The sequence below is a fragment of the Chionomys nivalis genome, chromosome 12 (assembly GCF_950005125.1).
Source record: "Chionomys nivalis chromosome 12, mChiNiv1.1, whole genome shotgun sequence".
NCBI classification, from domain to species: domain Eukaryota; kingdom Metazoa; phylum Chordata; class Mammalia; order Rodentia; family Cricetidae; genus Chionomys; species Chionomys nivalis.
The window spans coordinates 41,994,309-42,138,487 of NC_080097.1; positions in this window are offsets into that span (position 1 = coordinate 41,994,309).

The following is a 144,179-nucleotide window of genomic DNA, read 5'->3' on the forward strand; positions in this document are numbered from 1 at the left end:
TCCCATGTCTCCATTGAGGTGATTATTTATACTATTCCACATTAGAGTCAAAATCTTTCTCTCCGCCCCTCCCCCTTTTTTTAAACTTTGCCGGCTGTGGCTTTTGCAACAAAATAATTACTTTTGTGCCAAGTACTTAGGTAACAAGATAAACAAGAGGCAACATAAATGGAATGTAAATATGGAACAAGTATCTGCCAGGGAAAGGCGACAGAGGGATGGGAAGATCTTGCGTGGGTTCGCTACTTCTAGTAGTCTCCCCCTTGTGGGAGCACCCACACTTCTAGACTCCCCCACCCCAGGGGATACCGACACAAGCTTCTCTCCATGAGTTTGTGATTCCCTGGGAGAGGAACAGATGCCACATCCAGGGCACCGCTGTCATCCGTCAGGAATAAGGAGTGGCAGAAATTGGAGGTGCCCAGGAAACATTCGCTCAATCCATGCTGGGCACATTTGCACACGCTAAGCCCCTTGCTAGGGAAAGAATGCAGTGCCATCGATAGACCCTGGGAGTCAATTCCGCATCATGGCTCTGGCGCTATTCTCGAAGCGAACCTGAATAAGTCACTTCCGCTTTGGATTCCTGTGCACTCGTTTCTAACGATGGGATGGAGTGGGAAGAATGGCTGACTGGATACCTCCACTCCACATGATTTCCAGTAGAGCTATTACTGAACAGATAGTAGAATCCCTGAGTCTGAAGCTAGAGTGTGGGGTAGGGTAGTCTCATTTCTAAGCCTCCACCTTTACCCAGCCAGGATGTTGTCATAAGACGATATCATCAACGACACCCTCCACCACTGCCGGAGGGTACATCTTTGGGACTGAATATTGATTTGGAGAAAGTCTTTTCAGATGCCATTGCATTGCTGATGTTGAGAAGAAATTGTCTGGTGTTGTTTGAACGAGATGCTCCCCATTGGCTCCCAAGTTTGAACAATTGGTGCCCAGTTAGTGGCACTGTTTGGGCAGGTTTAAGACATACAGCCTTGCTGGGGGAAGAAGGTCACTGGTGGTGGGTTTTGAAGGTTTGAATCCTTGTACCACTTGCAGTTTGCTCCCTCTGCTTGGTCCCTGCTATTGAGGACATGAGCTCTCAGTTTTCTGTTCTAGCCACCACCCCGACCTGTTCCATGCCTCATTTTGAAATTATAAACCAAGTAAACTCTTCTTGTTGTATGTTGTCTTGGTTGTGGTATTTTATCCCAACAGAAAGGCAACTAATACAGCATGTTTTACAAGCACCTGAATGACATAACGCCATTCCAGCCCAATATAATACACCTCTGTGTTTGGGCATTAAGATCAGTTGACTCAGATTAAGAGAGAAGATGCTGTCTCAACAAATAAGAACAACAGCAGAAAGACCAGTTAACCCATTGTGGCCACCAAACTCATCAATTGCAATGTCACACCACAGTTGCCCATGAGCTTTTCTTCATAGCATTGCTCTTTCCTGAGGTCCCTCCTTCCTGGGCAAACGAGCTGCCTCACAATTCTGTTTACTGTTATTCCCAAATAAGGCCTATCGCGCGGAGAACTGTCTCTGCTCTTTCTGTTCATTTTTGACCAGTAGAGCCAGCAGTAAAGAAACCTGGCTTAGCCTGGCCCTCCCTGTTGGGCCTGGAATAGAACCCTGCACTTTCCCAAACTTCTTATTTCCTATTGGAAAAGCAAAGACACTACCACTTGGTCAGTGGTTTCAAACCAACCCATTACAATGATTTTAAAAAGTAATATTGTCCAGACAACAGAACCTATCTCTACTTAAGAGTTTAAACCAGCAATACAAATGAAGAAGAAGGGAAAAATACTTTATTGGAAGGTTTTTTAATATACTAGTGATCATATGTTTATACTGGCCTGGCAAGCCTGCAGGACAGGCAAGGTGAAGTCTTCAGGTGTTTTTACTAATGATTCAAGTTGTATGACCATCAGTGACTTGCTGTTGTACAACAGCGAGCAACTTCTGACATGCTCTGGGGAGCATAATCTTTCCTTGATTCATAAGGAAGTTGTATTTCTGGAAAATGCCATCCATATTAGCATCATATTTTAAAGGCAATTATGTGATCTTTGGCCATAAAATGGAGTTAAATTCTGGGACTGGGTAATGTGATAGCTAGCTGATTTACAGGAAATTGAGAAATCATGGAGAGGGAAGGACGATCCACCTTAGGAAGCTCCTCTCCTGAGGGCAGGGATCCCGCGTTCCTGCCTCATTCTGTCAATGCCAGCACCCTGCCCTCAGGTGTATATGATAGAGATGACCTCAGGGAAACACTAACCTCTTGTGGACGACAGATTAAGATAGTCCCTGAAGGCTCCACTTGTCCTTATACTGACTGCCCCCCAACATCTGTTCTTACAGAAGCTAATGAGCCTGCTGTATCAACCAACAAACTTTTCCGGGCTCACAGTCTGCCCATCCCTGAAGCTGGAGAAGAGCAGAAATGCTGGCTGCCTAAGTGAGGCATGGAATCTCTGAGTATCTGGACCAAGCTCCCTTTTTTCCTGCCCTGATCTCCTCCTCTCTTCATTTTCTTCCCTCTTTCTTTGTGGTTTTTCTCCCACACCTCCCTTCCCAGCTGCTTGTTCTTCCAAATGCCTCTTAAACTCTAGTCCAGGGACCAGGTGGCTCTGAGGCTTTTGTTCACAGAGATTCAAATTTAGAAAGATGCGTGTTTGAGAAGAACACGAAGAACACTGTTCCCAGGTACAACCCCGCAGAAATGAGAGCTAGTTTCCAGCTCATTTTTTAGAAGAAAGCTCTATTTTTGAGTCTTAGGTTTCAGAACCATTCCAAATAGTATTTATTTACTCCAAGATAGTGCAACGATTATTCCTTTAGAAAAGTTTTCAACAACTTTACCTTTAGAAAATTCCAGTTGAAGAATTAGTTGAGTAGAAAGAGCATCTACTGAAGAACCAGGAAGCCCTGGGTTCAAAGCCCACTGCTACCAAATGTAAAACAAATTCCAATACATGTCATAGCTTAGATGCAAGAGTTACTACCAAAAATGGCACTAACCCCCAGGTAGCGAACATCTGGAATGAATTTGGAGTCATCAGAAGTTATGTATATTTGTGTCAAATGCACCATGACAGCATCCTGGTCTTAAACACACAGGGCTGCTCCTGTCAGCTCCCAGATGCTTCAGCATACTTAGTGGCATTTAATAAGCAGTGGAGATCCATTAGAGTAGTGTTTATGTATTATAATGTTAAAGAGCATCCAAAACAAGACACACCTAATCTAAGTTTAACTCTGTAGGAAAGAATGTGGCATGGACATATTTGACCAGGATTTAAAAAGGAAGCCAGCCATAGTGGGATGGTGCAACCTGAGAAACTGGCCCATGGGCAGTCTGGAAACTGTCCAAAGAAAGGAGACTGAGACACTGTATGCTTTTAGTCTGGCCCACACGGGTTTGAGTCCAGTCCAGCCCTTTGCTTCAGCCTGAGAACACAGGTAAGCAATGCCCTCAGTTTAAAAAAATGAGGATCACGGCACTAACACTTAGAAACATTGTCTTCCTGGGTCCAGACTGGAATCTGTGATGGAAGTGTGTCTCAGCCAGCACACCAAACCCAGACAACCCGAGGGATGCAATATAGTGGCCAAAGCCCTTACCTCTGCCCACCTCTAAATGCTAGGCCCAAAGAAGTATACTGAACCTCCCTTGTACATGCCAGAATGTGACTACACACAGCTCCTTGCCACACCCTGGAGACATGAGCTTTCCTAGTCCTCTGTGTCTTTGCATTTGCTCTGCCTCATTTCCTGCTCCTTCTTGTTTTCTGTCACCACGCAGATCTATATCAAGTATCAGCATCAGTGTCATGTGTATCCCAGCAGCCACCTCCAGTACTGGGCTATTCTATCGACCGGGATCCTTAACTATCTCTAATTCTGTCTTATCTCATCTGTTATGATGCTGACTCTGCCTGCTCTACCTTCCACATCGCTGCATCTTTCTCCTTTCCCGTCTTGTCTCTATGCTGTATCCCGGTTGTCTCTAGGACTTTTCACTATCTTCCTACCATACCCAGGATGCTCCAATGTTGTCTAAATGTCTTCCGCATATCAGCGCCAGGTGAGACAGCCTTAAATCTCGCAACTCATTGAAACACCCTTTCCTACAAAGAGTCACATTCTGAAACTTCAACATGGTAATTTTGAGGGACACAATTCAAAGTATGACACATGGAATATTTTCTATTTCTGTTTCTTTCAGCTGTATCTATTTTTCTTTGCTTGTCTGGTTCTCTGGTTTATTTCTGCTGGCTCTTGCTTGCCGTCATGTGAAGTGAGTGATTTTTCTGTTAGGAGAATATGTTTTGGGAACTTACATGTAGAGATTCTTGATGGCCCATATTTAATGTGTGCCCCTCTGGAGGGAACCTGCCTTTGTGCCTGGCGGCCTCCCTGGGCACTTCTAACTCATGACCACTTGAAAACCAAGTCTTGAGTTTGGGGTTTTTATAGGTTTTATCATGAGGATAGCCAGAAGGAGTCACAGCACACAAAGGTGGTATGAATTTCTGCCCATATCTCAGAGGAAGGCAGGTTTATGGCCTCTGAATTTTATCTCTGAAAAAAAAATCACTCTGGCTGTCTACTCAGGCACAAGGGCAAGAATGCCCTCTTTTCCACTTGGCAGATTCCTTTCCAGCAGGTTCTTCTCTGTCCTCTACAAGTTTCCCAGGCTTGCAGCACCAATTTATGACCAGCAAGAACAGGAACATATTCTCTTACAGTTCTGGGTCCCAGACATCTGACATCTGCTTGGCAAGGCTGTGTTTCCTTGAGGAGATTCACCCCCATCTTTTCTATCCTCTGATGATCCCATGTCCTTCACGTATGATATAGCAGCATCATTCGAGGCTCTGCATCCATCTCCAAGTGGCCCCCATGGCCTCCTTCCCCATGCCTTTCTCTGTGTCCTCTTTTCTTTGTAGAGGAACACCAGTCTTTGGACTTTCACCCCCCTCGACCAAATCCAGGATAATGATTCTTGATATTGTTGCCTGATGGTATCTGCAAAAAGTGTTTTCGAGTAAGGTCACGTTTTTAGTTTCTCTGTGGGATGTGAATGTTGAGGGATGCTCATCAATCCATTATATCTTCCCCCACACATCTGCTATGCCATGTGATTGTGTATCAGGCTCATCCTATGATCTTCATCCTAGCTATGTGACTGTCTTTCAACAATGTGATGTTGCACATTATAGCACAGGCAGAACCTTGTAGGATTCAAGAGCATTTGCACTTGTTCTTGTCCTCTCCTATGGCTATAAGATGGGTAACCTGCTGAGACTTAGTGCACAGGCAAGTGATCTTCAAAGATGTCCATAGGTCCAGCAAAGATCAGCAGAAATGCCAGGCTTCCGGGCCAGAGGTGAGAGAAATCAACCAGGACTGGGTACTGTTGGGTCGTGGTTGTCTCAGTACTGTGGCCATAGATAAAGTACTATGCATTAGTAAGTAATGGAATGTCTTCGCTGAATGTCACTTTGAGGGTCATAATGTGTCTTCCGTCTGACTTCTCACTTGTCAGCTCCCCAGGAATGGTCTCCTGTCCTCCTGACATTTCAGTGATTTTTAAACCAGATGCCATAGGAGTCTGGATATACTCTCTGAAGAGAAGCTAGCTACATGGACAATGTATTTGAAAGAGGAAGAAGAGGAGGAGGAGGAATAGGAGGGGAGGAAGAGGAGATAGGTAGGAGAAAGATCTGAGGTCAAGAGAACAGAGAGGTAAGGAGGTGAAGGTGAATCTGGAGGGAGTGAAGAGAGGGTCAAAATGCATCATGTGAAACTATCAAAGAATTAATAAAATATTATCGTTTTAAAATATACATCTAATAAGTTGATTTCCAGAAACAAAATCTCAAGTTACGGATTTGTGTTAGTATAGTCAAGTTTCAGCAACCACAAAATCGCTATAATAATATATATTATTATATAAATTATATATGTTTTAAATTTACGAGAGAAATGTAACTGTCCCTGAAGTGGTCCCTCCTAGTATGCCTTATATAGAGTCATATTAAATTTCAGAAACCTGAGGTCTTAGAATCAGAGGGATGGCAACAGAAATCCGGAATCTAATGTGCTTATCCTACCTTATATTGGTTATTTAAGAATATGGGATTATTTTTGGAGTTTTCCCATATCCACATTAGAATGAGAAACTGCTGTGGAGAATCCTCTGCCCTCACCGGAACTGCTAACACCCCTCTTAACTCTGGACATCTGTTCTCTTTGACAAATAACTGTCTCGTTTTCCTCTGCCCTCAGTAGACCTCCTAATGCCCCTGCTCGACTTTAGCAGTCTGTTCGGGATTTATAACTGGCGAGTTGTCTTCAAACCAGTGTGCTCTTCAGATATGTCTGGGATTTCAGTAGTCAAAACACTTGTTAAACTGGTATCATGAAGAAACTCCCTCTCTCTTTCAGGCTAATACTGTCTGTCTGTCAGCCCTTTGCACTAGTGGGCAGATTCTGTCCTGTAGAAAAGCTCTCCAACACCCTTCACAAGGCATTTCGCCAAGAACTTGAGGCTTGCTTTGCCCGAGGATGTTCATGCAATGGTATAAGTTGTGGGTTGGCTGAGGGAATACGTCAATAGGTCAGGCATGGAATGGGAAGCCTGGCTTCTGCTACTCTGCTCAGTGGAGACTGTGCTTTCTTCCGAAGAGTCCAATGGACAAGACGATGATGGCACTCCAATATCAACATTGGATGGTCAATATTCTTATTGCTCATGACATTCTGGGCTCTTTGTAATGTTGTCCCCTCAGAGCACTTTGCATTTTTTGTTATCCAGCATAAGCACAGCATCCTGATCTGAATACAATCTACCAAGACCAAAAATATGTTGGCCACTAAACATGGCATTGACTTTTTTCTTTTTCTTTTCTTTTATATTTTAAAGATTTTCATCAATTCTTTAAGAACTTCGTACAATGTAATTTGGGCATATTCAACCCTCTCCACTGCTCCCCTTATTACCTTCTCAACCCTCCTATCCCTTCCCAGTTAACTTTGAGACTTTGAGATTCTCTCTCTCTTTCTCTTTCCCTCCCTCCCTCCCTCCTTTCTTTCTTCCTTCTTTTTTTCTTTCTTTCTTTCTTCCTTCCTTCCTTCCTTCCTTCCTTCCTTCCTTCCTTTCTTTCTTTTTTCTTTCTTTCTTCATTAAATCTAGTTACCCAACTAGTCTTAGGGTTAGAGCTTGCTCTGGTATGTGGTCAGCTGACCAGGAGTCACATCATTAAAGAAAACCGACTCTCCTCCTCTCACCAGCTATCAAACCCTTGGAGCACTTCAGCTAGTGGTGAGGTTGCACATGTACCTTCCCCACATTGACTTTTTTACAATCTTAATACCCCTTTGGTTAACGTTGAGCTAACAATTCACAAACACTTAAGGGTTTTTTCCCCCTTTTGAAATTATTGGTCACTTCTTGTCTTCCACATCTCATGTAAGATGTAGATGATCCTTTAATTGCTGGTAAATTTGGCATGCAGACATCAGTCATCAGTGTCACTGCTGAGACTGATGAGTGGCGTGACTCTATCTATCACTGGCTGCTCCTTACCCTGCCTTTAGGTTACTCAGCAGATTGATAGCCAGCTTTAACGACTTTTGAAGAAAACAAGGCAACAGAGAAGGAGAAGAAAAAGCAACTTACTAAGGTTTAAATGAGCTCACTACATTCCAGACATTGCACTCTTACCTGCAACAGCACATACAGACATGCAATGCTGTTATTTTTATTGGGATAACCTTTATTTATTTATTTTTTTTTTGCAATTTCACATATGTAAGTAATGTATCTTGATACTATCCACTCCCACCTCTTTTTTTCACTCCCTGTAGGCAGTCACAAGAAACATACACCCTTATGTCTTCTTTTTTCTTTCTTTCTTTCTTTCTTTCTTTATTTATTTATTTATTTATTTATTTATTTATTTTTATTCCCCACCAAGTCTAATCGGTGCCTCCTTTCATCTTCTGGATCTTACATTACTTCTATCCCTTTTTCTAAGATGCTCTCTAAGACACAGAGGTAGGTGAACATGATACAGATGGCTTATTTAGGGCTAAGCTCTCAGTAGTCATTTATTTTTAGCCATTTGGCCACTAATGAGTCTCTAACTGCTGGTCACTACAGAAAGAAGCTTATGTGACCAAGGGTGAGAACAGCAACAGCATAATACACACACACACATGCACGCACGCACACACACACACATATCAATCAAAAAGCATATATATATATATATATATATATATATATATATATATATATAGAGAGAGAGAGAGAGAGAGAAAGTTTGAAAACATGTTCATTTAGCAAAAACAAAGGTAGTAGTTCCCCCGGAGCTTATGAGCTCCTGAACCATGGGCCTTTGACCAGCTTTGGAGTTCCAGGCATGAATTCCTTCTGTGGATCAAGCCTCAGATCTAGTTGACTACCCCATGACCTTCATATCATTCTCTTACCAGTGGATACACCTTACCCAGCAGGTCAGTGTTGTAGTATTCAGTGTTCACCTGTAGGTAATATCATTGGTCACCTTTTCCCCCTAACAGCCTGCTTGACACCTTCTGGAATGAAGAAAGTTAGCCAAAAGGGAGGAATTTTCAGATCAGTTCCAATTTGGTGGGTCTGTGTTCAGCTTCTAAAGTAATTTTTATCTTACATTAGGGTTGTATCATCCAGTTAGAGTGGGCAACAAGAAGAACCACAATGGTAGTATTGTTTGGGGGTCTCTGCAATATCTTTGTCCAACAACCCACAGGGATGAATCACACACAAGTTTATCATGGAGCTCAGACATAACTCTTCATGGTTGTATAATGAATGAGCATTAGTTTTTTTTAAATACCAAGGATTTTTAAATAAAACGCCAAACATGAAGTTTCTGAACTCATTCTGTAAAAAAGTCAGAATCAAAAGGCAAGATTCTTGGATAACCTAGAGTCCTTGCTCAAGAGGTGGTTAATTTCCTAGCACGGAGTGGGAAGGACTCATGTGCTCTGATCACTAACTGAGGATCTGTGGACAGTTTATGACTGCTAAGGAGGGACACTTAGTTTTCTTTAAGGATATATCCCCTGGTAGGTGATGACTCTCCAGAGGATGTACCCACACTCAAAAATATATGGGCAGCACAAATTATACTCAGTGGGTTATTTAAAAAAAAGCTATGAAATTGCAGTGAATAGGGAGGGGATGAAGATCTGGGCCAAGTTAAAGGAGGAATGGAGAGTAGATATGATTAAAATACATTACATGAAATTCTCAAATATTTAATAGAATACTTTGGAAAAGAAATAGTTAATATCCCTAAGAATTGGGAAGGTATATAAGTTTCCTTGTGGGGAACACAGTAACAAGAACAGCTAATGAATTTGAGAAAGGACAGTCTCCAAACTTCACAATGCATGTCCTGTGGTTTGCCAAGAAGCTCTCTTAGGCTTATTTTAAGTACAAATTTACATATATATACTGTATTTTGGTTATATTCACTGTCCAGTACTTTTCCTATCCCACTCTCTTTCCCTGTGGGCTCTCAGCAATATCAGTATATCCTTTCTTCCCCTTGGAGGACCTAGTGAGATAATAGTATGTACAAACTGGTGTTTTGTTTATTACCCTGTTCCAATACAAGCAATTCAGGGCAAAATGAAGTATTTAAGTTGGAATCTTGAAGATTACAGTACATAATTCTATCACTTTGGAAATGAGGATATTGTAGTCCAGGAAGTGCAAAGTTCTCTGAAGAATATTGTCTTTCATCCTACTGTAAAGAAAACTTCCCATCACACCACATGATGGTCTTTTAATTTCAAATGACAAAGCGAAGTTTTCCAATAAGGTTATCAATGAAGATTCTCTTTACTTCTCTTCCTGTCTCCTGAGAATGGAGACTTTGGCCATAGAGTGTTCTGAAGAGTCTCATTTTGATGGAAGTTGTAAGCCAGGCTTGGTCTCAGTCCTGTCCTTCTCTGTACAGTTTCTCTTGTCTAGCCTGTGTGCAGTACTCCATGCGAGACAGCAATCAATAACTCCCTTATTAATTAAATGACACTTTATAAAAGCTCTCCTCCAGGGGCTCTGAGAAAGCCAGCTTTGGCTAGCTGTAAAGTTTTAGGTAATCATTTAAGAAAAAAAACTGTTATTCATCATCTTTATGGCAGATCACGGCCGCCACATTCTCCCCAGGAGTTCAATCCATCAAGATCTTCAATGCAAGGACGGCTAACAAGGTCCCTGTCACTTTGGGTGAAATATACAGGTACCACCAGAAGCTCCTGAGTTCAGCCAGGAGCACAGTTGTAGCCAGCTCCTGGGCCTGCATTCTCCTTGGGAAGTCTGTTAGAGTTCTCTTGCTTGCTTGCTTTCATGGCAGTATGGTAGTGGATAAAGAGGACTTATTCAGTCCCTCCTCTTAGAGAGACAGTGTCCTGTGGGCAAGATGCCATAGACAACGCGGGAGATCTTCAGGAGAGGCAGTTCAGCTGTGGTCATAGGCACTGGGGGAATTTCCAACTCTAACATCAACATTCTGCATTATTAACACCACTCAGTCAGAATTAAGTGTATGGTGTTCTGCAAAATGTTTTAAATTATGCTACCTCATTTGATCCTCACTTGTTCTTCACATTGTATGAGTTAAATGACTAGAGAGGCATTATCACTCTCAATTTGCAGACATGGAAGCTGTGCCCCAGAATGTTGGCGTAGGTTAAGGATTTGGGCTCACACCTAGCTTCAGGCAGCATGCTTCCTTTGTAAACTATTACCTATCTATGACTTCCACTGCAAGCTTCCTAGTTTCTTTTCAGTGCACTGAGCAAATGAATTTTGAACTAAGCTGTTTTGTAGTCCTTTCTGCTTGCCTGTGTCAGGAAGACATTCCCTTAAGTAAAATACCCTGGAACAAGACAAAGTTCCAGTAACTGAATGGCCAGAAGATTCCCCGTTCTATCCTAGGTGCATGTGCAATCCTCCAAGCAAGGCAGCGGACCTGCTTGTTTGTGAGGTCCACATTCCTGACCACAGACAGCTCAAGCCTGGTCTCTGGTCTCTGAAGTGCAAGGAAGCAATCAGATCATCATCTCAGCCACAAGAAGGGAGCCGGAACCTTGGGAGATGGTCCAGTCAGTAAAGTGCTTGCCACACAGACATAAGGGTCTGAGTTCCAACTTTCAGAACACTTGAGAAAAGCCAGATATGATGGTCCACATTTATAATCCCAGCACAGGGGAGATGGAGACAGCAAATTGTGGGAGCTCATAGTCAACAAGTCTAACCAAATCAGTGAGTTCTAGGTTCAGGGAAAGATCATGTATCAAAATAAATGATGCTGCTGATGATGATTAACGTGAACAATGACTAAGAAAGACATCCACTATTGACCTCTGATTTCCACATATACTATTCACAGAGTGCATATATACCAATTCATAGATGCATACACAGGAGCGGTAAACACACCACATACACACATAAAATAAAAATAAAAAATAAATAAAAGGGGGCTGAAGCAGATGTGAACTGATCCAGGCCATTTCTAGAAAAGTGCTTCCTCTCTCTCTCTCTCTCTCTCTCTCTCTCTCTCTCTCTCTCTCTCTCTCTCCTTCAACCTACTTCCCCCACTTCCTTCTGTCTCTTCCCCTCCCTTCCTGTCTCCTCTGTGTTTCTGAATGTGTGTGCCTGCAGTAGTCAGTGGAACACATGCAGATTCAATTGGCATTCATTGTGTTCACTAAATTCAACGCTTTTGCATGGATTGCATTGTTTAATTCTAATTCCTTGAAGTGGGTATTATTGTCTCCATTATTCAGACAAAGGACTGAGACTAGGAGAGGCAACGTGACTTTATATTCAGTGTTACATGTGTTTTTCATCCACCCCAGCGTAAGTGCCACAGAGTCCCATGTCATTTTGAGTATGTCTTCTTTTGTGATGATACTTTCTCCATTGGACATATCCCAGAGCTGTGCAGCCTAATTCTCTCCCTACCAAGAAAGCTAGCATGGGCTCACAGAATGTGAAACACAGAAGCAGTATGGAAATCATTCCCTGTTCAAGAATGGGAAGGAAGGCTGCTGTCTTGCTCAAGTGAGGGCTCTGGCTCCCTAACTCCCAGGGCTGGGACACAGACCCAGAGACACAAAAATGGAAGGTTAGAACCGATTCATTCTGTCTGTTTGGTGACATGTGGAGCAACTAGAGCTGATTTTCCTGCTCCCTCAGTGCGGAAAGCCAATGTTAGAATCCTCTGCCGTGGAAATGGTCTCTGTTGACTAGAAGGAAGAAATGTGAAATCATGAGGATCCTCTGCTGTAGAGATGGCCCTTGTTGACTAGAAGAAGTAAACATTAAATCGTTGAGAACAAGTGTTTGTTCAGACTGATGCTGAGCAGTTCCTCTACACCTTTCCTTGGGACGTGAAAAGGGAAGAGAATAATATTTAAAAAGAAAGAGAAGCAAGAGGCTCAAGTAGTAATAGCCCAAGGTGACAAAATAATGAAAGGGGAAAGAAGGAGTTATGAAGTAATACAATTTGTCCATCTGTCTAAGTCCATTCTTCTTGGGTTTATTAATACCCCAGAAATTCACCTCCTGTTCCTGGAGATATCCAATGAGTGATACCACTAAGAAATTTACAGAATATCTCAATGCCCATGCCCTTGTAATCTCAATAACTGCCAAATATCTTCTTTCCCAGTTGAGTTTTGAGAGACTCCAAGAGAAAATGTGATATATTGATAATAGACAGATAGATGGATGGTTGGATAGATTAGATAGATAGATAGATAGATAGATAGATGATAGATGATAAATATGTAGAAAGATAGATAGATGAAAGCAGACTGATGATAGGAATAACTCACATAAAAATGCTTCAGCTTAATTTAAATGAAGATAGCACCACTGAGGAGAACTGTCTATAAAACCATACTATCTAGAAACTTCCATGAGCTCATACTCTTTCCTTGGCACCATTGCCCTTCTCAAGTGAAAGTGACTAACCTTTCAGGATGCTTACTATGTGAAAGCATTAGTATAATATCCAGAAATCTTTTGTAGGTGACATACTTCCTAATTCCAGGTAACTTAGACATGAAAGGAGAATTCATTGGTTCTTCCACCAAAGCTTGAAAAGGTAGAAGAATTGTGGCGTCCAATGTGTGAACCAAGACCAACACACAACAGGGCTGATCTGGACCTCAGAGCCTATTGTATCACTAGAGTTCCAAGCTGGAGCTTATTTTCTCAGACACTTTCATGTTATCTGCAGTTCTGAAGGTCCTGGTGTATGACGGAATCAGATCAACTTTGGGAGGAAAATATTCAGAGATTCCCAGCTCTCTGATGTAGGACACATTAACCTAGACCAATCTTAAAGCCAAAAAGAGAATCAAGATGGGCCAAGCAGTGGGTTCTCTGACCCAGACTGCAGCCAAGGGTATACTGGGATAGGCAGCTCAAGACTAAAATAAGAGTACTGGGGGAACTCACAGAATCATAGATAAGGTAAGTAGGGCTACTCCTGCACAGAAGAGGAGAGCTTTGAACCCAAGAAGTTAAAATAACAGATACACACCAAACTAATTTAGAGTCATAATTCCTTGTAATCCTTAGGCAAACACTGCTACAGAGTATCTTGTCTAAAATGAATGAGATCAATACTGTTTCAGATTTTGGATCTTTCCAGGTTTCAGAATATTCATCTGTATCTACTATATCTTGGTAATGGAATCTAAGTACAAAATTCATGTCTCTCCTATGCCTTACATAGGCCATTGGTAATAATTATATACAATATTTTTAATGTGTTTATATTTGGACTGTGACCCATAACATGAGGCTAAGGTGAGAAGCTTTCAATTGTGGCATGATGTTGACATTCCAAAACTTTCACATTTTGGAGACTCCCAAAGCCTGAATTTTCTGATTAAGAGTGTTCAACCTGCATATACTAAGCTTGATGAGGCAGGGTTCTGTATATGATTTTTAACACTATTTTCCCAGGAACCACGGTACACAGTACTCAAACAAGTGTTGACTGAAATGGAAGTAATGTTATTAAGGCTATCTTATGATCCTTGACCATTTGAAGCAACCAGAAAGATGTGGCCTGAGAGCTGTCTGACTTTCTTCCTTCTCGTCCTTTCTACCCCACAGTGATGTGGGATTCCCTTCTGTAGGCTGTGATTACCATTGGTTAATAAATAAGTTAGTTTGGGCCTATTGTGGTGCAAAATAGGGCAAGGTGGGAATTCTAAGCAGATAGAAGAGAGAGTAGGCGGGGTCAGGGAGACACCATGTAGCTGTGGAAGGAGACAGATGTCGGAATCTTACCAGTAAACCACAAGCCTCATGGCAAAATATAAAATAATAGAAATAGGTTAATTTAATAATGTAAGAGCTAGCTAGAAGCATGTGTAAGTTATTGGCCAAACAGTATTGCAATTAATATAGTTTCTGTGTGATTATTTCAGGTCTGAGAAGCTGGAAAACAAACAAGCAGCCTCCAACTACACCCCAGATTGCCTCCTGTGCTGCTGTGTGATGAGCTATTTTTTCATCAGAGCAAGACTCCAAACAGGGGACCACAGAGGAGCCTCCTTCCTTCTCACTGAGCTGACAAGAGAAAGAAGTCCAATACCTGGGACCAGCTCAAGGAGAAAGGCTGGCCTGGCAGAATGAGGATTGGGAAAGGAACTGGATTGGTTTGGTTTAGTTTGTTTTTATGGTGCTGAGGATTGAACTTGGGACCTCATGCATGCTAGCTATGCAACCTACCACTGAACTGTCTTGTGAGAGCTGGGAAGAAGAATAAGAGACAATCCTTGGGAGACTTGTTCTGTTCCTAGGTTGATCTCTTGTCAGGTGCCAAGTATAGGCAATATATACGTAGTCCTTATTCATCCAAGAAGTAGTTCATGTAGTTGTGAGTGTATAAGTGAGGTTTAGGTTTGGTCAGTTGGTGACATTGGAAGACAGCCTGAGGGGGAATATGCTATGAGTTGAGAAAAGGAGAGATTCTGGAGCCCACCTCTGCGAATAAGACTACGTGGAACAGACAGGTCGATGAGATACCAGGTGGCCACAGTCACCAGGCAAGCAACCAATGCCCTACAGTGTGCTGTGCTACCTAGGTATGAACTGTAAAGGTTAGGTGTATTAAACCCACTTTCCACTCATGGTCTTTCCCACTTGTGATCTGTTTCTCAGAATGTAAGTCCACTGTAAACTGTAGGAACAACAGCACTATAAACAACCTACAACTAAACTCTCTAGGCTAAGCATCAGGGTGTCTGTGCTACACACCAAGGCCTGGCTGCTGTGTCTGGAAGTATTGAGCCATTTCTACAGCGAAGATTATTCTCATGACAGCCCAGACTAACATATAACTGTACTGTCTGTAAGGCCAGCTTTGAAAAATAAATAAATAATTACAACAAGTAGGCAGAAATCATTAGCGCTTACTTCCCCTGTCCAGCATGAAGAAACAGTGTCCCGTGTCACCCCTGACTTACGACACTGGATACTGCAGCTATGAGGGGAGGAATGTTGATAATTGGCTGTGTGTGAAGGTCATGCTCTCCGAGAAGAACTGCCCCACTAGCTATGGGGCAGGTGGCTCAGCCCCAACAGTGTACCATCTGGCCCGGCATCCCTAAGTGCCTAGCCTCTGGTTGACACGGGTCCCCTGTGCAGGGCTGTTCTTGCTGAGCTAAGAGAGAAGCCATCAGGGAAAACAGAGCCATTAACTCCTCTGAAGAGCACTCCCTTGATCAAATACACTAACTGTGCTGTTTACTATGTAAACTCGGACAAAGCAGCCTCACGAAGGGGGCTCATAATAAGAGCTGTTAATATTTATGGCTGACATCGCAGGCTCCTCGTTCTACCTTAATGAGCCCATCACAGCCTGCATCGCTATGACATTCCTAAAGGAGCCAAGAGCAAGCTGAAGCATGGGGGGGGGGGCGCGTTGGATGGGTAAGGCTCACCCGTGTTTGGCCCCAAACCTTCCTGAACTAGATCACATGATGGATGTAGACTGTGGAAGTGCCCAGCAGCATCTACTGTATACCTACGTATATCTTTGGATTGGAGGCTGTGGAGCAGAGGATGGACAGATACTAGGTTCTGGGGGAGTGAGAGGCTATGGAGGAAATGACTGCTGGAGGAAGAGACTCTCTTACTAGCTGGGTCACCTGGAAAAAAGCACTTTGATCTGGCCCACTTTGCAAAGTAGCACAAAGAGCTCCAAGGGTTATAGCATCCCTGGGTTATCGCTCATGTTAGAATAAAATTTTTGTTGCTGTGGCAGCCCTTTAATTGTCCCTAATTCTGAAAGTAACTCCTCATTCACACTCCTGTAAGCACCTCCAATAAACTCATTGGCTGGCTAACAGGGACTTTAGTGGAATCATTTATTTGGTCTGTTGTTGGTGACCTATTTGGGGTGAGAAGTTTTTTCTTGTCTTCCTGGAAAGTCACTCCACAGTTTTTTCGGTGAGTCAATGATCACATCCCCCAGGAGAATTGGCTCTCCCCATACGGACCAAATCAACACTGATTACAGGTGCCCAAGACATTTCCAAGTCTGAGTAAACCGCACTGGATCATCTATCCTACTGTGCTTCACAGGACAGTGACTATGTGGGCAGCAAGCTTCCTTCCTCTTAACCTGATTTCGTATTTGCACAAAAAGAGATTCAAGCCAGATAGAAATCACAACCTTATCTTACTTACTTAGGATCGCTGGCTGGAAGATGACAAACATAAGCAACGCAAGGAAGGTGGTGGAGGTGCAAGTCAACCGAAGCCCAAGATCAGGCTTCGGAGACTCCAGAAACCTTCAGAGTAAAAGTACTAATTTCTGTGTGCACATAGCTCCATCAGATTCAATGAGTCCTGAAGTACTGAGTGTACTCAGCTCTATTAAAATGCTCTGACATTCCTTCAGCTCCCCTCAGACCTCCCCAAAGTAAGTCACATATAGAGTATTTGGGCAGCCTTGAGAGGTAGAAATTACCGTGGGGCTCCCACTTATGGTGTTTGCTCACTAGTGTAAGACTGAGGGATGAACATTTAGAGGTAGATGGACTTGAGCTGGAACTTCACCCATCTGGGAGTGATCTGGGAGTCTGTTTCCATCTCTACAAAGCTGACACGGAAACGCTGAAGTCCCTACTTTCTTAAGCCTGGACCTAGGCCTGCTCATAAAGAGTACAGCATGTTCTATGATAGGAAAGCATAAATGTGGTGCTTAGACTATATGGCTACTGTGTAGGAACATCTCTATCAGAAGGTTGTTTAGGGAATTGCATGTGATGGTACATCTATTTCTCTAGTGCTCTGTAGGTGCTGACAATTTTCTACTTGATATAGTAAACATAAATATCAACTCTGTACCATGGTTTGTATCCAAAGGTACATTTTCTTTCTGTACCAGGTGATGCCTCTGTCTGCAGGCCCTGCTTCATATTCCCTGAAAATGAGGATGTCAGTGAAATTCTTAGTTCCAAGGCTTTGCCAAGCACAAACAGACCAGTAGAATTCAGTAGAAGATGGAGGCTCAGAGAAACCTTCAGGGACTACAGATAGAGTCTTCAGAGAAACATATAGACAGGCAGGAATGCCGGTCCAGCAGGACTCAGAGAGAAGTCCAGGATTGCTGCCTAACTTACTACAGTTCCCAGTCCCCAGGTGCTGGCTGTGGCTCAGTGGAGAAGCGGCTGGGGTGCAGTGGGTGCAGGCTAATGTTGTTGAGGGTTCCCAGGTGCTGGGTTTGCTACTCAGTAGGGAGGGGGAGAAGAAGTAAAGCAAGGGCAGTAAACAAATGGATAGCTGGGAAGGCTCCAAGAGGAGGCCTGACCTCCCCCTGCAAAGCAGAACCTGCCAATACCTCCCCTTTCTTATTCTTTAATTAAAATAGAGCCAGTGAGCTTTGCTTGGGGAGGGGAATAGTTGCTGCCAGGCAGAAATGCTTACAGAAGCTAGAAGGTCTTTCCTGGGTTCTCTGAATGAGAGTTGTATCTCAAGGGAGTAGGGATGAAGTGGAGTTTGGAATAAAGAGAGGTTGATGGATGGAGAGAATGAAAAAAAAATCTATTAGCAGTGCTTTAAGCTCCTGAGAGAGTGGCTCCTGAAGAAGCCAAGTAAACAGCTTCCTGATACTCAAGATTTGTTAATTAAGCATTTGGAACAGGCTCTGGGGGGCGGGGAAGGATGAAGACAATAGAATGGAGTTCTCAGAGCCTTCCAGGCTTCATAGAGGACAAGATATTGTAGGGCCAGTGGCCTGAGTGAGGTGTTACTCACCCACAAGAGAGACAAGGCATTGTCACTACAGGAGGCCTTGTTAATTGGAAGGCCACTTATAAAGGAGACAGGAACGGTAAAGGAAATTTTATGAGTGAAAGCAAAGACCTTTTAACATATTGTGTTAGGACAACAGAAGCTACACAGCAAAGGGATTCCCGTCTGGCATGAACTGGACACACAGCATAAGCAGCCAGTCCATTGCTGTTGCCTTAAGCTCTGTGACCTTGGATTTTCTTCTCTTTGAATTCACATCAGCACAGTCTCACCTACATGAAACACACTGTGTGTCAGACTTGGCTGAACCATTACCCATTGATAGATGCTGTGCTCCTTAGTTTTGTCAATTTGACACAAACTGAAATCACCTGGGAAGATGGAATTAAGACGATTCCTTCATCAGATTGGCTTAGAGGTGTTTTCTTGGTCAAGGATTGACCTGGGAGTGTAGGCTTTCCCACCTCCCATCAGGGCAGGTTAGTTATATAAGAAAACAAGCTGAGCAAGCCAGGAGGAACAAGTCAGTATGCAGCATTCCCTTCATGGCCTCTGCTTCAGATCCTGTCTCCAGGTTCCTGCCTTGATTTCCTGCCCCGAGTTCCATCAGTCATGGGCTGTGACCTGGGTTTTATAAGATGAAATAAACCCTCTGCTTCTCTAAGTTGAGTTTATCACAGCAACAAAGAAACAGCTCGGACAGATGCCTACTTCACTTCTTGTATTTCCCAGCTTAAAAAAGAACTCCAATAAATACTCCTTTGCATACACTTTTGCACCTTTGTCTTGATTACAGCAAAATAAATAATGGAAAGATACATAGCAGGTTAAAAAGGGTTGTGTGACTTTATAGAAGATTTGTGGCTGAGGATTGTTAGTATGGAAGAAGTTGAAGAGAGCAAAAAAAAGAACAAAATAAGACAAATGAATAAACAATTCATATGAAAAGTTACGGATAATATAATCATATTTATGCAATTCTGTAAGAGTCTAAATCTATCTCTAGTTCCACACAATCACATTTTTACCTACCCACATGCAAAATTTTAAAAACTTAAAATTACTTAGTAAATTTTAAAAAGGAAGCCACTAGACCATTTAAGACTCTAATGAAAATGCAAATGCTATTTAGGCTGATCAAATACTGGGGGATTATCAAGCAGTTATTTATACTTCTGCTCAGGACAGTCAGGAATTAGCAACTGCCTACTGAGGGAAGAAATAAGGGCGGTGCAATACCCGGATAGCCTGATGCTGGTGTGGTAGAAGAAGAAGAGGTAAGGGAAATCGGGATGCTCTTTAAGGCTAGGCCAAGAGAGACTTGAAATCAGTGCGGACTCCTTATTGAAAGGTGTCAGGTTGCATACACACTGCGATGGAACTGCTAGCCATAAAAAAGAAAGAAAAGAGAAAGAAAGAAAGAAAGAAAGAAAGAAAGAAAGAAAGAAAGAAAGAAAGAAAGAAAGAAAGAAAGAAAGAAAGGCATGCAGGCTTGTGTCATTATCTGGTTGAACATTATTTTATAAAAGGGAGTTACTTTTTCTTCAGAATACCTCCAGTAACTAGTCCAGTGCCTAGCCTGTCATTTTAAGAGCTCAAGAGACCTTTGGTGATTAAGAAGGAAAGTGAGACTAGTGACATCATCTTTATTCTTCCAGGCTATAGGCCAGAAAGCCTGCTCCATGCCCTGGATGGATACTGGCTGGGACCTGAAGCAGGTGCAGAAGCTTCCACACTCCCTTCCTATAAGCAGTAGTACCTGTTGGCCATTCTGCCCACCAGCGACCCCTCACTCAGCATGGTGTTTCCACTAGAACTCTGATTTTCTGTCAGCACTTCCTGTGACTGGGTTGTCTTCTATGTCTCGGTGGAGACAGCTTTTTAATTAGGGTTTCCACCTAACCCCAAAAGTATAGATCATACATGTGTTGATGAGGTCATAATTTTACTTTCTATGATTACCACTACTCTCTTCCCATTTGTGTTTCCCCCAGAAAAAAAAGCCCAGTCTTTGAAGTGCTCAGAGCTGTCTTCTCTTGCACACCTGACCGCACCCAGAATGTCATATCTACTTGACTGGAGAAAACTAACTTCTTATAAAATGTAAAGAACTGGCCAAGCATTCAAAAGATAGTTAAATAGAGGATCTTATAGGCTTACCTGGACCAAGGTGTTAGGGTCTGATAACCTCTTAATGTGTTATCTTTAAAAGCAGATGGGCATTATTACAGAGTACAGAGTAAATGCGTTGTTATGCACCATCTGATAAAACGCTGGACTCTGGCTAAATTTTCTGAACATAAATATATTTGATGTAAGTGTATCCTAGAAACCAAGTGGTTAAATATCAGGTTACTTGGGATGTGGCAAGAATGCGTTGGATTCTGTTTATTAAAAACTGAGCCTGGATTCTTTATCAGATGAGATGCTTCTAACCAGAAATAGTGGATTACAAAATAATATGTAGCTGAGATACAGAGGGGACTTCATCATATTATATACCAAGAACCCCAGTATCCAGTTAATTGAACAGCTTGAAACATTTCTCATTTCTTTATGGTCTTATGGTCCATGTGATTGCAAGTTGGTTGTAGCTATTCTTTATAATGTACAAATATGGCAGCCATATTATTATTAAATAAAAGTCGCTATTATTAAATAAATTACAGGAATGATTTTACTTCTCCCTCCCCATGCATCTTTTTCCCATCGGTAGAAAAATGTACAGAAACTCTTTGTATTAATTCACACCTAAGCACAATCATAGGAAATATAACCCAGAATCCAAAGACAAAATGCAGCAGAGATTTATTTCTTGCTCATGTCACAGTCTGATTCAAGTTGAAGGCTGTTGAGGATGCTCTCTTCCATGAATGCTTTCAGGAATCTAGTCTTCCATTTATTACTTTCATCATTCTTCATGATCTATGAATAATCTCCTTCTGGATGGGAAGCAAAAATGTTAAACAGTCATGGGAATTGGCATAGTTCTCATCTATTCAAATTCTACTTGAGAAAACCAGTTACATGATCTTACCCACATGGAAAGGGCTGGGGAATGTACACTAATCTTATGCCACAGAAAAAGAGGAGGATGTGGTTATTAGCAAGAATCATCAATCTCTAACATATCCCATCAGATTGGTCAGTGTTGGGTCGCAAACTCACTATTGTCACTTTCAAGAGGGAAAAGACACATCATAATGACCCTAAAGTGACTACCAATAATCCCCTGCTACTACTAATGTCTCCATTTAATCCTTGCCTTTTTACTCTGAAAATTCATAAGGTGAGTGACTTTTGAGCCAGTAGAATTTACAATAATCTGTGAAGTCAAATCCAGATTTATACGTTTTTCTTTTCATAACAAGAATAACAAAATATCATTCTGGGAATTATATTTTGTCACATTATATAAGATTAAATTAGCCTTTTTTCATATCCATAATACCATACCTAATGTATACACATTAAAGAAAGAGGTTTATTAAAATCACATTTGGAGGCTAAACGTCCATGCCCATGGCAAAATCTCTGACCCTAGCAATTTCTCTATGGACGCATCATCCCACAGTGGATCCCATCATCATGGGGACACAGATGAGATGGATGGATCACATGGTGAGCTAGAAAACATAGAACAACTCAGGGATCAGCTTCACTCTTTTCTATCAACTTATTCTAGGCAAGAACGTCTTACTCAGTCCAACAAATCTGTACCAGTCCTCTCCAAGAACACTGCCCTCAACTGTTCCTTCCCACTGCACCCTCTTTCTTCATATTTTCAGACCGCCTTATAACTGCCACAGTGAGGACCAAGTTCCCATTATGTGCCCCTATGGGGGCTGCACAGCAGACTCTGTCTATCTGGACAATCTCTTTGTGGTTGATGGAGGAATCTCCCTTGATGAAGATGCCAGTAGCTTAGAGGAGGAAATTGAAGACGAAAATCTACATTTGTAGGAAAATGGATTGTGCACATAACTTCTTAAAGACAAGGTTGTGGGACCCAGAGCAGAAGACCCAACTAAACTGTGGCCAAACTCCTGCCCTGCAGAAATAGTGACATAAATGTGTTAAGCACGTGAAAAAGCGCTGTGCATCCTTTGACTATTAGCATAGCTTAGATTAATCATGACTTCCCCCAGGAAGAGAATGGAAGTCAATGCATCTGATCCGTGGGAGAATAATCACCCAATTAAGAGAAAGCTTTTTTAGGAAGGCTTATGGAATGCCTGGCGATTGGTACATGGATAGTGATTGATACAGATGTCCTCTGTCAAAAAAGAAAAATGCATGTCATGAGGTAGGGACTGTTTGTAGGCGAAAGCCTAGGTGGTAGTTGTACCAGGGGCAAACATGTAATTAGAACATTTCCTAGCATGTTTGAAGCCCTTTAAGTGGTCTGTGTAAAACAAGTCTGTGACCCCAGCATTTAGGAGGTAGAGACAAAGGGATCAGAAGTGCAAGTATCTTTGGCTACATAATAAATTTGGGCTACATGAGACCCTGTCTCAGAAAAAGTGTGTGTGTGTGTGATTGTGTGTGTGATTGTGTGTGTGTGATCATGTGATTGTGTGTGTGTGTGTAAATATCAGCATTAATTAGGTTTCCAATCTCTTTGAGAATCTAATTAAATTCTGGACATCTCGAATAACAAAATTTCCTTAAATACCTTTATATAAAATTCTGCATACAATTTACAGAAGCCCCTAAGTTAGGGGCGAGATGTCTTGGGCCTGGAAATATGGGCTGCTGGGCCCTGGAGGTATGTGATACATGCAGTGATGTATGGAGATGTTTGGGGGAAGTCTCACACAATCTGTCTTAGACGAGAAACATGTTCAGAGTGTTACCTTGGACTGGAGAGAGAGAAGGGTAACCATGGCGAGGCTGGAGGAAGGAAAACAGACTGGATTAATTCACATCAGGAATAATTTTGATATAAAGCAGAGCCAAGACTCCAGAGTGAGTGAAGCCAGAAAGGCACCAGGAAGAGGAGGTGAGGAAGAAAACAGTAGAATCATTTAGAGGAGCAAGAGATAGTCCTTCTAGGTGATGGAGGGCATCTGCTCCAACGCCTATGCTAGGGCAAAGGGTAGACACAAAAAAACCAGAATGTGGGCTACAGGCTCACTGACTTCTCCAGTAGATCTATTTTTTTTAATTCAATAACAACCTCAAAATTAAGATTAGCACTTTCCAGATTATATAGGTAACTACCGTATAACCAATTGCTGATCTCATTGGTCACATTTGCCTTCCCTTTGTGATGTTGTCAGTAACAATTAGCACTGCGAGCATTGACACGGGCTGATGACGAAAAGAACAGAGGGAAAACTGCAACGCAAATGGCGCAGTCCTGCCGAGTGAAACCGAATGAGCTGGTGTATTAGAAGAAGAGGATAATGGCACAGGGACACAGATGCAGGCCAGATTTAAAGGACCTGTTGGACATATTCCTGTCCTGGGAGAGTAACTCAGTTTTGGCAAAATGATACCAGTTGTACCACTGAATTAATTTGAATACGCTGAGTTGCTTTGATCCATAATTTATTTATATTTAATCTGTAAGCTCATTTTGTTACAGCCATGAAAGCTGCCCGCAACACTGTGTTTTCCTCTACTTCTGGCCATGTAGCAGGAACCCACTCTGTAGGCCTTGCTGGTGAACATGACACATGATTGGTTCTGGTTGTAAGTGTAAAAAGATGTAGCCAGAGCATGCACTTGCAGGACGATTCCCTCAAGGGATAACCTAGACTCTAGCAACCTTTGAGATTAGGCTCAGCATGATCACGTGTCACTTAACAGGAGGATAAATTCTGAGAGATAAGTGACAAGATATGATAAGCAAACATCGTAGAATGTTGTCCCAAACCTAGGGGGATTCCTACATCAAGCACCTGACCTAAATTAATGATGCAATCAAGAGGGAAACTGAAGGTTCAGGTGATAGCTTAGGTAGAAAAGAGCTTGCCTTACAAGCACAAGGACCTGAGTTTGATCCTCAAATGCACAGTTTTAAAAGTCCAGTGTGGTGGTGTACAAGGGAGATAGAAACAGACTGGGGGAGGGTGTCTCTGAAGTCTGTTGACTGCCCAGCCTAGTCTACTCCATAATTCCAAGGAGAGATACTGTCTCAAGGTAAGTAGCACCAGGGCAACAACAGTCAAGGTTGTACTCTGGTCTTCGGTGCACAGACATATATACACGCACACTTGTGCACACATGAAAACAAACATAAAGAGGACAACTGGGCGTGGGGTGTAGCCTACTGATAGAAAAGAAGACGTGCTGTCGGGATATGACATATTGTTTTGTAGCAAGTTTTTTATAATCAGGAATAGATTCTAAAATAGTGATAGTGTAATGAAAAGAATAGTAATTAGAAAAGTCATTACCATAGTCATCTTCTATCAGACGTTATGTGCTGTACCTAATTCTATATGCTATGATTGTATTCAGCTGCCAGTGTATTAGATGCACTGATAGGATTATAGTCAAAAGCAAATGAGAAATGTTTTGTATGGTGTTAATATGGCTTTGATGTCACCAAGTGATAAGAAATTTTCAACTCTGTCATAATCTCATAGAACCACGGTCAGATATGCAGCCCTCTGTGAAAATCCTCTGAGATACATAGCTGTATCCTTAGGGGACTGCTCAGGGCCTCTAAACACTCAGGCATTAACTGGAGGCTAAAAAGTAGGAACTGAGTCCACATTCTCCCTGATACTTACTCTGAGTTATATTTGATCAAAAATTCTCCCTTATGCTTACTGTGAGTTATATTTGGCCAAGAAGTAATTCTTGTGGGAAATTATAGGGCAAGAGGAAATGAAGGGAAAGCAGTAGGTACTTGTCCACTCTGCCAGCTACCCCGGTTCTAGAAGGCTGCTTGTGGTGGTTTGAAGGAAAACGGCCCCCATGGGCTCATAGGGAGTGCCACTATTAGGAGTGTGGCCTTGCTGGAGGAAGTGTGTCACTGAGGGTGGGATTTGAGGTTTCAGACACTCTAGCTAGGTCCACTGTTGTTTTCTCTTCCTGCTGCCTGTCAATCCAGATGTAGAACTCTCAGCTTCCTCTCCAGCACCTTGTCTGCCTACATGCCACCATGCTCCCTTCCATGACAAAAATGGACTAAACCTCTGAACTGTAAGCCAACCCCAATTAAATATTTCTCTTCATAAGAGTTGCCATGGTCATCATGTCTCATCACCGCAATGGAAACACTAAGACACGGCTACTTCCCTACTTAATCCTAGATGCTATTAGCCCTCAGCTTTGGTACTACAACAGGTTTGATTTCCTTAATTCCTGCCTCTCTCTCTCATAAAAGTACAAATATTGAGCGTATAAAATGTCCCTGGGCTCCTTCAGTTTGACCTTATGTTTCCTATCTTGCTGGTACCTGACTGGGGTACTGATGATGGCTTCTGGAGCAGGTCAGCTTCCAGCTGTTCTGTGGTATCACATGCGGTGAAGAGAAGTCAGTCTTTTTAATCACCAAGCATCTGGAATGTTTATTAGGATCCAGTGTGAGAAATAAGGATGCTGCTATCATTTAAGAAGGTATATATGGCAAATTAATACATAGTTTAGCATTTGTGGGCATCTTAATAGTATTAGAAGTTATCCTTGGAAGGCATCCACAGGAAGTTGTTTACTTGAAAGTGATGGACTCTCTCTCTCCTGCTGAGAAACCCTGATCAGGTAAGGAAAGAAGCCAGGCAGACCTGAATGCCTGTGCTGGTGCCCTGGGTTACTTCAGGTGGAGCTTTTAAGCTTCTCTTTCTGCATCCATCAAAGACAGATCATAGAGCTGACTCAGGGGACTCTGAGGTTGAGATAATGTATGTAAAATGTTTAGCAGACTGCTTGACATTTAGTGTGCATTCTGTGAGTAAGAGCTAAGGTCACCTCATTAGTGATAGCTACAATTAAACTGTTAGTAACAACCACCTAAGGGATTAGAGTCTAGGGACGAGCATAAAGAAACAATGGACAGAAACAGAGAAGAGCCAGGCGAGCAGAGCAGAGCAGTGAAGGGTTAGATAGTCTGACAGTCATTTCCAAAGCCATAGAATAGGAAGTCCTTTGGAGAAGGTCCCTGGTGAGGAGCCACAGTACAGGTAGGGATGGAAGCTGAGCCGGAACCCATCCGCAGCTGGTTAGATGGGGGAGTGAAACCATCTGTTAAGAGTATCTGGGAGAGGAAGTCAGAAAAGATCCCCGTCTGTCATTATCTTCTCCATATCTCTCCACAAAGAGGAACACTGTAGTTACCCTTAAAGCTGAGCATCCAGAGACCCTGCAAGAAACATGCCTTTGCTAAAACTTGGTAAGAGAGACCCAGTTCCAAGCATGTCAGGGGCATGCCAGCTAAGATTTGGGATGTTACCTGCCGCACGGGATATGCTACATGACATGGAGCAGTCACCTAAGCAACAGCTACAGATGAGACTTGATTCTCTCACCAAAGTTTCTCCTTTAGCAATGGTGTCCTGAGGAATGGTGGTCCCTCTAGCTAGTCGGGGAGGGAAGATGGTCCCAGGTCATCCCCTCCTCAAAACCTCTGCATCTCTCTAGTGTCTACCTCAGCAATAAGGCCAAATTGTTTCACCATACTAAGAAAAATTTTGGCTCTCCATAGATGTTTTCATTATTAATGGTGCTGGTAGTAATAACAGTGATTTTATAGCACTTTTATCCAGAGTAAGCAGCCAACAGGAAATAATGCATTCAATCAGCAAAAATGTCCTGTACTTGGAAAATTTCCTATCAGAGCCCTATCTCTTTCCTCTATACACACTAAAACACACAACTACACATCCTACACACACATACAAACACACACCTACCTGAAATAGATATACCATATAAAAACCAACCACATACTGCATATACATCACACAGACACATATAGGTCTTACACCATATACATCATACATTATATCTATCTATCTCTCTCTCTATCTCTCTTTCTCTCTCTCTCTCTATATATATATGGGATGTGCATTGTGTGTATATACATACACACAATGCACATCCCCAAATCACAACACATCTACTACAAACTACACATGTATTACACAGATATACATGTATACCAAATAGCATACACACCATATACCATTATATACACTATAGACACACACACACACACGTAAATACACACACCAAACTCTATACACTCAAACCACACTACATAGACACACAAGTTTATGAAACTTGCTCCATCACCCATACATACCACACAGGCTCACACAAACCACACAAAAATATGAAACATGCTGTATAAGCCACACATATCACATATGTTCACATAAACCACATAAACATGTGCACACCATACATCTCTATATAGTGTGTCTTGATTCATGGTAATAGCTCATATTTAATCTTCTTAGAAGTCTATAAGATGGTTTTCATTTTCTTCATATTTACAGAACCTCCAAGAAATAAAAACATTTACTCCAATGATTAGAAAGTGACAATATTCTGATGATACCCACATAACCTGGAATGTGAAACAAGTCAAATATAGACAGGGAGTGACAGAAGCTTAGAAGCCAATTTCCAAACACTTAGTCCAGGGAAGAAAAGTCATTGGTGGATACTTGTGTGGGCTGGGAGACACAGGGAGCCTGGATTTGAGGCAGGCAAATACAAGGCGCAGTGCTACAAATGGGCATTCATTTGGCTTAGGCTATGGGCGTATCCTTCTCCTCACAATACACTTGGCAGCATAGGATCCTCTTCTGTCATATGTCTATAAAGCTCTCTTCCAGTAAGGCACTCAGCAACTCTCATCCCCCATCTTCATCAAGCTACATATATTACCACTCCAAAGAGTAGAACAAATCTTTCTTCCACTGATAGCTGTCATGTGTAGATATTTTCTATTCACATGTATTTTCCAAAATATCTGGTACAGGAATAAGAGAATCAAATCCATCTGAACTGGTTTTGATAACATGCAGTAAGGAAAACTATGTTCTCTGAGTAACCTTCTAGGGGAAAACTCTATTTTCTACCTTATGCTTATGAATAATTGTGAATATATGTTATTAAAACAAGATACACTATAGGCAGGGATGTGTTCTGGGAATAAAAGCTTACCTAATTCATCCATCAATCACAGTAGAGATCCACCCAACTATAACTTTTAGTAACCATAACCATCACACTTGTAGTCCTTATAACAAAATTCTCTGGCAGTGACTTTAGGACCATTGAGTACTTTCTCACTCATGTGGCCCACTGTCAAGAAGGGCATGTTATTTCTGATTTGTACAGGTGCTTTGCATTTTAATAGTTTTCTTACTACTTTATCATCTCTGAACACTTGTCCAGTTCCTTGATGGAGATACCTAGAACCTGAAGACAGCTAACCCAGCCAACAACCACAAACAAAGCAAGTGAGCTTCTAAGTCTAGAATGAAGAGAACCTGAGGTAGTCAGAGACAGGAAAACCAGGACTGGCAGAGGCATATGGTGAGCCAAAGGCAGAACTCATTCTAATGACCTTAGGAATGTGTTCTTGTAAACATGAAGTTAAATGTACAAGCATCATGACATCTCTGGATACTGTGATCCTGAGTCTAGGCATTCCCTCTATCCAAGATGTGTATCCTGAAGTTCATTTATACATAAATGTTTCTGTTTGTGTCTGTAGATGCATTATTTGGCAATGATGTTCCATTTATCAGTAAGTGGTTTTGGTTTTGTTCATCTAAGCAACTTGAGTGTCTTTGCTATGCAGATTGGCTCTCCTGATTCCCAAATGAAATGTCCTGTTCAAAAGCTTCTTTTCCTAAAAAAGAATTCTCTAAAAATCACCCTCCTTGTTCATCTTGGTGAATTGATTAATTGTATAGAGCTTCTTTGGTTTCTAGATCAACTCTAGTTACCACAAAACTTCAGGGAATATTTATAGCATAGCATCACTCTCATCTGCTGGGATTAGATAACTAACTAAATAACTGGGATTAGGGACAAGACCTAGCATGAGGAACTAACTGAAACATTGTACAGAAGACAGTTGCTGAGGTCTCTCACATGCCACATCTAACCTCTCCACCCCTCCAGATATCTCCTACCCTTCTCTAGGGTATAGCAAGACATTTGAGCCTGCCTGATCCTCCCCTCCTCACATTTTCTCCAACACCCCAAACATAGTACCAAACTCTAGATTTAGACCAGGATGTGCACCCTACACACTAGCTCAGTCTCCTGTTTCTGCCTGAATTCATTCCACTTGAGCCATATCCAATCTCAAGACCCAACCTGACTGGAAATCCTCTCTGCTAGCCTAACTTGTTCTGTTCTTATCAAATACGTAATTAACAAAAGAAGTCTATATGCCCAGATAACACTGCAAAAATACAAACAACATAAAATACCAAGGCGATAACCCCCCAAACCCATCAGCCCTGTAAAATGTTTGCCAATGAGAATTGCCTAGATGAACCCTGAGACACCGAATTTAAAAAGGATAATAATAAACTTCATCAGAGAATTCAAAACCTTTACAGAAGTCACAAAGAAAACAGTCAGATGAACTTAGAGATAGACTTTAAAGAGAATAAAGCTCCAATGATATCCTCAAAAAAAAAAAGCCTACAAATATAAGGCTGATTGACATAATGAAGACAATCCAGGATTTCAAACCAGAATTTAGTAAAGATATAGAAACACTGAAGAGGTAAAAACTAAAATGGAGATGGAATTGAAAATTCCAATAATCCAATTAGAAAATTCAAAGGAAAGCCTTACAAATAGAATAAATCAAGCAGGATATAGAATATTAAGACCTGAAAATAAAGTCCCAGATCTAGATGGAACAGGCAAAGAGTATCATTTTTTTTAAACACAGGAAAGGAACATATAGAAGATCTGGGACACCATAAAAATTCCAAAACTTTGAATCATAAGAATAGATGAGAGAAAAGAACCCCAGGACAATGGCATAAATTGGATTATCAACAAGATCCTTGAAGAAAATTTCCTCAAACTAAGGAAAAAGGGCCGATACAAATACAAAAAAAAAAAAAACACACACACACACACAGAACACAAATAGATAAGAACAGAAAAATAATCTTCATGACATATCATAGTTATTCATAGTATTCATTCTGACTATAATGCAATAAAACTTAAAATTGACAGTAAAGCAATCTCTGGTAAATACACCAACTGATGGAGATTAAACAACTCATTACTCAATTATTGATGTGTCAATGAAGAAATCAAAACAGAAACAAAAAATTTTCTGGAACAAAATAAAAACTCACCAAAATATCTAGAATACGTTGAAAGCAGCTCTATGAGGAAGTTCATAAACCAGAATCAAAGTGAATTCAAAACCAGTCAATAATTAGAAATAATAAAAACCAGTGATAAATGAAAACAAGGAAAGTAATGTGAGGAATCAATTAATTTAATTTAATTTTGTATTTTGTCTTTTCCAGAAGATAAACAAGATTGACAGGTACTTGGCCCAACCAAAGAAAAGAAAGAAAGAGAGACTCCAACTTAGTAGAATCAGAAATCAGCATGGAAACATTACAACAGACACCAAAGAAATCCAGAGTGTAATAAAGGAATACCTTTAAAACCTGTACTCCATTAAGTTGGAAAACCTGAAAGAAATGTAGATTTCTAGATTCAGTCATACCACCAAAATTAAACCAACAAGAAGTTAACAACATAAACAGACACATAAGAGGAGACTGAAATAGAAGAAAAAAAACCTTCCAAAAATTAAATTTAAAAAAAAAAAAAATAGGGCCGAGTGGATTCATGGCAGAATTCTACCATCTAAAGTAAATCACTCTTAAATACTCAAAAGAATATAAGACAAGGAACACGCACAAACTCCTTCCATGAAACCAGTATCACTCTAATATTAAAAACAGGTGAAGGTAGCAATAAAAGAAACTATAGGTCAATATACTCAAAGAATATAGATTCAAAAATTCTCAATAAAATATTTGCAAACTGAACATGGATTTAAATAAAAAAGATTAACTACCATGACCAAGTTGGCTTTATCCTTGAAATGTAAAGTGATTCAACATGTGCAAGTCAATACATGTAATAAACTATGTAAAAAGACTAAAATACAAAAATTATATGATCGTTTCGATAGGTATGTGTGCTGGCTAGTTTAATATAAACTTGACAGAAGCTTGAGTCATTTGAAAGGAAGGAACCTCAACTGAAAAAATGCCACCAAAATATTCGGCTGTAGGGAATTTTCTTATTTAGTGATTGATAGAGAAGGGCCCAGCCCATTGTGGGCGGTGCTTTCCTAGGGTTGGTGGTCCTGGATTCTATAAGAATACAGGCTGAGAAAGTCCTGATGAGAAGGCAATAAACAGCACCCCTCATTGGCCTCTACATCAGCTCCTGTTTCCAGGTTCTCTTGTCTGGGTTCCTATCCTGACTTCCTTCAGAATTGGGCTATGTGTATTGTTGCAGGGAGAGGCTGCTTGTTTGTCCTGGCTGCCTGGCTTGCTTAGCCCCAAAATAATCATACCAAAATTGTATTAATTAAAACACTGATTGGCCCATTTGCTCTAGCCTCTTATTGGCTAATTCTCACATCTTGATTTAAGCTATTTCTATTAATCTGTATTTCGCCATGAGACAGTGGCTTACCAGGAAAGATGCAGCATGTCTGACTCTGGCAGCTCCATGGTGGCTCTCCCTGACTCTGTTTTCTTCCTCCCAGCATTCAGTTCTGTTTTCCCTGCCTACCTAAGTTCTGCCCTATCAAAAGGCCAAGGCAGTTTCTTTATTCATTAACCAATGAAATCAACACATAAACAGAAGGACCTCCTACACCAGGGTATGAAAACAAGCATAGACCAAATACTCCTTTTCTTCCCCAACTTGCTTTGGTCATGGTATTTTATCATAGCAATAGAAACTCTAACTAGGACAGTGCAGTAAAAAAGCACTTGACAAAGATCAAACATATCTTCATGAGTCCTAAACAAAGTGGAACTAGAGAGAATATAGTTCATAATAAAAAGGACATAGATATATATACACATATATATCCTTATATACATATCCATATATATTCTTTATATGTGTGTATACATACACACACACACACACACATATATATATATGAAACATCTTCCTAAATAAAAAAAAAAAACAAAGCAATTCCACTGAAATCAGGAATGAGACAGGGCTGTCCACTTTCCCCTTTTCCATGTTGTGCTCAATGCACTGGCTGGAACAAGAAGGCAAGGAGAGGAAAATAGGAAAAGAAGAAATAAAACTATCCCTATATGTGATGACATGATATTATCTGTAAAAAAAATCCCAGAAAACTAGAAAGTATATACAATTTCAGCAGCATGGCATGATAAATAACCAACATGCACAAATCAATAGCTTTTATATACACCAACAATAAGCATACAATGAAGGGGATTGTGGATATATTTTCATTTACAATAGACTAAAGGATACAAAACATCTAGTAATAGACACAACAAAGGGTCTTTACAATGAAAACTTTGAAGTGCTAAAGAAAGAGATAAAGACATTATCAGATTGAAAGACATCCTATGCTTATGGATTGATTAGTGGAATTGGTATTGTGAAAATGACCATTTTACTAAACACTATTTACAGAATGAGATCATCTCAACAAAATCCCCATTTCATTCTTCACAGAAATAGAAAAAAATAAAACTATCCTAAAGTTCATATGGAGCTCCTAAAGATCCTGCAGAGTCTATACAATCCCAAGTACAAAGGATAATGCTGGAGGGATTAAAGTTGCAGATCTTAAGATATACAGTAATCTTACTATTTTAAGTAACAAAATACTTACTACAATAGTAATAAAAACAATATGACAATGGTGCAAAAGTAAACAAATAGAACAAAATCTAAGTCCTAAATGTGAGTACACAAATTCAGTAATTTAATATTCAATCAAGAAGCCAAAGACATAAGCTGAGGAAAATATAGCAACTCCAACAAATGGTCGTGGGAAAACTGGCTATCCACATGCAGAAAAAAATAAAATTAGACTTGTATTTATCACCTTGCATAAAAAATAACTCTAAACAGATCAAAGACCTTTTAAATATGAAGCCCAAAGCTGCTAGATGAAAACATAGGCAGTACACTGCATGATAGTGTCAGAAAGGATTCCATTTGCCCAAGACTTAAGGCCAAGAACTGACAAGTGCTTCCTAAAACTATAAGCTCCTACACAGCTAATGAAATAATCAGTCGAATAAAGAGAAAGCCTGCAGAACTGGAGCGAATATTTGGAGTTATACAGCTGACAAAGGATTAATATCCAGAATACGTTTTGAAAAAGCTCATAAAATGGAAAAGAAAAAAGAAACAATGACCCATTCATTTAAAAAGTGTGTGTGTGAGGATTGTAATTTGAACAGAAAGCTCTCAAGAAAAGGGAGGCTGAGAAATATCTCAAAACTGTTCTTTGTCCCTAGAGATTAGCTAAATGTAAATAGAATCTTTGAGATTTTATCTTAACCCACTGAGGATGGCAGTGATCAACAAAACAACCAAATGCTAGAAAGGATGTGGGGACAAGGGAAACATCTGCCATATGACTCAGTGACACTACTATTCCTTGGTATATACCCAAAGGACTCAATATCCTACTCCACAGGTACTTGTTCAGCCATGGTTACTGTGGCCCTATAGCTAGGAAGGAAAAAACCTATATGTCCATCAGCTGGTGAACAATAATGAAAACACACACACACACACATACACACACACACATATATATATATTAGAATACTATTCAGTTGCAAATGAAAATGAAATCATGAACTTCACAGGTAAATGAAAAGATCCTATTGAATGAGAAAATCCAGATGCAGATAGACAAATATTTCACATTGTCTGAGATTCCTAGCTCAAAATCTTCAAATATGAGTACATATACTAGAATAACTGCGGAAAGCAGGAAGGTATAAAAATAAAAAATAAAAAAAAACCACTGTGGAGAAGTGGGAGGAGAAACAATAGAAAGGGAAAAGCTGGGAAGAGGAAAAGTGAAAAACAGGGACTCTTAAATATGAAGTGGGAGGGAAATAGAGAAGAAGGGAGGAAGATAAAATGATAGTAAGACTGTTTGAAAAATTCATAAAGAATCATACTATTATTATCAGTATAATAATATCTATAAAACATGTAGGTTGGTGTATAAATACACACAAATATCTTACAGGAAATTTCCCTTCTGGTCTGGCAATGCCTCCCTCCCCTAGAACCATAGACAATCTAAAAGAAATCCAGCTCAAGCCATGAGAAGCCATCTTTTGAGTTGTTAGGATTTTTCAAGAAATTCTCTAAACATAAAGATGCCTATGAACCATAACAATGACTGACATGACCTAATAACCCTAAAAGTACAGCAGTTGCACACATGTGATAGCAGTAACCAGCTCTCTAATTGGACTTGTCACTCATTCAACAAGAAGGAAGTCATGCATCATACTGGAAGCCTAGTCAACTAGGGCTAGTAAAGTCACAGATCTTGGAGAAAAACCAACAATGCTACCTTTCATTACACAGTATAAATATAAATATTTGTCCTTATACCAAGAAATAAACTTAGTCCTTACCCCTCATCAAGATAACTTCTTTTTGCAACAAAGGGAGACCATTACAAACCAAAATCAATCAAAATATGGAATTATGGATCCTAGTTCCAAAGTCTACATCTACAACCCAACAGGGATACCTAAGCCTCAAGAATCACTGCAGAAGTGAGAATGGGGGTAGAATGTAAGATCTAGAGGAGCAGAGAGTGTACTATAAGATTCTGTCTCATAGAAATATCAGAAGTCACAGTCATGCAGTCTCACCAATATGACCTGATCAAGGATGACACCAATGGGCATGCTAAACTGGAAAGGGAAAAACTTACAAGATCTCAAGTTAAACATAGAGCTACTAGCAACTAAAATATGCTGAGAGCAGGGGAGATACAGATGTCCCCAGGGAAGCAGAGCTCATCAATTGGCTATCCAATACCAAATGATCAGCCTTGAAAACATGCATATACAAGTAGCATTATATAGACACAGTAGGCTATATTTATATATTTACATTTATAGTAGTGTGATGTGTACTAGGAGGCCAATTGCTTGTTCTCAGTTGCTCAGCCCTAAAATAACTACACAGAACCCATATTATTTGCAATACTGTTTGGCCAATAGCTTAAGAGTATTTCTGGCTAACTCATATCTTAAATTAACCTATTTCCATTAATCTGTGTATCACCATGTGGTTGTGGTTTACTGGGTCTAGTTCCATTCAGTGTGTAGTAGGAGCTGTGGGCTGTGTTCCTGCCACCCCAGCTCCTGGTCGCCTGGCTAGCTTATGCCCTGAAATAACAACACACAAACTGTATTCTTTTAAACACTGCTTGGCCCATTAGCTCTAGCCCTTACTGGCTATTTCTCATATCCTGATCAACCCATCTCTAATAATCTGTGTAGCACCAGTCTTACCGGGAAAGATTCAGCATGTCTGACCTGGCGGTTTGCTTCATCGTGTCTGCCCTGGCGATGAGCTGCACAGCGTCTGTCTCTGAGAGGAGCTGCCCTGCATCTGAGCTCACTTCCTCTTCTGCCCAGCATTCTGTTCTGTTTACTCCACCCACCTATGTTCTAACCTATGAGGGCCAAGCAGTTTCTTTTTTAATTAACCAATGACCTTCCTCCATCAGCAGTGTCTGTCTCTAGCAGGGCTACATGGCTTCTCCTAGACTCTGCCTTCCTTTTCCCAGCATTCAGTTTAGTTTTTCCCATCTACCTCTGTTCTGCCCTACTATAGGCTCAAGCCAGCTTCCTTTATTCACTAATGGTAATCACAGCATACAAAGGGGAATCCCACATCAGTGTACATATCTACACACACACACATATAATATATAAAACATGTTGCAGCGTGCATATATTCATATATATGCAACAATTAAAGAAAAGAGACAGCTAATTTGAAGGAGAGGAACCAATGAGATGTACGTGGAAGCATTTGGTGGGAAGAAAGGGAAGGTATAACTGATGCAATCATAAATTTAATAACCTAAAAATCTTACTTTAAAAAGTCACAGATTTTAAAAAAAGATAACAGTTGCTGATATGCAAAGAAACTGCCTGTCAGAAGAGAAGCAACCAATGAGACATGACTTATCTTGTGGTGGGAGACACTAGCTGTGGAGAAGTTCCCTGAACTGTGGTCTTGGACAGCGAATGAGCCTTGGTTCAGTTCTCACTTCAATCTTCTGTACATTCTCGAGCAAGGTATTTATATCTCTCATTTATGGCAATAAAGATCTTAAAGTTCCTCTCTGTAGTTGCTTTGATCTTGGTGCAATGGGAATTAGGTAGATTTATGTGAGCAGACCTGCCTGGCTCAACACTGATTGCTTAGGGATTTCACAGAATTATAAGAGAAGACGTACATAACATTTACTTTTAGAGTATATATTGTTTGGTTTCGTGTATCCATGGCTGTCTTTTAAACTGAATCATGCTTTATGTATATTTTTATCACTCAAATGTATATTACAATGGTCATTGATGTTGACAGATGGAGCACTGGCTAATTCATTTCCACTTATATGTCATTGCCAGGCTTTATTTATGTTTTCTTCAATTGGTAGATTATTTTATCCCTTAAATTTTGTGATGACAAATATTTCTGTTGTAAACATGCCTGCAGATGCGCAAGCATATTTTCTCCTCAGAATGACTGGTTGGTCAGATAGTCAGATCTTGAGTTTTGCCACAAACTAAATGCTTTTACAGGTTCCTGCATCCATTTACACTCTCAGGAAAGACACTAAATCTCTCATTGCCTTGCTGAGATCAGGAATGGTGGAACCTCAAAACCTCCCTTTTTTTATTTTAACAAACAAATGAGTTAATTGTTTCCTTTTGTGTTTCTTTTTAAAATGTACTTTCAAGAGGTTCAGAGGGCAGCAGCTTTCCATATGCGGTTTCCATACATATCTTATTTTGTTGATTCTCCTCCCTGAGCACCCTTTATGTCCCTGATTTTCCTGTCTCCTACTGCACACTTTCACCCCCATTTCCCTGATGATTACTATGATTAGGAATCTTAATCATAATTCTTACTATACTAATTTTTTCTTACCTTAAATGTCTCATCCACATTCTTTATATATTCTGAATACTAATTATTGCCTCTCTGTATAGCAAATATATTCTCATAGTTTTCGGTTATTTCATATCAGAGAAAACATGATGGACATCTGTGGAATATGTTTTAGAAACATAGCTCAGATAAAGAAACACAATGCAGAATCAGGAGAAATGGCTGCTGAGGTTTAGTTCATGGAGTTTGTAGACCCAGTGTGTCAGCTAGAGGAGATAAGAGTTGTCTTACCAGAGTAGTAGGCATATGAATAACAGTTTAGCTACAGTACATGAAGAAGCCAGAGTTTCTTTGGCACAATGCAAAACTTTATCATTTTGAGAAAATTAGGAAATTTGGACTGGATTTTGCCTGATTTTCCTCCTTCTATACCTCCCTGGAGGCCACAGGACATTCTAGTATTCAGTTTTTATTTCTAGGGCCTTCTCTCACTTTCTTTATGTGTGTATTTAAAATATAGCAAACTCCCTCAGGGCATTCAGGTATGCTATAACAATTGACACTTATTTACTTTATCATATTGACAGAAATAAAATTGTTTATTAATTTTTTTATTGTGGTGTCAGCAGTGCTTAGAACAGTGGGTTTTGTGCTGGGCGGTGGTGGCGCATGCCTTTAATCCCAGCACTTGGGAGGCAGAGGCAGGCGGATCTCTGTGAGTTCGAGACCAGCCTGGTCTACAGAGCTAGTTCCAGGACAGGCTCCAAAACCACAGAGAAACCCTGTCTTGAAAAACCAAAAAAAAAAAAAAAAAAAGAATAGTGGGTTTTGTATGTGATTAGATACACTTGTGATTGCACAAGTGTGTGTGTGTGAGAGAGAGAGAGAGACAGAGAGACACAGAGAGAGACAGAGAAGAAAAACCAATCCAGACCCAAACAAAGGGCAAAGGAATCAAGATCTCCACACAGTGCTGTCCAGGATTTAAGTGTGTATGTGTTTCATTCTCCTAGATGGTAACTTCCTTGTATGTCAAGAACTATCTTATTTATTTCCACATAAACTCAGTTCAACAGTCATATAATAAATGCTTTCTCTGTGTTCGATACGATGGTATCAGTTGATAAGCAAATTTGGCTTCTTGCACTGGAATATTTTTCAGAACTATGAAGCTCACACCATTCTGGCTGCTTCAGTGCGCTGACTTCTAAGACTCCTCCCACCCTTCCTGCTTTGCCTTTTGCTATCCTTCCTTGGCTAGAACACTTTCTTCACCACCTTTTCCCAGCCTTCCCCTATTGCTTTGGAAGGTATAATTAGGTCCTATCATCTTTATGGATCTTAATCTATATTGAGTAGTCGAGAGACTCTGTCCCCTTTCTGCCTTCCAATATAATAGGTTGTTGGTGTTAATCAATGTAAGATTCAAGTCCTTATTTATTTATGTGGTTTAATATTGTCAACTTCTTCCCACTCCAATCTGCAAGTAGATTTCAAGCTCCCTGAAGATGAGGACTGAATCTCATACTTGCCTTGTATCCTCCACGGCTCATTGCACAAGTCCTGGCTACATGAAACTGTTCAATAAATATTGAATAATCCAAGAGAAGCTCAATAAACAACGATTGCTTAATTGATTTGCTCCATCAATAAATCTTGCTTTGAACAGAGTAGAGCCAGGGAAAGTACTTAAAAGGCAATCTAGGTCACTGTGCCTCTGGACAGGGAAAGCTCTCTCAATATAAGGCCTAGTGGGAGATGGCAGAATAGTAAACCTGTTGTCACCCCTGCAGGGTCTCAGAGCCTCTGAGACCAGGGAATCTGGACTCAAATTCAAATTTCTCTACTCCCAACTATTTGAACGTGGGCAAGTGATATGGCCTCTTTAAGCTTCAACTGCTTCTTGTGTAAAATTGGAAAATCTCCTAGAACCCGGCTCTCATGGCCATTGAGGCTTCACAGAAAGCATTTAGTACAGCATTTAGATACCTTCCCCATCACAAATGCTCAACAAAAGTTAATTGGTATTCAACAGTCATTGATCTTAAGGAGTGGGCTGAGAGAAACACTATAAGCAAACATTCATGTGACACAGATAATACCCTCTCCTTTCACGTTTTATAGGCAGTGCGTATTTTAATCTCCTAACATTCTTTGTGAGGTAGACAGAGCATGAAGCCTGAACAGATGAGTGAACTCGAGGGTCAGTTGGAGAATATTGTTACTTCTAATGCAAGGTCGCCTTTAAGGTTTGAATATAAAATGTCCCCCACAGCTTTGTTTTTTAACGATTTGGTCCCCAGCTAGCAGCGGAGTCTTTTGGACATGGGTAGAACTGGGACCGAAGGGGTAGAGCTTGAGTGTGAGAGACCGATGCTGCCTCTTCTTCACCACCCTGCCTTCCTTCATCGGCAGAGATGTAACTACAGGCTACTGCATGCTCTGCTGCCACTGAGCCACTTTAGCCACGAAATGTGACAAAAGGTTTCCTTTCCAACTACGAGCCCAGATAAAGCTGATCTATCAGGTACTCAGTCACAGAGTTGAGCAAAGTAACCAGTGTCTTTCCTGGTCCATGCTCGGTTGATGGGAAGATTCTAGGCATTCGTTTATGGATCCCATCATTCCTCAAACATGCCTGGAAAATCTGCTGCTAACCAGGAGCCATGCGAGACACCTAGATTACAAGGTTTGAAGTCTCAAGGCTCAGCCAAAGTATGTTGCAGCCTTTTTGAAGCCCAAGTGTCAAATGGTTCTCTGAATTAATGCCCCACTGCTCAGGATGGTTAACCATAAGATACTCCTCTGGGAAGCAACAAGTAGGAAGAAACCAAATAGATGAGAGATAAAATAGAAGTCATCACATACCACGCAAAGCTTAGTCTGTGAAGAGACACCAGGAACATGGCATCTTACAAAGGAAAACATTTAATCTGTGCTGGCTTACAATTCAGAGGTTTAGTCCCTTGCCATCATGGTAGGAAGCATGGTGGCAAGCAGACAGACATGGTACTAGAAAAGCAACTGAGAGTTCTATACCTGGATCCAAAGGCTGCAGGAAGAGAGAGACTCTGAGTCTGGCTTGAGCATCTGCGACCTCAAAGTCCAACCTCCAGTGACACAGTTTCTTCATCAGGGCCACACCCACTCCAGCAAAGCCACACCTTTCAATTGTGTCACTCCTGGTGATCCTATGGGGGCTATTTTCATTCAAACCACCACACCCCTATTTGAGTAGAAGATGGAGAAGACAGTGTCTATAGCTGTATCCTGACCCTGCCCCTTACAATGTTATTCCACCCACAAACAACTTGTCAGAATGAAGCCCTAACAGGATGGGGTTAGACCACCTTTCCTGAGGGTCCCGCAGGTAAGCTTGTCTCTAACGCTAATTACCTCATTCTTAGATATGTTGGCAATCTGGGCTGAGGGGGGTCAATGTATGTATAACCTATAAAACATAGTGTATTGGAAAAGAAGGTAGGTTAAAAACCTTTGACACCTTTGAGCACCTAGCCCACGCTGGTGGAGAACAAGCAGTGAGTCTAGAGGACACTTTCAATGAGGTTAGTCTCCACAGGGGGCTCCTGGCTGGACCTCTGCCTCAGGACAGGAGGGGGCAGCTCTGTAACTCTCCTGGAATTCAGTCTGTGTTAACCTTGTCTTCATCTGAATCTGTAAGAGAACAAAGCTGCCCTGCTCTGAACTTTCAGCTTTCTAGGCTTTCAGACTAAGAGACTGTGGTTTATCCTCCTCCTTCTCAAGAAATCCAAGCCTTTCTTCATGACCTATACACTGGAGACAGAGGCTGAGGGACCGTTCCATCTCCAGGATTCATCCATAGGTAGTGACTATGAACAATGTGCCCTCCAAGTAACTAGGATTTTCCTGCAATTTAATATTGTATTTGTGATCCTGCAGGATTTGCCGGAATTCTAAATAGTTTTCTACTTAGAGACAGAGAAGCAAACCAAAGACCCTTGCATGACTGCTCTCACTCAACAAACCAGCTGGGGGATTGAATGACAAGGTTGCAAAATTCATTTTGTCTTTGTGTCTACCATTCTTCTATGTGGAGTGTGTGTATGTGTGTGTGTGTGTGTGTGTGAGAGAGAGAGAGAGAGAGAGAGAGAGAGAGAGAGAGAGAGAGAGAGAGAGAGAGAGATTACTATTAAGAAAACAACAGGTAGACAGAGCTTTGGTGGAATAAGTAGAGTTTCACTGAAATTCTTTCCTGCACAGAAGCTTGACCCTGAGTTTAAGTCTTAATTCTGTCACTTCCTGACTGTCTTTGAGCAAATGACTCCCTGAAGCAAACTCTTTCATCTGCAACATGAGTGTAATAAGAACACTTTTGCAGAGTCCTATTCAGACTCCCCAGAACTGCCTGGGTGTGCAACGGGAGCCCTGTGCCTTGTGAGGGTAGAAGAGAGGAGCCCTGGGAGTAGGCACGTCCTGCTGGGTATCAGCCTCCAGACACTTAGCAAGCTACACGGGAAAATCACCACTCTTTCAACTTCCTCATCCTCACTTCGCAGAGGCGGCAAGTCACAACAGAGCAGGGTGCGTCTTGTGCGAATCAAAGGAAGCTAATAAGAGAAGGCACCAGTGCTGCTAAACTGTGCAGTCGCATTCAGATGCAAAGACCGTTCATTACCTTTCTCCTGAGCTTGCATTGTGCCGTCCTGAATACCTATAATCAAGGTGTTCACAGGCTCTGCCCTTCTTCCACCAGGACCAGTGATGTGGGCTCCCCGAGGAGAGAAAGCGTGAACCCCTCCCAAAAGAAGACTAGAATCAAAGTTCATGAAACAAGATGCTGGGTCATTTCAGGCTGCTAACTCAGTGAGATATGGTGGGCAAGAGAAGGTACCGAATATGGGAAAGGCCTGTTGAGCGGCGTCTGTGATGGGAGTATGTGGTGAGCACACCGGTTGTCCAGATGGACAGGCTCCCAAGGCAGAAGGGTGGAAATGAGATGGACTGTGTAACGTACTCAGTAACGCATGGATAAAGATGATCTGAGTTGGGCAAAGAGGATTGAGGTCAAAAGAGCCCGTGAATGGGTCATGACCACAGTAAACAATTGAGCCCAAACTCACAGAGACCGGACACCACCAAATATGTTGTCCAAATCCACTTCCTGGAAGAATGGTCACTGCTTCCTGCCATTAACTCCATTACTTTCTGAGGTCATAGACTGTTCTCGAGCAAAGAGAGTCAGAGAGCTGAAAACCGTGGCTCAATGAGTTACAGTGGACACAGTTAACATCTGCTAGTCCTGGCTTAGAGAAGTCAAGAGTGCTCCATGTGGGGCAAGGAGCTTCAGGAGAATGGTCAGAGAGCAGAGCACATGTCTTCCTGTTGGACTTGTAATCATTCTAACATCTTTCAGCATAAGTGGCAGTACACAGGTAGGAGTTAAGAATCCTAGCAGATAGAGCAAGCATGGAGATTAGTATCTGTGATCTCAGCACTCAGGAGACAGAGGGAAGAAGAGTGTCACAAGTTCTAAGCAAGGCTGGGCAGTGTAGGGAGGCCCTGAAACAAACAAACAAACAAAAGTAAGGATTAGTAATTCACTGTGACTAAAGGTTGCTTAGTTGGGAGGCCCAGGTGACACACTATGCAGGACTAAGGGAAATCTTTCCATTCCTCTGAAAAACAGAATAAAAGATGAGCACAATCCAGTCTCAATCGCAGTCATGTCTATACCATCCGAGAAACAAAATAATAGCATTTGATACTATGTTTGGGAGAACAGGAGTATAAGGGCAAAAGAAGCCCCCCTAGAAGTCCCACTGTGGCAATATAAATGGTTGCAACAAACAGAACACCACATTTCACGCCTGGGTAAGGCACAGGTTTAAACCTCTCCCACACACCAAATCCAATTAGCAGCAGTCTCTGCCTTCTTTCATATATGGTTCTGAGGCATTCCTGGGTATCACATTCAGGCAAAAGGAGAGCATGAAGCCGGGGAGATTATATGTTAAGAATTTTCCAATCAGGCCTGCTAGGTAATACAGAGATCCACTCGTAAGCCTATGACTAGATGACTAGCCTTTGGCTTCCATTCTATGGTCACACCTCCAAGCTGCAAGGGTTGCTGGGAAATATAGTCCATCTATATTCCAGAGAGACGAAGTTGCATTCTGTGATAAGTAAGCTGTGCTTTGCCCTAGGGGACAGAACATTTGAATATGATGAAATAGATGGGAGATGCAAAGTCAGGTGGAGTGCCTAGATATCATGAAAGGCAGGAACTGATAAACAGGTAGGGTACTGTTACCTTCCTGCCACAGTGAAAGAATATTTGACAAAGCAGTTTAAAGGGGAAAGTTTTTATTTCAGCTAACAGTTTGGGGCAATTTAGTTCATGAGGGATCAGAAGGCACAAGGGCAGAACAGCTTGGTCTGTGACAGTGGGAAGGTGCAGTCGCTGCTTTCATACATCTAGGCAGCTCAAGCAGCAGAAAGAAAAGAATGCCGGTGATCAGCTGGCTTGCTCTTTTTTACTTCATATGCAATTTGGGACCCCAACTCATAGGATAGTACAGCCTACATTCATGGCAGGTCTTATTTCCTCTGTTAATCCTCTCTGGAAATAAACTTAGATACACTAAAAAGGTACATGTCACTGATGACCCACTGAGTTCCTTCACCCAATCAAGCTTAAACTAACCATCAGAGGTAGACTCTCCTCATTCTGGACCAAAGTTCTCTGCTTAGTGTTCTGTGACCCCCTATAGCTCAGTGTTGATAGTCATAGGTGACATGATAGTCAGGGTCTCATTTAGTGATACCTGGATGAGTTCTTCCCTGGCAAATCACAAGGCTACCAATAATAGCTCACAGAGGTACTTGAACCACCGTCTCATAGGTGAGCTTCCCTCTGCTGCTAAGTGATAAAAAGATGGAGCACTTATTAGGAACCAGAGACCTGGAAGAGCTTCTGAGGCAGAGTGTTCTTGGCAAGTCAGTAGACAGCAATATACAAGGGTACTGAAAATAGAAGGGTAGCAAGCCTCTGAGGTGGCAGTACTCTCTCCCAGACTCAGTCTTGACTCAACACAGAGAACTACGAAAATGACTGTCTAATCCGTCACAGACATTGAGCCTCCCCAGCCTACTCTCAACTTGCTGTCCCTTATCAGCAGCTGCTCCTCCCTGGAAGAGAGCAACCCTGTGCCTGAAGTGACTGGTGCAGCAGCCCCAACAGTGTTTGTTTGTAGCATTGTGTCTACTGAGCTTGCTGCAGCCACACCCACTTTTCCGCATCACTGAAAGCCCCACTGATTTCCTCCTGGTAACTACTGGGAATAGACTCTCGCTGTACAGATGAGGTAAAGGAAGCCGTGGGGGCTTAATGACCAATTCAAGCTCATCTGGCTGCCAGTAGGTAGCCCTTTATTTGCACAAGATCCATCCATCTCCAGGGCCAGTGTGGTCTCTATAAATTCACAGCAGGCCATGGGACATGGAAAGCAAGCAGTACCAGGGTTTTTAGATTTGAGGAGGGATATTCGGGGTGCTAGGTCAGTTAGAAAGTGCTTGCCATGAGAGCCTGAAGAAAGTATGACCATTGGAGTTCAATTCCTTGCATCTGTATAAAAAGCTGAGCATGGCACACATGTTTACACTATTAGTGTGGGGAGGCAGAGACATAGAGAGCCTTGGAGTTCCCTGGCCAGTCCGTCTAGCCTAATTGGTGAGTCCTATTTCCCAGTAGGTACTCAGTGGGAGAAAATGAAGTGGAAAGTTCCTGAGTAAAGAAAGACACCCAATGTCTATGTGGATACCTAGGTTACACAGGAAGACAGATAGACCTCTATCTGATTCTCTGGGGAATGGAGAATACCTGATTAGAGATTGACTGTCAAGCTCATGGGAGAAAGGAACCTTTGCCACAAATTAGTTTCCCTACGTACCCACACATACAAAGTCATCTGAGACATCAGATATGATTTCTGCACTCTTGCACTGCGACTCTGGCTGTTTATCTCAATGCCCAGAAATATGACAATATTCATTCATTCATTTTATCCTTTCTCTCCCCATAGATTTTACTGAGCAGCTACTTGAAGCTTCCTCTTCCTGTGGGCTGCAGAGATAGCAAAGGATGCACTAAAGGCCCAGGTGCACACCTTTCCCAGCATCCAATGAAGGAGACATATTGCAATGCAGTAATTAGAAGTAATTAGCAGATTGTTTCCAATTGGGTAGCAAAGCTGGCAGGATTGGTTGCCAAACCTTATTCTGGCTTCAGGGAATCCATCTGAAGAAGCAATATCTGAACTGAAACTTTCCCTGACTCCTGAGCAGTGCCTGGCCTTATGTGAAGCCTAGGAATTGTATTCTGGAAGCCTGCCTTCCTGGGGATGATTTGTGATAGGGGACAGAAATATAGCCTGTTAGTTCCCAGAAATGCGGGTTCATTGACTTCAGTGGGCACTGATGAGTCCTGTCTAATAAAGCTTGATGCCCCCTGCACACAGAGCAGGAATATCTAGTCCTTTTGTAATTTTGGACAGTACTTCCTCTTTACCCATTTGCAAACACCAAAGAGTTGCCCAATAAAGGCTTTATTTAAGCAACCCACTTAGAGGTTTCTCCATGGTAACCTCCTATGTAATAAAGCCCTGTGAGCTTGAGCCCTTCTGAGAACATGGGAGATATTTGCCATTCCTACCCCAGAAAGGCTTAAACAATCACCAAGTACTCAGTCTCCAGAATCAAAACCATCGTTAACAGCACTGACCTTTTCTTTGTAACGTACTTTTCTAGCTCCGCTATCCTAACATGGATTCTCTGATGCTTTAATTGGCTATCTGGAACATATAACACAATTACTTATCAAGTCTACTTTCATAGCACAGGTTCTGGTCAAGTTCAAAGGCCCTAACTCCAAGGTCACCAAATGATTGAAGTCTCACAGCCCCAAGTTCACTAGATTTTCATCATCGCCTTCTTTCCCTTTCTGCCTGGCAGCCTCCTGCATACCTGTCACCTACAAATCTACTCACTCGTCACCTGGGAGGAATCTCCCTTCACTGAGTTATGAGCCTGGGTGTCTATGTGTCAAACTAGAGTAAATGTGGTGGCAACAACAGTGAGTCTCTTGAGGGGTTCATAGGGTCATGCTGGAAGGAGCATGAGCTGAGCTGAGCTGCCAAATTATGGTTCCACAATAGCAAGTCCATGGGGAATTTCTGTAGAATTAGATATATTGCTGGATGTGAATAATTAAGGATTCTGATGTGGTCAGGTAGATTAATGTCCCTCTGAAAGCTCTGGATCAATGTTGGGAAAAAAATAAAAGACATGCATAATTTAAAAAAAACCCATCAGAAACTTTGCTTGACATGATGACATTACTGATCTTTTTATGATCTCAAATATACTCTATAACTGTTATTAATTTAGTATCGTTAATAGCTCATCTTTCAAATGTCAGGCAAAAACCAAAGCTGAAAAATAGAACTGCTTATTGCTGGAAAAGTCCTGGAGGTGGGGAAGGAAGATCCCACAGCCTAAAGACCCTGGATGTGTTCTACTTTCTGGAAACGCCCAGCCAAAGTCTCTGCTGGTGCGTCAGCACTGCCTCTTGGGTTGCTTAACATAAACTAATTGGTCAAATCTGGCCTGTCTCCTAAACGTATATTGTCTTGGAATTGGCCTGACTTCTTGTATGGCCAAATGACTGGGGTACAAGGAAGAAGCACATTTAGATGCTCCAATGGGCCCTAAAATTTCAAAACCTCCTGATAATGTCCAGTACCCACAAGTTCACAAAGGGTTAACTATTCTGCTGGGTTAGTCTTGCCCTCTCAGATGGATACAGTTCCCTTTGAAAGTGTAGACACCTCGAAAAAGCACAGTATATCCGGTATTAGCAATCAGTGCTGATGGAGTGCTTACTAGGCAATTGGCCTTACTCTGAGCTGCTAACAAACATTTCTCTTTCAATTCTTGCTGCAACCATGAGTCTCATTTCCAGTTCTGTGTCTAAATCCAAGACTTCAGAGATCAGAAGCAATCTGACGTAAGATATGTAGATGTTACTTAAAACAGAAGCAATAACTCAACCCAGGTCAGACCCAGCTCCTGCAGCTTATTGGCCATATTCTGTGGGTTTCCTTCAGGTAGGTCCTTATCAGATGTGCTAACCATGTTGAACTGTTTCTTTGCACAGAAACCACGTGGCTCTTCTGGAATAAATGGGGACTGAAGCATTTAGAAAAGCAAGAAACAGCCCAGACTCTTTCTATAACAACATTCCTCATGACCTGTGAAATTCTGGGGAGTTCACCATATCACCTCGTTAGATGTCATGCAGGATGGAGCCCACCCTCACACTGGTACAATCCAAAGCTAAAAAAAAAAAAATAACTGTTTATGGCTGAAAAAGTCCAGGAGGTGGGAGAGGAAGATCCCATGACAGTAAGACCTTGGGTAATTTCTATTTTCTGAATAAATGTTAACAATAAAACCAGAAGCTGGGCAGTGGTAGCACACACACCTTTAATCCCAGCACTCAAGAGGCAGAAACAGAAGGATCTCTGTGAGTTTGAGGCCAGCCTGGTGTACAAGAGTTAGTTACAGGGCAGCCTCCAAAGTTACAGAGAAACCCTCTCTCAAAAAACCAAATAAAGAAAGAAACAACAACAACAAAAACAAAAGAAACAATCAAACCAGAAAGCTTAGGTTTTCTAATGACAGAGTGACCAAAGAATTTTTTTAAGTCCACATATTTCCCTCAGAGAGCCCTTGTCAGTGAGCTTGAAATCAGCAGTCATGGAGCTGAGCAAAGAAGGGTGGCAATTCTTCTTCTTCTTCCTCTCTCCTCCTCCTCCTCCTCCTCCTCCTCCTCCTCCTCCTCCTCCTCCTCCTCCTCCTCCTCCTCCTCCTTCTTCTTCTTCTTCCCTTCTATTTTTTGAGGCATCATAAAGTAGTGTTGTGTGACTTTTCTAGTATCCTTGGAAAATGTAAACACATGTTAGTTTAGCACAAATAAGGCACAGACAACAATTCAAGGAAGCTACACTCCACGGGGATCCTGGCATAACTCTCAAGTGAGCCCACTGATGGCAGGGGCTCCTCTCCCTAGTATTGTTACTTCTTACACAACCTCGGGAGACAGGTCTTACGAATCTTGTACCTCTCTGTAGTTTCCTGAGACTTGCAAATTGTTTATTTCCCGAGACTTGTGTAGCACAGTTTCCCAAAGGACCACTCAGTGCTGTGTCCCCCTTGGGACAAACTCAAAGGTTAACTTAGAAGGAAAAGATTATGCCGCACGGAATCAAGATACAGGTTATCTGTATTCTCCCAGTTCAGATACTCAGAAAAAGTTCTTTGATGGATCAAACAATTTCTCAATACAAATGAGTCAGCTGTACTGCCCATGTGAATATAGGCTGAGCAAACTAAGGCATCTGAGCCTAGTTCATTCAGCTGCCTGGGAAAGTGTCTTGCTGTTTCCTCCCATCACAGCCTGCACACACACACACACACACACACACACACACAGAATTTCTTACTATTAAATTAACCAGCTATTAAATCCTTACTTCAATAATAAATCAGTAATTAATAGCCAAGGCACTTGGTTCTATTTTCCTGTATTGAATTTGCCCGAGATCCAGGATGGACAACCGTGCTCTTTTTTTTTCCCAGCCAGCGAGTAGTTGCCTACATCCTCCCCCAACCCACATCTTGAGTATGAATATGTCCCTACCTCATTTGCATCCAATTATTAGTGCATTGAAGCCACAGTCACGTATATCCTCTTTATATTCACCGGAAAATTAAATTACAAAAGTTTTTCTACGTTGCAATTTATGTTCAGACGATTGTTTTTTTGTATTCTGGCAAATATTACAGTCTCCAAGACTTAATGAATTTATGAGCATTGATTCCCAGAGGAAATGGCATGCATACTATATTAGAAAACAGAGAAGCTCAGCCTAATGTCAAAATGTTTTCCTTTCTCCCACTGAAGCCTTCCATACACTTGGGAAATCCTGCGGACGCCAAACAGCTGATGTCTGCAGGCAGCTGTCGATACTGCGTACAGAAGTGGGATGTTTGAGGGGCGCCCACAGAAAGCTCTGTCTTTCAGTGCGCCGAGTGATAGATGCTACAGGATCTGGGTATTTTTATGCAATTTGTTACTCTAAGGCAAGTCATTGCTCAGTGTCAATCCTCACTCTTAGCCATTCCCCAGTTCCCGAAAGCCAGAGAGCTACTGCTTCTACCAGTAATCAGTAGTCAGAAACTTGCAGGCTATTGTTATCTGCCAGATCTCTAGTTTCAGTTTTGTTTTTAATCCAAAATTTAAACATTTGGAAACTTTATAAAACAAAATCTGCTTTTCTGGTTCCTTTAGAACATATGAAGACATTCTGTCACTGAGAGGGTGTTCAGCATGATAGACATTTAGGGCTGTTAGGTAATAGCAATTAGCCTTTGAAACATTGTCAGTCTCACGATACATATTTGTCGCCTTTTTCTAACATGGAATACATAAGACCATAATAATTTCCCTAGCGATGATAGTGTTTAACAGATTTCCAATATACCCTGGAAATTTTCTGATAAGATTTTTGATCTGATGAAAGGTATTTGAGCCACAGGATGGGAACTGATTAACAAGAGGATCACCCATGTGGTTGAAAGGTCAGATCTTTGAGTCCCACTCTGGGTCCTGACTTTGTCAGAACTGAGTTAAATTACAGGGCCACATTTGTAGTGGCCCTGTAATAAATGTCAATGGTGAACAAGAAACATCCTCACATTTCCAGTTCCCAGAGTGAACTATTGTGTTGGGCACTGGACACGGAAGTAGGTGATACAGAATTCCTTCTACTCTCTTGAACTTGGTGATACCCATTGATTAGTTTCATCATACCCCTTAAAACCCAAACCGTACATCCTTTCCATTAGAATCACCCCAAGTTACATCACATATCCAATCTCTTTGTCTTCCTTCAAGGAGTATCTGTCCTTCTATCCATATTTCTCCCAGGTATTACCAAGGGGGGAAAATGATCTGAGTAGCCGGGCAGTGATGGCGCACGCCTTTAATCCCAGCACTCGGAAGGCAGAGGCAGGCGGGTCTCTGTGAGTTCGAGATCAGCCTGGTCTAGAAGAGCTAGTTCCAGGACAGGAACCAAAAAGCTACAGAAAAACCCTGTCTCAAAAATAAAAAAAAAAAAATAGATGTGTGGCAGAAACCCCACCATCAAGAGAATGGCAGTCTTCTGGGGTTTGAAGAAAACACCAGGCTAAAGGCAGAATGGCAATGGGCCTTTAGTAGGTAGGTTACAGAGCTCTATCTTCTTAGCTCTCACAGTGGGGCTCACTCTAGAGCCTGGCATCCCTTTGAGCTCACGGAAATGGTGTTTGTTCATAAGCATTTTCTATTAAGGCCTCACACCACAAAGATCACTTATGGGCAGAAGTATTTTCCTAGTGGTTCTTGCTGAGCAGGTTTTGGAACCACCAAGAGTACCGTGATGATGACCCTTGTGACCTCACCTTTATCATGGAATTAGTGTATGGTTTGAAGGGTGTGTTTAGGCCTGAAATTATGAGGCCACCATTTCCTCTGGGTGATAGATACTCTGTGCTCTACATCGGAAGAGAGCAGATGTCCTGGCAAGCTAGGTAGTCTGAGTCAAAAAAAAAAAAAAAAAAAAAAAAAAAGCTTCTAGCATGAGTCAGCTTCAAGCTGTGATCTTGTTCTACCACTACTCAAACTTCACAGCACACCCCACTTGCTCACAGAGAAGCCTGGGTGCAGCCCAGAGTCTGCAGGGGGCTATTTTGAGCAAGAAATCTGCCAGTGCATAATTTTTCTCTTGTCTCAACCTCATGCATGGTGGGAAAGTATCCATACTGCAAGTGGGTGGCTCTGCCTCCTCCAGTCTAGCACCATCTTGAGAGAAGCAGGGATTCCAGAGACAAGCCCCGTAAATGTTCAACATGGCTGGGCAGGACGTCTGTGTGGTGGGAGCAAGTATCCAGCCTGAAGTCAGGTAAAGATAAACTGTGCTTGTCCCCACAACCCCTTCCCACCCTCATCAGATGGTGACTAATTGCTTTCACTTGCAATTAGCAAACTCTGCCTCCTAATTCAAGTGAATTCTGGTCAGTCAGGAATAGATCATGGAGGAATGACTATCTCCTAATGTCATATTCTATTTCTGCTCTTGGTATTTCACAAAGAGCGCCAATCGCTTACCTACATCTCCAGTCTAGGAGCCTCCCCTTTTTCCAGGCTCCTTGTTCCTGTTTGCTTGCTCTTCATGCTTTCGAACACCCAATGTCAATGTTACCACCCCAATTTTTCCTTTCTCCCCTCCCTTTCCCTCTCCTCTGACATTTTTTTTTTCTGCCTGATTACACAGGGAGAGGAGTGAGTTAAAGACAATAAACCAGAAAGGAACATTTCTAGGAAGTCCTTGCTCAGTTGTACATTCACATGCCTGAAGGCCAGTTTCTGAATCCGTAGAGTTCAGCTTTTTCACAGAAACCAAAATTCATTAACGTTCAATATTTTAATATCAAATGTTATAGTAGTTGCATATAGCTTATATACATGCTCCTATATACCCTAAATCTTTATAGATGACTTATAGTAAACAACATAAGGTAAAGGCTATGCAAATAATTGGTATGCTATATTGCTTAAGGGATAATGATGTAAAGCAGTCACATTAAACATATTTAAGTCCTTGGTGTATGAATTTGTGGCATGTAACTGTTGTATAACAGAGGGCTTTGTGTGCACACATATTGATTCACCTGATGACTCAGCGGACACATTGCCTTTGCCTTACTTATTATTACTGCTCTGTGACAAAATGGACACGAGGGCCCCAGGCAGGTGGGCAGAAGCCAGCGATGCTGCCAGCAGCCACCCACGCTGTTGACCAGGCACTCCAGGAAACACAAAGACAACACAGCTGGGTGCTGTGTGAAGTAAGTAAGTAAGTAGGTGGTCAAGCAATGGGAGAGAAAGAAGCCAGAAAATAGGTGGTGGTGGAGAAATGAAAGATGAGCAAATTCTGGGTTATGAAGCGAAGCTGAGCAGGAGATGCGAAAGTGGTTGCTTGTTATTGTTCCTTGGAAAAGGTGAATTGTACTGCCCATCAGTAGAGCCAGGGACAATCACAAGGGCTGGTGGACCTGTGCCTTCCTTTAAGGAAGGTGACCATTGTATGAGTCACCGTGACTCCCAGAGCTGCACCTACCCCAGAAGAAGAGCAGTGCCTGTAGAATGGAGACCCACACTGACTGTACACGTCCTGCTGTGTTTATTTCTCATCACTCGCCTCCCTGACAATCTCTCTAGTTGGTTGTGGAACCGCCAACCACGAGTCTAGGCAACTTTGTGCTGAACGACAATCTTCCACGCTGTGTCTAACCTTGACCAGAGATTTATTTTCTGTGGAAGCTTTGGGTTGGACAAACACTTGAAGACACCCAGAGGCCACACCCACCGCTGTGAGAGCAGGCAGGAAAAAGACACCTAGAGAACCACCCAAGAAATGGCCCGCCCACAGCGCAAGCCACTACAATGTGCAAGTGTGGGGCAGAGAGATGGGGGAGAAGGAGAAGCAGAACAGATGCAGCACTATGAAGGGAGGGAATCTGAAGACGCAAAGGTGGAGAGGAACAGCCTCATGTGAGTAGTCTGTGGACCACCTGAGACCATGGTGATGTCCTTGCTCACCTTGCTGCTGAGGACCATGTCTGGGTACTTGGTCATGTAGCAGCAGGGGTCCGTGTCAATATCCATGGCCCATGTCACCACCAAAGGTCATGTGGATGCCCCTGGTCTGGACTGCTACCTGGAACGATGTTGATAGCCAAGGGCTACACAGAGTTTGCCTTGCCCCTCAATGACTGTCGCACCTGGAGAGCTGATCCTGCCCCACACCAGCTGCAGCATTAGAGAGAGGGGACCCTGCACCTCGCCTAGGCAACACAGTAGAGTTGACCCTCATGGCATGGGCACTGGTGAGCTGGCCCAAGGTTGTGAGGGCAAGATAACAGGCCCTGCCTCTCATCTGCGGTGAGATGGGATAGGCAAGGGAAAGATGTCCTGCGCTCTGACTCTTCCATCCATCACCACTTGTGGCAGGTGGGAGAGCTGTCGCTGTGATCATGAGAGCTGGAGAGCTGGTCCTGCCCCTCACTGGTTGCAGCATTTGGGACTGTAGGCCCTGAACCTCACCTGGGAAGCTCAGTAGAGCTGATCCTGTTGACAAGGGTAAAGGTGAGCCTGCTCTGGGGCTGTGAGAGCAGAAGTGGCCAGTCCCTTGGTGCCTGGGATATTGTGTGAGCTAGCTAGAGCAGCACTAAAGAGCTTGCTCTGGTGGTGAGGATGAGGGAAAGCTGGTGGACTGACCAATCCAGCTACCACCTGAACCCAGAACCAGGGCTATGTTTTGGCCCACCCCAATATCTACCCCATCTATGAACTGTTGGAGCAGATGGAGGGACTGGTCCTGCAGTTGTAATGCAGCAGTGGTGTGGGAAGATCTTCTGTATATGTGTTGCTTTTATTGGCTAATGAATAAAAAAGCTGAAAAAGCTGCTTTTGGCCAATGGCTAACAGAATATAGCCAGGCTAGAAGATCTCTCTCTCTCTCTCTCTCTCTCTCTCTATATATATATATATATATATATATATATATATATATATATATATATATATGTTCTGCTGCCAGCTAGAATCTTTCCAGTAGGCCATGAGTCTCATGGTAAAATATAAAATAATAAAAATGGGTTAATTCTATATGTAAGAACTAGCTAACAATATGCTTAAGCTATTGACCAAACAGTATTGCAAACGATATAGTTTCTATGTGATTGTTTTGGGAGTGTGGGCTGCCAGGAAATGAACAAGCAGCCTCCAACAACACAACAGGATCTCCATGAGACAGGACAACAGCAGGATCTCCAAGAGGAGCCCCACTGAAGGCTCGGTATTGATAGTGCAGCAAAAGTCAGAGTCCTTGAACCAGACAAATGACTCTTTGCAAAGCACACTTGCAAGTAAAGATGCATGGACAAAGTTGATGAGAGATGTCCTTCTGTATATGTGCTGCTCTTATTGGTTGATGAATAAAGCTGTTTCGACCAATGGCTTAGCAGAGGCCAGCCAAATAGGATGTCTGCAGAGAAAGAGAGACAGAGAGACAAAGGTGGAATCAGGCAGAAGCCATGTAGCTGCCAATGGAGAAGGATGCCTAAACTTACTAGTGGGCCACAGTTTCAGGGTGATACATAGATTAATAGAAATTGGTTAATTTAGATATAAGAGCTATCTAGGAATATGCCTAAGCTATTGCCCAAACAGTGTTGTAATTAATATAGTTTTTATGTGGTTATTTGGGTCTGGGCAGCCAGGACACAAACTAGCAGTCTCCAGTTACACTAAATGGTATATTATGTGACTCACTAACACTCAACAGCTTCCAAGACATTTTTTCCCATTAAATCTTGTATTATTCTATTTTGGGGGGAGGTTGCAAGGGTAGAGGGTAGATACAGGGTACAGGGAGATGAATTGGATCTGGGTACATGATGCGAAATTCACAAAGAATCAATAAAAAGTTTGAAAAAAAATGGATATGAGATCCCTAGAGTTATGACTGCCCTTCAAAGAAAGCCACATGGAGTACATGGTGGGGCAAAACGCTTAAAGAGGAAGAAGTCTGTGACAAAAATTCTACTAGTAAGGAGGGTTCTAAGGTTGCCTCAGTTCTAGACTTCTATTTAGACTTTCTGTTTTATAAAATAATAGCCTGGGGACCAGGGAGATAGTTTAGCAGTAAAAAGCACCTGCCATTCTTTCAGAGGACCCGATTTTGGTTCCTAGAACCCATGGCAAGCAGTTCACAGCCATCTGTAACGCTAGCTATAGGGGACTGAATGCCTTCTGCTAGTCACTCACACACACACACACACACAAATACACACATACACACACACGTTTGTGCATGAACACATACACACTAAAATATACCTTTAAAAGTAGCTATTGGTGTTGGGTTTCTGTTGCTTGTAGGTGACTACAATGCTAAGGAACATGTAAGTCACAGTCATTTTTTCAATGAATTTCTAAAAACATTGTCACAGATTGAATTGCACAATGAATTCTTTTTCTTACAACTCATATATGGGAGTCTTAATCTCTTATGACTCAAATGGAAATTTTCAGAGGTAGATTCTATAAATACGGTGTTAGATTAAAATGAATTATTAAGGCAAACCTAATCAATTATAACTGTTCTCTTTATGAATAGAGACATTTGGACATCCCCCCATGCACACAAACCCACAGAAAATTCTAGAATAAATCTTTCCTCACAAAGCTTAGAAAATGATATCTCTGTTAACATTTCTCCAATTGCTAGCCTATAGTAATGGGAGAAAATCTATGTTGCTATTTTTAAATATCTACTAATTTTTATATTCAGTTATACATGCCACATGCCTATGTGAGGGTATGTATATATGAATGCAGTTGCCATAAACTGCCCGAAGATGCCAGTCTCCTTAGAGTTGGGGTTAGAAGTGCTTGCTAACTGCATATGGGTTCTGGGAATTAACTCGGGCCCTCTGCAAGACCATTCTGAACTGCTTTGTCTTCTCTCCAGCAGCAATTTGGTTGTTTTAATCCACCCAGTCTGTGGCATGTTCTTATGTGCCATCTCTGACAAACTATCAGAGAAGCATGTTTCCTCCTTGTGGTTGGACACTGAACACAGTACCAGGTTGTAAAGTCTCTCAACCATCCTTGAGAGGTGAGCCTGTGGACAGGCTGCCTGTTTAGCCCCCATGGTTATACAGTGAGCACAGTAGGCTGTTTGTTCCCATCATTAGATGGGGAACACAGTCTAGGCTGTTTCTTTACCGTGGTTGGACAGTGCTCACAGTACTGGACTGTCTTTCCTCCTACGGTCAGACCATGAGCACACTAACAGGCTATTAGTGTCTTTATCATAGCTAAAGACATTTTCACTGCATTGCTTTCTGATGAGTTTTCTACAGTGGAGTTTTCAAATGCAAGGCCAGAATGATTATGGCAGCTGTTCAGTTGAGAGAGGGATTTTAATGAAAATGGCCTTGCATTCTAGGAAACAAGATACTACCTTTGAAGAAAACCAACATTAATTCTGATCCTGATATGGTGTCCCTCTGTGACACAATGAAGCTTGCGTCAACCAATCAGTGTTGCTGGTGACTCGACTTCTTTGGGCAAGAGGCTCAGTAGCTGGGCCACTTGCATTTGTGTCACCCAAAGAACCTGTTGTTGATGCGGTAGAGCTCAAGCATCTGCATTTTATTAGCAGTCTGCAGAACAAAAGGGAGAAAGAGGGGGAGATGTAGAAATTCTCCAACTGTAGCAGTCTTAGTCACATTGCCTAATTCAGTCACCACCCAACATGCCTGGCGGTGAAGATACTGGTGAGATTTATAGCTGAAGCTTGCAGGTAAAGGTTGTAGATGAGGCTACAGATCACTATTCTTGTTAGGATGTGGGTATTTTATTATCCCCATTCAATAGAGGGAAACGCTGAGACTAGATAGCAGAAAGTATTTGTGGGACTGGAGAGATGACTCAGTGGTTGAAAGCACTTGCTGTGACAGCATGACGACCTGAGTTCAAATCTCCAGTGCCCATGTGAAAAGGCAGATATGACTGAACATGGCTGTAGCCATAGCACTAGAGGGCAGAAGCTGAAAGATCTCAGGGGTTCGCTGGCAGTCAGACTAACTGAATCAGCAAGATTCCGAGTTCAGTAAAAAGTCTCTTCTCAGGTTAATAAGACAGAAAGAAATAAGACACCAACATGCGGTGGTCTAACCTCCAACACATGCACACCATACACATAGAATTTACACACGGACACACAGAATATATGTGTTGTCAATATTTTCATGGACTTTGAGGCAACAAGGAACCCCAGAAGCCACCACCACCTGGAATCCTGACAGAGCTACAAGGGGCTGTCCCTTCCCAAAGTCTCTCGACTATGAAATGTCTCTAAACTAATGGGGAACAAAAACAGAAAGAATCATAGAAAATAGTCCTTTGAGAAGGCTTTTGAGTAAAGCAAATCTATGGGATTCAAGAAAAAAAATAAATTTCTCACTTCCATTTGGATATTGAGGATACAGTTTCAAAGAAGACTCCCCAGTTTTTATAGTCTAGAGAAGCAACAATCAGGTGGCACAGATAGGAAGAGATAGGGAGGGAATCTCAGGGTGTATCACATGATCCTTTTCCTCTGGCTACCTCAAACCAAACCACCTGGGATTAATGGAGCCTAGGAATAAGTATCCTTCCATCATAATTAGACACAGCAGTAAAATGGAACCTGGGACATGATGGGGAGGCATTGGGCAGAAAAGCCACTGTGCTGATGCCATGGCATTTGAACAAAGTAGATCCAGCACTGTTGAAGAGGTAAGTCTGTCTATTGTCTATCTATCTTTGCCTTTTGCAGCATCTGAAGCTGCTGCTAATGTGCCCACAATATAAAAGAATAAAATAAAGAGTAGGAAGGATTATTTAGTTCAAGGAGACTTTTGGGAAGAAAATGTGGGAGTAAAAATTAGGGCAAAATAAACTTAAGAGACTATCACATGCAGACCATAATACCTGGTACTGTTACAATTAACAGTTCCAAAATGTGACTCTTGGTTTCATAATAGCCTAAACAAGGACATGGTAAAATAGACAGTTACAAGAAGCAAACTGTATGTAATTGGAGAGTGCCATGTTAAAAGAAGGCTGGCTGTAGGAAGAAAAGCAGAGCTCAGCTTTTTCTGATGATGAAGCCCACAAAGGATTCCTCCCTTAGGTTTTCCGGAAGAAGACAGGGTGTTGTAAAGGAAGCATTCTTGGCAATATCCCCACAATGACATTTGTGGTACTATTAATCTGAGCCTCTCAATGACTGGGTGCCAAAACATACTATATATAGAAAAAGCAAAGTGATCTGGAAAGAAACTGTCTTAGAGATGTTCTAGAAAAGGGAAAAACTTAGAGTTTACTGTTTTTCTTTATACAAGAATCTGGGTGTAATTGAATGTACTTATAACCCCAGTACTAGGGAGATGGAGATTGGTAAATCATTAGGACTTGCTGCTTAACCAGTCTAGTCAGCTTGGCAAGTTCCAGAAAAGTGAGAAAATAATAAGAGAAATAAAAGGTTGATGATAGCCTCAGGACATCTCCAAACTTATCCTTTGTACTCCCCCATTAAAATAATACACACATATGTATTTATAATTTCAGGCTTCTAGGAAAATCCATGCTCTGAATAGCCACTTCCAGGTCATGAGTGAAGAGGCACCACTGCCTGACTTTTCTGGAGAAGTCATAAACAAGCATCTGTGCATCCAGATAAAGAACTAATGACAGATCAAAATAAAAATTCCATCAACGTCCAACATGGCCAGTGAATTATTTTATTGAGGTTATATAGGATTACAGATGAAGGATTGCTTACAGGAACATGGATAGCTCAAAGAAAGATACGTTGCCAAGAAGCCCACCCCAGCATCGGTAATGAGTCATGAAAACTGAATCTGGAAGCTTCTTGCCTGACTTGAAGACAGTTCATCTTGTGAGAGAATCTCTTATCCCCAGCAGTCTTTACTGCCTATATAACCTGCTTATAAAGCTTGGGGAAGGGGCCCTGAGGAATTTCATTAAGTTTCAGGAAATCTCTGAACCTTGTGAGTTATTTACTGCCTGGGCCTTATTTGTTCACATTCTAAGTCTTACCAGGCCTCCCTCCAGGACAATAGGAGGAACATGTGCCAGCGGATGCTGTTTACCTCATGACAGGCAGAACAGAGAGCAAGGAAGGGACTAGGAACAAGGTCTGGCCTTCAAAGGCCCACCATTAGTATCTCTCTCTATGAGGCCTCACCCCTTAGTGTCCAGAATCTTTGAAAATAACATTAGTATCTAAGGACCAAGTATTCAACACATGAGCCTTTGTGGATAATTTCTCATTAAACCGTGATAAAAGAATTGGTATCACAAATAGTATGTGCTCCTCTTGTCAACATGGAATCAAAGTGGAAATTGATGGCAAGAAGATAATTAAAACTCTCCAATACTTGGAAATGAAACAATACTCTCCTAAAGGCCCATCAAGAGAAATAAAAAGTAACTAAACAAGACAAAGAATATATCAGAATTTGTGCTACATGGCTAAATCAATGCTGAAAAAAATTTATAGCATTAAAAACACATATTAAGGAAAAGGGAAAGTCTCAAGTCAATAATATAAGTGCCTACAACAACAATTCAAGGAACAAAGAGCCAAATAAACATAAAGCAAGTCAAAGAAGAAATAACAAAGAATAGAAATCAAAACTTAAAACAAAATGTAAGGTTATCAATGAAATAAAGAGTGGCTCCTCGGAAAAAATGAATAAAATTGATGAATGTCATCTACGTGGACAAAATAAAACTCAAGGTGTCGATATTAGGAATTAAGCATAAGCTATTACCATGGAGCCTCCAGACATCAAAAATTAGTGAGGAAATAGTTTGCAAGGACTTGTAGTGCATTAACTTGCGTATTTAGATAAAACAACTAAGTCCTCAGAAAACACAAATGTCCTTGCCCAATATGAAATTGTAGCCTTGAATATCCCACGACTATTAAGGAAGCATAATTAAAAGTTTGCAAGTTCCTAAAAGCACTGATGATTTTACTGGAAAATTATGCAAAATATTTAAGGAAGAGTAAATACCAATTTCAGACAAACTCCTGCAAACAACAGATATGAGATAAGAGAGGATTTGCTGTTGTCTTGGGATCAAAACCAAACAAAGGAAGACAGTAACTACAAAAGGGAGGTGAGAAAAGTATAAAGAATATTCTTTGTAAATACTGACTCCCAAGTCCTCAGGAAGATGTTAAAATACAGTATTTAGCAGTACATGCAAATGACCTATATGTCATTAACCAAGTTGTGTTTATGCCCATGATGCAAGACTAGTTCAATATGCAAATGCTTACACAATCACTTTACTACACAGCCAAAGAAAACTCATGATTGCAGAAAACAAGGAAGCAAAGGCATCTGAACAAAACAGCAGCCATGCGTGATCAAAGTCTCAGAAAACAACAATGAAAGTGGGGTCCCTCAGGTTCCTGAAGAATATCTACTATTACATTGATGGCAATAGACTGAACAAAACAAAGACTTCTGTGTCCTTGTCACTCACAGTCAACATTGGTTCTGGATGTTCTGCTGGTGTAATAAGCCAAGAAAAGAAAAGTCACACAGACCAGAGAGAAATTAATAAAGCTAGCTGTACATGCAGAGATTGTGATTTTCCACACATAAAATGCTCAAAATAAAGCAGAGAACAACTCTTAGAATTGAAAAATGAACTCAGAAGGACCCCAGAATTTAAAGTAAATACAGCATTCATTTTATTTTCACAAACAAGCAAAAAGAAAAAAAAAAACCCATATGGCACCACAACTAAAACAGCGACTCTAAATATACTTCAAAAATATGAAATAATCAGGTGTGAGTTTGGAAATTATGTATAGTAAACTATAAAATATTATTAGAAGCAATTTAAAGCTCAAAATAAATGGTGACACTTTCATGGATACATTCATGGATAAGAAGAGTCCACAAGTAGGGGCAGCAATTCTCTGCAAAGTGTTTCATATGTATAATGTAATTTTTATTAGCACATTAGTGAAATTTTTGTAATCATAGATATGGTCATTCTAAAATGTATGCTTATGTTAAATTTATATAGAATTTTGAAATAAGGTTACATGAAAAATTATGAGTCTATTTGAAGATATTAAATATTTGTAGTAACTAAAACTTATGCTGAGATAGGGACACATAAGTAATTGTAACAAACAGATAATGCAGAAATAGGCCTATGTCAATAGAGCAACTGGGCTTTGACAAAGATACAAAGCAATTTGATGGAGAAATGATTGACTTCTTAATCCATTTTGCTGCAACAATAGGACTCCCATATGCAAAGAAAGTAATCTTGACTTAAGCCTTATATTTTGTATAAAAATTAACTCATAATTCATCACTGACTTAAGTATATAATGATAGGAGTATAAGAAACTGAACCATGAACAGGCTGGAAGTTCTTGGGTTTAACCAAAGGCATGGTGTGTAAAAGTAGATGTTAATAAATGAAAAGGAGTCAAAGTAGAAAAGCTTGCACCATGTTTGACATGCTAAAACATGGGAGACATACTCTACAGACTAAGCAAATTTGTCACCTGCCTGCCTAACCATAGTCTAATACACAGATTACATACAGAACATTCAAAAAAGAATTAGGCTTGAATTATAGCTCAAGAGTACAGTGCTTGTTTCACATGTGCAAGGCACTGGGTTAAATCCCCCAAACTGCGCAGAAGTGGCAATAATGGTAATCATCATAATCCAATTAGAAAGCAGGCAGAGATATTTGAATAAGGAAGGTGTCCTCGTGGCAGATGATCACATAAGAAGGTGTTTGACATAATTAGCCAGCAGAAATGCACAATAAAGGTGCAATGAGATGTCAGTATGGACCACAATGGCTCAAGCGAAGATGAGAGACATTATCAAATGACAGCAGTGGGGCTGAGAAACCACACACACACACACACACACACACACACACAGTGCTGATGAGCGTGGAAAGTCAAAGGGGCAGCCCCTTGAGAAAACAATTTAGCAGTCTCTGAAACTGAACATCTTATGGCCGTACTCCTGCACGTTCATGGCACAGAAATAAAAACTTTCAGGGATGCAAAGACTTGTAGATGAATGTTCATAACAATGGCCCTGAACTAGAAATAACCCCTATGCAGTCAACAACTGAGGAGCTAAACAAACTGACATGCTCATCATACACAAAACAAAGCTGAATGAGTCACCAAAGGATCTTGCAGCATGAAAATCAGCAAACTCAAAGGGTTACATACTGTTACACCACCCATGGAATACTCTTTACAGCGACTAGAGAAACGGAGCACAGGTCAGTGTTTACCAAGGGGGGACAGCATCAGAAGTATGCTATGTGGTGATTCCTGGTAGAGAGCTGTGCTGACTGTCCCAAGGTCAGTATCCTGGATGACACTGGACTCTACAGTTAAGCATGTTACTATTTCAGGACCTTAGGCAGAGGGTACAAGGAAACCTGTCTCTTGTTTCTCACAGTACCTTATGCATCAATATGAACTTATAATAAGAGGTTTGTTTCTGACAAACCAAACAAAAGATATGGACAATGTGCTTTGTTTGTGTTCAAGGTGATGGTCATGGGAATAACAGGCCTAAAGGACATGAGGCGTGGGTGCAAATCCTCTCTCTGCCGGTAACAGAACACCTTAATTGGACTGCTTACTTTATAGGTCTCAGTGCCCCATCTGTCAAGTGAGATATCAGTGGTAGGTTATCGCCTGTGACTTTTCTCTTTTATGAGAAGAGATTTAGATCACATAAATGACAACTGCTAGATGGCGCCCCAAAGTGATCCAACATACAAAGTACTTTCTGGCATCTTCAGACTTCAACGAACTGGGGAAAAATCTCAGGATGTTTATATTCACTGGTAATCCCAAAGTCTGCATTAAAATCCCGAAGCATTACCCGATGGAATGATGGTAACCAATTATCAAGCCTCTATAAGCCTGTATTTTTCAAATAGGGAGAAAAAGGTGCTGTTTTCCTGTAGAGAGAATTTGGGATTCCACTTGAAAAACCTTACCCTAAAATCTAGACTGATAGTATTAAAGGATGTATGCAATCATCAGCAGGGTTATCATCATCATCATCATCCTCGATTACAAGTGACAGAGTTTCAGACTGGGATTTTTCATTTCAATATCTACATTCTGTATATTCAACATCCTTTGAAAGATGCCCATTGTGCTAAGATGGGAGAAGAAAGAACAAAAGGACACTCAGCATCAGATACATCGCTCCCAGCAGCCTTCTCTGCCCACACTAAACATAGGGTGATGCCAGAAGTCAGCATTCTGCATAGCCTCTTCCATTCTCTTCCCCTAGATCATGGGCTCTCACTCCATATGGATACATACATATACTTATTTAAATGAGAGAGCAGGACAGGGGGATTGAAAGACCTGGTGCAGGTTACAAAGCTGATCAGAAATGACACCCCCATGAAAGGCCCTGCTCTTTCACTTCTCTTCTGTGTTCCCTGCCTACCCCAGCATATGGATTCCTGACCTGTCTTCACCTGGTACAACATGTAACACAAATGTCATTCGTGTGCAGAGCAGTCCAGGAAACAGGGAGATAAGAGCACACAATATCATTGTGTCCAGGGAAGAGTTTGAAGAAACAAAGAACGAGTTAGGTCCTCAAGAAGCAGCGGAGATATGTGGGTGGAAGGAGTCGGAAAACAGTACAAACAAAACATCCTAGACCAGAAGCATCCAAAATGATGGCTGGAGTCTACCCCCACCCCCTTTCATGCTGACCTTAGCCATCTTCTCATTGTCCACTTTCTCTGGTTTAGGGAGACAGATTAACGTTCTTAATGTGGTTCCCTCTCATGGTTAAGAGAAAATTAGAACAGAATTGTTCGTATAAACTGTAGAGGGATGGAGATAAGTGAAATTTCCGGCAGCAGCGAAAGCGCAGGCTAGGAGGTTAAGAAGTCTCCAGCCTGTGGAAGCCAGATGGGAACCTTCAGGCACTGGAAGAGGAAAAGGTTCCCCCTATACATGATCTTCTCTAATTGTGCTGGCAGGGAATAGTTCACCAGGTCAAACACAATGACCCAGGAGGACCACACATGAATCCTGTGGCCTTTGATGTCTCAGTGAGCTGCACACCCATAGCTCTTCAGTTTCAGTCCTCCTGGTTTGCAAAGTCTGAGTGTCACCACTGAAGAGGAGCCCTGGTCTGCCATTGCCACTACAAATCCCCAACATCCACCCACCAAAGCACCTTTCCTGGTCTTCCACGGAGGAACAGAAGCTCTTGCTTCTGCAGCTTGTTCAGAGGCCACGTGGGAAAACTGAACAGTGCTGTCCCGGAGAGACAGCTCCCTCTGGGAGCAGAGACAGCTGGGCATTTGATGATAGGTGTGTGCTGGCGCTGGCCTTCCTAATGCTTCTCTTGGGGCCCACGCTCACCCAAGTCTCAGAGGGGATTACCCTGCAGAGAAAGGCAGAGTGCTTCTATAGCTTAACTGAGCTTGCAGGCGGGTATTCTCTCCCCATATCTTCTAATTAATAGTCAGGATTAACAGCTGCTGCTGCTGGGCCTTAGCCATCTAATCACAGCCGCTCAGGCTCCTGGGTGCTCAGCATTCCCTGGGCTCAACAGCCTCCTCCCCAACCCTCTGAGAAATGCATTCAGAAAATTAAAACAGCAAAAACAAGAAGAAATCCATCCTTCTCCCGAGACCCAGAGACTCCTGGGATTACAACTATGCCTGCCTTTCTCTCTGAGATGAAAGCAGAAGGCCTTAGCTCCTCAGGACTCCCCCAGGGCTCCACGGGGCTCCCCAAGGCTCCCCAGTGTGATGAAGGTCTCTTGAAACTATACTGCTAAGGGCCAGGATGCTCGTCGTGCTAACCCCCTAAGCAATACATATTTTAAAGCAGCAGATCATCTATCTATATGATAATAATAAGAATCATAGAAAGTATTGTTACTGTAATGTGTGCTTATTAGGTTCCAGTAATAATTCTGCTTTACATAGAATATATACCTTGATCTTCCTGTCCTATAGACCATGAACAGAAGGGGAAGCAGAGAGAAGTTAAATCTCTTGACCACAGCCACACAGCTGGTTAGCAACAGTGCTGGCATCTGAGCCCAGACTTTCCCATGCACTTCACATTGCACTATGCCTACTACCGAGGAACAGAAGTTGGGAGCCCAGACACAGCTGTCTTTCAATTTTAGCTCCCCCTCCATTGCCAAGGTAACCCATGAAGCCCATCTATAAATTCCAAGGTGGGAAGACAAGCACTTGCAAAACCTGGTACAAAGCCCCACCCAGTTGCGTTAGCAGTTCCTAGAGCTGTTTCCTGGGGTCCCAGAGTCAGCTACCATGCTCCTGAGAGCCAGAATGGAGGAGACATATAGGATGTTGATTCACTAACAAGAACCATGAATGAATGACCATGAATGGTCAGGTCTCCATTCCATTGCCTGACTTATACAAGCACCACTATATGCAACCAGGACGATTTACTTGGTTTTGAATTCTTCCCCTGGTTCTGTCTACCATACTTCATAGTTTGTTCTCTAAAGGAGCCTGGCTCTGGGCTGTTCATCATAGTTTCTACCTCTTCATTTGACCCCCTTTCCCAATCTCATTTCAGGCATTTGTCTTTTCTACAATATTTAAGGACCATTTATTTATGTTCTACTGCACACTATGTCAGAGGTGATGCTAAAAGGATACATCAGTTCTCCAACCTTTATTAATGCCCTTGTTGAAATCTCCAGGCATTCTTACCTAGCTTCTCTGTGGTTCTCTGTACCTCCAGGGCTCCCTCAGAGTCATTTCTGAGTTGACAGTTTCCTGTTTCTCATCTTGTACTTTGTATTTTTCTGATGGGAATGATAGTTCTGTGGAGCCTCGTTTCCAATCCACACCAAATGCAAACAACATTAAACTTATAGACATGGGTCCTTATGGGTCAACCTGATTTACTAATTGGAGCTAAGGTACTATCAATAGTGAATCCATAAGGTTGCTGAGGGTAGCAGAAAACACGATGGATTTGGTGTTAAGTAGGAAAACACTTGGAGCCAGCAAAGCCTCTCGCTACCTCTCTTAGGTAGCCTACAGGGAAGCTGAATTGATGCCTGACTCTTCAGAGGTGCACTCTTGTGTGATCCTGCTCGCTGGAATATAAGGCTTGCTTTTATAAACCAAACACAGTCAAGATGATGGGATGTCACTTCCAAGAGTAGGTTATACAAAGGCTGTCTCCTATCATCAGCATTCTTGTTCCTTTTCCCCCCATACCTCTCATCTTAAAAGGACTTAAAGGCCAAAGAGCTGATAGCACTGAACAGCAGTCTGCCAAGACCTTGTATGCATGAGTTTACATGACTACCCTATTCAACCACAACATAACTGCAGCCCCAGGAAGACCCTGACCATTGCCTGTGGGAGACGAACACAGCAACTCAGTGAGCGGTGGTGAACCTTGGCTGCTTCCCCACAGGCACTGTGAGATGGTAACTGAATATAACTTGAAGTTGCTAAGATTTGAGGCAATTTGTTACTGAGAACACAATAGTGTTCTAGCTTGAATGTGGGATGTACATCAGAGGCTCTCATGTAGGAGTTTGGTCCCTAGGGAAGAAGTATTCACAAGTGACTGGATCATAAAGGTTCTATACTCATCAAGGAAACAATCCATTGATGTGTTCCTTGAAGCACGATTAATAAAAACCCAGAGACAGAAATTGGGGTTCAACCCGAAGGTCAGAAAAGCAAAATAGCCAGCCACGCCTCAGTCCAAAATGGTCTTCCTGCCTCCAGGAATCTCAGAATGAGACTGTGTCTGAGAATTTTCTCTCCTCCTACTTTATAATTCTTTCTAGTTCTGGGATTAAGGGCACGCACCACTACCGCCTGGTTTCAATAGCAAGCTAGTGTGGCTACTGGGATTTAAAGGTGTGTGTCATGGTGGCTACTGGGATTAAACGTGTGTGTCACCACTGTGTGGTCTGTAAGGCTGGCCAGTGTGACGGTTTTACTTTTCTGATCTTCAGGCAAGCTTTATTTATTTAAATACAAATGAAAGGCCATTACAGTTCCTAGTGGAACAGATTGTTGAGAAATTGAGGAAGGCTGGGGAAGCATGGCCTAGGTGCAGGGAGTAGGTCATTGAAAATATATCCTTGACATATCTACTTTCTCATGGCTCAGAAACAGCAGAGTCAAGTGGCCATGGATTGAAAATTCTCAAAGCATGAGCCTTACAAACCTTTTCTTCTTGAATTCATTTAATCTCAGGTGCTCTGTCACATCGACACAAAGCTGACTGACACAAACAGATAATGAATATACAAACTGAGTGGCCGACACATTGTCTAGTTTTATTAAAGAAAAATCTCAAGTACAAAAAAAAATGAGAATTACCACTGACCTTCATTTCTTCTTTGTTTCCTTTTATTGAAAATAGATTTTGCTTCTCTTAATACATCCTGATTACAGTTTCTCCTTCCTCTACTCCTCTCAGTTCCCATCCCATTTAAATCCACCTCCCTTCCCATCTAAATCCTCACCGCCTTTCTGTAGCTCATTAGAAAACAAACAGACTTCTAAGGGATAGGAACAAAGCAAAATCAGTTAAGATAAAACAAAAAAAATTAATACGTTGGAATCAGAGAAGACAAACAAACAGAAGGAAATGAGCACAAGAGAAGGCAGGAGAATCAGAGAGCCACTCGTTCACACACTCAGGAATCCCATGGAAACACTGAACTGGAAGCCATAATATATGCAGAGGACCTGGTCCAGACCTGCACAGACTCTGTTCATGCTGCTCCACTCTCTCTGAATTCATAGGAGCTTTGATCATGTTGATTTTGAGAGCATCTTTTTCTTGGTGTCTTCCATCCCTATGACTCTTACACTCTTTCTCCTCTTCTGCAGGGTTCCCTAGGCCATGAAGTGACTTTGACCTTCCTGATCCATGTATTATACATTCATAGATGCAACTGAACTTCACTGAAAAATATTTGACTATCTAAAAGAAATAAAATAGCAATACAATAAAAATAAACTATGAGAACAACTTATATATCATTTTTATTATATAAGGTATAAAAATTGATAGCAAGATTGTTTAAAATATACCAGAGCAGTAGTCAGATTTGTGCAAATATTGCCTTATGCCATTTTCTCTAAGAGACTTTGTATCCATAGCTTTGAGCATCTGGGAGTGTAACTGTAATCAGTCCTCTGTGCTTACTGAGGGATGATAATAGTGAAAAACCCCTTGTTCCTATCACCCAGTTTTAACAATTATCTATATGTAGCCAGTCTTATTTTATCTCTCTCCTCAATGGCCAAGTTGTTTAACCTTCATTGGCTTCAATTTTCTCTCCTCTAAAATCATGTGCCTTAAAACATGAGTGATTACCTTGTATGCAAAGTGACAAGTGCGCTGGCACATACATGGCACAAGATCAGTGAGTGCCACTTACTGCCTTGTGGTCCTTTCGCATCTCACAGAACTGAATTTTCACTGCTACTTATTCTAAATTAGGGCATTTATATGACAGGTTAGTGGAAATGCCATTAATAACAAGAGGGCAAGGTTTTGGTCCAAAGGTTTTTCTCAGATCCTTTATATATGCATCATCATGGCCATTTCCATGGAAATGTCATTCTATCATTCTTCTACTCATTACATAAAGGACATTTTCTAAATGTCTATTTTGCTACACTGAATGTTAGGATAACCAAGAAAGAATCCTTCACAGTCAATGAATATAAACTCTTAGAAGATAGCTTCACTCTTTAGCAACCGTTATTTCTCTGATTGGATATAAAGACACTTACACATTCCTATGGGGTCATCAGTCAGGCATACTGGAAGAGACCTTTTGTGTGTGTGTGCCCCTGGATGCTATCAGGGAAGATGTAAGATCCACATTTGAACTTCCAGAGCAAAAATTTGTAGGTAAACAAGCTGACCCGTTTCAACAGCCCTGTGCAGATGGAAGTGGATAAAGTGGGTGGCATTTCAGTATGATGGCAGCAATGAGAAGACAAGAAAGGCAGATGCAAAAAAAATACACTCCAAGGAGAAATTGGGATAGTTGGGATAGTGACGGAGACAGAGTAAGAGGGTAAGAGGGTAGATACAATAGGAGGGAGGGTTCCTAAAATATACAGCTAGAGTCAGAGTCAGAGATAAAAGAATAAAAATCAAAGATGCAAGACAGAAGTAATTGGTGTAGATAAATCTAGATGTGTAAGTGGGGAGAGGAGAAAGGAGAAAAAGTAGAAGGGGAGATTGGTGTAAGGAACCCCCAAACATGTATCCTTTTCTTGGAGGTATTTGAAAAGATGATGGGATGTGCTGACATGTCCAGAACTTAACATCTAAAGGAATCTGTTGTGGGAGATGAGTCATTCTCTGAAAGTGAGAAAAGGGGTACAGATGGGTAGAGATACCAAGAAGTATTCACCACAGATGTAGACATCCATCAATTCATTAAGTCTCATTCCTCTGGGTCAGATAGTTATGAAAAGGGCAATGAGAAGTGTCTGATTCAGTGGTCAGGGAAGAAGGAAGACTTATGGACTGAGCAATGTGTCTCGACAAAATACACATCTTGGAGTTTTATTGTCCAATGAGACAGTACTTAGAGTGGTTCTTTGGGGATATCATAAGGGTGATGACATTAGATGATGAGGATAATACCTTCACAAATGTGACTAGTACCCTTTTCAGAAGCACGAAAGAGCTTGTATCTACTCATTCTCTACTCTCGTTGTGTTTTCTACATGGAAAAGAGCCCATCAAAACCCAGTTCTGCTAGAACCCTGCTCTCAACTTTCAGCTTCCAGAATGACAAAGTCTATTTCTGTGGTTCAAAAGAAACTTGGTCTATAGTACCTCATTATAACTGCTAGAACTATGACAGAAGAACTATGTGTATGTGTGTCTGAGACCACTCGAGAAGAGGAAGCTATGGGAGAGTGACAGGTGGGCACTGTCACAAGGGAAACAGAACAGTGGAGAAATAGACTTCACCATGGAAGGACAAAGAAAGAGGAAGTGGAGAGGAGAGGACTTTACCACTTAAAAAAAAATCACCTGACAACTTGAACTTCTATTTCCAACTTCCAGGACCATGAGAAATACATTCCCATTGTTGAAGCTGCTCAGACTTTGCACTCCTTATAGCTGCCCTAAGTGGGCAAGACAGAAGCCATTGTGGTTTGAATATCTAATTTCTACCTTGGGCTAATGAGTGAGATGTATGGTTCTTAGATGCGTGCTATTTCAGGAGGGCCTGGAAACTTGAAGGTAGGGTAAGATGGGATTAATATTGGGGGTATGTTATTTCTAGTCCTTCCCCTGTCTCATTCTCTATGTATTCATTAACCATGAAGTTCTCTGTCCCTTTCTGCCCTTGTGATTGTATTAGTAACCTTGCTTGTTGCTACAATGAAATAATCTGGCAAAAGCAATCCAATCCCAGTGACAGGCCACAGGAGAAGACTTGTATCCCCTTTGCTAGCAGCTATCAATTGCAAATAGCTTCCTGGTTAGGGCTTACCGCCCCGAAAAAAAAGAAAAGAAAAAAAAAGAAACAGTTTTCTCCAACACTGGGTTTATCAACTACTCTTTAGGGCAGGAATAGTTGATCAACATAAAAGAAACTCGATGTTGTTTGCTTTTTTTTTTTTTTTAGGGGGTACTTTTCTTCTGTTTCTCTTGTTTAATTAGGTTTTTGCTCTTTGCTTTGATTTTTCTTTTTTTTTAGTGTGTGTGTCAGGAGGGAGAGAGAACATAAAGTTGGGAGAGTGTGGAGTAGGGGGAGATCTGTAAGGAGTTGGGGGGGAGGTGTACAGGTAGAACATGACCAAAATATATTGTATGGAATTTTTTAGTAGAAAAACAAAAAAAAAAAATGGAACTCAATACAGAGACTCTGTAACAAATATTCCCAAAGATTTGTTTATATGATGATTCAAAAGCCGCTGTGTGAAAATCAAGATTAACTATTACAATACTTCCTGTACACGTGAGATCAAGAAACCATGGACAGTAATCCCTGAAACCGTGAGTTAAAATAAACCATTCCCTCTTTTCCATTGCTCCTGTGAACTATTTAGTTCCAGTGACACAGAAGTAAGTAATATAAATGGCGTGAGCAGAATGCGGAGTAGCTAACCACAACTCATTTAACTGGAGAAAGTTGAGGTGGAACATTCTTTAAAAGTGAACAACAAAGAAAGAGGTTGTGACCGTTTCTGAGAACAACCTATCCAAGGTTCGGTCTGCCCGCCTCCCAACCCTGTGAGTAAGCCTTTTCTCACAATGTCTTTCCCTCCTCATTCTGGAACAGATGAGCCCAAGACTCTTTATATCTTTCAATCCTCTTTTTATGATGCTCGGGACTTGCCACCATCTGCTCGGCAGGGCTTTAATGCAAATCTGAGTTTGCTTTTACGGTTTCAATTAACCTAATAATAAAGCAGGGCAGGCAGGATCCTGGAAAATCTCTCCTCTTCCCACCGACTTTCAGCAAGTTACCCATCCGCCTTCCCTGAAATGAAGACAGTGATGGTCTCATCTGGCAGCTGGAACCTTCTGCCACATTAACCGTATCCTGCCTCCCCAAGCCAACGTGTGATTGAGCTGTAATTCTGATTGGAGAACCCTTTGGAGAAGACCCAGTCCAGACAGAGTCTTGTGCGACAGAGTCAGCCTTAGGGTCACTCAGGCAAGAAGTGTTTGCCTAAATGCAGCACCACAGGAAAACCACAGTCCAGAGACTAAGGCATGAACTCATGTTGCAGAAACCATAAAGGATGTTGTCAGGATGAAACATCTGGCTTTGACCAAGCCTCTTTCTGACTTCTGAAGAAACAAGGAACAAGCTAAGAGATACAGTGATAACCAACCGACCCTGCTTGCCCAGGATTGAGGTTTCTAGGAATATACAACTTTCCACTTTAATTTTCATTCATTGTTTCATTACATTTGCTTATTACACATGTGTTGCCACAGTTCGTGTATGTATGTGTATGTGCCACAGTGTGTGTGTGTTTGCCTGTGTATGTAGGTCAGAAGAGAGTGTTTGGGAAAAAGCCTTCTCCTTCCACCACATGGATTTAGGGAACAAACTCAGGTAACTGGGCTTGGTAGCAAGCACCTTTACCCTTATGTCATTGTGGTCACTTCACCATGGTCCTCCATAGGTGTGCAGGTGGCCTAGGACCCCAGTTCTAAACTGTATTCTCTTCCTTGCCCATGACTTGCCAGAAAATTCCATACAGCTTTGAGGTGAGGAATTTCAGTGATATAATTATTATCATCAATTTCTCCCTAAACCATAAGTTAAAATATCATTAGAATACTTTGCATTTATGCGGTGTTTGGATGGCAAGTGCCACAGTTAGCACTTAGGAAGCATCCACAAGGCCAGGCGACATATCCAAGGCCCCATAGTGAGAAAGTGACAGGAGTCCCCAGTTTTGACCCCGTCATCAAATCACTCTTGCTCTCTCTCCATTTCCTCAACTCGAAAATGGAAGTTAAGTAACTTACCTTGGTAAAAGTGAGGGATAATGCACTTAAAGTGCCTTATTTTTATAGGTGATTTATTAAATGCTGGCACCAGCTCATTATTGTTTTTAACCTAACTAAATTGCTATGTGCATGTAGAAAAACTGTCTGGCAGTTGGCCTTTGGTGCTTACGCACTCTCTTTTTGGTCGTGTATGTCCCCGTATTTTCAGCGCTTGCTTGATTAGGTAGGTGTCAGTCAGCATTTTTAAAGTAAACAACAGCTTTTCATGTAATTTCCAAATTATCTTCTCTTGAAGCACACATGAGATGTACCCTCTAGTTAAAGCATTTGCTCATTCACTCACTGTGTATGAATGTTTCACTGGGCCCCTTATTCCCAATATGATTTTTTCCATGACTAGACTTCCCTCCACTCACCCAAAATACATTAGTCTTTGTTTTTGAAGGTGGCATCCCCCTTGGGTTCAGAGATTTACCTACCCAGAACTGTCTGGATCTGGGGGGCAGAGATCAGCTTTAGGATGAGTGTATTCCTCTTTTCTGTGCCCGCCCAGAGCACTGAGGGCACACATCACGTGTTTACTTTACAGTCAGAAGAAAGCAGCTGCTGAGATATCTCAGCAACTGACATGCTACCTTTGCTAGTACGAGGACCTGGCTTTGATCCTCAGAACAGATATTTAAAAACTTTTAAAAAATTAGCTGGATGGTGGTGGCACACACCTTTAGTCCCAGCACTGAGGAGGCAGAGGCAGGAGGATCTCTGCGAATTCAAGGCCAGCCTGGTTTACAAGAGTTAGTTCCAGGACAGGTAGGACTGTTACACAGAAAAAACCTACCTCAAAAATTTAAAAAAGAGGTTTAAATTTACAAAAAAAAAAAATGGTGAAGTAGTGCATGCCAGTACTCACAGATCTAGAAAGGCAGAGGCAGGTGGACGCCGGCTAATCTGGTAAAGAGTGTTAAGGGTGACATCCAAGGTTATCCCTCCATACACGTGTACACATGCTTTCTCACACGTGCATTCACATTCATACACACACACACGCCAAAAGATAAAATAAAAAAATGGAAGAGGGACTGAAGACATGACAGAGAGATGGAAGAACTTTGCTGCTCTTCCAGGGCATTGGAGTTCAGTTTCTAGCACCTTCATTGGGTAGCTCAAAACCACCTGTAAGTCCAGTGGCTTTTGAAACCCTCCTTTGTACTCTGTGCACACCTGCACATACATACACATAGCCCCACCCCAGACAGACTCATACACCTATCATTAAGAGTGAAATTTTAAAAACCTGACGAACAAAACCAATATCATCCAACCATATATATATATATATATATATATATATATATATATATATATATATATGGTACATGAAGGCTAAATGCCTAAATCCCCAAAAAGTCAATACTGTACCCAATACGCTGATTGTGTGAGGTATATTGTGTCCAGCAGGGAAACTAGCTTGAATAATGATTTTGTACATTTCTCTACCTCCGAGCTTCTGGAAAATGTAGTAGGAACAGAGGCTGAGGGATGGTTTGGGAGATGGATGGGTGGATGGATGGATGAATGAGCCGAAATAAATGAAGGTGCAAACAGAAATGAGCTATCACTGTGTGTGTGGGGGGGTGAGATTTAGTACCCCGCTAACTCTGAGCAGGCAGAGGTGACCTTGTGTTCTGATGGAGCTAGCTAAAAATGACCCATGTTTTTAAGCAGTCTCTGGACTTCTAGCTGAAATCTCACTCTGAAGTTGACATGTAACTGAAGCAGGCATGTTTCTACGGTCCATTGAACCTAGTTACGTATATAACAGTCATTCTAAAGGAATTAGCAGTAAGGCAATGAAGTGCCAGATCCAGGCTGAACACATCAGGCTCATCTGCCATCCTAGGCTGCCTTTAGGAAGACATTGCCTTCCCTCCAGTTTTGGTTTTTGTTTTGTTTTCTCTTACTACTACGTGCCATTTCACTTGGATTAAAGGCAAGGTCCAGTTTCGATTTGAAAGAGCGAGGAAAATGTAGAGCAATGACAACACATCAACTAAAAACAACGTGGCTAATATGTTCTGCTATATATTCGAAGAACCAAAGCACCCAAAAAACAAAAAGGCCCCTGGTTTCTAAGCAGTAAAAGTGCCAAAAAGCAAAGGGACTATCAGCATGATTTGTAAAAAGATTTATTTTATTTTATGGGTGTGTGGGGAGGTGGCCACTGTGGGTGCCCACAGAAATCAGAAGAGGGAGTCGGAGTCCCTGGAGCTGGAGCTGTAGGAAGATATGAACCTCCCAGTGTGGATGCTGCAAACTCAGGTCCTCTGGAAGAACAGCAAGAATCCCGACCTGCTGAGCTTTCTATCCAGCTCACTCAACATGACTGTCATTGCTGTTTGATTTAGGCCTTTGATGTCTCTCCTCTGCACCTCAGAATCCTTGAGAAATAGCACTCTGACTCATATGGCCTTGACCCAGACTTATGAGGATCTATCTATATCCCTAAATCCCCAAGGACTAAGATCTGTTGCTGGATTAACTTTATTTATGCCCACCCCTTCTCTCCTTATTCACACCCCTACTCTCATTTCCCTTCTGTTATAAACCATATTTAATAACATGAAGATGCCCAGAATGCTATGGTGAATTATGACGACATCTCTGCTGATAACCAGACATTAAAAGGGACACATTATAGCTAATGAATAAATGGGACAATTTGCACTAAAACACAATTGTAAATAAGCGACCTCAGAAGCGAGGAGGGCAGGGACTGTTTGTTCTCATTCCTTGTAAAAGGCAGAGACAAATTGGGTGCAAATCGAGATCCAATAGGTGCTGACAGTAACAGATTAAGATCTATGAAATTTGGGAATAGTTTAATGAGTTGTGTTGAACAGGATGCGAGAGTTCAGTATCCCTTCCTGTGCTTGAGTCTGTACCATGTCTTTCGGTAATGAGGCCTCGGTAAATGAATGCTCAATCATCCTCGTAGGAGCATCTACTGAGTTAGAAGAAGCCAAATGCGTGGTTTTCATCTTTCAATCACTTTCCATGTGCCTGGACTGTGTTTCGTATGGCGGATGTAATCACAACTGTGGCTCTTGCCTTGTGAGAAGGACAGATGTGGTAACATCTGGAATTTGTCAGTGGATCTTTAAATTAGCTGCACTTTAGAACCACCTGGGGAGCTTTTAAAAAATAGAGCTACCTCCTCCAACCAATCAAAGTGGTACCCCAAGGAGTGACCCAGCCATCGGTCTATTTGAAAATTTCTTATTTGAGTCTGCTGTGCAGCCAGGGTTAGGGACCACTGAACTACATGATCTCCAATCCTCCTTCTTTTTCACACTCTGCGACTCTAGAATTTGGTTTATAATTGTTTGAGCTATATTGGCTCTGATTCAGAACCATCTTTACTTGAAGGAGAAATGTCCCCTAAGCCACAATGGAAGGATGCAGAAGAGCAAGCCAGATCCTGAGATGGTGGATTCCATATGTCGGAACCGTGGTCCCACAAGGCAGGTTGAGAGTTGGCACCAAAATTGCAATATTTTTTCTTTAAAATGCCTGGCATTTTAGATCAGTGAGGTCACATAAATCCTTTTGAGTTTGGTTTGTGCACTCAACATAATTTCTTTGTGTCCAAGTTGTTACTGTACAGGTAGGTTCTTCATTTTATTGACTAGCATTTCATGGTCGAAACATAGGCAATTTATTTAATCATTCGCCCACTGAAAAAATTAGAGTTGGTTCCAGTTTGCAACGATTCGGAACAAGGCTGCTGTGCACATTTCTGCAAGAGTGTCCGCAGCAACATAAGTTTTGATCTGGCCTAAAGGCCCAGTAGTATAATTTGTGTGTCTTATGATAAGTGAATATTTAGCTTTGTAAGATGCCACTAATCTGACTAAACTAACTTCCAGAATAGCCATTGTACATTTCTGGTTTGTCATTATCACTGGCAGTATCTAGTATAGTATAATAAAGTGCCTATTTTCAAATGTTAATGCCAGCTGTTCTGGTAGGTGTGTAATGACAGCTCACTGGACTATTAGTTAACACTTTTCTACTGACATTTTAAACATCCTTCACGATTTCAATCATCTTTATCTTCTATTTTTTTTTAACTTTTGTTGCAGGATATAATCGGTCTTGCTGAATGTTTCATGTGTGCTTGAAAACAGTTTGCATCTTCTGCTCTTGGACTGTGCCCTGTGTATGCCAGTTCAATTCTGAGAATTAGTTACACCGTTATTTCTTTGTGGCATCTAGCAGTTCTAGCAAGTTCTGAAAGTGGAGTGGTGATGCCCCCCAAACATGAGCACAAGTTTCCTGTTTCTCTTCTCTATCAGGCTTTTGCTCAAGGAGTGTAAGCCTATAATTTTTTGGTGCACATACATTTAAGATATTTGTGTCTTCTCGGTGGAATGACACTTTTGCCATCATATGATGTCTTTCTGTCTCTGGCAATTTCCTTGTCTTTCTCTGTCTCCTTAACCTATCAATTTTATCATACAGCAATATACTTATGTCACATATGTTCCCATGGAATATTAGTATTACTTTACATGACACTTTGAAGATGAGTTGTTATAGACATAAATGGAAGAGTGGGGAAGAGTGAGGTGGATAAGATGAGGAATCCTTTAGGACTGACTCTGTGTCTTGACTTTGGTGTTCATTCCATAGATCAAAACGTATGGAATTAATTCACACCACAAACTGTCTAACACTAAACACACTCACACACACACACAAGGTGTGCATGAAACGGTGAACTTTGAATACATCTACTGGGTGTATCCATGTGAATTTATTAGTTTTGATATTCTATAACTTTGCAAAATGTTACCATTGGGAGAAAGCAGATGACAGGTAGCTAGGATCTCTCTGTATTCTTTCTTACAGCTGCATATGAGCCTAGAACTGTTGGTGTAAAAATAACTAAGAAAATTGATGGGATTCTTCCTGCCTTTGGATGTCTTCAAAATGTTCCAAAGCATAGGATTTTGAGAAGTTATGTGAAGTGCGTCAGATGTCCGTGCTGGTGTTTCCTCGAGCAGTTTGGTACTGTGTACACTTCCTGGAGGCAGTTGAGCTAGGACTAACTACATCGTGATGGTAAAGACTCAGAACAAATTACATGGCCTCCCTGACCCTACTCCCGGCAGGCTAGTTTTAACACCTGGCAAGTAGGTTAAGTTTGAATATGACTTAAGATGATGCAGATAACATGTCTACCCCAGGGGTTTTGACCCAGTGAGTATTCAGTTAAAACTGACTGTACCATTTTCATTATTATGACTGAGGGGAGAATAAACCAGCCACCACTGTGACCATGAGGCACTGAGACCTGTTTGGCTGGTGACTGAACATGGTACATGTACTGACCCAATAGTTCAGGTACCCACCAAATCAGCCTCCACAATGACCTGTGAATGGGTGTCCTCGTGACTCCACCCGTTGTTTTTCTTTGGCATTCAAATATCTCCAGCTAACCCAAACCAGAATGAAGCCAAAAGGTCAGACATTTGACCCAGATTACAGAAAACTCAAAACATCAAGGACACGCCCACTTCTCCAGCTCCCAACCCAGACATCCAGCTCTATGGAGGCCTTGATTTCCAGTCAGGGTGTACAAGGTCCCATGAACAAAGACACAGAGTGGCACAAGGGCCTATCAGCAGCTGCGTCTTGTGATGGCAAATGTGATAGACTTTAGGGAGAGACTGTGTAAGCCAGGGTTGAGTGACAGTGGGGTAAGGACTGGAACTGGGATGCAAAGCAGGCAGAAAGACTGAGCTCTCTTGCCTCACAGTCAGCTCTCAGCAGAGAACCAAGGGCCTGAAAGACGGAACAACTTCTCTTTTAGAAGGTTCAGGTAAGAATTAGTCAATGGGACTTCCTGTTAGATAGGGAGCATCCAGGCCCAGCGCCAGATACAGATACAGCTGACCCTCTATATGTCCCCAGTGCTGTGATGAAGTAAAGCAGAAAATCAGTTCTCCCCTCCACCCCTCCTCTCCCCCGGACAAGGAAAAGTCATGTGCTCCCTGTCCCTCAACAAGGAATGGTTTCCCAGAATAAGATGCTGTCTCCACAAGAAGAAGAATTACATTCTGACCATAGCTTTGGGCAGTGTGTGAAAGGCAGAATCGGCACTGCATTAAAGGGAAATGAGTATTTGTTTTGAAATGTATTTAAAAGCTCTGGCTGGTTAATTATTTACGGACCAGCGGGTATCTCAGCTACCATGGAAACCTCTGGCTCTGAGATTTCTTCCTGGACCCCTAGTCACTCCTCTGCAGCAACACACACACATACACACACACACAGACACACACACACACACACGTACATACACACACACTTGCAAACAACAGAGAGAGAGAAATAGACTTACACACACATGCACAGAGAGACTCCCATGCACATAAATACACATACACACATACAAAGACACACAAGTACACACATAGCCCCACTCATACACAGATACAATATATATACACATATACATACACATCTACACATGCATATACTCATACATATATACATTTATTCACAACATTCACCCAAATACTGATGTATGCTTATAAACACATACATACACATACTTTCACATAAGCATACCTTCACATCACCTAAACTCAAAAGCATTCACAGTGACATATACATATGCATACACACACACACGAAGTCCGCCATATGCCTTATAGCGTACCGTTTCTCTCCACACACAACTGTTCCTCTCTGGAGAACCTAGTCTGGAGTGGCTGTTCTGCCCTGTTTTCTTACCTTTAAAGTGTGTGGAAGCAGCCGCAGAAGAGAAAAAGACCCTTGAAATCTTTTCAAGATGATTTAGAATGCTCCCCTAAGCTTCTCTCCTTCTGAGTGGGCTGTCTTTACAACTGGACTGGGTATAGTGCAGTTCCTATTCCAAACCACAGTCAAATGCTATGCCACCAAGTACAGGCATGACACTGCTTCTGCTGCCGCTACTCTGGGGCTTAGGCGAAAAGAACAGTAGCCTACACACTGGGGATCAGATTGGTTGTGACCACTGACTATCTTATACAACCCAGGTCTAATTCCTTTGCATGTTTGAGCCACAATTTCTACATCGATCAAAAGGGGAACCCAACAGCAGCAGTAACCCTTGGGGCCGGTGTGGAGTTGTATTCAGCAGTGAATAACGACGAAGCTCCGGTTAGGGAAGGATGAAAAGTTTCTCCAAAGCTACCCCAGGCCCTAGCAGAGGTCCCCTTTCCTCTCCCACCTCCATCCTGCAGGATGCTTCAGAATCAGAACACTAGGAAAACACATGGCACATTGGGGCTGGGTTTCTGGCTCCACCCTGTACCCGCTTGTCATAAAGGATCTTGACTGGAGGGGACCCATGCTGGCGGCAGAGCTGAGGCTAGCTGAGAAGCAGACTGGCGTTCCCTTTCCAAGGAGCTTTCTGTGAGCTAGAGCAGCGCCTCTCATCCCCGTCTGCACTGCTGTGCGACTGCATCACTGAACTATATAATTGCATATTTGTTCCTGTTGGGGCTTGAAATATTAGGGCCCAGTGTATAATTCCAGGGCTCCTGCACTGAAGAGTTTACCATGTAGCTACAAAATAAAAAGATAAATAATGTGGCCAGGGCCACAGTACATGGTATCTTGGTTAATTAATGGGAAATTTTATTAGGAGCAGGCAGAAATCAGTGAACCCCTGGGATGTCCCATGATTCTTAAAGGAACAGGAAGGCCTTGAAATGAATCCCGCAGGAGTTCTGTTTCAGATATCTGTTTACACACCTTGCTGCATGCATTTTTGATCACTTTTGTGATCTGCGATTGTAATGGGGAAACGCAACCAACCCTGGCAAGACAGAAGCTGAGAATCTGAGGCCAGGGAGACACATCAGAGCAGCAAGGCAGAATGTCTTGGGGGACTAGGGACTTCTAGAGAAATACACAACTAGGTGAAAACAGTAGCATCAGAGAGTGGGGAAGAGGCTGTGCACGTGGCAGGCAGTTAATAATTTCTCAACAGTGCCTTAAGAGAAAGAGCAGAGAAAAAGAGCTCAGAATTTAAAGCAGAAGTCAGTAGATTAAAGATAGGACAAGGAACGAAGGGCATTCAGCCTGAACAAACCCTGTGCAGCCAAGGACTCCACATTCATTCCCTGTTGGAGGTTCCAGGGAATCCAGTGCATGACTCTTAAGGGACTTGAAACTGAAAGGAAGACAAAGCTTCACATGTCTTATCAAGAGTGTGTTTCAATTCAATCATGGTGGCACCTACACAGAGGAGGCTGGGCCAGGAAGAGTTCAGGACTGGTCCGAATGGCAGAGCAGGAAACCATCTCTGAAAAGAAATGTTCAGAGTATTTCTCGGTGGCAATATCGAGTGTTAGAAAAAGAAGTTCTGACTAGGTGTAGAATGCAGGTCCCTGTAAGGTAAGACACCACAGCACTGAGATCTGGCTTACCCAGGCATTGGTACTGCAAACCTGGCTGCCATCAGTCCCACGGTCTCACCAGCTGGCTTCTAGCACGGTGATTACAAAGCTGAAGGAAAACCCAAAGCCTGAAGCATGCCAGGCAAGCACTACCACTGAGCCACTCCGTTCCTTGTTTTATCTGTGCCTCTGTTTTCTGAGAGAGGACCATATGCACAGAGGTGATGCTGGCTACCAAAGGTCTTAGAGGAGGATGCTATGGTACTGTCCAAAGCAACAGCAAGCAATCTGGCTCTGGAATCCAGAGAAGACCGTTTGCATGCTCCAGTAGAAGGCAGGGGCTGGAAAGCATGGGCCTTGTGCTGACCAGAGTTGGCACACATGGGAGACCGGTTTGGAGGACAGAAAGAAGGAAAGCCTCTCCCTCTTCTTCTCTTCTGCCCCCTCCCATTGCACCCATTCCTCCCTCCTTGGTTGTTCCTCTGCATTTCTCTCCATGTCCTTTTCTCCTTTTCCCTACCTTATCCTCCCTGACCTCCTGTTTCCTCTCTTCTTTTCCTCTTCCATCTTTGTCTTTCTTTTGCTGTATCTCACTTCCCCATCTCTGTCTCTGTCTCTCTCTGTCTCTCTGTCTCTGTCTCTCTCTCTCTCCCTGATGATCTATGCATCTCCATCTCCATTTTCTCATCTCTCCCTTTCCATCTCTTTTTTTTTTAGACTGTTTTATTGTCCCCACTTCCTCCCCCAGCCTTTCTAGTAACAAGAATGGAAGAGGGAGGAATAGGAGGAAGCAAATGGCAGAAGGACAAAGCTGTGTCTAACTGAGATCTTTCCTGAACTTGTCTAGGGACTGCCTCTCACATTTCTTATTTACACAGCGCTGAGTGCTGGTTAGTTCAGCTAAGTAAGTCCTCACAGGTACTGTCTGCACATAGGAAAACCTGTGGGGAGATGGAGTAAGCACTCGAGTTTAAATCTTGCTGCCACGTCTGCCTTGGTGGAAAAGATACGGAGCAAGACAATTCTGTTCTGAAGACAGTGAATTTAGCGGCAGGTAAATGAGGTATCAGGAGACACCAGGCTGTACGGCATAAAATCTGTGCTTCTTCGTCTCTCCAAAGAATCTCCTTTGTCCCAGATTCCCTTGGGTTATTGGCCCGGCATACCCACTGGGAGTAGAGGTATCAAACTCAGAGAATGGGGACTCCAGGGTAGCTGTTTTGCACCAAGGCTACGACCCACTGCGGTGGGAGTGCGAAGGGGTGGGATGCCTGTTGTGTGATAACCATAGACTTCTGTGGCTGTTTCATAGAAGCGCTTACAATGCCAGTTACCTGTGTGTTTTGCCAGCCAGTGAAGCATGCGTCCTGAGGAACTCCCTGGGCTCTCTAGCTTTCCCCTCCCGGGGTGTCAAGCAAATGTTGCTTGTTCTTTGCTTTGGTGATAACTTCTAGGATCGTGTGAGAATAAAGTAATAGGTTGTCACAGACCACATCTGTTCCCAGGACTCTTGTCCCATTAATGACCGTGCTCCCTGTAGACAGGAGAACTGAGGCCATTTTTCATCATTTCAGCATAAGCCCAGCAAGGGTTCCCTGAAATCCCTAAGTACTCTTTGAGGTATAAGCAATGAGAAGGAAAAAACCTAGAAGCTGTCGTTAATACCACAGTCAGAAATATGAATGAAGGTACATAAGAATCTCCAAACTAAAGCCTCCCCAAAAAGAGTACCTGTCTCTTGAGCACAGAGCAGGATGGTGTGGGCTGAGGATGCAACCAAGGGCTATCTCAGGATCTCTCATCCCCACCTCCTTGTCCCTGCTTAAGCCCCTCAGAAGCCTTGGCAGATGTCCCTGCCTAGGTTAGTTGCTCATACACACTTCCTAACCACTAAAGTGAACTCTCTGTTCACTAGCCCTAGCGTTATAGCCCTAGTGTTACCTCCCTCATTTGTCTAGGAAGGATCCTCCTTCTCATGATGGACTGACTACAGGCACAGGCCAAGTTCATTGTGTTCATTCTCTTCTCATTTGGTCAGCTGAAACTAGATCCATTCTCAGCCTTTATCCCTATAAATAAAATAAAGAGTTCTCTACCAAGATCCAACCACATCTCTAAATACTACCTATTATAACCTGAATATAGGATGTCTCTCACAGGCTCATGTGTCTGGGGGTTCTATTTTGAGAGTCTGTGAAAACTTTAGGAGATGGGACCCCACTGGAGGGAGGGGTTCCCCAGGCGTGGGTCTTATGGACTAAAGACTAGCCAGGGTTCTCACCTAATTTCTCTGCTTCCTTCTATATCATGAAGTGAATAAGCATTCTCATGTCCCCACTGTCATGGAAATGAGCCATCCTGCTATCATGACTCAAGGGGCTGTGTCCAGGTGAACCTAAACAGACCCTTCCTTGTCTTCCTTGGCTCTTCTTATCAGTGACATATCTTTGTCACAGCAATGAGTAAAGTGACTGGTAGACAGACCCTCAGAAAACATGGAAGGGAAACACAGCAACTTCAAGATGCTTCAGGACCACCTGGATGTGGTATATGGCAAAAGGCCTCCAACACAGAGCCTCACATGTGGGATTTTTCACAGCAACAACCCAGAGAGGCATTTATATTCATGAATAAACTATGTGTGCATGGAGACTTCATGTCTGAACATGCAAGTCTGTAAGAAAATGGAGACAAAGATCCAGGTTCTAGTTCTCTGTATATTGCTCCCAAGGAACTAGTTCTGTCGACGTTATTTCCAGCTTGCAAAGTTAATGCTCCCTTAATGTTTAGGCCCAAGAGCCCCTTGATTTCTTAGGAACCGGCTTTCAATCTAGAGGGTTCTCAAACCACCAAGAAAACAGGCCCATTGATAGTTGTTCTGCTCCTCCTGTTACCTTGTACATAAGACATTTCGAACCACGATGACACATATGTGCTCTGGTATCTATAAACCACACAGAGATTCATAACAAGCAGGTGCCTGGACCCTACATCTGGATGACGTAGATCTTTCATGGAGGCACACAACGCCTCATTAAAGTCCCATGGGCTTTTAAATGCAGTAACGTGTACCAGGAAGGAGTACCAACCCTGAGGTTGCTTAGAGTCTGTGAGCTTTCCAGTTTAGACAGTTGGCATCTGCTGGAGCCAGGAGCTCCTGTTAGGAATCAGAAGTCCTATATTCAAAGAATGGTCCAAAAAAGATCCTTCCCCTCAGAAAATTTCTCTTCTAAGAGAAGAAACAAGAAGATAAATCATTTAAAGGACTGTCATGGGGAGGACATAGAGGGAAGAGCACAAGAAAGGAAGCATCACACGCGTTTTCTAGACATAAAAAATAACATGGTATTATTCCCTACGCCTGAAGATCCATAGCACTCATTTCTCTTCAAAGGCAGCCCTACCCTTAATATATCTCTGTTTCCATCTCCTAAATGCTTGTCTCCTTCCCAGAAGCAGGTGCCTCCTCCACAGAAGAGACCTGTACAGGTTACTAAACAAAAATCCAATTAAGCTACTGGGTGAAAAATGTAATTGTTCCGAGCAATGTCCAACTCTCTGAAATGGGGTTTTTTAAAGAGGTGCTGGTCATAGGCGTCCATGGGCAAGGTTGGCACACCACAGCTTTTAAGAACAACAGGTACTATTTTTCCAGGAGTCTTAAAGGTCACTGATTGTTCCCATTAGAGTTAAGAAAGTATTCAGATGTTATAGCAACATACTTTCCTGGCAGGGCTTGAGGCATTGGTGGTAAAGTCAGCACACAGTCTCTCCCAGATAGCCCTGGCCGCTCACATCAGAACTCACTGCAGACAATGCAGACACATGCACAATGAGAACACTGCGAATTGTTCTGAGGGTCAGTTCAATGGGTACCTCAAAAGTTCTCATGCCAGAGACCTTTGGGAAGTGCTGTGTGGACTAGACACATAAACACTTGGTATTGAAGCTCCTTGTGGCTCATTGTTTCAACCCCTTCACACACCCTAGGATGCTTATCCGTATCACTGCTCTTCCTAGGAACCAGGAAGAACAAGGAACATTATTAATGCATGTGTTAGTTAACTTCTCACTGCTGGAATAAATAAGCTTTTTGTGTGTTTTTTTTTTGTTGTTGTTGTTTGTTTGTTTCTTTTGACTCAACGTTTCACAGACTTCAGTCCGTGATGGTAGACGGGGTGTGCCAGAATAAATCAGTTCATATTAGGGCAGCAAGCAAGGAGGGAGAGAAAGGTAGAGTAGGAACAACACACACACATACATACATGAGAGAGAGAGACAGACAGACAGACTGACTGACTGAGACACACACAGACACAGAGAGACAGACAAAGAGAATCCGTGCTTGCAAGTTTTTATTTGTTTGTTTGTTTGTTTGTTTGTTTTTATTCTTTCTATTCTACCTGGTCCCTGGCCTATGGGATACTGCCTTCTCTATTCATTTTGCATTCACTCTTCTCTAAAGATATCCACACAGGCACACTCCGGGGTATGCTTTATTGCTCTCTGAGGTACTTCATAGTCCAATCAAGCTAACAAAACAAGATTCACCATTGGCTGCCTTTCTACAGAGGGAAAGGGTAGAAGACAGGCAGCAACCAATACATTGTTACACCCCAGAAGCAGGAGAGAGAAAGCATACCGAGATTCTGGCCTATGTGCAGCTATTACCATCACTTCCCAATAGCCAAAGGGCTGAGGAACCAGCAAGCAGCATCCTTTTCACCCAAGACTAAAGGTTTTGCCTACATCCCAGATGTCAGCATGCTCTGAAAAGATACAGATGACACCTTTGGTTACTTCGCCTACTCCACCTGCCCGGTGGTCAGCCATAAAAGGACAAGCTGTCACAAGCTCTAGGACAGATCTCTCCAAGAGCCTCAGGAAGCCCCTCATGATCTAGGACCTCACACATGCAGCAATTTACATCCTAACTAAGCTCTGTTCAGACTGAGTCTTGTTACAGTGCCCCAAAGTCATATTGGCCATATGCTAACAGGACTCTATGTCTTTTCTGTCCTTCTAGCCCTACTGCTCCCCATCAACTGAGGATGGAGATGGACATGTGTGTTTCTGTCCTATTTATGGTTTTCAGAGTCATAGAAAAGACCCAGGATTGGCCACTAATCTCTAAGAACTCTTCCCTTAGAAGCCTTACTTCTCAGACTAGCTGTTATTTTTCTCCTGCCAATAAAAGTCACTTGAAATTAGACTGAAGGGGTTAGTCCATTCTCTGCAACCACAAGTCTCTGGTTTGCAGGGATATATCAAAGGAAGGGATCTTTTCCACTCTTTGGTTGCATCAAAGAGTGTAATAATCCAACCAAGATTCCCTAGAACGAAAAGGGCGGAGTCTTGAGCTCTTAAATAGACCAGAAGACTAGGAGAGTGGCTGGGATCTTCTGTGGCTTTATTTGGTCTATACATAAATGGCAGAACACACTCCATGTCTAGCTTGCAGCTCACCTCCTCAGAGAGTGGGTAATTGAAGAAAATGAAGTGTGGGTGAGATGGCTGTACACCCTTTGAGAGTGTTGAAGTACCCAGGATAAAATAAACAGGCTCTCAAGAGCCAGGCTTAAAGTACTGAGGGATGAGGGAAGCATCGGTGAGAGAAATGAGGTAAGGGGGACTGAAAAGTATTGAGTCTCTGAAACCAACGAAGAGAGACAGAAACGTCTTGAAGACTCAGGGGCTGAGAAACATGTTTAGAAATTCCCAGGGTCAGCCAAAGAGCATTCACAGATAGAAAAGAATCTTTGATTATTAGGGATTCACCTCCACATGACACCCTTCAGGCCCATCACCCCAGTTCTCTCAAACTCTGAGAGTCTTCCTACTGCCACAGCCTAGCTGTCTGTGTGGATCAGACGCCACGCCTACTTCTCCCACTAGATCAAGGCAGAGGCAAGAGCTACTTTTTTTTTTTTTAAGTCTCTAATGTTCAACATAATGGAGTTACTCAATAAGCACTTGTTAAATTGATGAGAGCGATGGAGGGGATACCCTGAGATAAACAGTCAGCTGGGACTGACTCTGATCCTCCACTGAATGTTCATCTCCAGTTACATCACTGTTTCTCCACTGTTTCTTTCTAATGTGTTTACCTAATGCCTGATTTTGGTGTTCGCTTCCCCTCCCATGACTCATTCTCTTCCCCCTTGCTCTCCAGACTGTAATATTAGAAGCCACCTGTTAAAACCAATCATATCTCCATACACTGAGAAAGGGTTAGCCTCTGTTTACCTTACATCCATTAGTTGTAATGAGAGCACTGGACTTGAAAATGTCCAGGTCTCCTTGGGGCCCCGATTTCTGCAGTTTCATCTCTAAATCCTACCCCATCAGCTTTGCTAACACCGCTTTCCAACCTCCTCCCTTCCGATGATCTCACAGGTGCTGGGTCTCAGGTGGAGAAAGACACGTGGGAAACAGTCCACCAATCAACCATCGAGACAACAGGATACTATGGCACTGTAGCACACTGCAAACACAAGGTATAGACAGTAATATATCGGTGCAAACACAAATTATGGACAGCAATGTCTCTGGACAGGTTTCCCTGGCGATTCCCGGGCTGCACCTAGAAGATTACATAGGAGAAGTATTACATAGTATGGGAAGAGAGCAAGGGAAGAGTCCAAGCAGCAGAGGCAGCTGGCACAGCAGGCATGACAGAACAAGGACTATTTAAGGAAGCTGCATAAGGCGGGGGTGGGTTGGGTGCACCAGGAGAGATGACATTAAAGAGATAGTCACAGGTCTGATGGCAAAAGGTGCTTAAACATCATTTTAAAGAGCCTGATTATTAACTTAAAGGGAGTGAGAATCTTTAAAGGATTCAAGAGAGAGAGAGAGAGAGAGATACTTGCTTTCCAAGAAAGTCTTCTGTAACAGCAGGAATAAGAAGCTGGGGGAGGAGAGGTGAGAGGCAATTGGAGATGTGGGAAGGATTTGCATGAGTATGAATCACCTAGCAATGGTGATAAAAAGCCTGAACAGAGGCAGGGGCTGGGGAAGCCAACATGGGGATGTAGCTGTAGAGGGGTAATTAACAAGCCATGGTGAGCCCAGGCTTGAGGTGGAAGAGGAGAAACGAGGTTCCTGTCTGGGTTCCTAAATGGATAGAAACTGGGACAGAGGGTCGTTACAGAACAGCAGGACAGCTAGAGGGGCAAGTTCAGGTTTGATCTTGTTAAATTTCAGTTGTCTTTTCAGCCTGCCTTCTGCCACTAGCTTCATCATCTCTGTCATTTGAAGGCCACGCTCTGCATTGTTCTCTGTCTTTTCTGTGAATACATAGATGTGGTTTGGATCTCATATTAATATTTAAAATCGGATCTCAAATAAAGATGGGACTTTCCTGGTGCCCATCCCAGTGCTCAGCATAGACCAACTCTATTATCAGAAGCAGCAAGAAGGCGGGCATCAGAATCCCCGGAAGTAAACTGGGTGGGGGAGAGAAAATACTCACCCCCCACCTCCTGCACGTCAGGAGCACAAGTCCCCAGCATGGAGGGCAGACTGGAGCAAGCTGCTCATTCATTTCATGCTCACACTTTTATGTCTCCGTTTTGAAATTTGATGTTCAAAAGCTCACAGGCTGTGGTAGGCAATCAATCCAAATGAATGTATGGGGGCCAACAGAGCAAGGAGAATGTGATTCTGAGGGTTGGGTTTGGGTTTTTTTTTTTCTCCTTATGAATTTTCTTGTGCCACACAGAAAGATCTTCCTAATAACATGGAGAAAACTCAAATATGAATGGGATAATGAACTCCACTCTCTCCTTTATGAACGGGAGTTGAGATGCTTAAATCTAAGCATCTTGGTACTATCAGGTTTCCATAGCCAGGGAATGGGACTTTAGATTACAGCATGCCAGCACCGGTTACCCCTGTGGCCTTGTAGGGACAGGAAAGGAAATGGTAACAGGGGAAGGAAACACAGAAGGAGATCAGAGAGTCAGGAGCAAGTCCTGTGACAAGAGAGCATGAATGGAGCATGAATAAACATTTCTCCACTAATAGCACAGGACAAGTTCTCTACCCTCATGTCTGTCCTTGTTATAGTCCATTCTCCCGACAATGCATGTTATTGTTTGAATTGTATTGAGACAGGTTTGTTATTAGTGTGATAAGCTGCTGCCCCTGCCCCTGCTGCTGCCGCCGTCACCACGCTGCTGCTGCTGCTGAAGACGATGATGATGATGATGATGATGATGATGATGATGATGATGATGATGATGAATACAATCACCCAAAGAGACGGTCTTAATTCTTTTTCTTTTATTATGTCTCCAACAAGCTTTATCTCCCACTGCCTTCCTCTGTCCCCTGTCACCCTCTTGACTGGTAACTATAACACAGGTAACTGACTCAAGCTACATCAAGTCCATGACACTATTTACTTTTGGCCTGGAAGGCCATGTGTCTTGCAGGGTAGATGGAAAAAAACCACTTGGATAACTCATGAAGAAACCAAACAAAATATCAGGCAAAACTCCCGTGAGAGTCATTTCCCTGAGCCCCACTTTCAAATGTTTCTTGGTTCACACAAGTCCCTAGGTAGGGGCAGAGAGTCACATATGGTAGATAACCGGCTCCCAAGGCTCCTGGGAGCCTCATGGCAATCCCTACTGTTTCTAGGTACTGTTGGAGACCTGGGGTCAGAATCTTGGAAGCTGCTCTGGGTACACAGAACAGAGAACCCTTAAACTGTAAGGTTGCTACTATACACTTCTTTCCCTTTTCCTCCCTGGGAAGTGTAGACTACAGGCCTGATTCACACTCCCCAGCACTCATCTGTAACTCTACCTTGTACCCTTGTACCCAGCCCTCCTCTCTGCTGTAAAACAGTCCTTATCCCCCTTTTCTTATTCAGTACACTTTTATGGCCCCTAGCAGTGGTGACAGGGACTGATCCATGGCACCACAGGATGAAGATGAGAATTTGGGGATGTTTATAGCACACATCAAAAGGGTTTCTTAGGCTTGGCTTTAATACCCACTGGTGAAAGAGTATATCTCCCCAGGCCTCACATTCTCACAGTCACAGGCTGCCTTTGTCAGGACCATGAGCATAAATGAGGATTTAGCAAAGATTTCTTTGCCCTTCCATTGAAGCTATCTCTCCCTTGTTGACCATCTCCATGAATCTGAGACCTTCCCAACCAGGTGCAAATAACTAGAAGCAATCCCCACACTGTTGAGCACTGAAAGCCAGATATGATCAGGGCTACCACTCCAAAGTCACACCCAGGCTGCCTTCACAGAGGAAATCATTGGGAAATAAAGTTCGTTGGAGACATAATAAAAGAAAAAGAATTAAAATGTCTCTTTGGGTGACTGTATTCATCATCATCTGGACTCTATACAGCTGACTCCAGAATTCTATTTCCACACTCTTGATGGTCTTGAAAGCTCATGGCCCCAATATGCCTGAGGCTGCTTTTGCTTTTCCTTCAATGACAAGGGAAAATTGAACTTCTAGGTCTAGTAAAGACTATAAGGGCAGGGCATTGGAGAGACGTAAAACGTGCTTTAATTTTAAAAGTTCTGCTAAATGTTGTCCTTGTTCTGGGAAATTATACAAAAGACACAGTTTACTAATCTATATAGTTATACATACTAATCTATATAGTTATACACACTAATCTATATAGTTATATATACTAATCTATATAGTTATATATATATATATATATTAATCTGTATAGTTAAGTATAATCAGCTCAACAGTATTATGAGCAGTAGTTTCTTCTTACTGATGAATGGGTTCCAACACTCCAGGGAATGCTTAAAATCATATAACACCAAACCTTATACATATACTATACTTTTGTCCACTTGTCTGTAAGAGATTTACACAACCTCATTATGAAATAGGATGGCTATTACAATAAAATGTAATGAAGGTTTTGTGAAAGTGTCCCTCTGCAAAGGTTATCTCACATGCTCAAAACTCTACTGGTTTTTCTTCCTGTCTTCAGGAAGAGCCTTGGGAGACTAAAAGCATGCTCATTTCTTCTCTTCTACCTCGAGATCATTAAGTAAAATGGACTGTTTAGGTCCTAGGATGCTGTGTCAGTTAATACAATAATTGAGGTGGCTAGTAGTTGACAACCAGGGAAGGTAGCATATGCAGAGTAGATACTCTGAAGGAAGGGATGATGAAAAGATCCTGGATAAGAACAAAAGGACAACATTTTATTACAGTAATCAAAATAATGTAATTTTAAATGTCTACATTTTATTCTGGATTTTTTTTTTAAAATTCAGCATTCTTGGATTGTGATTGACAATGAATGACAGGAGCATTGAATGTAGGGGGAGGGCTGCTGTGCCTTCTCATCATTTTCCTTCTATCATCACTGATCCATGTTCCTAACTTCCTCATCCTCCCACGCTGACACTCTCTAACCGTTACCTCTCCCTCATGCCCTGGTAACTACCATTCTCTATTTTAGTCTTATGAATTTGACTACTTTGGACACCACATATACATGGAGGCATAAAACATTTTTGGCTTACTTTACTTAGTAAGAATCAGGTCATTTTCTTAGCAAGGGAAATGTTCTCAATATTTCTAGCTTATTTTACTTAGCATAATGCTTTCAAGGTTCATCCATGTTGTTGCATATATCTGAATTTCATGTATTTCTAAGTCTGAATAATATTCCATAATATACATGTGCCACATTTTATTACCCATTTTTCTGTTAATGGGAATTCAGGTTGTTTCCGTCTTTGGGCTATCATGAATAATTCTGCTATGAACAATTGGTGTGCAAGTATCTGTGTGAGTTCTTGTTATCAATTACCTTGCTGTATACTGCAAGGAGGATCCTGGGCTGTAAGACAGTTCTATGTCTAACTTTGTGAAGAATTGCTATAATGCAATCCACCGTGTCTACACCATTTTCTATTTAAACCAGCAATGCACAAAAGTCCCGCTTCTTCATATCCTCACCACACTTGTCATGGTCATTGCTAATTTCTGCTTGTTTTTTTAATAACATGCATTAGGAACACAACCAACCATTCATGATGATTATATTTGCCAGGTTATCTTCATTTTAGAAATGAGAAAAATAGGGGTCAACAAAGTCAAAGTCTTTTCTGGAAACAGAATTATCACAGAGCTAAGGGACCTCCTTTTGACCTGACCCTCCCATATATATATATATATATATATATATATATATATATATATATATATATGTGTGTGTGTGTGTGTGTGTGTGTGTGTGTGTGTATGACTTATTAGAATGACTGTCGTTCAAGTTAATCCAGCAATGGCTGCCTTTGAACAGAAGGTTCAAGAATCCAGTACTTGCTCCCCTACAAGGCTGGCTGCCTCATCTGGTTTTTGTATGTGCTGAAATCCCAGAGAAGTAGACTCTAATGCCAGTGAAGGAATGGTTTTGCTAGCGAGGTGAAAGCAAGCAGGCAAAAGAGCAAACTCTTCCTTCTTACATGACCTTATAAAGACTTTCAGCAGAAAAGAAGGGTCAGAATAGGTCTGGATTAAAGGTAAGGCTTCCTACTGCAAAGATCCAGGTTAGAAGTAGATCTTCCCACTTCAAATTAATCAGAAATGCATCAGAGAGCCGGGCAGTGGTGGCGCACGCCTTTAATCCCAGTACTCGGAGGCAGAGGCAGGCGGATCTCTGGGAGTTCGAGGCCAGCCTGATCTACAAGAGCTATTTCCAGGACAGGCACCAAAGCTACAGAGAAACCCTGTCTCGAAAAACCAAAAAAAAAAAAAAAAAAAAAAAAAAAAAAAAAGAAATGCATCAGAGGTGTGCTCCCCATTTTGAGATTTTAGTTCATTCCAAATGTATTAGAGTTAGCAGGCAAAAATAGCCATCATACTCCTTTCTGCTTAAACTCTGACTAGACATTTAGAAGGTTTGGGAAAGTATTTAGGTAGATATTTGGAACATAGATAATATGAAAGGGATTTTTGTGACTATAATAGAATCATAGTATAAATATTATCAATTCACTTGTTCTGAGCAAAGTTACTGGCCACCAGAATAAAAGCCCCTTTTTCAGCAAAAGGATGATCTAAACGTGATAAAGAAGGAAAGCCCTTATGGATCCCATGGTTGTAGTTGACTAAGGGAAGCATAAAACGTACAGCTTTATCCCCAGAGGATTGCTCCATTATAGCACACACACACACACACACACACACACACACACACACACACACACAGAGTTATAAGGCCTCAAAGGTCATGTGCCCTGCACAGAGTAAACTTATGGGAGTTGCAGGATAGTGAAAGTATGGTGTGTCCTAAGTAACTGTTTGGAAATAGCATCTGTCTCTGCCATGCCCCTCTGACAGGGATATACCATTATCGCTCATTCTGAGCCGAGAACCTGACACTCAGAGATGAGGGCCCAGCAAGTGGTGGCCGCAGGAGGCAGGATCTGAGTTCTGGTACTGCTGATGCTAAATCCTATGCTCTCCTTAGTCACTACTCTCACCATGCGGTGCCCAGGAACCTGGAAACACCCAGCTGTGGCCAGGAGGCTAGCACATCTGCAGGCAAACAGAGCATGCCTTCTTCCTGCAACTTCTTCCTTGGAAGTTTTGAGAACAAGAGCCAAAATCAAAACAGTATTTTTATATTAAAAAGATGTATTATGAAGGAGAATGCAAAATTCACACAAGAATATTTCAGCATAAAACACAGAGCTTCAAAGAAATTTCATACTGACAGCTAGCTGCCTTAGGTGACACTCTCATCCCTCCAGAGGTATTTGTTCATCCCTCTGCTGTTAGGGAGCCTTCCATAAAAAAACTTGAAGCTATATTGACCTATACTGGAGCTGGAGAACTTGGGCTTTGGAGACTCATCAGCTTTGACTTTGAATTTTTGTTTCCACTTGCCAGTCATGAGACCTTAAGATGTTTTCTTTTCTCATTTCTTTAACTTTAGGGAAATTATTTAAGATCCTCTGGCTCTTGTTTTTCTCATTATTAGATGGAAAAAATGGTTATAAAGATAGTTGGATCATTAATGTATATAATGTGTTTATGACTGACATGCAGTAAGTGCTTCTTTGGTACTTACAATAAAGACTCATTTTCTTATCATTTTTATAATGAACCTATCTACTTATTTATAAAATCGGAAGAGGAGTATAGACATTCTGTAGTTTCAGGAGTTAAATGAGAGCTGTCGCCTCCCAAGCACACAGCACAGTGCTTGGAAAGTCATACAGCTTCATAAATACCACGAATGACAGCTACTCCATTCTTAATCATATCAGCATTTCTGTGGGACTCCGCTGTCATGCCTATGAAGTTTGAGACACAACCCTGGTCTCTTGGTATGAATTTCATGGGTTACAACTCCTCTTATATTTCACCCATTTCCTAAGCAAGCTTCTACAGCACCCTGGGCTCTTTGAGATATAAAATATGACCAATTTGACATTTCTAAAATGGCTTTAAGGCTGTTTTCTCTCTGCAGAGGAGAAATATCCAGCAAAATACACTCTCAGTTTGTACCCTTCCCAATCTTCCAGGTTCCTCAGACTCCATCCTCCTCCAGGGAGGCTTGCACATGACCTGACTCCTCAACGCACATGAAACTTCTGCATTGCTACGTATGGACAGGTGCATTTTTCTTTCTGTCTATCTTATCTTCCTAAGTGAATTGTGCGATCCCCATGGAAGGGATAGGATTTTTACCTAGGACACACAATTTGAACTAAATGAAATGCAATGGAGTGACTGAACTCTCTGAACCATGAACTCCTTCTCTAACTGGTCACTGAAAAAATAAAGAGTCTTTGGCCCAAATGGATATGTCTTCTAATTTGCACCAGGCAGCCTACTTATCAGTGGTACCCAGGCAGGGACAATTGCCCACACCTCCTGCAGTGTGGACAGTGGTGGGAATTTGTTCAAGCAGTGCTTCATAAATATCCAGCAGGGGATTTGATTGGCTCTGAGTCTGAGTTCTGAGATGTCTCAGTGTTAAGGGAACCAAGGTAACAAAATCGGCCAGAGTCATGTGAGCTGACATGGTAGGCGTGGAACCCACATCTTCCGAATAGCTCCCCAGATTCAGAATCCAAAGCTTTCGTGCTTCTTCTCTTAGGGATGGTCACTGGGAATAAGCTATAGCTGACCATAATCCATAATTAACACTTGCAAGAGTAAGTAATTGAGTCCTGTCAATGGTGATGCCTGTATAGCAGAGCAATTGTTTTGAGGGAAAGACTTCCCCACCCCCATTTAAGTGTCCCCTGGAAGTCTTTCCTATAATGTCTGAGAATCTGCCTGGGACCACCGCTGTGCACAGGACCAGTCTCATGCCCGAAGGAGACTGCCACTGGAAGGCCTTGTGTCCTGGTAGTGCCGTATTCCTGTGCATCTGCAGCTGCGGAGACACCTGTTCTACCCTAGCCCCAGAGCAGCTCTGTCTACAGCAGGACGTGAGTCCTCAAGTCGCAGTGGTAGCACACAGCCTTTGGAGGTCAGGTAATGTGACACCTGAGGCTCCATTTAGGCCCAGATAAGCATAATGCTTTGGCTTCTAGCTACTTCCCTGAACACACAAAATGCTCCTTACTCTCGTGGTTTTCCTCATTGTGGATGCTAGGTCTCTTCCAGTCCTGAGCCAAGCTACAATAACGGAGATGCAGGCAAACAAACCTCCCAGGATCTATAAAAGCAAGGCATTTCCAAAATTGTATTAAAAGCCTGCATACAGAACAAGCATGCAAATGGCAGGCTCCCTGGATCGGCATCTCAGTCCCTGCACAAACAGCACAAGAACTGGCCGCAGCTAGCACACTCCGCGGCTTTTCATCTTGTTTAGCCCTTTCCAGCCCAGAAAGCACATGGCCATACACCACCTCCATTGATCTCTCTAAGGATTTTGGGCTGGGGTTGGTGTTTTTGAGCCTCTATATACTAATCAAAGAATAGAAAAGAACATCAAATTAAGGAGGCTTAAGCTTCAGGTGCCGAGTTCCAAGCAGGGATCTACTTAATGGTGAAAGCTTGCTCAGAAATATTAGAAAGGAAACACAGAATTTAGTTCCTGCTTGAAACGTATGTAGGCACACTGGCTTATGAACACTTAAGTGTGTGTGTGCATGGGTTTGTTGTTGTTATGTCTCGGTATGTGTGCTGTGTGCCTGTGTTTATTTGTATGTACACATGTGTATTTAGGGGGTACTTGTGATTGTGTGCCTTAGTATGTATGAGTATATGTACATGTGTGCCTTTAATATGGCACATGGGTGTATGTTCCTATACCTGGTTTTACATATGTGAGGGGGTGTATTGCGTTCATGCATGCACGAAAACACAATGGGCATTGAGGTCTGGTGGTAATGCCCCTTTAAAATTGCAAGGAATTCAAGGCTGAGAGTGGTTCCATTGTCTCATATCATAACTAGGGCCCTCCAAAGCTCCTGGGCACGGTGCCACCCATCCACTAGCCAGAGGACAAGCAATGCTGGCATGGTTTACCCACCTTCTGGTGAAGGTGCCAGGGACCATTTCTTCACTGACCATATTCCCTGCTTCTGTCTGTGAAAGAGGCCAGATGGAACAGGTCAGCAGAGGGTCAGCCATCCCCTGGGCTCTCCTCCAGCCTGTCAGCCCTCTGTGATCAGCAAGGTTTAGCAAGGTAATGCTGTGGACTGGAAAGGAATGCTGAGCATGGAGGAGAATGGTGGGTAAATGGGAGGGGCAGAGCTTAGGACTTTCTTAATAGGAAAATGCTGGCACCTGTGAATGGGAGGAGAGGAAAGAAGTGGGGATATAAAGAAGATTGTGGCCTGGAAAGAATGGTTCTTGCCTTCTAGGCTAGCCCAGTGACTAGGCTGTATTAGGGCATGCAACAAAGGACAGAGAGCAAGAAAATGAGCTGGAACATCATCAGAACTGGAGGGAGCATGATGGAGGGTCTAGAGTGAAGAAACTGGAGGAACAGGAGAATAAGGTACATGTTGAGAAGACAGGAGGAAAATTAGATAAAAGAATGAAAACATCACACGGGGCAGGTAGCTTGAGAGGGGGATGGATAAAAGAACATATCAGAACCCAAAACAGAAGATGCATGAGGAAAGAGGGCTATGGAATTCCCACAGAGGCCCATGAAATTATGGGATGATGGTTGTCCCAATTCTACTCTTGCCTGCTCCTCTTTGAGAGCCCCGGTCTCCTGGTCAGAGGTGGAAATCAAAGAACCTGGGGTTCAAGTGAAGATATATAATCAGCTCCCATGGGCCTGACATAGCATACAAGACTGTGCTAATCACTGGTTCATAGCCCAGTTTAGCCACAGTGTCTGCATTCTAGAATAGCATGACAAACAGACACATACTAAATAGATTAAAATAACCCCTCCAAGGTTTGTGAGGGTCAAAATTTCAGCATGATTTAGTCAAGTGACCTGCTTAGGATGTCACAGTCTAGACTCATTCTAGACTTGGGGGTCTTTCTTCAAACCCCCAAAGACTAGACAGAATTTAGAAACTGGTTGCTGCAAGACACAGTTCTTAGCAATGGCCACCTATACTCCTTGTTGTGTGACTCTTCCTTTAGATGACATGTTTCTCTGACTCTCAGACAGTCTGAGAAGCATGGCCACTAAGTGACATCTCATCAAGTTTGTTACAGACAAGTCAAAGGTTGCCCTGCTCTCAAGGACAGGACGTATACAAAGGTGTGTTTCCTCACCTGCCTGCCTATGCTTGTCCCTGAAAAAGGCAGTTTCCTTGGTCCTCACTTTCCTGTTCTTCATATGGAAATTTACAGCAGTTAAATAAATTATTGCTTGCGGAACGCTTAGAATAATGCCTGGTTCATAGTATACATTATTCATCTTTATTAAATGAATTTTTAAACTAACGACTAAATTAATTTACAATTACACACTATGCATCAGTACCTTAGTAAGGTGGGTGACTGTCACAGGTGGATAGCTGGGTACCAAAGACTGAGAACCAGCACCCTGGTCTCTGTGTGCTGTGTTCTTCCCACATATTTGTTCCCTCCCAAGGGAGTGTAAGAGATGAAGGTGTAGCATTCGGAAGAGATGAAGTTCTTAGACTTCTGGAGCAAGGAGGATACAGGATCTCTTTGCTTTCTGCAGGTCTCCCAGAGGAAGCCCTTCCCATGAAGGTGTAGCATCCAGAAGAGATGAAGTTCTTAGACTTCTGGAGCAAGGAGGGTACAGGATTTCTTTGCTTTCTGCAGGTCTCCCAGAGGAAGCCCTTCCCCTTTCAGTCAGCCTCACTTCTCTGGCTCTCAGTGGCCAGACACCCCCCATCCCCACTCTTTAGCTTCTACTCTGAGAACCCCTTTCAGGGAAAATCTGAAATAGCTCCTCCCCCATCCACCTTCCTCTTTCAAATGTAATTTATGCATAGCTTTCCTTATATTTGCAAAACATAAGAAACCCCTAAAACCAAGGAGGCTGTTTTCTCCGCTTCTGAGGTGGATTCTCCTGGTTGCCACACTCACAGGCATATATTTGAGCAAGTTTGATTCAGTGTAGCTGACACAGAAACCACTTAGTCGTTTCTCCTACATCATCCTAAGTTAATGCCCCTGACAGCCTGCAGGAGACTTTTCAGCAATTTTTCTATTTCAGCTTTTTTTTCTTTCCCTTCTGCCTCCTGCCACCTCCCCCACTTCCCCCTTCCCTGCTATAAAATTTGCTTTCAGCTCAATCGCTGACCAAACCTTTGCAGTTTGTATCCATTGCATCTTAAGACCAAATTGAAAGTCACGTGGAGCCTCTGACTGGCAATGGGGCCGCCCAGCCTTGCAGGGATGGATTCTATTTGTTCCTGATGTGGAGGGATTTGACTGTTCCGGAAAGATAAGGGATGCTCTGTTTGTTAGGTCCCTTCATCAGAGCACCTACGCCTGGGGCATTGCCAGCCTGCCTGTGCAGCTTCCAGCCTGGACTGGGGTGGCCTCTGTATCCTGTGGAAGGCATCACATAGGGAGAGATTTCTAGAGCCTCAGGCTCCTGTCTCAGATGTGATCCCTGAACCCAAGGGGAAGGTGCTGGCCCATGCTAAAGAAGTATATTGGTTTTCCTCTCCCCCTCCACCTCCTCCTCTCTTCCTGTTTCTCCTTTTCCTCCTCCTCCTCTTCTTCTTCTCCTCTCCTCTTCTCTTTTCTCCCCCTCCTCAATCTGTCTTTTTGTCTTTTCATCTCTCTGTCTCTGTATCTCTGTTTCTAGCTCTCTGACTCTTTTTCTTCTGTCTCTATCTTTCTGTTTCTGCCTTTTGCAGTCTCTCTCACTGAAATACTCCCCACACACACACACACACTCACACACACACACACACACACACACACACACGCATGCACAGTCTTAAACTCTTGTTCTGGAGGGCCTGATGTTACTAACTCCTGACTTCTTCCACCACCACCCCCCCCCCGCCTCTCACCTTTTCACCCACCTCCTGCCCTTTCTCATTTCCCTGGACACCAAGCTGCCACCAGGATACATTTTCAAATGGGCAATGTCAGGGAGATTTGCAAGCTGACTATCAGGAAGTCGTTCACCCCTAAAGCGTCGAGAAAAAATGGACTCAGCTCGACCCTCCTACACTTTAGTCAAGCCCCTCCCCTCCCCCCACTCCTAATAAAGAGGAATCACAGACTCCCCCAGCTCCACTGCATAGAGCTTGCCTGGCCAAATCCTACTGCTTTCAGTCTAAAGCTGGGTGACCAGCAGGGGGCAAGCTGGCCTCACAGCTAACCAGGAGTCAGTGACAGACAGCATAGGGGCAGGGAGTGGCAGTGGCCACCCTTTGATGGAGAAGCAGATGCTTAAGGCTCAGACTTCTCTGCAGCTGGTAGCATGTTTCCTGGGGATTCCTAAGGCTCAAGACCACCCAGGGACACACCTAGCATGAGGACCACTACAGAGACAGTCCCCTCTCCCTCACTCTTCCGGTGTGTGCCCCTTCTTCCTTCACCACAAGCACCACTGGCATTGCCACCACTTCCTTTTGGAGAGGAGCAAGTGGAGTCTCAGTTTCACTAACCTGGTCACAATTACATAGCAGAAAACTGAAGCATGATTAATAGAAACTCAGGGTCAGAAATTAGGGATCAACCTAAAAATCCGAAAAGCAAAGCAGCCACTGGCTCTTACTTCGACCTCAGTCCAAAAATGGCGATCCTGCCTCCAGGAATCTCAGAAGGAAATTGCATGTCTAAGAGATATTTCCTCCCATTTTATAATCCTCTCTAGGACTGGGATTAAAGGCATGCACCACCATCATTAAAGACATGCACCGCCCAGTTTCTATGGCAACTAGTGTGGCTACTGGGATTAAGGTGTGTGCCATTATGGCTACTGAGATTAAAGATGTGTCTTCCCATAATCTGGTCTATAAGGCTGACTGGTGGGACTGTTTTACTCTCAGATCTTCAAAGGCTGTCTTTATTTATTAAAATACAATTGAAATGCCGCTACAGAAAACCATTTGTTCTAGAACAGTCTGAGCATGGACCCCTTGCAGAGCCATGCATTGCCACTCCTCGTGGGTGACATTCCCTAGCATCATCCTCCTGATTTGTCTTCAGCTGGCTGTATTCATCCCTGGTCTACTGCATGAATTCAAGGTAGACCAGAACTGTTCACATTTTCACAGGGAACAAGGAGGTCTTTGAAAGGCTCAAGCCCCAAGTATTGAATGAAGCCTGGGAAACAGGGTAATGAGTGGACAGAGGAGTGGTCTTGGCCATTGCTCAGCCATTACTCAACAGTGTAACTATAGGCCACTTGCCTGGCATTTCTGTGCGTCTACTTCCCCAACTAGAAATGAAGAAGTGATGTGTAGACAAAGATGTGCTAATCTGACACGTTGCTTTCCTTGCTTTTCTGACAAAATAACTAAGCCAATTGAAGAACAGAAGGTTTACTTCAGCTCACAGTTGCATGGAACAGTCTGTCATGGTGAGGCACGGTGGCGTCTAGTCACCTTGTGTCCGCTGCTAGGAAGCAGAGCAAGATGAATGGTGGTACTCAGATCAACTCCTCTATAAAAAGGCTAAGACCCCCAGCTCACAGAACGATGCTGACTATATTTCTGCAGGTCTTCTCACACCATGTAACTCAATCTAAAAACTCCTACACAGTCATGCTCAGAGGCTTGTTTCCAAGGTGATGCTCAATCCAGTCAGGTTGACAATGACAGCTTATCATCACACCTGGGAAGCTGTAAACGGTTGTGTGTAGGTAAAAGGGATCCACGGATTCTCTGAAAATTGTATGTAGGGGCACAGGTGCCTATGTACTGAGAACATGTACAGTTATTGAGATACATAGGGGTGCATGTGCAGAGGAAGTCGAAAAATTTATACAGAATGACCTCTTAGTCACTTCCAGCTGTACTGATCTGAGATAGAATGCCTTCTCTTGCCTGATACTGGAACTTCTGCTTTATGGTATCTGTTGTGCTTTGTTGTCCCTTTAAGGGACAAGCCACGCCCACTCTGACCTGCCCACGCCATCTGACCTCTCCTTCTGTTTCTTCAGCGTGGCCGCGCTCTCTCTGGTTCTCTTTCCCTCTCTTTCCCTCTCTTTCCTCTCTCTCTCTCTCTCTCTCTCTCTCTCTCTCTCTCTCTCTCTCTCTCTCCCTCTTTCTCTCTCCCTCTCTCTCTCTCCCTCCCTCTCCCCTTTCTCCCCTTTTAATAAATGCTTTTATGGCTACTTTCTGTGTCCATGGGTCTGCTCACAACCGCCGGGCATTGGGAACTCTGCGGGACCCACCGGAGCTTGCCCGTGAGCCCCCCGGGGGACTCCCCCACATTATTTTAGGAATAAGAGTATCTAAGGACCTTGAGCTCAGATCTGGGCACAGGGAAGTGATATTTAGGGCTATCTGTGGCCAGAACTGTGACCTAACACCCTCACTGGTCTCTCTGAAACTCCTTGCTTCTTATCCTCTGGCACATTCTCAAGGCAGATGCAGATTGTGGTGTTGAATATTCACAGAAGGCTCTGGGGGGCAGGGGAGTCAGCCCCTCTCTGTTCTCCCTGTCTCACTAGGAGAGTGTGTCGCTGTCATATCAACAGAATTCCATCTCAACTACTTGCCAGTCTTAGCTGAGCCAAGCCTGGTTTCCATATCTAGGTTCCTGAAGATAATTACAGAGTCATTTGCAGAAGTTCCAGAGTGCTAGAAATTGGCCTGGGTTGCTTCCAGGGCAAAACAAAGTGCCACACCTTGTCCACAATGGATGGCAAGAAGGACAATTCTTATTCCTTTTTTATAAAACTGTCTATTTGGTTATTAAAAATCGTTTCTGAGATCATATTGGTTAAAAATGCTAATCATCCCAGTTCCTGAAGCAAAGGGGAAAAATTGCTGAGAGGGTCTAAGAGTGTAAGCCGCGGACATGGAAAGAGAAGTTCTTGTTTGGAGTTGTGACAACCCAGATGTTAAGTGCTGGCTATCTCTAAAAGCCTAAGAGGTATTTGGTCCTAGCTAACATAACTACCTCCTTCACCCTGAGATGTATCTTTAGTCACTGTCAGAAGTCTGGTGATTGACAAGCACATCACATATCCCACCTGGCACCTTCTGGCCTCTTCCCATCTCCAGCTTTTTTAGACTCCTTGACTGATGCTGCAGCATAGAACACATCCTATTGCAATGCATCTTCTGAGCAGTACAGTTGCTAGGGATGTACCTAGGGACCAGACAGCTCTGCCAGGCAGGCTAAAGTAAAAACGTGAACCCAGATGACTGGCTTTATTTTAATGCAGTTTTCATTAATGGAAATTAATTGGCTATCATTTCATAATAGCTTGATTTTTTTTTCTCTCTCTTACTTTGCAAACATTGGTAGAATGTGAAGTTTGCTCAATGTGTATTTGGATCACTTAGGATTTGAAATTTAAATTTTTAATAGGACTCTAAATCAGACAAAGCTCACTAGTCCAGGGAGTCCATGTTGATTGTTTTATGAAGGGTCTATTGACTGGTGTTGAACAGAAGAGAATAGAATGTTTGTAGACATGTCAAAGATCAGACAAGGAAATAGGATTATGAAGGGCATGGTGACAAGAGATAGCAATGAAGGGAGACATTGACAGGACGGATGGATTCTGACCCGGAATCAAAGTCAGTTACCTATAACAGAAGTTGGAAACTTAAACTTGGAGGCTGGGATGTGGAAAGATGAAGATGCAAATGTATCATCACCATCAACTTCAAAGATGGTTGAAGAAAGCTTGATGAAGACCCACCCCTCAATAAACAGAGGTGTGAGGAGGAAAGTGGTCCATGGACAGTCTTCAAGTTGTAAAACCTCTGTAATCCAGCGAGGACTTAGGAAGCAAATCTGAAATTTCAGGCCGACAATGACACTCATAGGCAGGACTCTGCTCTGGTTTCTCAGGGAAGTCCCAGGTTCACAGTAGGCTGTCTTGTCAATGTAGTGATGACTTCCTAAAGAAGATGTTTAAAAAGACAACTAGGCCCAGATTATAGGAGTGAGCAATTCTTCTCACCCCTCTAACCCTGGCACCTGGACCACTCCAGTGTGACTTGGTCAAGATCCAAGTATTCTCGTCCCATCTGGCAGCTAAACTTCTCTGTCAATTGACATAGGCACTAGAGTTGAACTGGTATTCTAATGTTAGATGTCCACCAACTAATTGTAAACAGTGAAATTATAAGATAACTTCCTGAATCTCACTATATTGCAGCAGAGATAAATAAAACCTATTTCACTGAGTTTTGATGAAGATTCAGCTGTTACAACATTTACTTGGCACTTGGTATGTTTGAGGTATCTGTTCTCTGACTTGCTGTAGTTATATCATTTAAGATAAAAATAAAAATTTTATTTAAATTACATCAATCAAATTAATGGGTTTTGTATTAACATCATTAGTTTCCTTTTCATGGCTAATGTATAAAAGAAACTATTTGTTTAACCCACAGTTTTAACTGCAAGTCCAAGATTTGAAAGTTATATTGATTCTGTTCTGGAGAAGGATTCCTTGGTACTGTCCCATTACGTGTGTGTGTGTGTGTGTGTGTATGTGTGTGTGTGTGTGTGTGTGTGAGAGAGAGAGAGAGAGAGAGAGAGAGAGAGAGAGAGAGAGAGAGAGAGAGAATATGATAATCCAGGAAGCCATAAACAACTTACTCTCAGGAGTACTAAACAGGTTCTGCGACTAAAATTAATCCCATCCACGGACAATGCATCTAGATATCCCCACACTGGAGAATAGAGCAGGGACATGTAACTCTTTGGTAGGCATAACAACCCGTATCATAGCTCTCTACCAAAAATTGGACTGGAAAATTAGATTCCACTCAACCATACTAGACCATATGATCAGCTTCAGTGCAGCAGTTGAGAAGGTTAGTGATCACGTTCCGAGTTTCAGATATGACCCATAGATGACACATACATTGAACATGGGCCCTATCCCACATCCACGCACACAATGGAGATCTGCCTCAAACTTCCTTCAGTCCTAAGACCTTTGAAGCTAAGGAATCAGGGTACACCATTCTCCTTCCTCTTCACACTCCATTTAGTTTCCTAAATCTGAAGATGCCTCCTTCCTCTGCCTGCAGACTTCTTTTACTACTCAGTACTGATTAAAACTTTAGCCCACTGTACCTGACCTGATCCCAGCTGACCGTCTCCTAGCATCCATGCTCCCATTTAAGATTTGCACCGAAATCCTCAGAGTTTGGCCTCTTTTGCCGTATGTGGGTGACTGTCTTCCAGATAAAAGTGACGTCTATACTGTTGTGTCAAGTCCTTATTTCCTGAGAGCAAAACCTTCCAGAGGATATGATTGGTGTTATGTGATCAAGGGAGTTCAGACTAGTCTATATGCTTCCTAATGTGTAAAAGAGCCTTGAGGCCACAGGGGAAAAAGATTGTATAGAGTCCATCGCTAGAAGGGCAGGGGTCTGGGAAGTCACATCATCCCCATTGCAGCCTGGGTAGGGGAAATTGCTTTGGAGCAACACTGTCTCTTCTGGAGGGAGGAGCCAAAGGGGCTGTAAGATCCTTTGCCTTAGTCAGCCAGTGGAGAGGAGGGCTCCTGTTTTAGGAGTGTCTGTACTCTACTTCTAGGTCAGTCATCCCAACTCCAGGCCCATACCATGTCTCATGATTTCCAAACATTTGTTTACACAAGTACACTTTTACACTTTTTACTAAGGATACATCCAAGGGTTTGCCTTGCACAGCTGGAAGAGTCCTTCACCACTGTGCTAGCTGTATCCCAAACCATTCATTTGACGTGTTCTGTCTACTCTGATTCATAACCTACTAAAGACCTACCTGTCCCGAGTTGCATTTCCTGAGTTTTGCTTATAAACCCTTGAATTTGATGGATGAGGTCAACCTGTGATATTGACTGTCTTTACGTCATACTCCCATTTGTGTGGATATGCAATGACAGCCATGGAGGGGACTTTGTTTTTCCTCCTAGCTGCAAGTTCTCCTCCAGGAACTACAGTGACTGTTGGGTTGGAAAAATTAAAAAAAAAAAAAAAAAAGACTGTTCACCATCATAATGCCAGAGCCTTATTCCTTATCTGGACATAGGTTACTCTATTCCCTCAGAGTTCCAACAAGCAGATAGCTCTAAGACCTGTGCTCTTGAAAAATGAGATATCATTCTTGTGATTTTTTTTCCTTCCTTCCTGGCCAGCACACTGGACTCGACTGTGGTTTGGACAGTAGCTGACATGCTTTGTACCATCCTGCTAGATGTCTCTTTTCTGGTAGTGACATCCTCAGCATCATCCCTGGGGTAAAAAGATCACATCCACTAGGCAACTGAGTTTCAAGATGAATCCCTGAGGCTCCCAATCCTCTCCTTTCATACAGAACACTGTTCCCAAGCTTCTATTTGGGACATTCTACAGTAAATCCTCTAATCACTGCAACCAAATAGAAGCTTTCATGGCTCTGAATCCAAGGGAGTGAATACAGAAGAGATATTCAACGCAAGGCAGACTCAGTTGAGGGGAACACATAAGGGTTAAGTGAGATTAGGCCCAAAGTACTAAGGAGGAATGAAGTATATCAAGAATTTGTAATTTCTACAGAATGGTGAACTAACCCCTGGTGGCAGGCCTGGACCTACCACGCATGTACATCCTCTCTGTGTTCCTTCCCACACCACTGGGGAGATTCTAACCTAGAGCCTTTGGTAATGTTAGAGGCCCATATCCTGTCCTCCCTCTGTCTTACCCCATCTTCCTCTAGGAGCTATTTTACTTTCATAGCTGCTCATTTTCCAGTGTTGGTTTAGTGGGAGGCCCAGACCCTGTTCAATATTTGTATCCTCAGCTCTGCTGTTTGCTCTCATTTTCATATGTTTAGCATACATATTATATGCCTCCCATCCAGGTCCATAGATGTTCCTGGTTCTTTCAGCCTCCATCAGGTCTCAGGGTACCTAAACAGTCCAGACTTATTCCATCAAGATAGTGTTGGGGAGTGCACACTCTACCTGTACCATACTTATACCTTACTCATTTCCAGACCTCACCCACACTCACAGCCACATCCTATCCACACCCACACCCCCCACAACAGGCTCAAATCTACTCAGAAGAGACAAGACCTCCCCATTTGACTTTACCTCATTTCACAGGTTGCCCTTTCTTCCTTTGGGTGGCCTGTCATAAATGCTCCATTCCTTATATCATAAACAGAAAATATGACAAACCAAGATGTACTTACTACACCTAACACCTGTATCACAGCCTAACCCAGCCTGCTCTGAATGCTCACATTCACTTGAAAGTTGGGCATCCCAAGACTATCATATTGTATATCTCTCACTCACCTACAGAGAGATTAAAATTCAAAATGTGCAGTACAATTTCTACTTAATGCATATGGTTCTTGCACCATTGTGAAGTCAAAATACCAAAGGCTGAGCCATGGTAAGTGGAGGACTATCTGTAATATATCATCTCTTACCACAGCCATCGTCTTTTGCTAAACCTTCTTTATACTCTTGACCAATCTGCTTTCTTCACGTGTGTGAAGTCACTTAGTGCTGTGGAACAATCTTTGTATACTGTAAATCTGTATTGCTCTCATTAGTTAATAAAGAGCTGATTGGTCGATGGCTAGGTAGGATAAGGTTAGGTGGAGGAACCAGGCTAAGAGATTGCTGGGGAGGAAGTGTCTGAGGAGACCCCATGAGATGCAGAGTGAAGAGGATGGCACATAGACTAATAGAAATGGGTTAATTTAAGTTACAAAAGCTAGTTAAAAACAAATCTAAGCTCTCAGCTGAGCATTTATATTAATAAGAAGTCTCTGTGTGGTTATTTGGGACTGGCTAGTGGGATACAAAAGTCTACCTACAGCTGACTCTTCAAGGAGCTTTGGAGGTTACCTGTTGTCATTGACCTAACGCAGCTGATGTTCTTTCAAATTCAGGATTAGTCGGTGAGTGATAGGCCCTCACAAGAGATGCCTACAGGCAGTGTGAATAGCACAGACACCTAACTATAATACCTTGTGACAGGCTTAAGATGGAGCTCTGAGGAAGCTACCAGTGAGAGTATCCTAGCTCAGCCAAGAGCATCTGCAAATGATTTAATAATTGATCACTCCAAGGCCAAGTAACTCACTATCTCCCAGTCTCATCTTTCTCAATTTTTGTTCTGAATTTTTAAAACTTTTTATTAGCTTGTGTTAATTGCACATACTAATGGGTTTCACTATGACATTTTCATGCACACATATATTTTGATCATATATGTCCTCTCTTTGTTACCCATTCTTGTTTCCTTCTCACTACCACTAATTCCCTTCCTCTTTTCAATTAGTCCTTTTTCATGTCTTATTGATTGATTGAATCTATTTATTTTGTCCACATGACTTTTAGTAGAGTTACATAGAGGAACATGGATAAAAGATTATTTATATGTGCATGAATCACTTACCAGTGGTTACACCACTGAAGAAAATGTCTTTTTCTCCCCCAGGATCTATTAAATGTCAATAGATCCTTGGGAAAAGCCTTGTGAGTGACAAACCCCATCCCATCCCCCTTGATGATGGAATCTTCACGGGTGCCATCTTGTGCAGGCTTTGTACAGGTAATTCAGCTTCTGAATGGTTCAAGACCACAGCAGTTACTGAGCTGCTTAGAAGAGCTACATGTCTCTGCCTCGGAGTTCTACAGATGCACAATAGGGTATAACTCAGGATTTCTAAAATTCCCTTCCTCCGTCCTCATTGTCCCTTCTAAAAATGACCCACTTGCTTTATAATGGACCCTAGATTCTCTCCATTGAGCCCACAGCCATGCCTCCTTTAAAAATCCTTCAAACTGGGTCATCACGAATTCCCATTATTTCAAGGAGTTGGCTCTGGGCTTACTGTATAATCAGGTCTTTTATACTCTAGCCCCGGCATGCCTCTTACTTCCTGACCTCTTCCCACATGAACTGTCTCAGCCATCCTGCCCTGCTAACACCCAGCCCCAGAACTTCATTCACAGCTCCATGCCTGCGCTATACTTCTACTTAGCTTAATACTGCACCAGCTAGTCAGCAAAGTTTTCTTTATGCTCAAAGCCTAGTTCAGTGAGAAGGTATAAGCAGATATCCCCTCTCTTCTCCTGAAGTACATTGTCTACAAGTTCATGATGTTGTGGCAGCCATCCTCCAAGTGGACCCTCAGTGGAAGGATACTTTTGTCCTTGTCCAATCAGGTCCGTGCTGAATAGTGCCCACTAGGTTGTGGGTGCATTATTACACAGCATTCGGAAAAAAAAAAAAAAAAAAACAAGAACTTTCTCCTACTGCACTAAAATATATCTTACTTCAGGCTTCTCTCTCATGTTTGTCATTCTTTTTGAGAATGCAACCATGTACTATCAGTTATTACTTGCTCAAAACCCTAAATATCTAGTCTATATTCATAACCTCCTTAATAAACTACATAGTATGAAGTCCCATCCATACAAGACAAAGTTGAATACATTTCAGCTTGGCTTGTGTTCAAGGTCAATGTGTCCTCTACCCCCATCTCCATTTTTTACAGTGCTATGTATCTGATTAGCATTTTCCAAAAGGCATTTTTCCTCTGCCATTGCATTCTTTCCTTGACTGTCTGAGGTTTCCAAGAGCTGGTAAAAATGTGTACATTTCATATAAAATAGGTTGAGGTAGTTACCCCAGTTTGTCAAGCGTAGAACCTAGGCTTCCTAACAAGGGACTCGGTTGTTCAATGACACTTTAGTGACTTTGTTTCTAATAGATGCCTCAGCTGCTTTCTCTAATAACCCATTATCCCAGGGGGCTACTGAAGAAGTCAAGAACATCCTCCAAAAAAGGATACAGTTGACCATACCACTGTAAGACTTTCTGCCTAGCCAACCTCCTGGCCTTTCCAAGCCTATAAGTCCAGTCACCATGGGTAGTGTCGGGACAGAGCTCTGGGCTGAGACTCTCCCTCACTGTCCTGATTTCTCATCATCTCCAGTTCAAGCTGTCTGAGCTGGACTAGCTGTGCATACGGCTGACCTCCTGCAAGCGCTGAAACTCTGTTTGCTTGGAAGGATTAGCTCGAAAATGACCTCTCTCGCCAAGTACAGAAATAAGTTCTTGATGGTATCTTGAAAATGATATTGGAAACAAAATTTAGAATAAAATCGAATGCTAATAAATGCCCCAATGGTGGCTTCTCTGAGGAGTCAGAAAGAATCTCTGGAGAAGCTAAGTTTGTGCATTATAGAAGGCAAGAGGAGGCTGGAGACTCCCTCTCCTGTTAGCAGCCTGGCAGCATTAGAGACACCATGCCTCTCTGGTTTCTTCATATGTAAAAAGAATGTCATTCTAACTCCCAAGATGACAACACAAGACAGAGACTGAGTGAAAAGGATGCTTGCTAAGTACCAGTCCCTGAATGCTTGCCAAACATTATGTTAGGTACTTTGTGTCCCTCAAGTCCTTCAGTTTTTCAAGCAGTGCTTTGAAGTAAGTATTTTACCTCCTTAAACAACTTGAATCCAAGCCTGGAGTCGTCAGATTGCTCACCATGCAGAAGTCTGGCAGGGCTGGGAGGTAAACCTTGACATTCTCCACTTCTCCATGGCATCAAGTGCGAAAGCACATGCAAATCAGCTTTGAACACCTTTTACAAAATAGGATACCATCAAAAACAAAGGAGCTAGAAGAAGGACTTAGAGTAGATGCCCCAATAGCTTCCTCAATTCTGTTCTTTCACCTTTCCGGGGCAGAAACCACACAGCAGGCTGGAAGGATGGGAGAGGTATCCTACACCCTTCACACACTAATAAAAGTCATCTCTTACCTGCAGGTCTGCAATTCTACTAAGCCCTAAGCTGCATACGGAACAACCAAGATTCATAGCCTCTCTGGGAGGCTACAGATGGCTCATTTTTTTCATTCTTCCCATTTCTTAAATGTACTGCACATGAATTTTTTAAAGTAAAATTGATTTAAATTGATTCTATTTAAATTTTCTTTTATTTTAAAGTTTCTACAATACCTCTTAGGATGACGGTAGCCTCCATGTATATCCAAACACAGTCTGAATCCTGCACTATCCTCACATAGGGCTTCTTGTAGATCATACAGTCTGGTCATTCCAATTCGCACATCACCCTGTCAACTCCAGCTTCACTGTGAACTTTATGAGAGGCAAAGGGGCCACAAACCACTATCATGTCATGTCCTGGACAACCAGTTTGACCTTTCACCTATCTGACACTTTCCTCACATGCCATTTGTTCCTATATGTGTCCATCCCAGGTCCCCAAAGAGAAAGCAGGTTCCTTTTTAACGTAGCTACATTCCAAACATCTGATGCCATTAAGTTGTCTTTGTGACTCTTTTCCCCTTGAGAAAAATTGGCATAGCTTCTGCCTAGAGTTGCAATGATGACATTAAGGGTGCCATCTTTGTTTTTTGCGGTCACTGTACTGAGCTACAGTTGTGACTAGGCTCTTTTCTGTCCTTCAGAGGCTAAATATGTGGACAAAATTAAATGATCACTTTCCAATCTCTCACCTGTTTTGTCATACTCTACACCATGCCAGGTGTCGTCACACGTGGTCCTGCTAGAGATGTTGCCTGGACTCTGAGATGCTTCTTACTCCCTGACTGTGTTCTACCCTTTTCAAAGGACGACACAGCATGTTGCTTCAGCCATTGTCTTTCAGCATAATCTGCCGGCCTCGCTTACAGATCTCTAAGTTCTTTGGGGACTAAGATCACATGGCTTCTGTTTATCATGGTGTGCGCAGAGCCTGGCAGAAGGGCTGGCACACCGTCAGTCTGGGAAGATGCACAAATGCAGCTGCCTACCCCACACCTGCTCTAATCTGCTCTGGGAAGTAAGACAGGACTTTTCAGCAAGCCATTTATTCAACAGCTCTTGGCTTTAGTGTTTTCAACTATAGGACATACGCTTTGAACTGTCTACTCTCTACCATCTCGTCCTGCCCAGTGGTCCACAATTCTCTGATTCTAAATAAAGCAATGTACTAAAAGAGCAAAGTAATATAGCACTTTGGCCAACATAAGGATTGTGTGGTCCATTACTACTATTATTTTATATGGTTATTTTGAACTATTCTTGCCTGGATTGTAAAACCTTCATTCCATGGCTCAAAGACTAGCCTTGTTCCAACCACTGTATAAAGTCACTGCAGCACTGCAATGGCCCCTGTACTGCAATGTGCCCTCTGCTCCTTCTCAAGGACCTTGTAAAACTCTTGGTGATTTTGTTTCTGAACGTTGCTTGAGTTGTATGCACGGCTTCTATGATGACCTTACTCAGTTTTCTCATCTGGCCCTTGCTTTTGAGGATTGTGTTTCTTTTCAAGAAAAAAAAGAATCAAAAATCAATAATGTGAAGAAAAAACCACATGCACTAAAAGAAAAGACAAACCAGACTCTTGGAGTGCCTGAGGTTTAAATTAGAATACAATGGTTTAATGCTCCCAAAGACCAGACTATTGTTTCTTATCAGATTTCCCCTTGAAAGAGCAATTGTGAAGCCAGATTGTCCAGAGAAATAAGTCGTCATTCTACCAGATAAACAAACATCATCGATTTTAATGTGTGATGGAAACAAACACCGTGGAGGAGCTCCTTCTCCCTGTGCCTTACATGGATACTCTTCAATGGAAAACGGCACCCCCATCTTGTTAAGTGGAATTATAGGTGACAAAGGAGGATTCCCTAATTAGGTGGGGGATTATCTTCCAGGCCCTCTGAACCTGACTGATGGTCTCTTAGTCAGAGAAAATGCTGAGTAATGTAACATGGAGTACGAAGAAAGGGACCAGAGGAGAGATCCTGGTCCCTTTGGAGATGGTACATAAGAAGGATCTGGAAACTGTTAGTGCTACCATCTGGAAGGACTCGCATGGCAACACAAGGCAACAACTGAGGACAACTGTATTGATGGACCTTGTGTAGTCAACATCCAGCCTCGACTTCCTCCAGACCTCAAGGACCACCTTAAAGAGGGTTTGCTTCAGGTTCTTGCCAGTGATGATGATCTCTGATCAGAAGCCAGAAACATCCTGCGTAGAGAGATGGAGCCAAACCCGTTCCATAGTACCCAAAAAGTGTATGGGGTATACTATAGTCACTAATCATTGCTACAGAGCAGACAGGCATGGCCTTAGGTCTGTGGCCTTCTGTGTTCATCTGTTAATGAGTAGGCAACAAATAAATATTTATACAATTCACTGAGTAATGTTATATCCAGCTTTTTTTTTTTGTAGTTTATCACCCACTATAATAATAATGGGAACAACTACCAGCTAACAGATATCAACAGATTAGCTCTGACACAGTTCTGTGTGAGACAGATGCTACTGGGCACTGATAATCAAGTAGATGTCCTCTGTATTTCCCCAAATAATTTATTATTCTTGCTTCTATAATACAGAGGTATTCAGTCCCCAAACTGAGCCCTGGAATCTGCCTTTGCTATTAACAACAGCTCTTAGGAACTCACCTCAATATCTGAACAACCCTCAGGAGTGTAGACAGCCTTTGTATCTACATTCGCTGCCTTCAAGAAGGTGACAGTGAGACACTGAAAGCCCCAGAGCACTGGGTGATGAGGGAATACATGTGTCCTCTGAGAATTAAACTTAGTAAAATCCATACACAATGGAAATGATTAAGCAAGCCTGAGAGTAAATGCAGAGATTATCTGTAATTGTGTGACTGGAGCATTTAGGAACACCCAAAACTCCTGTCAGGGTGATTCACAAGTGATCTCAAGACAGAAAAATCAGGGTGAGATTGTGGTTTGTTGAGGAGAAATGTAACCAATCGTGTTGTACCTTCCCTAAGAGACAGAGCACACCAATGGCTAGCTTGCTGGGCTGAGATGTATGTCCACCTGTCTGATGGTTATCCCTTGACTGTAGACAGAGATGCACTGGGCTCTAAAAGCCAAAACACATTTGAGCCATACAATTACTTTTTCTGGTTCTGACTCTGCAATCCACACACATCATTCGTTTAGGGCAGTTGTAGGTGATTTCTTTTTTTCCCTTTTCTTTTTCCATGTACCTTGATCACAGAAAAAGAATGGCCTAGAGAGGCTAGAGCAACTTGAGTCCAGTCCATCTTGTTCTAATGTCATTTCTCCATTTGTCCCTTGGGGCTCTTGCAAGTGTCAGACAGTTGCCCTGGGTTAACAGGGCAGGACTGATGAACTCGCAGTTCTACAGTCTGGGTCTCAGAACAGCCGGAATTTGGTGGGAAAAAATGGCAACCAGCCCCCAAGGCCAGTGTTTCACAGACCACACTCCCAGTGAAAGCCAGGTGTTGAGTCAACCTCTTCTTTCAAAGAAGAGGCATTTGAGCATATAATCCCCATATGTTTGCCATTAACTGGTTATATTATCACCTCCCTTCAAACTCAAGGTCACATAATAATGTAACATTCTCACTTTAGACAACCCTAAAGCTCTCATACTACAGACAGATCTCTTCCAGACATGTCTACCCTGTAGCCTATGAGTTGTGTGCCAGGATAACATGAATGCTGCTTAACACAAAACCATAAACCTTGTGGGTTTTGTATGTGTGTGACCTGTGGTAGTCCTCAGGTCAAGGGCAGATGGATAACTGCGGTGTTATTAGCATACTCAAGTGTCTGCTGACCTCCAGGTTCTCTCAGTACCTGTGGCTTCTCTCAACTCTTCTCACTCCACCCAACTCTAAATGTTCCCTGCTCATGGGCTTCGCTTCCCCCAGCTTCTCATTCCTTTAAAACTCTGCCATTTCTGCCATGCGCTTTCTCCGCCCCTTCTCTTGGTCCTCCTCTGTCATCCCTCCCCTATTCTTGACCCCCCCCCCCCCATGGGCTGGTTCAGTATATTGCTTTTCTCTCTCGGCTCTGGACTTTTCCAGAGCCCTCTGCTGGTACTCTCCCTCAAAGCAAATGGAAACCTCAACCATACCTTGCAGCTGCCATGTCCTCAGTTGTCTGCAGTTGTTTGTAATGTTATTGCCTAGATTTGAGAGCCGTAGGTCATTCCCAAAGATTCCTAAACCCAGGCGAGGGCATCTCTTCATTCCATTAAAACATGCTGGGTGGAGGATGGAGAGGAGAGGACTCCATCACCTACTTGTCTTTTGTAAACATAGATCAATGGGGTCTTGTCTCACTGATCAAAACTTGAAGTTAGTTCTGAGATATGCCCGCTGCCTTCTGGTACAGGTTTCTACTGCCAGGCTTGGGGTCTCTCTTCTAGACCCTCAGGTTCACTCCTGTGACCCTTGGCTTTGGGGTCCTTTTGCTAAGAATGGGAGAAATAACCACAGGGACTCTGAAGTGACCCCCAGTCAAACAGCACTCATTGTCACTTGAGATCCTCAAGTAGAAAAGAGAGTACAGGCATGAAGAAAACATGTTTTTGCGAACTAGAGAAAACATGTTTTTGAGAACTAGTCGTGACCCCACCCTGCCTGTTGACTAGAACATTAGGTGTTTTCCAACACCCTGCAGGTGCTTCCCTGTCCTTCGCCTGACCCAGCAACCGCCTGTCCCGCCTTTGACATAACCAATCATAGTAAATGACCTTAAAATGAGCCAAACCCTGCATTTGACAAACAACCCACTGTACCCCCTCCCTGAATATGTGGTTTTTTGCCTTTAAAAGTAGCCTGTAATAGCTAGTTGGGGCTTCTCTCCCTCACCTGGCTGAGGAGCCCCATTGCACAAACGAGAATAAGATTCCTCTTGCTTTTGCATCAACTGGACTGGTGAGTGGTTCCATGGGACGACCCTCCTGAGGAGTTAGCATCCCAGAGTTTGGATCTAACAGGCAGACCCTTCAGCTGGGCTGGAGAACTGCCAGGAGGGAAGGACAGCCACTGGCTTCCAGGTAAAGATCTGAGGGCGGGATGTGGGCTTATTCTTTCTGGCAGACTTCCACAGCCACAACTGAGGAATACCCACAGAGGATCATGCAGAGACATATAACCATGACCAATAAGCCGATTGCCTGCCTCCCCCCCCCCCAGTTTCTGGAGCCTTACTTCTAGATAACAAGTCACTCAGGACTGCACCCTAGGCTCCCTGAGATTATTCCTTCAGTGGTCTATAAGTACAGCAGGAGTGGGGAAATCCTGTGTGGATAAGACTGAGATTCGAGACCAGACCTTCTACCCTCTTATTTGAGTTAGATCCAACTACACTCTAAACTCCTCTTTACACACCAGGATTCTTGCTCCCCTCTTGATCTTGCCCCCTAAATCTCTGGAGTCTGCCTGTTTGCCCATCTCAATAAACTCCTTAAATTCTCACGTCCCACCCCCTCCCTCTTAGGCGGTTTGCATTAAATATCCGTCTCCACCTCCATATTTGTAAAGTCCCAGGCTGATCCTAAGACCAACTAACATCCCCCAAAACCACATCTTCCTCCCTTTCTCCCTGGCCTTGTATCATACTCCTGCCTCTTAAAGCAGCCACACTTGACCTGCTGAAAGCATCCCTGTGATTTATTTATTTATTTGTGGAAAACGAGGTTCCAATTACGATATATCCGTCCAGTGGAATGCTATGTAGCCATTTCATATAATGGAGTAGAAGAAAACTTAATGAGGCAGAAAAATGTTCACAGTACAGCGGAGGGTGGGGGGTGACAAAATTGCGTGCAGAGGTTTCCATTTTTATGAAAAATGCTCACATTTTTATATTCAAAGTGGTGAGCGTTGCAGTCAATATTGTTGAGACTGTGTGTACCTATACGTTCACAGTGGTCATCTGGCTTCTGGCGGTAAGATGATTGCAAATGAGATATTCTTATGTGTGCTTTTCTGTAATTTTGAATTTGATTTACAATGAGGAAATACTACTTTTGTAGCAAGGGAAAAAACAATCATGAGCATTTTTTTCTTTTTCTTTTTTTACCTTGAGCTATCAGCCAAATGTCTTGTGCACAACCTCTGGCCCGTACTCCTGCTGGGGCCTTTCTGTTCATCCACATTGGCATATGCCGCTGTTATTCTCAGCAAATGAGCCAACGGAAATAAGACTCAATTTGTTTGAGCAGACTGTGGCGCTTGGTAGTCCAAAATATAAAGAAGTACAAATAAAAATGATCAATCAGGACAGAGGAAAAGGGTAAAGCGCTGTCGTCTCAGTCTAACCTGAGCATGCTGAGTGCTGCCCAAATGGTTGAAAGGCCAAATGTAACCAGGCTCTTCATGTTCCCTTGGAAAATACAATGGCTGTGTTTAACTGTGGGTTATTTTGTCCCTGGATTGGCTATTTAGGTTGGGATTTAATTTCTGCCAATTACTATGACTACTGACTTTCTTAGCCTTGGTTTCCCACTTGGAAATTGAGAATATTGACAACATCTGCTTATCCTATGGTTTAGAAGACTAAATGACAAAATACAATCAAGCACTTAGAACACTCCTTTGGCAAGTACTTAAGAAATGGGTGTCTTTATTAATCCCTCAACAATCTTAATCCTTAGAGGACTGACATTGTTGGCTATTTTAAGTTACATATGCTTGGTTTTCAATGAAGAATTTAGAAACAGGTTTCAACAGCTCCCAGAGGGCAGAGACAGTATGGGTAGAGGTGGGGTATGATGTTCCGTCTCTTCCATCATGAACAAATTGGCAGGCACAGGCACAGTGCTTGAGCAGCTTATGTTTCTTTGAAAAGTACATCTTTAAAGGATCAACAGTGCTGCTACCCTCAGTCTGGCTTCAGTGAGCCCCAAGAATTAGGATATGTTCCCATAGCAATGGTAAAATTTCTGATGAGATTCAGAGATTCTTGTTTGTTTGGTTTGGTTTCCTTGTCTTATTGACTGAGTGAAAACCACTTCCACTCCAGTCTACAAGGTTATGGATATTGGAATCACCTTCTACATAGATTTTATATAGTCCTCTGGGCTACGGTTAAGGATCTGCAATTAGCAGATACTTTTCTCTCCCAGGTCAGCCAATAGCAAAGTGGGCACTCTGAGTTAACTATGAAGATAAGCTGCTCCTTATATTTAACCTAAACATCTATCTTTATATGTTTTGGTGTATTATGGTCCCACTTCTAACCTAAAGCCTAAACAATTTCCCACCTGGTGGACTTCCAAATATCTGCAGCCATGGATGATGTATCTTCTCAGACCATATGTCTGACACTATATGTCAAAAACTTCACAAAGATTTCCTTGTTTGTAATGTTTTCTTGATTCTCGTTATCCTAATTTCTTTCTGTGAAATGTGCTTTGCACAATATGGCTGACCCAGAACACTGGGCTCAATTTTGAAGAAACCGATCTAAGATAATTAGTGTAATAAGTTGATTGTTTCTGCCACTATAGACACTGCACTTTCATTCATGTAGCTAAGAGACCACTTGCTTTTGAATGACCGCCATCAATCTGCTCTCCACTAGGTCTTAGACTATCCACGCATGTATTTCCTTCACAAGTACTATTTGTACATCATAATGGTCTCATCTACGGATGGGGAATTGTTCTTCTGGACCCATTGTAGTTCGTTACATTCTCTATAATGTGGGATTGTTCTTCTGAACCCACCGTAGCTCATTACACTCTCTATGGATGTGGGATTGTTTTTCCTGAACCTACTGTAGCACGTTATGTTCTCTTTGGTTACATTTCATCATTTTGATTCCTTCCATTGTTTCAGATTGTTGAGAACTTTTAAGAACCTGATTCTGTCACTGAGAAAATATGCTAGTGAACACAGAGCCAAGCTGGCCCCTCAAAGATGTTCCAACTAATTTCGCCAATTTTTCTTTACCTTCTATATTCTTTGCCTTTGGGGGTGTGGTCAAGAAATGATCCCAAACTGAAGGTAGCATTTACTTTCTAGTTTGTGTCATCAACATATTTAATGTCTACAACTTCTACTTTCATAGGAACCATTGAATAATTTTTTGCTAGTACTAAGCTAAAGTAGAACAACGGGGATGTTGGAAAAGTTTCTGCCCCTTCATCATGGATGTGAAACTTCGGTTTCTTCACTAAGTTTTTTCTGCTTAGGAACTCCTTCCACCTTTCATTACTACATCTTAGTATGGAGTGATCTGGCATATTTCATAATATACTGGTTTTTGTTTGGTTTGGTTTTTCTCCCAATTATCTTAGTTAAAATCCAGAAACACGTTTTCTTAATTTTACTTTTTAAAAAACATTTATTTATTGATTGATGTCTTGGAGACACGTCTGAGGTCACTGAACAACTTACAGGAATCAATCTCTCTTCCAATCACATAGGTTTCGAGGGACTAAACTCAGGCTGTTAGGTTTGGTAGCAAGCACTCTTATCCAGCGAGCCATCACCGCAGGTCCAGAAATACATTTAATAAATCTACCAACCTAAAAGTCCTTCTGAGGGATGGTGGGAAAGGAGGAGGGAACAAGGAAGAGAGAGGCAGAAACAGAGACAGAAAGACAGTGAGAGACACAGAGAGTCAGAGATAAAGAAAAGAAAAGAAAGAAAGATGGGAAGGAAGGAAGGGAGGGAGGGAGGGAGGGGGGAGGGAGGGAGGGGGGAGGGAGGGAGGGAGGGAGGGAGGGAGGGAGGGAGGGAGGGAAGGAAGGAAGGAAGGAAGGAAGGAAGGAAGGAAGGAAGGAAGGAAGGAAGGAAGGAAGGAAGGAAGGAAGGGGAGAAGGGAAAGAGAGAAAGGAAAATCTGGCATGATATGGTCTCAGAACACTCACTCTGATTTTATGATTTTCTACTTCATTTTCTTCATATTATAAAACTATCCATTTCATAATCCATTTGGAATTTTATATTTTATTTCTTGCTCTCTTTTTAAGTAATTTGCTTAACACTGATCCTCCAGTTTCCTGGCAGTTCTTTATGCTTCAAAATTCCTGAAATTTTACAAGAAACACCTAAGAAATGCAAGCAGAGCAACCAAGAGCTGCAATGTCTGGATACAGGAGACTTCGTTATGCTTCTATAAACCAGTCCTGAAGCCATTACTTGTTTATAATGAATTTATCTGCAAAGGTCAATGTAAGAAAATATAAAAATGGGAAAAAACATTGAGAAGTAAATGCTACCTTCAGTTTGGGATTATTTCTTGACCACACCCCCAAAAGCAAAGAATATAGAAGGTAAAGACAGATTGGTGAAATTAGTTGGAACATCTTTGAGGGACCAGCTTGGCTCTGTGTTCACTGGCATTGACTGAGGCTTCAGCTACATATGTGTCATAGTTTAACCTGCTCCTTAGCCAAGCACTGCTTCATTCACATGCTTATGGCAGAGCTCCCACGAGCACTGTCTAATAAATATCAACCATGTAAATTCCCATCTCAAAATCTGATTTTAGAAAAAATGATCAGAGACAGTTGGTAACAAGAAGCATATTTTAAAGCAGAATTTTGAGACTACAGCTGTAAGTGAATCCCATCACTAGTGTTCACTGGAATCTGGTGGGTTGTTGACATGGTGGGACAGTGCTGTCATTAGCATCTTTCCTTATGGTGAGCTGAAGTGAGTTGCCAGTGTGAGAAGGAATGGGGGAGGGGGTGAAGGTCAAGTGGTGTAGGAAGTCCTTCTGTATATTTGTTTCTTTTATTGGTTAATGAATAAAACTGTTTTGGCCAGTGGCTTAGCATAATTGAGCTAGGTGGGAAAACTAAACTGAATCCTGGGAGAAAGTAAGCAGAGTCAGTGAAACACCACACAGCAGTCAGAGGAGAAAGACTCGAGCTGCCACCTGGAACCTTGCCAGTAGGCCACGAGACTTGTGGTAAAATATAAAATAATAGGAATGGGTTAACTGAAGATGTAAGAGCTAGCTAGAAATATGTTTAAGCTATTAGCCAAACAGTATTACAAATAATATAGTTTTTGAGTGATTATTTCATGTCTGGGCAGCTAGAAATGAACAAGCAGTCTCTGCCAACAAATTGGTACCAAAGTGGCCAACTAAATCCACTTAAAACCTGAGAGAGTTTGGGAAGGAATTCTAGACACACACACAAACAGAATTTAATGCAGTTCTTGCTCTGTTTGCTGGCAGCAAGTAGAGACACAACTCCTTTAAGAGTTTTTCTGACTTAGTTTTAGTGGCAAGAACTGTATGGTTTCTTTAAGGGAAGGCTTCCTGGTTCATGCTAGTTATAGGAACAGCTCTTGCTCTTGTAGGGGGTTGATGCCTGCCACCCACTTCAGATCCAGATGTTTATGTGCCCAGTCGGGGTCAGGAAGAAAGTGGCTGACACCATGCCTGGGGTTCAGCACTCCCTCCTGGGCAGGGGATGGGACTGGATCTGTTAGGCGTACATAGGCAGTAGGGCATGGCGGATTCCTCACCACCATACACAGAGATATTTCCAGGCCACACAGTGCATTACATGGCAGATTTAGCTTTTACTCAGATCAAAAGGGTTTATAAGCTGCACAGTGCTTCCAGAGTCTAGGTGGGTAAAAATGGCTCCCACCTGGCTGTTTCAGAGGCAGTGAACATGCCTCCACCATGTTGGGCTAGGAGGAACCAAAAGGCAGGACTGAATTGGTCCTAGCCACACCAGCTTAGCATTAAAAAAGAAAAGGTGCTCCTGGTCAGAAAATAATTACAGATACACACACAATAAAGACAAATCCAAATGTAAAAGTCCTCTAAATGGGTCACAGTGTTGGATAAATGTACGTAGGCTTGGGAGAGAAAAGAAAAAGAACAACAGAAACAGTGTAAAGGGAAGTAAATGGTTTTTAAAAATAAAATAAAGTCTTTAAAGAGACAAAGTACAGACAGTCATAGATTAAAGGTATAAAGAAAAATAAGGCATGTGAAGATGGAAAATAAACAGAGAATCTGAATGATGTATATTACTGTATTTTCTTTGAATTTTTTGACTGTAAGTGAGCTGAGTACAGAGAGAAATTTCATTGTACAAGCTGCTAAGATAAACCAACATATGTATTTTAAAGGTATCTTGTTTACAAAATTTGGGTCTAAGGATATGTTACTTTGGAAAATAGGTTCTGTTTTTGTTTCCACAGAGGATGAGAACCTATGGATTTCTTCCAGACTAATGTGGTTTGATGGGCCAAGATCCCCTGAAAGGTCTCTGTAAAACCCCCAAAACATATCACCCAACAAAAAGCAGAAAGCAGTTTGGAAAGAACTACACTGAAACTAGCAAATATTGTTTATAAATCTTTGTTTACATTTAAAGGGAGATATACTATAGAGATGAACACTTTGCATTGGTATGGGTCTTGGTTTACTGATACAAATTTAAGGTTAATTTTATTACATGTATATATCTGCTCTTGATTAAGATATTGTGTTTGTGAAGCTCATTTAAAAATTTAATGTATAATTAAGAAATACAGGCTAATAAGGAGTAATCTATAATAGTCAATCTTGTGGTCATGTTAATTAGGTTTTCTAGATATACAGAGATATATTTTAGATGGATAGTTATTCTTCAAAATTTTCAAAGATTAACAGAATATGACATTTAAAATATTTTAAGAAATTAGGACTTTTCATGACAATGAGACACATCTGTTCTTGGCAGCGCCAATCTACTTCAAGAGGATAATGGGCATCAAAGAAATTCCTTATGAGATTGGTTAGCCATTTGTGCAAGAAAATTGCTCTTGCCTGGGCTGCTTGATGTTATGCTGTATGAACTGAACATGCAGGACCCATAAAAAATGACTGCTGAACTTGCCTAAAGGTGAGACAGTCCTTCAGGGTTTCTGCTTCATGAAAGAGTCGGCAAAACATTGCACAGGACACAGAAGAAAGTGACTGACAAACTGTCAATATAGGCAGAATTGTCTTTAAAATTTCCTGCTTCATGGGAAAGTCTGCTAGATATTATAGGCCTGTAGGCTGAAGATGAATGCTCCAACAATACAGATGAACTTTGGGTGACTGTCCAGGCAGCAAGATGTCTCTGTCAATTCTAGAGTTTTGGAAGTTGCTTACAATGCACTTACTGTTTACTCAGGTAATATTATATCTTTCTGGAGTCTTTGATGGAGTTGAAGAATAGATAGTTATAGTTTTCCTTAGTTATGATAAAAGATAAAGTATATATAAATGTTATAATTGTAATTCTTGATTGATACCTCTTTTGTTATGTGTAATTTTACTATATGAAAGTTAAAACCTTCATTTTCATTTAGGCAGAAAAGGGGAAACAGTGTGGGAAGTCCTTCTGTATACAAGTTGCTTTTATTGGTTAATGAATAAAGCTGTTTCAGCTAGTAACTTAGTAGAATAGAGCTAGACGGGGAAACGAAACTGAATGTTGAGAGAAAGAGGCAGAGTCAATGAGATGCCATGTCTGCCAGAAGAGAAAGACCAGAGCTGCCAACTGGAACCTTGCCAGTAGGCCACAAGCTTTGTGGTAAAATATAAAATAATAGGAATGGGTTAATTTAATAATTAAGAACTAGCTAGAAATATTCTTAAGATATTGGACAAACAGTATTACAAATAATATAGTTTCTGAGGGATTATTTCATGTTTAGGCAGCCAGGAATGAATGAGAAGCCTCTACCAACAGTCAAGCTTCAAACCTATGGAACAGAGTGAAGTGGTTGTTGTTGGGTGCCACTGGTACAACACAAGAAAACAATGAAGAGCAAGGGGGATTAAGTTGAGGTACAGTATGAAAGTCAACATTTAAATAGAATCTTTCCTGGTGCAGTAAAAGGCAGGAACAGGTTACTCTGAAGATTTAGAAATATCTCCAACAAGTGTTAGATGAGTTTGAAGACACAGAGCTAATCAGCTCTCCCATAGTCAAGACTATGAATGGATGGAAATGGCAACATCAGTAGGAGAGGGAATATCTGTATCCAAACTCCATGAACCCCTCTACTCTCCACACAAGTGCCTTACTCTTCCTTCCCAAAGGCTAACATTTCCTCTCCTCTTAGCTAAAAGAACTGCACAGGCTCTTATTTGAAGATCACAGCTTATTTCTCATTACTATCTCATCCTTTAGGGACATCTCAGCACATTTCAGCTATGGAAGTTCTGAGCCTACCAAGAGATAATGGGGAGTGTCTTCACAAGTCTGCTATAGCAACAAGAGCTGGGAGAGTCAGCAGCACTAGGTCCTGAGGGTGTGGGGTCAAGGCAAAGAATAAAATTAGAGAAAAGAGACTCATGGAATGGGAATACTCTAACAGGATGCAGCATGGTGCTGATGGTGGGAGATGGTGCCAACATTTTAAAAAGACACAGAAACTTGAAAGGAAAAGGGATGTTTCTCACTAAATGGAATAAAAGTGATGTACTATAGTGGTAGATGACTAAACAAGAAATATGAAACCTCAGAGAAGGGACCATACCAGAACAGACATATCATATGAATCCGCAAGCATCCATTTGAACATGGTGCCTAGGAAGACACAAAGGACAATTCATTGGTGGGGAGTGTAAAAAACACGAGTTTCATGGTCCTACAGACCATGTCATTCCAAAAGTCATCTGTGCAGCCCCCAGTCCTCAGTGTGACTGTATGTGAAGACAGAGAGAGCCTTTAGGGAAAAATGGAGGTTCACTGAGGTCAGAAATATAGAATCCTAACATCAGAGGAGTGGTACTCTAGTGTGTGTGTGTGTGTGTGTGTGTATGTCTGTGTCTGTGTCTGTGTGTGTATGCTTGTGGTAGGTGCACCTGGGTGTCTTTGTGTATGTTTGAGTGTGTATGTGCCTCTGTGTGTGCCTCTGTGTATGTATGTGTGTCTGTGTGTATGTGCCTGTTCTTGTCTGTGTGTCTACATAAGCAGTATGTATACACATACTATGTTGGCCAGAGCAGGACCTGGGTGTCACTTTTCTGGTGTTCTTTAGCTTGTTTTATGAGACAGGCTCTCTCTGGCCCAGAACTCACCCAGTGGCTGAATTGGCTGGTGAGAGAGCTCCAGGGATTTGCTTCTCTTCTTCCCAGTGCTGAGTCCCTCACCACATATGTATTCTCCTTTACATGGGTTCTGGAGACTACACTCAGGTCCTTACATTTGCAAGACAAGCCCTTTAAAGGTTGAGCTGTCCCCCAGACTCAAGTGATGTCCTTTTAAGAAAGACCTTGTTGCATAAATGCAGTTGTCTGAAAGTCAGGAAAAGAGCATTAATCACAAAGAAAATTGACTAGAATCTGGAACTTCTAGTCTCCCAAACTGGAACTAAATATATGCCTATTGCTTAGGCCATGTGGTTTATAGTCTTTTTGTTTTGGAAGCTCAGAGCTAACTAATACAGAAGAATTCCAAACTCTTTGAAAGATTTAGAAGTCCATTCTCTGTGACAGGCTAAAGTTCTTAAGAAGAGTAGCTGCCATGGAACTGTATTTCCCACAAAGAACAGGGAAGGCAGTCTTGGGATAACATGTGTCAGATGGTGGCACTTAAACATCCAAAATAAAGTAGGCGCAATGTCATAATGATTGACAGGGTCACTGTGGCAGCCACATGTAGGCATGTCCTACAGAGGGTTGTGAGGATTAGAAGACTCACGTTACTGAAAAAATTAGGAGTCCTATGCCTGCCTGGGCTGTGCAGGACATTCTTTCCACAATAAAGGGGAAATTGGACAGTTTATTGTGTCTTCCTTCTCCTCCAGTTGAGAAGGAGCATTAATGCTTAGTGAGCGTCTTCCTGTCAGAGCCAAGGACACTTCCCACTTAGGAAGACTGGGCCGATTTGCCCCATGGCTGAAGGGGAAGTCTTTGAATGAACTGCTAAGCAGGAAACGGCTGAAACATCAGCTCAAGCTGGGGAGGAAGGAGTCTTAAGGCCTGTGCCATAGGCCTGGAAGATCTGAAGAGGCCAGAGGTATCGGTACAGAGAAAATGTACCTGATGGAATTCATAGCAGGTCGTTATGGAAAAATCAGTGCAAATGTCTGGGATTCTATACTAAGGCCATGACACATGCTGCAAAGCTAACATACATAAAAACAGAACCTCTAGCGTGCCAATGGACACTAAGAGAAACTCTGCATGTGACCATAGACTAGCAAGAGGCCATGCAGCCATAGCTACCCTTCCTGAGCAGAGCTCTGTCAGATCCACCAATCAGCTTAGCCAGTGTGGCAATAGCCCCACTGTAAGGTGGAAGTAACTCATGATCAGAGCAGACCCCAAGAACAGCTACAGGTTTCAAACAGGCAACAGATGGTCCAGACTCTTCCACTCTACACTCGTATCCCATTGGTATCAGTCTTCAAACTCATGCTATGACCCCTCTCTTTGCTCATAGCACATCTGCTAGGCAACCACTTGGTATAGGAGATATAAGACTGAACTCGGTCCCAGATGGGTTGGTTAGGTGTGTGACTACTAACTGAAAGGAGACTTTTACTGCACTGTAGCACTACTTGGGCTAGAATCTGAAAAAGGAGTGAGGAGACACTCTGTCTGAAGGCAAGACTTTCAAAGGCTATGCGTACTTTTCTACCTTGTATCATGTCAGCACACGAGACCCACTTTACAGTAAAGGAAGGCACAGGACCCCAAGGTCCATTTGTGGTGTTATTAGAGTTCCAGTAGTTGTCAGCCTAATAATGTCTGAAGCAGAAGTGGCATGATGCGAGAGCGTACATGGCTTCAAGGGCAGTGATGAAGAGGTGGCCATTTTTCAGAAGCTTATAGGAAAATAGATTAGAATACTGGTACAGAGGATGTAGGGGAGGCCAATGTATGGGCCTCTGGGAATGGCTTGTAGTATGAATACCCTCTAGAGAATGATCTAAGAGACACTAAAGTATAGTCAACCCTTGATATTCAGGAGGGATTAATTTCATAATCCCTCCCCCATCTTGCAGAAATGCTCAAAATCATGAATGTTCAATATATCCATATAAAAGAACTTAATATTTGCTTAGAACCTGTATGCATCTCCTTATGTATTTGAAATCATTGCTAGATTACCTTTAAATGTTATATAAATACATGTTTTACTGTATTGTTTAAGGAGCCGTGGCTGGAAAAATGTCTGTATATGCTCAGTACGCGTGCAACTTTTTTTCAAGTACTCTTTATGTGGTTGAATGAATTTGGAACCTACCGATATTAAAGGCCCAGCTGTATTTAGACATCCATCAGGCTCCATTGACAAGATCTTGACTTCACAATGGGGTCACAAACACAATGACCCCTAGCGGCAGGAATCGAAGCCATACACAGGCTCAACAGTTTGAACTCCACTTACAGAAGCCACCAAGCTGTTAGCCACGGACAAATGTTACATCTACCATGTAGGGTCGTCCTCAGAGGAGACCCACCTGACAGTGGATGGTATATGGGTTATTTTAACTTCTTTGCCCTGGAGGAGAACAGAAGGTTATCTAGATGTTACTGCAAACATTTTATTCATGAGTCTTGCCTCTCCTACCTGCAGGCCCTCACCTTGCACACTATGTAAAGGTTTAGCCAGTGATAACCCACCAACATGGGATCTCACACAACATCACATCAGAGTAACAGATATAGAGAAGGAAGGCAAACAGTTAGATGATTCGTTTGTTCTCTTCCTACACCTTCAAGAAAAAAATGATAAATGGCCCTCCAAGGACATGGATGACATGCCAACCTGGACAGAATCTTCTGAAATAATAGAATACTGTCTTCTAAGGTATGACATACTACTATGCTGCCTAAATTAATGACAGTTCTATCCATAGATGAGAGAGGGAAGAGGGGAATGATGGGAGAAAAGGAAGGGGTGAGAAAGAGAGGGGGAGAGGAGGAGCATAAAAGAGAAAGAAGGTCAGCAAGAGCGTCCTGTCCTGTTTACCAGTACTTCCAGTGACCCTTTGTTCTTCTCAAAGTGAAAATTTCCACTGAGGTCAAAGGAAAGATGTCATCAAAACTTGTGCTTTTGCTGCTTCATGGACACTTTGGGCTCTCTGTACCATAAAGCAGAAGGCAGGGAAAGTAGTCCTTATCCTGGCAGTTTAATTTACCCTAATGATGAGCAAATGGTACACTCTCTACACGTGTGGGTCGGGAAAGAAATGGATTTGCTGTTCAGTGAGCCTCCTTCCTCCATAGTTCTTCATGACTGAGTGGGACAGCAGCAGAGAATATGAAGCAGCCACAAGCTAGGAAATTGGTGGCCAGATTACATCGTACGAGGGGCATGTGTGGGAAAAGGTCTTAGGAAAGAGAACAAAGAGTCTTGAAGGAGCCATACATGGATAGGTGAAAAGGGGCCTAAATGTAGATACCGTAGTGCACATCAAGATCTTCCCTTGGGCCCTAGGCTCTCTACCCCATGAATGGCAGGATTAGCTGCTGATGGATCAGTGACCAGTGACTTCCCAGGAACTGTCCTTGACCACAGGTGCAGGGCTGTTACTCTCCCTCTCTGACTATGGAGGTACACTAGTTGCACCATTCTGCCTACTTGGGTAACCTTGAATGAATATCTCAATCTCCCAGCTTCTTGGGAACTCAGCCAAGACCTTTTTGATGACTGTATGGAGGTGCTAATTCCAAACCTGCACATTTCTGCAGCCCCCTCTCACTCTTACAGGTGTCAGGAAGTCAATTTTCACTCCAGTAATTCTCTTACTCACAAATTTCCATCTCAGAATCAATTTCTAAGAAATGTGACCGAAGTCCATGGTCAGGCAGTCATATCAATTTACCCACTTGACTGATTCCTCCCCCACTATGTTCGTGTTTTGGTTACATGTGAACACCAAGAAAGTTGTTTCTGTCAAGATGAAAGTTTTTCAAAGTAAGCAAGGTGAAAACAAAAAAATAAATAAATAAATAATCCAGGCACAGGTAACAACTGATTTAAAGGTGTTGCTGCAGATGGACACAAGTTACATAATAAAAAGTGAATCTGAAGAAATGAGGAATTGAGATGTGACTGGGAGGTGGGCTAATGATAGGAATGGGCTTCTTGGATGGAGAGATGGAGGCTGGCATCCTCAAGCTGGAGGAGGATTTGGACAATGAAGTGAAAGGATAGCAGATTTCATTACTGTATGGGTATTGACTGCGTAGGATGAAGGCAGGAGCTGAAAAATAGAAGATGGAAAATCAAGACTTAATAAGAATGGATATCAAGGAGAACCTCAAATAAGGATTAGGAGAGTGGGGGAATCATGGTGTGGATATTTGAGCCCCAAGCTGGCAAAGTTTTACACAAAGTGGGTTAACAGGTTATAAAATGAGGTGAAGAAAGTGTTTTCATAGCTCCTAAGTAACCAACAGAAAGGATAGGCACAAGCAGTCTTATTTTGATAAAAGTCAAGACAGTTTTGACTAGAGCAGAGATACACTCCAAAGTGCATGGATTGACTTGAACGTCCAGCGCGGCTCATGCTGTAAGCAATGGAGTCAAGATTTAATGCCAGCTGTTTGACTGCAGAGTGCATGCAATCAATCCCCAAAGGCTCGTCACAGGAGGAGAATTTAAGCAAACTGTGTTACTTATATTAAGCTGCTGTTGATGCTCCAACAATTAAATATACTTTGGAAGTGTACTGCGGTTAGATAAGCTTGGCAGAGGTTTATAGAAGTTCCTGGGTCACAGACTCTGTAAACAATACTCTTCTATAGTTGGGGTACAATCAAATACCATTGAGAGGGAAATAAAATTGTACAAAATATCTTTGCGCTTAGAGGCTCAAACCTTGAGAAGATTTGTGGATTCACTGTTGTCAGCTTCAGAGACCCCCTTGAATGCTTTGTCTCCACTTGGAAATGACAAAGAGTCTGCAGACTGCTTGTCTAGGTACCCTCGATGGTCCCAAGTTCAAACATCCAATCTCTGTCACACAACATACTTTTGAACCTGTAATCTAATAAAGTGTTGTAGAATATTATTTTAAGATGTGTTACTTTTGTTCATGCTGTGGAACATTTGCTTTAATGATACAAAGATGTGCTGCATTCCTTTATGTTGCATTTGTTTAACTCTGTGAAGCTGTGTTACTTTGCCTGTCTAAAACACCTCATGGTATAATAAAGAGCTGAACGACCAATAGTGCGGCAGGAGAAAGGATAGACAAGGCTGGCAGGCAGAGAGGATAAACAGGAGAAATGAGAAGGAAGAGAGAACAAGAAAGCAAGTAGAGGAGGAGGCTGGGGGCCAGCCACCCAGCCACACAACCAGCCACAGAGTAAGAGTGGAAGTAAGATATACAGAAAAGAGAAAGGCAAAATCCCAGAGGCAAAATGTAGATGGATAATTTAAGAAAAGCTGGCTAGCAACAAGCCAATTAAAAATGGGTGTTTATAAATAATAATAAGAGTCCATGTGTGATTTATTTGGGTGCTGGGTGGCAGGCCCCCAAAGAACAAAGAGCCCCAAAGGATAAAGAATAAAAAAACAGCAATAGAGTCTCACAAACAGACCTGTTTGTTAGCATTGCATGTCTTCAGTTCTTTGAGTATCTGTTTAATAGTCATTTTCTTAAGGATATGTAAGGAATTACATTATGTGATGATTTAAAACACATCTGGTGTATGAATCATGAACAGGTTCAAAGCATATGCCTTACTTGAGAAATTATACAATAGCATTTTGTAATTTGATCTTTATTTCTAAACAAAAAGTGAGATTATGATTGATATATATGAAGATTGTCTCAATATTATCTCCTTCGTGTAAACAAAAGGTGATATGGGTGTCAGTGGTATTATAAACTAGTAATGATCTAAAAAACTACATACAAGATCCTTGTGGCATAATGTGCTGGCTTACCCCGAGACATGGGAAGTCATCTGTTTCCTGGTGATCAAAAATGCAATTCTTCAAAGCAATGCATGTGTGGCTGCAGGACTTTTAGGCTCTGCTTAAGCGCACTAAGAGTTTTGCTTCAAGGGTCAGGCACTTATTGTGGCCTTGAAATATCAGCATTGCCCTCTACACTGGAGACCTGCCCTGTTTCATAACAATCACTTTGCCCCTTAAGATGACAAAAAAACCTGCTTATAGCTGCAGAATTTGGGTTTTTCTCTGGAGTCACTTTTATTACAGCTTTTACTTCTTCTCATGACATGGCACCGTGTACAAGATCTTGGGATAAAGAGCGAAGTCTCAGCCATCCTCCCTTCGCTTGAACCATCCTCTGACAAATGGGAGATGGGCATTTTAGCATCTCTACAGCAGAAGCAAGAGACAGACATCTTGGCATCACTCTGGTACAGTCAGCGACAGGCTGCATACACCAGCTTCATAAGAGCCCCGGGTTAGGGAAGATTGGTTGTAGAGATTGACGGGTTGTTAATACAGTGAGACAGTTACATTGTCTCTTTTGGACAGTGCTGCCACTTAGAATCCTCATGGGCGGGCACCGTGACCCAGCCTCATAGCTAATGAGGCTTGGCACACCCAGCTCACTCTCTCTGACTCTTAGTTAACATCAGTGTCCATAAACTCAAGCTCAGCCAGCCTGTGGCATTAGAGAATGAAGCACGGTGGTCCTTACACTTGGAAGGAAGGTCCCTGGAGCCTGCTAAGATCCTTCAGATGAAGCTATGCTAGACATGGGGGCCTTTTTCACACTGAGCACTAAATGAAGGCATTGGAGGGTGTCTTAAAAACACATTTTGCCTGGAATCTTTACTTCATGAGAAAAGAATCTGAAAGCTTTAGGGGAGGGGACTCCAAACCAATGCTTCTGAGTCTGGTGACTACCTGCTCCACAACAGAAAGGTTTCTCACACCGAACCTATTTCCAAAGGATGCTTAGATTTCTATTCCCCTCCAGCTTAACCTGTGATGGTGCCCTTGTTCTCCCACCATGACCAGGGCTGAACCTCTTGTGTCTGGACCTCTTACCAAGCCCACTTGATAGGGCACACATGGCTTCTTTCCTCATCATGGCTACAGCTTCTCAAATGACCATTATCATCCTCCTGGGATTGGGCTTACTGTGTCCTTTGTATGAGATGCATAAATCCTGCTCCTCACAATTCTTTTCTCTCTACTTAATAAATCTATATGGAGCCAGGCAGTGGTGGTGCACACCTTTATCCCAGCACTCAGGGGGCAGAGGCAGATCTCTGTGAGTTTGAGGCCAGCCTGGCCTATAGAGTGAGTTCCAGGACAGTAAGACTGTTACACAGATAAAACCCTGTCTCAAAAAACCAAAACCAAAACAACAACAAAAAAATGTACATGGTTCTCCACGCACGCCCTCTGTGTTCACTTGAATGCTTACTTAAATATTCAAGACTCTATTGTCTGTCTTAATGTGTTTTAAATGTTTTCCCTTAAAGTTCCCATCAAAACAGGTTCTTCAACATCTCTAAATACATGATCAGCATTCTTCTATGCTTAAATTTTCCCCTTCCCACTTTGGAGCTCTTCTCTATTGCTTCCCAAGAGCAAACAACACTCTTTCAAACTTATGTCAAATTTCCATTTTGCAAGGAATGTTACTTGAATATGGCAGCTGCTCCACCCCTCACTCCTCTGTTCTGGACAGACAATGATCTATGATAACCATTCTCTCAGATTTGAATGAGTGAGTTTATTAATTTTATATCAAGCAAAAGAATAAATGGCAGATAGAGAGCAGTAGGCTGATAGCTGTATATCATCAAATCAGGTGCTTAGAGAATCCAGCATGATTGAGAACGCAAACAAAGGTAATACCATCACATGGGGGTCAGCAAATATCCATCAAAAATTGACTGGGGGAAGTCGAGGCAGTTGGCTGGCACCCTCCATGAGAAAGCTTCCCAAGGCTAAACTTCTGGCTCCCTGTTTCCACTGGAGTCATTGTGGTATCATTGGATCAACAATAACCAATGCCTATTACTATACGCCTTCTAGCTGACCTCAAATAGATGATATTTTTAATACTCTTGCTGCTTGCTGGATTTTGTTAGTTTGGTTTGCTTGCTTGCTTGCTTGCTTTTTCTCCCTGTTACAAAGCTAGGAGACCAGTCTAGCCCAGAACAGAAGGTCATAGAGAACACTTCATATAAGCATGGTTGGGTTCTAGAGTCAGTTACCCAATAAGTTTAAACAACATACAGCAATTTATAAACTTAATGTTCATTGCATTCTCTAACCACTGAACTCCTGCAGTTACCCCTGAGCCTTCGTGTAACTTACCTGCATGGCTGTTTGCACTTCTGTAGCTGAATGCAGTGTCTTTTCATGCAACTTATACATAGCTTACAGAAGGAGATTATGTCTATACTTGGGCCTCCCATAATAGAGGAGAAAACTCATAACGTCATTCATTCATTCCCATTCAGGGGGCTGTAAGCAAAGTCTTTGTCCTCTGTATTTCTGGGTAGCATTTATTGCCTGCCACCTTCACCTGTGCCTTCTGGAGGTACCACAGATTGTCCCCCAAACATCATAGAACTTCTGAGAAAAATTATCACTGTCAAGTCCCCATTAACCTTAAGTGGCTCAAAGCCCAGTTATTTCTTTTTAAAGTCCTCAGTACAACAACCCCACGCCCCAAAGATTCAAGTAATTCTTCAGAATTTGTCATCTAAAATGTGATACACCTGGGAAAACATGTCACAATTTAGTCTAGATAAAATCATGTCCTAAGTCTTAAATCTGCCATAGCTCAGTGCTGTGTTAAGTCATACAGCATTTCTGAGACTCATTTTCTTGGTCTGTATGAATTCCTGTCATCTTACTTTTAACAATAGAAAAGACTAAATGTTTTTGTGAGCTTGAAAGTGCTTAGCAAGATATTTGTTATATGTCAAGAGTTCATTAAATGTTTAGTTTCCTTGTGATCAATCAATTGATTGGAGCCCCAAAGAAATGGATCCAGGCACCCTTGATTAGTGAGGCTATTCTGTATTCTGCTGTGTGGTCAAAGGAAGAGTAAATGCTGAGATCTTTTCAAAGAGAATAAAGGATCTTCCCGTTGGAAAGCAGCACACATTGTTCTCTACTCCTTATTTCTATGCTCAGGCATCTCGTCTCATCCTCTTCTCTCCCTTCCAGAATGGTTCAGACACTGGCAAAGCCCAGTCGTGTGTCACTCGCCCCATGAGCACTTGCTTCTGTACTGCAAAATCTGGGTCTGGGTCCCACGAGCTAGATAGAGCATAGGCAGCCAGTGGAGAAACATTTGAATTTTCTCTCCGTCTCTAAGCCCAGTGAAGGCAGGACTCTAGGTTCACATGGAGTGGATCTCCAACACAATGTCTGTTAATCTATGGTTTACCCATAGAGCTATCACTAAGGGAAGAAGTTTAGATAATCAAGGAGAAATTAAAAGAGGAAAAGATGTGATTTTATATATGAATTCTTTGATAGATTTTCTTTTCTTCTTGTGTGTTTGGAGGGAAGACTATGTTCATGCGAGGGCAGGTGTCTGCAAAGGCCAGAGGAGTCAGAGTCCCTCTGGAGTCGGGGCTAGAGCTGTTGTGAGCTACCCAGTGTGGGTGTTGGGAAGCAAATCCTTGTCCTTTGCAAAAACAGAACCTGCTCTTAACCGCTGAGCTATTTCTCCAGCCCCCCAAAAAACCTATGGGGATGCTGAGTCTCTGTGTGTTAGCCCACTTCTTGAGAGTTTAATATACTATGTGGTAGTATTTTCTCCTCCAAAAGGCAACAGAGCAGGGACAGCACAGGGCACAGTGAGACCATTCATTGTCCTTGCCTCTGGCACCTCACAGATTTCCTTCATTCTCCAAGAGAGATGGCATTTCAGAACAGACAGCTTCTCTCTAAAGCGATGTACTAACTGTGATAAGTGAGAAAGGCAGGCCTCCCCTCCAGGTGGTGCATTGCAAACAAGAATGAACTGCACAAAATTAACCAGAGACATGTGACAGGAAAAAGAAGCGTGGGGACTCATTCCTACTTCCTTCCCCTACCTTCCAAACAAGTGCTTCCATGGGAATCATGGCAGAGCCATGAAGGAAAGAACATAACTTCTCCAGGTCTATCCCTCTGGTATACATCAGAGATCACACCAAGTCCTCGGCCGGAGGTCAAAAAGCATGGCTGGCCAGTACTTCGTGACACAGAGATCTCGTGGCTATTAGCTATCCTTACCCTTATCTTGGGATTACACATGGAATTCAGAAGTTTGTGAAAATCAATATTTGGGATTTTTGTTTTGTTTTGGTTTGGTTTTGCTTCTAGGGAAGCTACTTAAGATGAATCCTCTTTTAGCACACTGTAAAGCTTGATTTTACCCAGGAGGTATGCTGACAAAATTATGACAAACAGTATTCAGAGGACAAAAGGAAGTAGATTAGAACATCAGGCACTAATTAACCAATAATGGAGCAAACATTCCATTGAGACAGTGAGGTCCTCATCAGTGAAGTGGTCCTAGATGGGCCTGATATGGTCATTATAATATATATATAACACATTTATTATATATTATATGTATATTATGTAATTCTTTGAGCATTTCATGCAAGCATACAATATATATTGATGACATTTATCTCCTATTTCTCCATGATTCATTTTGTACTTTTTCACCACTTTCTAACTTCTTATCTTCTTTTTCTTGTGTGTGTGCGTGCGCGCGTGCGTGTGTGTGTGTGTGTGTGTGTGTACTGTCTATTTGCTCATGAGCACGAGACCATCCACTGGAGTAGAAAGATGTATGGGGGTTACACCCTTACAGAAAACTGACTCTTCCCTCCTCCGGAAGCATTAACTCTTCCAAGCTACTCAGCCAGGGGTGGGTGCTCATAGCCTTGTCCATCTCTGTTCTGGATCGGTGACTGGCTTAACCTTGGGTAGGCCTTTTACAGGCAACCACAGTTGCTGTGACGTCATGAATGCAGTTTTCCTGTACGCCTATGCCTGGAAGACACTGTTTCACTCTGGTACTCCCCAATATGTCCTCTGATCTTTCTACTCCTTCTTCCTCAATGGAGACCTGAGAAGAGCATGTGATACATATGTCCCCTTTGTGACTAAGCATGTCACAGTCATTCTCTATACCCTGACCCGTTGTAAGTTTCTGCGTTAATCACCATCCACTGCACAAAGAATTTTTCTAATGAGCTCTAGGAGCTCCTATGGGTAGGGAGATACAAACTTAGATAATACGTTTCTTTAGCAAATTAATAATAGTAAGTTATAGGATACTAGTAGACAATGTGGGTGTGGAGTGAATCAACTTGATCACACTTATTTCCTGTACTCTGGGTCATTCAAGAGGCACAGGACTTGATGTCAGCTGGCATGTGGCCAATATTCCTTTAGTTCTCCTCCTTCCTTGTGTGGTCACTCTTTTCTAAGAATGCTTTCACTTCTCTTTCTGGTAGGGACCTTTCAATGTTAACAAGATCATCGGGAAATTTTTTCCTTGTTCTTCTCGGTTGTGATTACTCAGAGTCAGCATGTAAGTAGGAAAAGAGCAGGGATGGTTCCTGGTTCTCTTTTCATTTCTGACTCCTGTTGGTGTCTCACTGAGCTTTATAGGGTTCTTCCTGAACCCTAATGTGAGAAACAATGGACCATTGTTTCTCCTCATACACAGAAACCAATGATTGCTCCTATGAGTTAGAGCAGAAAGATGCAGGCTTGGATCTTGGCATTGCCCTTTACAAGTGCCAGCCATGGTACGATCTGAGCAAGTTGTTTCCACTCTAAAAATCTCAGTTTCCTCATCAGCCAAAGGGCTGCGGATGACCTAACTACCTCATGGGGATTTGGGAGACTCTCTTATATGCTATGTGCTGTCTTAATATATTTTTTCATGCTTTAATAGACTACGAGAGGTCGGGTAAATTGCCAATGAAAGAAGCTCTCATTTGGTCTATGGCTTTGGAGGCTGAAAGTACAAGAGCCAGATGTTGACCTCTGATGAGGGCCTCACACTGCATTATCACATGCCAGAAAGCAGAAGGGCAATGGACAAGAAAGAAACCATAAATACCTTGTTGATGGATAAGAGCCTACTTGCACAGTAGATAGGCCAATTCCACAAGAAAGGTTTTAATTCCTTTAAATAGCCTATTATACCTTAAACAACCCACCTGCCTATATTAACAACCATGAAGTAAGATCTACATGAACTTGGGGGAATACCCTCAAGCTAGAGTCAGTGCTTAAGCTATCCTATGCAGCATTTGTCTCTTTTCCCGTGCTCTATGGTGCTGTCTAACCCTAACCCCAAGGTCTCTGCCTTCCAAAGCCAGCCTCTGTACTCTCTTCCACTTCTCTCTCGCATATTCGAGGACATTTGATAGAGGAAGGTCATTGGTTAAAAAATAAAGAAACTGCTTGGCCCTCATAGGTTAGAACATAGGTGGGTGGACCAAACAGAACAGAATGCTGGGAGGAAGAGGAAGTGAGCTCAGACTCGATAGCTCTCCTCTCTGTGGCAGATGTGATGAAGCTCCGACCCAGGATGGATGTAGGCTAGAATCTTCCCGGTAAGCGCACCTTGGGGTGCTACACACATTATTAGAAATGGGCTAGTTCAGGTGCAAGAGTTAGCCGAGAAGAGGCTAGATATAATGGGCCAAGCAGTGTTTAAAAGAATACAGTTTGTGTGTTGTTATTTCAGGGCATAATCTAGCCAGGCAACCAGGAGCTGGGGCGGCAGGAACATAGCCCGCAGGCCCCACTACAGACATTACTTCCACAGTTCCGCAGCCCCCTTGCATCATTGATTTTTTCATTTTCTCCCAAAACAGTTCTATCAACATGCAAAAATATTGCTCTGTTTCTATTTCTCTTATCTTAAAGGAAAAAAAAAAACTTCTTATGATTCTCACTTCCCTGCCAGCCACTAACCTACTTTTTCTCTCCCCTTTGCAGCCAAATCTTTTTTAAAAAAGTTATCTCTACTCTCCAATTACCCCTCTACTATTCTACTAAAGTCACTCTAAGCAATTCCTTGGCTGAATCAGTTCACTGAGGCTGCACTTTTCTGGGTCACCTGTGACCTTCGTGTTGCTAAATCAGTTTTCTGTCCTCATCCACCGCGGCATGGTGGAAAGCACACTCCTCGTGTATAGCTTTGTCTTACTCAGTTGGCATGCTGTCAGGGTCTTCCCTGATGCCTTGTCTCCAGCCTCAGTGGCCACACCTTTTCAGTTTCCTTCTGGGTCACTTTTCTCCATCTTATCTTCTAATGCTGGGGTGCCATGTGAGCATCTCTTGGTTCTTCATCTCTTCAGTTGAGTTAATCCCCCATAGCCTATTATAGCCTGATAAGCTTTATATGATGCCTATGTTCCAAGGATGCTAAGCTGACATTTTCCAGGAAGATTCTGCAAAATCTAAGAATTCATTAGCTCCTTGCCTGCTGCAAGGATAAATTGGACAGTCAATGCTAATGTGTGACAAGCAGACCAGTGAGTTGTCTGCACTAGGGTACATATTTGAAGGGACCTGGATCTATCTTCTAGGTGGGATGGTTGACTTTTCAATCAGTCAATCAGTCAACCAACGCATTCAACCATCTACTGAACCACTGCACTCTTCACTATGAGAAGTTGGGAGAAGTTAACACAAGGTCCTACCCAAAAGGCAACACTTAGCCACATAAAACAATAAGCAGACAGTGCCAGGCAGTATATCATCAAGTGCTAAATTGGGTGTTATTGACTCTAAGTGCTGCCAGAGTTCAGAGAGGGGAGAAATCAATGACACTAGGGCTGGGTACAGAGCTCTGGGCCATCACTCCTCAAGTTTCTTGAGGGCAGGGGTTATATCACGTTTGTCTTTTCTTTCTGTTTTTCTTGCTTGCCTTTTTTCTTCCTTTATCTTCCCTCTTGTGCACCCAAGACAGTGCTTCCCCATCATGGATATGTAGCAAATCCTTTCTTTATGTTTCCCTTAACTACTCTCCAAATGGATTTGAAGAAATGTTTAGGAATATAAAATAAATAAACATGTTTGAAAGGTAGGTGTTGAAGAAAAATGCAAAACAAGGCCAGAGAGAGAAAACAGAATGAGGGACGAGGAAACAGAATGGTAATACACAGCCCGTGAACTCTCATTCCTTTGTAACAAACGAGTCATGGATTTGGCTCTAAGGTTTCAGTGCAAAGTCTGAGCAGGAGCACCTGATTCATTACACAGTTCATATTGTCCCTTTGATAAAACAGACCAGTTTCACAGCAGACACAAAACTATTCTGGATACTTAAGACTTAAATAAAACCATCTCGAGAGTTCTTACAGAGGAGGCATGATGTAAGGTAATGAACATCACCCTCAAGGAGTTCTCAGTGCACACTAAGCTTGGAGCTTTATACGACTGCTTGCTTCATCCGTGTTTTCCACTGTCTGGAAATATTCCTGTGTTAGTAATGTTGAGTGTTAATGGACAACTTTGGCCTAAGTATATAAGCTGAGCAAGATGGAAGGGAATGGGACAAATTCAAGAGGAGAACAACAGCTGTGAGAACTTTATAGTATATAACAACATTTCTCCCACATACACCCCCCCCACACACACACAATCAGACTCTACAAGGGCAGAAATAATCTTACCATCTCCTACATATGCTACATTCTTTGTTGTTGTTGTTGTTGTTGTTTTACATTTTTATTGCTACACAGTATCTGGACATATTCATGGAGTCAGTATGATCAGCACCATATCTGCATACCATGTGTAGCCATCAGAGCACCTCAAACATTTGTCACTTTTTGTGTTGGAATGATTCCAAAAATGACTGTCTGTTATATATTTTGAAATCCACAGTTAAGGGTCCTCAATAATGTTATCCTTCTAATCTAGAGAATATTGTAAGATATTCCAGGGATACACGGACACCCCTGGACTATCAAAGCATCATCTTTCTCTCATTCTAACTTCCCACATTTTATCCTCTGCTTCCACAGAATCATCTATTTCTAGTCTCCACATATAAGCAAGACCACATGGAATTTGAATTTTCTGTGCCGGGGTCATTTCACTTAACTCAATGGCCTCTAGTCACAACCGTGTTGCCACAAATCACAGAATTTCATGCATTTTATTTTTGACGCAGATATGAAAATTACTAAATTGTATACTAAAATGTAAACCACAGAAGTAGTGTCTGTTCCTCAGATAACTCTTTTGCTAGAGTTTATGTTCATCAAGGCCAAGTTTAAAATGCAATGGATCTTTATATATCTTTCATAGTGTCTTGTACCAGGCTTTGCTCTACATGAAGATTTTTTTTTTTCTATTAGAAAAGCTTCCATCCACAATGGCTTCAAAGAAATTGAAATGCCAAGGACTATATCTAATCAAGGAGTTGAGGGATCTCTGCAATGGAAACTTGAACATGAAGTATAGGAAATTGGAGAAGACATTAGAAGATGAAAAGTCTTTCCATTCTCATGGATTGGCAGAAATAGGACAAAAGAAATGGCCTCATTGGCAAAAGTAATCTGTAGATTTGATTCCATTCTGTCAAAATTCCAATTACATTCTTTACAAATCTAGGAAAGTTAACCCTAATATTTTTATGGATGTAAGAAAGATGAAGACTAGCCAAACTAACACATCCTAAACAAACACAACAACGCTGTAGGCATCATAATATCTGAACCGCAATACAAACCACCGTAACAAAACTGCATTGCACTGAAACAAATAGGCATTTAGGTCAATAAATTGGAACAGAACAGGCTAGAGGACCCAAGAATAAGGACTCACAGGTGGAGCCTCCTCATTTTTGAGAAAGGTATCAAAAATACGCCTTAGGGGAAAAACATGCTAAGGAAACTTGTGTTGGGAAACACACATTAAAAAACAAATGGCACTAGGAAAAATAGACAATGAAAAATTTCAGAGGAAATAAAAAAATAAAAGAACAGAACTTCTGAGATTGCTAGAAAACAGTCAAAATACTTCAAATCCAGGTATAGGCAGTAACTTTTGGGGAAAAAAGACACCAATAGCAGAGTAAATAATCCCAGGAATTGACAAATGGGATTATGTGAAAATTTAAAAACCTTTCAGAGAAAATGGTACAATTTCCAGGATGAAGAGACAGCCTAAAGAATAAGAAAACTATTTTCTAATAAATAATTCAACTATTAGTATCTAAAACATGCAGAAGTGCAAAAATTTAGTACCTCCAAACAAATAATTCAATCAATAAGTGCGTTAACAAACTGAATAAATGAGTCTCAAAAGAAGAAATAGAAATGTCCAAAACATATTTGTGTGTGTGGTAGTGGGTTCAGTTCAACATCCTTAGCCAGCATGGGGATACAAAACAAAGTACTTTGAGAGTCCATCTTACCTGAGTCACTATGTCTATTGTTCGGGAAATAAACAGTAACAAGTTCGAGGGAACAAGAAGGCCATATACAGGAATTTAAACTCTTCTGGCTACTATGGAAGGTCATTGGTATACTCATCTAAAAACTGCATTACCATTTGACCCAGCTATTCTGCTCCTAGGGATACATGTGGAGTCCACACGTTACAAAGATACTCACATATCCATGTTTACAGAAACACTGCTCCATAGCTAAGAAAGTAGAAGCAGCTTAGAAGTCCATCGGCAGACAAATGTATAAAATGGGACACATTTGCACATGGTGTCTCATTGAATCTGCAAATGACATTGTGTCATTTGCAGGAAAATGGATGCAACTGGAGATCATTATGTTGTTTGAAATAAGATAAATGCTGAACAGGTGTGACATTTTTCTCTAATATGAAGAATCTTGATTTGTGTGTGTGCATATATGCATGTATGTGATTGTGTGTAGCTCATATAACTAAAAGAAACTATAAAATGGAAGGAAGAAATCACAAAGAAGAGGAAAAGAGATAAAAGAGAATGACAACATGCATGTGACATGAAGGCAGAATGAATGGAATGAATGACTTATTTGGGAGAATAAAAAGGAGTAGCAAGAATAATATATATATATATATATATATTTGAAAATGCCATAATGAAACCCATAACCTTGTATGTTGACTTGTATTCTCAATAACACCAATGAATTATTTTTAAAAATTATATATATTTAAATATATTCATTTATATATTAAATATATTCATATACATTCAATGAGTATACCTCCTATTCATTGATGTTAGTGAGAATATAAGTCAGCACACATGGTTACAGGCTTCATTTTATACACACACACACACACACACACATACATAGTGTGTGTAAATATACTATATACATTTCACATAGTATACATATATTGTTCTGAAGAATAATATGCCTATTATGCTCAGATTGGAAGAGAAAGATCTTCAAAGTTTCAGGCTAGGTAATGCTGTAATAACAAACCTAGAAATCTCATAAGATTTTTTTTCTTCATGTAAAGAAGATACTGTATCTCTCCAAAATAAATCCCTTCAGATAGTGGCTCAAGGATCAAGTCATTTCTGACTGCAAGCGCCACCCTCTTGCTTTCTGTTTCCATGGTAAACAAATCAATGGTCAAAAAGCCTCGTCCTTCTTTTATCCTTTGGCTCGGAGTGACTCACACACTTATGTTATAGCTCATTAATCAAAGTAACCCCACATCGCAGCCTAATCACAGGAATACAGAGGAACCCTGATTTCCTGTCATTTCAGGCAAAGGAAAGAAACTTAGTGAGCCAGCATTGCCTTTGACAGAGAAGAAAACAAGTCAGACAGCGTTTGAGTTTGTGACATTGCGGGCAGGTTAACCTTGATTTAGATCCCATTCTGAAATGAGTCTGTATTATGACAGCAATTCCCAGAAATGAAGGGACAAATTCGGTCAAGGTCATAATCAATAACAATATCTGGATGACTTGTTTTATGCCCTAGATCTTCAAAAGTTAATAAAATGATGATTGGAGAAGATTAAACCCGTGTTCTTCTGTAAGAGCTACACATATATTATCCTACCATCTAGTCTAACAAAATGACAGAAAGTGAACCAAACATACCCTGCAGAAGAGTTCCATAAATTATGATGCTAAATATGTCCTAATAAAGATTTTAAATTATTTACCTCTAAGGAATAATAAAAAAAATATCGATATGTACCTGAGAGACATTATCTACTCCAGAAAATCATTCTGCTAATTTCTCCTGGTGTATTTTGCAGTCTTCCTATTATTGTCTTAAACTAACCTGAGAACACACATTTAAATATTTTCGATCAGATCCTGTTTGCTTATTTCAGATGTTCCTCAGTCTGTGTCATCCATGGCTCACGTCTGGATATTAAATAACAGAGGGAAACTAGATTTCTGCCGTAAGTGATGGTGAATGTTTTCCACCGGGTTCATGTTGTTTTGCTTTGCTCATTGCCTAGTAGTTATTTCATACACTTATTGCCTCCTCGTTATCTTACACTCTGCTTGGATGGGTTTCTCCATTTCCACCTTTGCTAGCCCTTGGCTTGTGGCTTCTCTTCCCACACATTCAGAGTACACTGCCTAATAGATAGAATGCATTTTCCTCCCACCCAAGTACTACGCAAACTCCACCCTGGATAAAACACGTTTCTAAACTTGGATGGCTGTGAAAAATTCCAGGTTTCTGATAGAGCTGGAAATCCTCTTCCCTTGTGTCTTTAACATATTGTGGAGATGCAATGTCACGTTACAACCACATTAAGTCCTGCGTACAAGGCATCCGTTTAGACTTTATAATCTTGCTTTTAGAAAACAGCTAAGTTCCAGCAGAAGACAGCCATGAAATCAACTGCTGGAAAATGGGCTCAGCATGGCTAAATTCTCTGCAGTTGAAAATAAGATAAACAAGAAGGAGACAGAGATGTGGTTCATGTGTAATGATACCGTAATTTTGGAAGGTAATTTAAATTTCACTCACTTGTTTTAATCAGAATGTGAAGGCTGCATGTTCTTTCTGGGCTCATTTTGGTCAGTTTCTCTGCCAGCAAGTCATCCAGTTCCTTAAGATGTTAAATAACATCACATAAAATTGAAAAATATATCTTTTTGAATTTTAAGAACTATGGTTGAAATTTCATAACACAATCTCGAACATGTTTATGTTTAATCCCACTACTTCTGCTATTTATTTTGCATAAATATTTCTCGAACAGTTCTTTAATTTTTGTTTCTAATTTTTATTTTTCATTTTCTGAGTCATTGATTCCTGTTTTGTCATTACTGTTTCTAAATTCTAATTTTCCTATTGATTTTGGTTATTTTTCTTGCATCTGAATTTTTAATTATTAGTTTTTACTTTTAATTTATTTTTATTTTATAAAGAAATTATGATTTTCATTTACCTTTACTCCCATGGAGTTAGAAAAATGTTCATGAAACTGTACTTTGGGAAATCCATCAGTGTTTTTGTTTTGACCTTGGGCATGATCAAATTTTCATGTACATGTCACCATAATTTGAAGAAAACTATAATACATTTTGATATACATATATAAAATTAACTGTGCTTGTTATTATTCAATCACACTTCTATTCATTTGAGTCAATTTGATCTATAAAGTGATATTTTAGAACTTCATTCTTTGTGT